Here is a 132,947-nt window from a genome sequence, read left to right as displayed (position 1 = left end):
GTGAGAGCGTGGCTGGGACGAGTGAGTTCTTGGCCGAGGTCTCGAGCTTAGGGAGGTTAAGACACAAGAATATAGTGGGACTAAAAGGTTGGTGCAAGAAAGGAGGAGAGAGTCTGATATTGGTCTACGAGTATATGGAGAATGGAAGCGTAGATAAGCGGATATTTGATAGCAACGTGATGTTGAATTGGGAAGAAAGAATGAGAGTGATAAGAGACGTAGCCTCAGGGATGTTATACCTACACGAAGGGTGGGAGTCAAAAGTGTTGCATAGAGATATAAAGTCGAGCAATGTGTTGCTTGACAAGGATATGAATGCGAGGGTAGGTGATTTCGGGTTAGCTAAGTTGCAGAACGCGAGGAAAGAGATGGTTAGCACGACACACGTGGTTGGAACAGCGGGTTATATGGCTCCTGAGCTGGTTAAGACAGGGAGAGCATCGGCGCAGACCGATGTGTATAGCTTTGGAGTGTTTGTGTTGGAAGTAGTGTGTGGAAGGAGGCCACTAGAGGAAGGAAAAGAAGGTATAGTGGAATGGATGTGGGGACTAATGGAGAATGACCAAGTGGTTGATGGTTTAGATGACAAGATAAAAACGAGAGGAGGGTTCGAGACCAAAGAAGTAGAGATGGGTTTGAGGATAGGACTGTTGTGTGTGCATCCTGATCCGAGGATGCGTCCAAAGATGAGACAAGTGGTGCATATATTGGAACAAGGGAGAGTGAGTGATGATGGTGATGAGATGGAAAGAGAAGGCATGGAAGTGAGCTTGTTAGAGAGAATGAAGAGTTGTTACTTGTTGGGAACTGATGAGGGAAGACAACAACATCCCACGTTCCTAGATGTATGGAACTCATCTTCTTATTCTAATTCTTTTGGGGGTTCTGATTCTATTCTTCAGGGAAGGTGAAAAACTTGTGTGAGTTTTTTTTTTGTTTACTATGTAGGATATAGTAATATACAGGTTGTGTGATTCTTCTGTATATAAAGAGCATGTCCATTAGTCATACTGTTAATGGGGTTGTTAACTTAAAAATAATATTACTTTTTGGAGACGTGAACATTGATGATACTGAAGTTGATTTGGGCTTCCATTAATGAACCCGAGTTAAGAGTTCTTATGGATAAAAAATTAATTTTTTTTTTGTTTATGTAATTTAAACTTTCATATTAATAGAACATAGATTTTTAAATCATTACAAGAAAATTCAAAAACATAAACATAGATACTATAGATATTTAAAATACAGAACATTTTGATTTAAATTTCAGGAGTACCAAATTTGTTCCATTCCACTAAATCGGCTTTCAATCGAAGATGTATTTACCTATCCCAGACTTCATTTCGGATTTGAATTCGATCGCCAATCACATTGTTGAGATTTGTAGACATATTTGTAAAATACATCATATCCACATGTGAAGTTTTGGTTCCTTCAGCTTGATCAAGTTGTGTTATGACACTCCAATGGACATGCTCTAAGATTGCATGAATTTCATTTATCATTGAGATTGAAGCTGTTTCTATAGTTAAATCATTTTACTATGTGTTAACATCATCAATGAAGCACCAGTGGTCTAGTGGTAGAATAGTACCCTGCCACGGTACAGACCCGGGTTCGATTCCCGGCTGGTGCAGTTTATCAACTTTTACCCTTTTTTATATTCCAAACATCTACTTTTCGGCCTTCAGATTATTGCCTTATTGGAATAAGGTGGTGAATCTGGAGACGCTGCAACTAGAGTAATTGTCTGCTTGGGAACTCGCAGAAACAAGATCACCAATTCACCACCTTATTTCTAGATTTGGGCCGTTGAGTTAGGCCTGGTAGTACTAAAAAGTTGTTCATGGTGTTCCGGTTTGAGTTCAACAAAATACATGCACTCTCCTTGAATCATTTGGATGTATATTTTAAAATTTAAGATCCTTTTTATTTCATTTAAACGTTCGTCTTAGAGTGTGATGGATCCGACTAAAATCAAAGTGTGGGTCAAATCTAATCAAAATCTTCTAAGCTCATTTAAATAGGTAGATTAATATATATAGCCACTTGTAAAAATTTAATAAACAAGAACTTGTATAACTTTAAATTAATTTTATCCTATGAAATGATACAAGTTGTGAAAAGGCAGTTTAATTTAATGCATAGGATAAAGTGTACCTTGAGATGATAATCTTCTTTATAGATACGCTAACTTAAAGAAACAACAAAAAATCTTCTCTTTTTACTATAGACGAATTAGATTCCGGGTAACATCTTATTTTCAGAAATAACTAACACTACTTGAAAGTTGAAAAGCATGATTAACGTAAAATTTTATTCAAGTATCGTCTCAAGTTGCAAGCGTTAATTTAAGGTTAAATTATGGTGGTTTCAGAAAATCTCATATTTTATGTTCCCACTATCTCAACAAAGCATTCTAAACAGTTTCTTTAATCAAGGTTAGGTTGAAGAGATTATCATGTAGGTACATCATTTAAAGTTTGATATATTTATTAATATGGTGGGATTTTAGACCCACGACCCATATCCTAACTGCTATTCTTTTAACATGAAGTCGTCGTCGTACAGGGAAAATATACGAAGCAGATGACAAAGATATATATTTAATTTCTTGCTTACCTCATCCATTTTCGTAACTAGGAAGTAGGTATAAAGTTCATTCCCATGTAACTTGATGAGTTCATCATAATTTTTGCTTTCCAAATAATTTCCTACAATCATATCACGTTCACAACTCATACTATTAAAACCTCTTTTGTTCTTCTAGAGACAACGATACGTTCGGTATGGTTAAGTAATTAGCGCCGGTTAGCATTGTCTCAGAGTGATGTTTTGAACGGTGTAAAGTAGTTTAGCTGAATTTTTCAGTTAAGCGCATATTACTCTCTCTGTTAAACACCAGTTGAATTACAAACGTATTGGGATAGATTATGGTATCGTGGGATTAAGAATTAAGTTTGTTGAATTAAAATTCAAAACTACCGTACAATTGATATTTTTTTAACAGGTTCGCTAATTATGCTACAGCTTTCATCTAGCACATAGTTTTCTAGCCTCAAAAGGCTGTTATTATTTCCGTAATTGTGATTATTCGACATAATTGATGTTTGATGATACTTTCATTTAAATAATCTCACATTAGTCTTCGTCTTAACTGGCCCTTTTTCGCCGACTCTGTTTTCTTTATTAAAGAGATATTTAAATTTTACTGGAGAAAATGTTGTCTTGGTGTATTGATGATACAGATAAAACTTCTATTTTTTTGTGTTTTGTTATCAACATGAAAAAGTGCTATTTATTTAAGATTTGATTCTTACACTTTACACAAAAATCCAAGTACTAAATGTTTGATAGTGAGTTTAATTATAAATATTACATTGAACAAAACGTATTAAATTTGTACGATGAATGCAAATTGACTTAGTTTATTGTGTAGTTTATTCGTATATGTCTTTGTGGAACAGCTTAAGAAATGGAACTTTATCAACATATTCAACTGTTTAGTTGTTTTTGGTTGAACATTAGATTGATGATGGATTTTGAATTGATTATGGTTTCTTTACAAAGACAAATAATATCTACAGATATTTTGGAGACAATGTTTAAGATTCTTATGGGAATATCCCATCAGTCTTGATGCTGGGAGACCAACAAATTTGTGAAAAAAGTATTCCAACTTCGATTCCTTCTTATCCTACTCTTACTTAATTAATTACTTATTATCTTAAACACACGAATAAAAGATATATAAAAAAGTACATTAATAATTCCAAAATATCATGAAGTCTTTAGTTTTAGTGAGTATCATATGTGGATATTGTGTTAAGAAAATGGTATGAACTTGTGATCTATTAGAATTAAAAGACAACAATGAATAATAGTCTGCTGAAGAACCGAAGGAGCATTAAGTCCGTGACTATTTTGTTATTCAGTAATCTAAAAGTTATCTGATAATATTGTTATTGCTTGGTTAAATTTGGTGTTTGTTTCTCATCTGTTGATTTCAAAGAACACTCACACAAAAGCTGAATACTTCGATACTTTATTATCATAGCTTACTAACTTTTAAATAGCCAAACAATGAAGACTAAGTCTTCTACAACAAACGAAAGAGAAACTTACAGAAGCACAATTGAACAACTAGTTGACTCCTACAATCTAGGAGATTTATTCAAACTCTTAACTAATTCAAAGACTAAATCAAACCCAACAATGCCTCTCCTAAACTGAAAGCGGTAGCATTCAGTTTAACCTTCTGCAAACTCCAAGCTTTTCTCTTAAACGCACGAACACTTCTAATCTCAGTGGCTTAGTTAAGATGTCTGCAATCTGATCATTTGTTCCACAGTGAACAAGCTTAACAACTCCATCTTTAGTAAGATCCCTTAGAAAATGAAACCTGACATCGATGTGTTTGCTTCGTCCGTGAAACACCGGGTTCTTAGAAAACTTAATAGCTGAGCTATTATCACACATGATTGTCGTGCTTCTTGTCTGCTCCAATCCAAACTCTGATAAAATCCTCCTCATCCAAACACACTGGCAAGCCCAGTAAGCCGCTGCAACAAACTCAGCCTCTGTCGTGGATAAGGTTACCAGGTTACCACCGGCTGCTTCTTCGACGCCCACGCTACAGCTCCCCCACTCAGAAGAAAGACATAACCACTTGTACTCCTTCTGTCATCGACGTCTCCGGCGTAATCACTGTCCGTATAGACAGTTAACTCACCAAAAGCTCCTCTTTTGTAAAACACACCAAAATCCAGAGTACCTTTCAGATAACGTAACACTCTTTTAGCCGCCTGCATATGTTGATCGGTAGGATCCGCCATGTATCTGCTCAGCAAACACACCACATACATCACATCTGGCCTCGTTGATGTAATATACATCAAGTTTCCAATTAACTGCTTGTACAGCGTCGGATCCACCTTATTCCCATCTCCTTCCTTTGAGAGTCTTGATCCTGGCACAATTAGATTCTTAACCTCATTTGCACACTGCAAATTAAATCTTTCCAAGATTTCTCCAGCATATTTCCTTTGATGAATGAAAATCCCATCTGCATCTTGTATCACTTCAACCCCTAAAAAATACTTCATCTTTCCCAAATCGGTCATATCAAACTCTTCCTTCATGGATGATTTGAACTTTTCAAGCATACTCATATCATTCCCCGTAAAGATCAAATCATCCACATAAAGACTAACAATGAGAATCTTGTTACCTTCACCGATTTTCACAAACAGTGTGTGCTCATATTCACACCTCTGAAATCCCTCATTGGTGAAATATGCTTCGATTCTACTGTACAAAGCACGGGGTGCCTGTTTCAAGCCGTAAAGAGCCTTTGTGAGCTTGTAAACTTTGTTCTCCTCTCCTTTTTTGTATATCCCTACGGCTGCTCCACATAAACATCTTCAGATAACTCACCGTGTAAAAATGCACTCTTTACGTCCAACTGGTACACGCACCAATCTTCTTGAGCCGCCAGTGCTAAGATCATACGTATTGTGTCCCATCTTGCTACATGGGCAAACACCTCATTATAATCTACACCTTGTTGTTGTGCGTACCCCTTTGCGACGAGTCTAGCCTTGTATTTGTCTACTTCTCCTTTCTCATTGAGCTTTGTTTTATAAACCCACTTCACTCCAATCTTCTTTGCTCCTCTTGGTAACACCGTAAGAAACCATGTTCCATTTTTCTCAATTGAATCCAGCTCAGCTTCCATCGCTTTTACCCATTTCTCATCTCCTTTGGCTTCATCATATGTGACTGGATCGTCCATTGAAGTGAACATCACAAAGTTGGTTATATCTTCTTCGTCTTCAGATAATTCATCTCCCGTGGTGTAATTTTATAAGTAAGTGGGCTGTCTTCTAATTCGTTGAGCTGGAGAAATTTGAAGAGTTTCTTCTGACGCTACAGCTTGAGGCGATGGAGGATTTGTCTGAGGAATCACCTCTGGTACTGTAGCTTGTGGTGAAAGAGGGTCCTCATTCTGCTCCATATCAGGTTCAAAATCCTCCCAAATCAGCTGCTCTCTGTTTATTTCTCCAGTTTTCTTTTCCCAATCCCATCCTTTCTCTTCTTCGAACACAACGTCTCTACTCGTTACGACATTCTCCGTAACTGGGTTATACAATTTGTAACCCTTTGATTCACTGCTCACTCCAATTAGCACACATGTGATGCTCTTATCGTCCAGCTTCTTCCTTCTTTGATCTGGAACATGGACATGTGCCAGACAACCAAACACTCTGAAATAGTCCACCGTTGGTTTTACAGAGGTTGGACTTCTATTAAGAACATGAACTGCCCATCTTGCTGCTTCAGGCCAGAACCGTCGAGGGACTCCTTTGTCATTTAGAATGCATCGCACCATATTCATAATAGTACGATTTTTGCGTTCGGCGACGCCGTTCTGTTGTGGCGTGAAGGCTGTTGTGAGCTGTCTGCTTATCCCCGTCTCTTCACAAAAAAGTTTAAACTCATTAGACATGAATTCACCCCCTCTGTCTGTTCTCAATCACACCAACGCCTCTCCAGTTTCTCTCTCCACCTGACTTTTGAATCTTGTAAACAAAGTAAAAGTCTCAGATTTATGTGATAAGAAATAAATCCACACATTTCTGCTGTAATCATCAATAAAGGTGAGAATATATCTCTTATCACTGTTTGACGCTGGAGAGATTGGGCCGCAGAGATCTGAGTGTATCAGTTCCAATCTCTGGGATGAACGCCATAAACTCTTCTTTGGGATGCTTTCCCGATGTTGTTTTCCCACCAAACAGCTCACACACTTTGCAGCTTCCTCCGTTGTCTTTAGATGTGGCAACCCTTTCACCATATTCTGATATTTCAAAGTTCTCAGACCCTTGTAGTTGAGATGTCCATATCTGCGATGCCAGAGCTGAAACTCATCTGTTGTGACAGCCTGCAAGCACTTGGATGCAGCGTTCATCGGATTTTTGGTTGCCATGATTTTGAACAATCTGTTTGTTGTCATCTTTGACTCCATGACTTGACCTAGTTTCGGATGAAACAGCTTGCAAACTCTGTGTTTCATCAAGATTTCACATCCTTTCTCGAGAAGTTGTCCAATACTGAACAAGTTGCTCTTCAAATCAGGTACATGATACACATCAGTGATTGTGTGTGATCTTCCGTTCATTTGCACGTTCACGTTCCCTTTTCCCATCGCCTTTAATTGAGAATTGTTTCCTAGCTTCACTAAATGACGAAATTCTTCGTCGAGTGTGGAGAACCAAGACTTGTTACCACACATGTGATTGCTGCAACCAGAATCTAGGAACCACTTCTTCACCTTTCTCATTTCCTGTGAGAGCCATCAACAGCGTATCATGATCAAATTCTGTGAACGCCATCAGCAACATGTCGTCTTCTTCGCCGTCTACCTCCGCATAGTTAGCTTTTCCATCCCAGCTTGGACATTCGTACTGAAAATGTCCAAGTTTGTGACATTTGAAACATTCTATGGTGGCTTTGTTGAAAGTTCTTCCTCTCCCGCGTCCTCTTCCTTGGCCTATTCTTCCTCTGCCTCTGCCATTTCGATCATCGGAAGTGACTTTCAGCGCTTGTTCTTCTCCACCATAACTTGGTCTTCTCATCTTTTGCTCATGCACCAGTAACGAGCTCTGCAGTGCGTCAACCAAGAGACTGTCAATGTCGTTGGACTCCTCAATAGAACAAACAATGTAGTTGAAGCTCTCATTTAATGTACGCAGGATTTTCTCCACAATTTTGACATCTTGCATGTCATCTCCACAATTTCTCATGTCGATGGCCACCACCATCACCCTTGTGAAGTATTCAGAGATGGATTCTCCAATCTTCATCTCCAACAACTCAAACGTTCTCCTCAACGTCTGTAACTGGGCCCGCTTCACTCTTGAATTTCCTTGGTATTTTGTTTTCATCGAATCCCACAGTTGCTTGGAAGTATCTTTCAATGTGATTGTCTTGAGAATGGATTTGTCAATTGCACTGAAGAGATAGTTTTTCGCTTTGAGATCCTTCAATCTTGCCTCAGCAAGGACCTTTTTATGTGCCTCAGACAGCGTCTTCTCATTGGTTGGCTCACCGACTCCATCTTTCACCACCCCAAAGTATTCCTTTGATCTCAAGAGATACTCCATGAGGAGGCTCCAATGATCGTAGTCCCCGTCGAATTTTGGAATGCTTGGCTGCGCAAAATTGCTTGATTCTCCCATTTCACTCACCCGTGTTTTCACTCTCTCTTGATTTTGCTCTTTCACTCACCCGTGTTTTTCACTCTCTCTAGATTTTGCTCTGATACTAATTTGTTGATTTCAGAGAACACTCACACAAAAGCTGAATACTTTGATACTTTATTATCATAGCTTACTGGCCTTTAAATAGCCAAAAAATGAAGATTAAGTCTTCTACAACAAACGAAAGAGAAACTTACGGAAGCACAATTGAACAACTAGTTGACTCCTACAATCTAGGAGATTTATTCAAACTCTTAACTAATTCAAAGAATAAATCAAACCCAACATAATCTTCCTTTGTTATCCCCGAAGCTGGCCGTCTATTCTTGTCCTTGTTTGCTTCCTTAATCTTTGATGCTATTTTATCTGTTTTCTTTTTCTCGATTGCATTTTGCATGGCTCTGCCTCCAACTGAACTCAGCCTTCTCTTTTATCAGTGAGTTGCCGCCATTCTTCAGGTGACCTTTAAAGAAAAGAAAAAAAAGAAAAATTGTCCTAAAATATACAATCCGATGGTTTAGTCGCATATTGATTCATATATTCAAGTACTAAATTGATTTCAACCTCGATAGTTTCAAATCGAACTTTTGAGTGCGATTCAATTTAGTAAATTAGCGTTATTTTTTATATTTTATTGGTGTGACATGCATACAACGATAAACAATACCAAAATAGTTAGAAAAATTAAGAGAGGTCGTATATTAATAATAAACAATTAGTTGGTACTGTTTTTATTTATTGATAATCAAACACACTATTTTCAACACTAGTTAGGTAATTATTTAATAAGTTAAACACATTTATTATATAAAGACTCAGTTGAGTCTCACAAGTTTGACACATCAGCATCTATTTTTTTGACACATCAGATTAAAAAAAAATTTATGAGAGAATTAAATAATTAAATTATACTCCCTCCGTTTCACAAATAGTGTCGTTCTGACACTTTTTTGTTTCAAAAAGAATGTCGTTTTAGAATTACAATGTAAATTTTGACATAAAATATCATTTTTAACCTCAAAAATAAATTCAGAAAATTAGTTATAAATGTAATTCCAAAAGTCATTTCTGCAAATTAATAAGGGTATAAGAGATATTTTATTTTATTTCTTAATTTCTGTGAAAAATGTCAGAACGACATTCTTTATGAAACGGAGGGAGTACTAATTTCATTTTAATTGAACACAAAAACCGAAAAGAAATACAAATTAATTTATGGTTCATAATAAACTGCAAATTAATTTCTATTTTGGAAGTTGGAAAGATCGAATCTCAAACAATCTCTAATGTTTTCGAATATTAACTCAAAATTCCACAAATCTCCTCTTTGATTTATGGGTTTTTGAAAGCTCTATTATATTCCTTGTATGAATTCTTCTTAGTATAAAGTCATACCCACCGATAACAACACTACCACCAGGATAAAGGGTTGAGATTTGAAGTTTCGGGCATAAATCAACAAAAACAAGGAAGAACACAACACTGTTTGAGCACAAAGAAGAAATACGACAACATGGAGAAGACTCTTGGTGAGATGAGGCAGAAAGTAGAGGATAAGATGGTTTTGAAGGGAGGATTCGAAGTAGAGAATAAGCTCTTATAATTGTTTACATTGGGAATTTTCCACTGAGTGTTAAGAAAAAGCTCATCTCAAAAGAATTTAGCTAGGTTCAAATAATGTTCATTGATTTTTTATTTTCTTTAATCTTAATTGATTAGTCAAAAAAGACAAGGAAATGAGCTGTATTGTTTAAGCAAATCAATGACAAAACTTCAATGTCAGCTCTTGAAATTCTAAATTCTAATGAAAACTATTTTGAATTTCGGTTGAAAGTCTCTTATTTTATTATTTGATGTATGATTTGAAGTTTCAGTTATTACATCTACAAAAAATAATAACTACATTTTTACGAGTTCATATAATATTCATATTACCAAATACAAAAAATTAGATTAAACTTATAGAAAAATATCTATTAATAAATTATATTAAAACAAAAAAAATCACATTTAATGATAATATATTTACAAATTTAGATAATATTTATATTATCAAAAATAAAAAATATGTTTATTTTGTAGAATAAAATGTAATTTTATAAGGTATATTAAAATAAATAAAACACCTACGTGTACACGCAGGTATTCATCTAATTTTCATAAATGTTTTCCAAAACTCTATGGAAATGACATGTCAGCATGATAAAATTATAAATCATATGTAAAATTAAATTTTTTTGAAAACAATCTTTCTCAATTAATATATAGGGGATTCTTTTCTGCTGATATTAGACTTAATTAATCATTAGTATTATTTTTAACCAATTAACATCTATTATATTAAAACAGAAGCACAATTAGTGCTTGCTTCCAAACACTCCTAAAGTTTTTTTATGATATTTTATTTTATATTTATATTTAATTTCCGAAAATTAGTTATTAATTTTGATATTTTTAAGTTTCCTACAATCTAGGTCATCTTTAATTTAAATTATAAATTATTGGAAATTTATGATTAAATTTAGTTACAAAAATCTGCATTCAAATTAATTTAAATTCAAAAAATTATAATTAAATTTTATAACGAAAATTTAGATAATAATTTTAATAATTTATAATTCCTTAAATACAGGTTAAATTTAAATTAAAATTTTAAATTTAAATAATATTTTTATTAAAATACATAGTAAATAAAAATTTTATCGTATTTTATCATAATCAATCGGTCTAAAATATCAAATATTTTAGATTAATAAATATTTATATTATATAATAATATGATCGAACTGATTAGAGTTATATATATATATATAATTAAGGTCTATGAGTTAATTTACTAAAACATATAAGATACTAAGATGATTTGAAACAATTAAATTAACAGATTAGCCAGTTTATATATATATATATATATATATATATATATATAAATACATTTTTGTAATAGCACAAATAGTAAATAAATATCTTATTATATTTTTTCATAATCAATTGGTCCAAATATTCAATATTAGTAAATATTTATAGGGTTATACATTTATAATTATAGTCTTATACGGATTAGTTTGTCAAAACATATAAGATATTAATAATGATTTAAGACAACTAAACAGACGGATTAGCAAATTCATAGATATATAGATTTTTTATGTGTAAATCTAAATTCACATAATACAAAGTTTATAATTAACATTATATCAATGTATACTTAATTAACGTATACTCTTATTCTACTAATATACAAATTTTTACTGTTTAAATTAAAACATGATAACAATCTTTTGATTTAAAAAAATAAATAACAAAAACTAATTATATCTAAACAAAAAAATAAATGCAATTTATATTGTAAATGAAAAATAAAAAATTTCCGTGCGGACGCACGGGATGTAAATCTAGTTTCAATTTAATTATCAAGTACACAATTGATCAATACAAGAAGTTGTAATGTCTCTTAACAAGTGCTCGTAGCATATCCGTGTAACGATCAAATGATTCGAGAACGGAAACGAACCTTTTCAAAATCTTTATATGTTATTCAAATCAACCATAGATGTTAAATAATGTTAAAGTATATTTCCATTAACCTTGTTTCTTTTGCCTCTTGGGATTCACTCCTAGCCAGGCCTCAATCCCTCGAAAAATTAGAATACTCTAACTGATGATGGTGACTAAATAATGAATAAAAGCTGATCAATGTTATAGAGATCTAATGGACAAATTGTACTTTGTCATGGTAAGGCGAACGTACAAACTTCTTAATTAATAAGACCTTTGAGTCTAGGGGAAAAATATCTCAATATAGACTTCGCATTTACTCACCACCTCTCGAAGAAATTCGTAGGCTCAACTTTTTTTCGTCTGGAAATTTGAGGAATTTTGAGTAATTGCTAAGTGTTTTTTTTAATTGCCAAGTCTTTTACGAAGGTATTTACTTTTGCAATTTTTTAAAAAAATGGCGTGTTATCTAAACAACTAAACCTTATAAAATTATGTGCGTATGAAAGAAAATTATATTGACACAAGCAAGTTGCAGCAACCTTTTTTCAAACGCGATTAGCTTTAACTTATAAGTACAAATGAGAAGGAATTTCTATTTTGGCAATATCGAAATCCATCGGAGAAAATTGTATCTGACTCAGCAAAAGATGCAAAAATTAATGGGTGATAAGTGTTAAAAAAACATATATACTGAGAGAGAACTTGAAAAGTGCTTAAGTATATAATATACAAAACATGGAAAATATATCATTGGCGGAATAATACATGTATATACGAAATACAACACTATTATGGTGATACTATATGTATCTTAATCCGAATACATGTATATAGGTCTCGAACACATCAACTTTTTAATCAAATAAATAAGGTATCCATGAATATCTCTGAATGGTTCCAATAGAAAAAAATAATTCAATAAAATAAAGGAACTCACCAATGGGCGAAAAAAATACTTGAGTGTTCTGAGCCCATCGACTTGAGAATGAATGAATGACGACATTCTTTCAACATCTGAACTTCTGTAGAAGGCAAGTGCTAAACGAAATTACTCTTGTTTGATCCCATTTTCTTTATTCAGCTAGCCTAGGTTATTTATTAGTTACTACTTTCTTACAGACTTGATTCGTGTTTCAGAATGGATATTTGTTGTTACAATGTACAAGTGTGAGATAATAGATTTTCGGGATCCAGACTCGATCTCTAAATACTGTATAAATTATACTTAACAAATCACAATTTATGATTTAACTAGTTGAGTATAGTCATACTCAAACTGAGCAACTCCAATCTCAACAATTCTCGTTTTAGTCTGAAATCGATTTATCTGTATGTAATAGAAATTGGATCATACGAATATACATGATATCAAATGTAAATATATATATATATGCGTATATATATGCGTAGTAAAATAATTCGGTAAACCGACTTTCAGAAACTAGTTCAGTTTTAATTTCGTTATCAAAATACGTATATGACCACCGGTATCAAAAGTTTTACATATTTAGGGAGTATTTAATCACAAATGGTCAAATTTTCGGAATTATTCATAATAAGCAACGACAATATGGCTCATGATTGCGTTTTTTGCACATATCACATTTTCTATCTGTCAGAGTACTAACAACGACAAATGTTCTAACTGTTTAGTGTTTTACATCATCTCAATGACCTGGTCCACATGCTGCCACCACGTGACCCTTGTTCAAGAATATTCCCAGCCTCCCAAAAGCCTTATTGGAAATATATGCGGAATATCCTAATAAACCTAACACAGTTTTATGATATGATCTGTTCAACATTTTCATGTGAGCGATCGAGAGAAAACATCTGCTTAGAACTGCAGAAGTGCTAGAGTGATATATTAAACTGTGTCTATAGTTTCATGAACATCTGAATATGTATAGAAAATGTGATTTAACTTTATAAATTACCCACATCATGTCAATCCTTCTGGCCAAACTAAGCATATACTATTTGTTGTATAATACGATTTACGTATTATTTTGTTATCTGATAACGATACTATTATAGCACGCATATTCGACATATCCAGAAGTTAAATATATATATATATATATATATACATGTATTTTTTTAGTAAATTATAAGGTTGTAGTAGTCTAGTAGATGCGAAAAAAATGTTTCGGTAATATGCTGTATGTTAGATCAAAATCAATATCGTTTTCTTTTTACAAATTTAGTGACAGAGGTATACACTACTTGCATAACTTGGACGCTCAAACAAAATTATTTTGGTCAAACAATTTCGTAAAATTAAACGGATTTATATAATTGAATTAAGGAGAATAAAACTTCCTCATTCTTTATTTTTTCCGGCATATTTCCTAATAGAAGTTCTAACTTTGAACTAATTTTCTCTAATTATTCATTTTGGTGGCAGGATAAAGGAGGCCCCATGTAAGTATGTAACTATGTAGGTAGTCGGGATAAGGCGTTTAGGACAAAAGACACGTGTTTGGCTATCCTCCACGTAGATGTCTTTGTCTCCGTCTGGATTTTTGGCACGTGGGTCCCTATCTCCCAAGATCAGGACGATTCTAGCGAGTGCTTTTCAATAATTAAATAATTGTACCTTTTTAAATCGCATTGCAATAAACTTTTTTTTTGGGCGCATAAAACATACATTTAATTTTACAGAAGAAAGTTTCTAATACTGTGGACTGTACGGACGATGGATACAAAATACACTCATACAAAATATTTACTTTTCTGTATTTTTTTTAAGACACCTTGTAATCATTGTCAAATATAAAAATGGAAACGCTTCATAATCAAAAATAAAAATGGTAACGCCTTTTTTTTTTAACATGTTCGTTCTTGAATTTCATGTGAAATTTTGGGATATACATTTGTATAGTATATTTTCTAAAACATGTTTGTTAGATGCTAATGCATTTTGCAAGGAGATATACAATTGAAAAAAAAAACATCCTTATAGTTATCTCTAACCTAACTCAACACGCTTTATCTATTTCCAGCTAATCTTACTTCAATCGGTGAAGAAAATAGTACATTGGAGAAATCCAATTGTTAAAAATGGAATTAGTACTAATTTAATTTAACAAAAATAAAATAATTTTTTATTTTGTCAAATTGATAATTGAAACGGTTCTTTTAATATTTTGGGATCGAGTATATCCGAATCTGGAGTGCGGAGTTCTCGTGATTGGCCATGCTGACATAGGAACTAGCTGTCTTAAGCCTTCAGATCTGACTCAACTCCCAATCAAATATTGACACGTCATCTACTTCCAAACTCAGCAGACCACCATAGCACTTGTTCGCGGCGCCTTGTATGTGTTTCTCTCATCCCTCAGGTGGGTCCTATCTCTAAAGTGGGTCCTAACATTTATCCGGGTCCCACACTGGCTTCGAAATCTGACTATATATATCCTGCTTCTTTATTCCTATTTTTCTGCAACCCAAAAACCAAAAAAAAAAGAATTGAGAAAGAAAAAAAACATTTTTCCATCTCTCTTCTCTCTCATCTTTAAAGCAATGGATCGACAAGATTCCGATGACATCATGAAATTTCTAGACGGCATGGCTAGCTCCGACGATGTTTTGTTTGGTTTTCTCGACGAAGGAAATCATTCACCGGAGGATTACACTGACTCCAATAACTTCGCCGCCGGGGAAGAATCTGATGCTGACGACTACGCCGCCGGTTCCAATTCTGAAGAGAATAAAAAGTTTTGGCATGAACAAGAACAACTTCTCCAGGTAATTCTTATATTAATTAACAAAACTTATAATTGATAAGACTTCCATTTTTTTTCTTTTTGGTGGGGTCTCATTAATTTTGTTTTGGACCAAATCTGAAATGTGTAGGCGACACTTTATAGGACAAGTTCAATTGAGACAAAGATTAGACAAGCAACGAAGGAAGCGTTGAAAGAAGTGAGATCAAAGGGTTTGCAATGTGTTTGTCGTAGACCCGTGACTGGCGGTTGCCGTCGCTGTTTGTGCGGCGAAGTATCTCGCCGTCTCCGAGACGCCGGCTATGATTGCGTCATCTCTAAATCCAAGTGGAGAAGCAATCATGAGATCCCTGCAGGTACAAGTCAAGCCCCATTTTACTCAAAACCTTTAAATTCTCAATATTCTAGTTTCCTAGTAAAAGTAGATGATTTGTGATATTTTAGATTAATATTTTTTTTTTAAAAAATGATTTCGTTTGAATATGGACTTGTTTTGAAACTTTCAGAGTTTAGATTCACAAATTTCAAAAAGATTTCGTTTGAAGATGGACTTATTTTGAAACTTTCAGCCATCTTCATTATCATCATTATTCAATGAAAAACCACGTCAACGGAATTATCTAGTTTTTCTAAAATATTTTGAACATTTTTCTTATTCTCGCGTATCTAGCAAGTTGTCATTAAAATTATAATAGTTGGACTAAATCGTGATGTTTTCTTATTTAAAACATTAGGTGAGCATGAATATTTAGAAATCGTGGACAAATCTGGTTCAAAGAAAGGCGAGATCCGGGTGGTGATTGAGCTGTCTTTTAGAGCGGAGTTTGAGATGGCGAGAGGCAGTGAAGAGTACAAGCGACTCATCGGAATATTACCGGAGGTGTACGTCGGGAAAACAGAGAGACTAAAATCATTGATAAAAATATTGTGCACGGCGGCAAAAAAGTGCATGAAAGACAAGAAAATGCACATGGGTCCTTGGAGAAAACACAAGTACATGCAGGCCAAGTGGTTCGGGACTTGTGAGAAAAAATCTGTGACACCGGTTCTAGAGACGGAGACAAATGATGATAGGTTTCCGAAGCCAAAGCAGAGGGTTTCTATGTTGAATTATGGTCTTTTTGGTGGTTTATCTACCGGAATGGATTGTCCGACTGCCTTAGCGGTCGTCTGATTATATATAATTATAGACTTACAAATGCAATAAGTTAGGGGAAAGTGAAATGAGTTTCCCATTTTGTGTGTCCCAAACAGGGCAACTTATTGGACCATTATAGTATATACGGCGTTATTTTAACTAAGATACATTTTAATTTCACTGGTTAGAAAAATCTTCAGAGTATTTCGGTATTTCCCCATGTGCTTATTATCTAAGTCAACACGGTTTCGTATAAGAAAATAAAGTCTTTTTTTTTTTAAATCTACTTAGCAAATGAACTAAACGTGAGTAAAATCAAATCATACGTAACAAAACAGTTACTGGTAGATCAAAGATTTTTATAGTTAATCAACATGTGAATAAGTTCCACAGTGGAGCCGTGTTTAAACCTATAGTATTAAATATATAAACATGTGCAAATTTTTAAGTAAAAAAAAGTTTATACCAATTGACTCATTGCGAAGTGTTTTTGATTTGTATCCTGTGAAGTTTAAAGCAACACAAAAATCAACAATCATCATCTTAGTTGGCTCAATATTAGTTTTTTTCCTACATTTAATTAAGTTATTTTTGATTCTTTAATACTTGTGAAGTTTTATGAAAAGGTTTAGGGTTTAGGCAAGTATCACCTTTTTCAACAGAGCATTTCGAATCTGAAATCAATTCAGGTATGGTTATGAAATATTGAGCATGCAAACGTGTTCAATACTAGAAACTAGAGACATTAATATATATGTGATGTTGCAAGGTTATAAAATGCGAAATATGTAAAATGGAATAGACTAGAAATTGAGTAGATGTGCAAGTACCAGCTTTTCGGGACAGAGCAGTAGGAATCCATTATCCATCAGTGATTACTTAAGAAGAAGATATGGACTATTTCGCTTTGACCAAAAAAAAAGGAATATTACGCACAAAGGACCTGTTTAATAAATTTTTACTAGCTCATAATTCGTCAAAGCCGTCTTAGCTCAGTGGTAGAGCGCGTGACTTTTAATCCCATGGCCGTGGGTTCGATCCCCAGCGTGTGTGTTTTTACATTTTAAATTTTCCCTTCTATCCACAAAAATCTTATCAGTTTTTACACATTTCTTGCCACGTTTAATAGACTCAGCGCGTTTTCCACCGTTTCTAAGAGTCAAATAGCCAATCAAAACTTGACAAAAAAAAGAATCTCTTATCTTCAATTTATCATGGTAGCAGCAACGGAATAAATAAATAACAAAACGAAAGAAGAGTCATAACAATTTACACATTATTAACTCGCGAATCGGTAACGATGTGTAATGACACTGCAACCTCGTCTGTATGGATTAGCTTTTTTGCGCTTTCCACAATTATAATATGAACGACCACGTCGTTTACACGGTACATTATTATTCTTCTTCAACGCATTGTAGCTAATATATCTTGCGGCTTTTAGAATCCTGCGGCTCAAATCAAATCCTGTCATTGTTCTCATCTCCTCTAATTCTCCACCGTCGATGCAAGTCCCCGACCACCCGGCGCAGTTCACTTTCTTAGCTCTCACCAGCATCGGAGCTGCAGCCACCGGAATTATCATAGCGATGATCAATAGCTTAATGTAATTCATCATCAAGAGTTGAATAGAAGTCGTAGAGATAGTGAATGATTTGATCACTGATATGAGGTTTTTATAAATGGGTTTTTAGTGGTTAATAGATCTGTAGTTTGCCCGGTTCTTACTCTACATTTTGTTGAATATTTACCTCAGTTATTACAGTTGATTAATTAGGGTTTATTTTTTGGTATAAAAATTGTCATATCTAAATTATTCACTAAGAATAGCTTTCACAGTTTACTGAACTATGAATAGCTCATTGCTTGATAGCGGCCAAACAATTAATTCCTTGAAAATATTATGAAAGTCAGATTTATTCACAAGTTTACACGAATGTCAATATCGACCTAACAATTAATCATACGGAGAAGTTGTGCATGAGCAATAGCATGATCATAATTATAAACACAATACGAAAACATATACTCATTTGATATAATAAGTCATGATTAAATATTAGCTAGGACATATACGAGACAGGAAAAACATAAAACAGTCACAAATGCTTCAAAATTCAAACAAAATAAAACGGCACATTAATATTAGACCCATCTCAACTCTAGAGGAATTAACACCTTCACAAACAAAAATGACCCGGAAAACTTATGACAACCACAAGAACCAAGCCTAGAGAAACCACACCCGGACCAACCAAACCGGCGGAATTGCGGGCCGACGCGGGCCCTGGAGCCGGAGCAAGAGCTTCTGAATCAGAAGGAACCACTCCCGGAGAAGACGCCGGAGACGACGAAGCCTGTTGGACCGGAGACAGAGAAGGTGACGGGGAGGGAGATGGCTGATGAGGAGTGCGGCTGTGGTGGGCGGCGGACATGACTGTGATGGCTAGCTTCTGGCCTTTGAGGCAGTTTTCCGAGTTGCCGCTGATGAAAAAGAACGGACCTGAGCGGCTAAGCACAAAGAGAGAGTCTCCGTCTGAGAGGGAAGCTATGGGATGAGTTGTGTTGCATGTGTTGTACTCTTCTTCACTCACCTCCAACACTGAATCTTTTCCCTTCGCATACTTGAAATCTTACAAAATCAAAATCGCACCAATTGATGTAATCATAAGTTATAATGATAAATTAATATGTATATATTATAGAAAAATTAGAGTGAGAGAGAGACTTACAAAGAGTGTCGTTGACTTGAAAGCGGTTTCGGTGAGACCAATGAGAATAATCCTCGGAAGGTTTAAGGACCCAACCATCTCTCCCACCAACATAGAACTTGTACCCATTTGATAACCCTATTGTAAACCCCAAACCCATCAACATCACAATCATCAAGGAAACATCAAACCTTTTGACCAACCCCATCCCCAAAATTTTAACTAAACCTGAAGTTCTTGATTTCTCACTTTAGTTGTGTGTGTGTGTGTGTGTTTTGCTGCCTCTTGGGTGATTTGTACGAGTATTTATGGTGAAAGTAGAGAAGACATAGCCGTTGGGTGAAGTTTTTGGCTGCATCAATTATCTAGAGGATATGCAATTTAATTAGAAGCGTTTCGATTTTACTCATTTCTTCTTTTTTACACGTATCGACATGCAATGGACTTAACGGCTACTTAACTTTAATTTCTCACTCGCTTTCTCCACCTCCTTACAAATAATCATTATTTCTTAATTTTAATCAGATCTGCTAATTATTTGTTAGTCATCTTATATATAACTGAAACCCTTTTTTAAAAATAGTTAAACTTACGTAACGTATTCTCTTTTTTTTTTTTTGTGTGTGTGCAAAAACGTATTCTCTTAATTTCTTCTATGAAGTTTTAATCCTGGCCAGAAAATATACAAATTACTTACAATGAGTTAAGTTGTAGTGGGCTTTTACAAACGGATCGGGTATGTTATAAAAAGGCTTTTTATACACTGTTCTCCTCTTAATTTTAAAGCCCAACTAGTTGTACAATATTAGAATAACTTTATTTTCTGTAAGTAGATATGCTTTCACGTAATGAGAAATTAGGAATCTTAACACATTTTTCGACTATTCTTAAAGCCATATTGATATAGATATAGGTTACACAAGAGTAGAAGAATTTTATTTTCTACAAGTGGATATGCTTTCTTGTAGTGGGGAATTAGGGACTTCACTCAGGCTCAAATTCCGTAAAACGTGAAATGGAAATTTCCATTTCTAGTTACTCAACAGACATTAATTATGGTAATAATTATGTCAACTAATAGTTGTTTTGGGAAGCAATATGTTTTTTAGGCGCAAGAAAGACCTGAGAATGCGAGATTTCAACAAGAAAGTCCCTTTACCAAAAAATAAGAAAATTAATAAGAAAAAAAAAACCAGAGACAAAGAAGTTTCGACTTGTTCAACAATGGGTAATTACTAATTAGAGAGAAGTTGATTGTGAAGCTTCAACGACCGCAGAACAACTTTCAATTGGAGTTGCAAAAAATTTGCAGATACAATACAAATCTTCAATCACGTCTCTTTGAGAAGGTTGTTTATCTGTAATCATCTTTCTATCTGCTGTCTGATACAGCCACCAATCTTCTTACAAAACCCAAAACCAAAACCTACTTTGTTTGACTTCACTTGGAGCTAACCTCTTCTCTCCATCTTCGTCTGCTATGCCCTAATAACGGATTGTTTTCGTCAGTGACTTGCGTTTCGGAACAAAACCCGAAACAGTTCTGATCCACTCGGATATTGTTATAAATTTGGAGTTGTGGTGAGATGAAGAAACGGGGGCATTTAGGGGTTTTGGGATTAGGGTTCGAGAAGCAGATTATCTTCTGGTTATCGATTTTGTTGGCGGTTTCGCAACAAGCGGCTGGGCTTAGACCCATAAGGGAGAAAACTCGATCATGGAGCGACGAGGTTTGTGTTGTAAAAATTCATGATTTCTTGAAAATTTTCTTCATTTCGGTCAATCTTATGTTTCCCAGAAACAAATTTATGATTTTGATTCGTAAGTTTGATTTTGACCTGATTTATCCAAGCTAAGAATCCGACTAGTTTGCTGGGAAATGTGTTCATTGACTTGTTTCTGCTGCTGAATGATTTGTCGGAATTGATGACTTAGCTAAATTTTGAGAGTTTTCTGCTTTATTGAAGATAATTCTTAGCAATATTTAGATGATCAAGAGTCAAATGATATCGCGACATTGACCATATCGAATGAAAATTTCAGGAGTAGCGTAGCTTCGGTCTATGTTTTCATCTTTTGGTTGAGCAAGTTGAATTTTGTTTTTAAATTATCTAATTTAGCTTTGTTCTGCCTGTGAATACCGTGAGGTGTGTAAGAACGAATCTGTCTTTAGCGTGGTGATCCAGTAATGGCGTCCATGTAGAGACCGGTTAGTTTTGTAGATGTAAAACCCATGGAAATTGGGAATCTAGGATGAGATTTGTAGTTTGAGTATGTATTGTTAGTGAATTTTTGCAAAATGTGCAAAGTGAAGAGGATAATAGTACCTTACGTGATGTCTGGGTGATTGTTTAATTCCTGAGATTTTGGTGATCTTGCAGTGGCTCTTTGGTAGAAAGCAAGTAACTGAAGTAGGACCGTTTTCTGCATGGAACATAACAGGAACATATAGAGGTTTGTGGCATGTCTTTCTTCGTTTTTCTACTTCTGGCCACTTGAGGATTGTCTGTTGGCTTATGTTTTAGGAAACTGGAAGTATCTGGATTCCGTAAATAGCTCTTCGAAGTTTCAAGACCTGCAGAAAGCAAATGGTAATTCTGTGGTTGAGTTAGTGGCAGTTCCAACAAAGATAACTGGTGTGCATTATGTTCAGGTGAACAGTTCAGCTTCTAAAGCCTGTATCACAGAATCGTCCGTGATATTATAGCATGCAGTATTTGAACTTCTCAAAACATTAATGGAACAGGGTGTAGTTGTTTTCCATGACGTATTTGACAATGAACAAAATGTGGGTGGTGCCCAAATAAACCTGGAAGGTGTATATATATGGCCCTTTAGACAACTCCGACTCGTGGATAACAGGTATATTGATTTATTTAACTGCATTTAAGTTCATTATTGAGTCTTATCTCCAAGGTCTTTGCATTACTTGACCTAAACAGTGGCAAGGAGAGTGATCCAGGGCAAGAAGACAATAATCTTCTATCGAATCCCTATCATATGGTAAAGCTTAAAGACTCTTGTTTTGCAATGATTAATCTTTTATCTGCTAATGACTTGCTTGTTGTGTTAAATGTTCGAAGAGCTTACTAATGTCAACTTTTTGTTGTTGGACAGCTCGGAATTTTCTCCTCTCAAGTGTTTCAAGAATCTCCTAGAGACAGAATACTGAAACGGAAACTTTGTAAGAATTTCTAAAAGACAGAATATCCTAATTTTTCTGTACGTATTACTTTTCAGCAACTCTGACCTTCAATCAATCAATTGTACTTCAGCACCAATAAATGAGGTAGAGAAGCACTGTAATATCGAAATAGCAGCTCAGATATCCCGTGTGGCTTCTATTGAAAACAGTATGTATTCTAACTTTAAACATTAAGGTGATCCTTGCGTACTTAGTCACGTATGTTGGGGGACTTTCCATTTTTTGGTAGATGGAGACAAAAACTATTATCACATGGAAGGATTAATGGAAAGTCCTGGTGTAGGCGATGATGGAGATTGTTTCTCGCCTTTGTTACTGAATGCGACTTCTGTGAATGTCGAAGTCTACTATAACAAAGCTGTGAACTATACACTAATGGTCACTTTTGTATCCTTTGTTCAAAAGCCGTTTTATACTTTCATTACAGAATGCCGAGCACTTTTGCAAGTTTAGCGCTTTCCTTAACTTTATTGCACTTTAGGTCTCTTTCCTCCAGGTTCTTTTGTTGATCCGGCAAATGGAGCACGGTAACACACAATCTGTAAGATAGTAAACCACATGGTTTGAATTGTTATTATTGTACATAATTGAATATAAACGATACTAACTTCCGGATATTTCTTGTATACAAGGGTGCTGCCAAGGTATCTATTGTAATGATTGGGCAACAAGCGATCATGGATGCTTATTTATGCCTTTTACATCTCACGGCCGGGATATTAGTTGGTATGTATAGTATATCCATATAACTGTACCTGAGCATTTAAAGATACCAATTTTCTTTTTTCTCATTAACCTATTTCTTTCCCCTTCATTTTGATAATGTTCGTTGGTTTTCAGTTTTCATCAATCATTCTGTCCCCACCCGTTTAATGAATTACTCAGTCATTGTGTTGGATTTTCTGATACTGTCTCACATTGACCCGTCTTCTACTTGACATTGTGATATTTTTCTCAAATCTCAATCACTGTTAAACCTAAAGCTTTCAACTTTCTCATGCAGAATCTCTATTTAATGCTTTTGCAACCGCTGCGTTCTTCAAATTCGTAGTCTTTTCGATTTTTGAGATGAGATATCTTCTGGCCATATGGAAAGCAACCCGGCCTTCCAACAGCGGAGAAGGTTGGGAAACAATGAGGCGTGAGCTGTCCTTTCTGTACAGCCGTTTCTGTGAGTATTTAGTTCTTTGGTGTATTTTTATCGTATCAAGCTTCAAGCTGATGTTTGATCATTATTACAATATTTTAACAGATGGGATCCTTCTTGGGGGCATATTGATAATGTATGAGTTCCACAACTACATGCGGCCGATTCTTCTCCTCATGTACTCATTTTGGATACCACAGATAGTCACCAATGTCATCCGGGATTCAAGAAAGCCTCTGCACCCGTATTACATCTTGGGTATGACAGCTACACGGTTAGCTATACCCTTATATGTTTTTGGATGCCCACACAACTTCATGCGTGTAGAGCCCAGCAAGGTCTGGTGCATATGCTTGTGCACATTCCTGGGTTTGCAAGCTGTCATTCTTCTTCTTCAGCATTATTTTGGTTCACGTTGCTTTGTTCCACGTCAGGTTAGTTTGTTCTTTTCCATGTAGGTTACATATGAAACGTTTCAATCTAGTAAAGTCAAATCAAGGTTTTCTTTACGGTTTCAGGTTAATTTTCATTGCTAAATTGTTTCTGACTACCGCTCATCTCTTTCTTCATTGTTTTCGTCTACATGCAGATGCTACCAGAGAAATATAACTACCACAGAAGATTTAATCAGGATGTAAGTCGCACCACTGATTGTGTCATCTGCATGACCGCTATTGATCTCAGACAGCGTACCAGTGATTGCATGGTACAGCAGCTTCTTCACCCACAAGCCAATTATCGGCTTCTCTCAACTACATTATTTTCCCTAATAGACATAATCACGAGCGGGCTTGTTCTTAAAACAGGTAACTCCATGTGAACATTTCTTCCACTCCGGATGCTTACAACGATGGATGGATATAAAAATGGAATGCCCAACTTGTCGGCGTTCGCTTCCTCCAGCATAGAGGATTTTTTTTTCTGCTTTGTTAGGATGTTACCGACTTCACTCAGTTTAATTGCAGGTAACAGCTCAAATCTAACTTTCAAAATCTAAAAGTTTCATTTTTTCCTGTCCTTGGAAGTTTTTTTGCCTAATAGTTTTTGTAGATAGGGTCTTGGTTCTGTCTGAATTTATTGTTTTCAAACTTGAATGTGATTTGTAAATGAGAATTCCGGATAATAATACCTGAGTCTGTAATCGGCTGGGCTATGAAGAACCATAGTTCTTTTTGAGTGTTTTGTCATGCGTTTTTCAGGTTTGTCTTTTCCTGTTCTGTCTGAACTCTGAAATAATTGTGGGTTGTTACAGTTATTTGTATAACATTACTGGAATATGTGCAGAAACTCACGAAGTTAACTGCTGCATAATTTGACGCTGAAACAGGTGGGACCTGTTCTTTGGTTTAAGGTCCTTGAAGAGGTGTAGAAGATTTATAGACGAAAGCAGAGCAAAGAAGGAATCTATAATCGCGGATAGATGTTATGTTCTGTATAAACTGTATAATGTTACTATCTTAGTGCATATTCTTTCACCCCACAACCCAATCTTTCGCACATTTCTTGTTCTTCTATTTTCTATGCGGCATATGAGTGAATCCTTATGCGTAGGCTGGACCAGGAGAAATGGCAGGTCCTGCGGTCGACGGAGCAACCGTAGGAGCCATGGCTGAGCATTCGTGGTCATGGCAGTCTACGGGATGGTCAAGTACAGCTTCACAGACTTTTTGGCTCCGCTGGAGCGGTTTGTTAGGCAGACAGTTGTAGCGATCATCAAAGGCTATTCCTCTGGAAGTCAGGTTCGTGCAGATGCCTTCTTCTTCATAGAAATAGTTGTCCGAGATGGTAAGGTTCAGCAGGCTGGGCAGTACGCAGACTCCAAGAGGGAGAGTGCCAGTGAACATGTTGTGTTCCAGATTCAGCAGCTCAAGATGGCCTAGCCCGGCAAGACTGTAAGGTACAGGACCAATTAAACTGTTGTAGCTCATGTCAAGGACTCTTAACTTGTAGAGATACCCGACTTCAGGGGGTAGACAACCAGACAAGCTTGAGTTGATTAGGAGAAGCTCTTCCAAGGTATCTGCAAAGCGAGATATGGTTGGAGGCAGACAACCGCTGAAATCATTGTTGGCAAAGACGACAACAGAGGCGGTTGTTCCACTGAAATCTCGTGGTATGAGGCTTGTTAACCTGTTGTTGTTCACAAAAATGGCGTCGAGAGGATTGCTGAAGAGTTTAGGAGGCAAAGGGCCTTCGAACTCATTGTAACGAAGGTCAAGGTACTTCAGAGAAGGGAGTGAGAGGACGACGTCAGGAAAAGGGCCTACAAGGCGGTTGTTGCTGAGGTCGAGCTCATAGAGCAACGATAGATTGGCCAATGAACGAGGAAGGATGCCGCAGAAGCGATTGCTATTGAGATGGATGAGAGCAAGGTGAGAGAGAAGGCCAATGGGTTCAGGAAGGAAACCAGCGATGTCTCCGTGGTTGAGATCGATTCCGGCAACAACTAGAGTGTTTGGATCGGAAGGGGATGGGGCACAGAAGATGCCAGTGTAGCTGCAGACTGAGGGACCGACCCAGTCTCCAGTCAAGTTCTTTGGATCGGAGTAGATGACCTTCTTCCATGCTTTAAGTGCACGGTACGCTTGCTGAAGATGCTGGTTATGGTTTGGGGAGTGAGTTGTGTGGTGGTGAAGGCTATGCTTTGCGGTTGATACTAAAGAGACATGAAAAAGAAGAACTGAGAGGAGAGTATGAAATGTAAGAGAGAGAGCCATTGACAGACAACTTATGGATCCTGTGTTTCAAGTGTAAGAAGAACTGAGAGGAGAGTATCGATTTATATATAGAGGCGATTTTAAGTTTCAGTCTTTGCTGCAAAGATTACAGAGGAAGAATCAAGTAGTGGCATAAAATCAAGGAAAGGGACTCATCTCCTTGCCTGTAGCTGTCTGGAGTGGTTTGAAGTGGGATCTGAGACCGACACTTGAAGACCAAATTCTTAGGGTTGGATTTTGATCGCTCATTCGCTTACAACCCAAGGAAACCCAATCTTGATACAAACTTTACTGTACCCTGCTTAAAAAAAATATTTAATAAAAAAACAAGATAAACACAAACTAACATTATTTATCCAGTGATCATTTTTTTGTCTGAAAAATGTCACATAACTAAGACAAAAGCCACAACTTCACACAGAGTACACTCGATATTCTAATAGCAACATTTGTACGAAGGCAGAGAGATTTATTCACCCATAGAGCTCAAGGACTTTTCTTTCTATTATCGTTGTTTAGCCACTACCAGAGCCATAGGTCTTGCCCAACACAATGAGCTGGAGCTTGTCATAGCCAGCGAGCACACCAGCGCCTGCGACTGCACGGAGGATGTTGGCACCTGCACCCTTGAAAAGTGACTTGGCCCCTTCCTTCTTAACGATCTGAGAAAATGCCTGAAGAGAACTCTTGTACTTCACTGCTTCACCTGATGTCATCATCATTCTTCTACGCACCGTGTCGATCGGGTAAGATGCTAGCCCAGCTCCAATGGTGATTCCCCACCCCAACAAGAAACTCGCAAAGAAGTTATCCTGTGTACAGCTTAAAACCAATGAGTAAACAGCAACAGAGGACTCTCAATATGTTGAAGTAAAAAGTTTTTCTTTGTTTTTTGTACCTGGAGACCATCGACTAGAACCACAGGCTTCAATGAGTCATACAATCCAAAGTAGAGTCCACGGTACACGATAATTCCAACACATGAGATGTTGAAACCACGGTACAGCCCAACAATGCCATCAGAAGCTATGGTCTTCTTGTAAACGTCAACTATGCCATTAAACTGCCTCTGGCCACCTTTCTTGGCCGCTTTGGCATCGTTGGCCAAACGGGTACGAGCGTAATCCAAAGAGTAGACAAAAAGCAGAGACGAGGCACCAGCTGCACCACCAGACGCCAAGTTCCCTGCAAACCACTTCCAATATCCATCTTTGTCTTTCTTGAAGTTGAACAGCCTCTTAAAGTAATCTTTGAACGCAAAGTTCAACGCCTGAAAAACAGAGAAATCTTTTGCTTAGCACACTCATCTCAACGTCTATACAAACACCAACTTGGAAGAGAAGAAAAAAGCTAACCTGCGTGGGGAAGTATCTGATAACATTGGCAGTGTTGCCTCTCCAAAGTGCAATCATGCCTTCGTCTTTGACTGTTCGGCCAAAACAATCAGTGATTCCTTTGTATGGTTCAGAGAGACGTCCTGCTTTGATCATTTCATCTTGGTTCTGAATCAAGAGCTTCACACGCTCAATCGGCGCTGCTGCCGTCTTTGAAACAGCAGCTGAGACTCCTCCCATAAGGAAATCGATCAAGAAACCAGTACCGGTTTTCTCGCTAGGGGCTTGAGCAAATACAGGCAACGAACCATGTGGTAGAAGAGAAGAGCCAATGCCATGATTACTTGACTGTAATAGACTCTGCAGACCTCCATTAACATAAGCACCAGAGACGCCGTAACTATAAGTTTGCACGCTCGGAGAAAGTCTATTTATCAAGGTTGATTGTCCATGAAGCTTCTGAAACACCGACGGATGCCTTGATCCATCCATTTTTGTTTTTACTGTAAAACTCAGCAAAAGATGATCTGCAAAGCAGCAAAACTACTAATTAAACACAAAATTTCTCGCTCTCTCGACATTTCTATACTTGAATGCTTAGAAGGACGATGACAAAGAACAGAACAGCAATCAATCCATTCATTGCAACGCATAAGATCCTACTATCTTCGGTTTAAAGCCACAAGTTCACTAGACCAGTCATGATTCCAAAATACAAGCACACTTGGAAACCTACTTGCAGCTCCTCAAACGAGACTATTCTTTCACTAAGATCAAGCGGCGAGTAGCATAGGAAAACAGAATTCACGAGCATGCAGAACAATTATTGAAAGAAAACCCTTAAACTAAGAGAAGTGTCAAATGGTAAAGCTAGAATAAGTGGAGTCGAGTGAAAATTCATGGAAGCTTACCGAAGATTCCTCTCCGAAGCGTAACAAAATTCTTGTAAGAGACGAGAACCGTAGGGTTCTAAAATGTCCTATGTGAAAAGATGGAAAAAATGGTCAGAAGATAAAATCTAAAATTACGAAAAATGTTACTTTGCTCCTTTGACACGTTTCCTTCTGGGCCCATTTTAAGGAACCCAGAGTCCTGAAGATTATTTTATGTTTATCTACTTTGGGTTTTTGTCTTCTAGTACTCATTTTGATTAGAGTTTTTTGGGTAGAGAAACTAACAGTTTCTTGGGTAGAAAATAACTTGATAAATTATTTTTCTAGTAAAATATACTATTTTTTTAATAAAATAAACGATCTTTAAATATTTATTTCTCAAGAAAAACACTTGCGGCAAAATATATACTTTTTGTCTCCATAACCAAGTTTGTTTTATAAATCTCATATATATAAAACATAAATGTCATGTCTGGAACCAACAGACTTTGAGGCAATGTACTTTGAATCATTGGACAGGGATGAATCTTAGGCTGTAAGTGTTGATCATCATGCCCCAATGCCTGAAAATTTAAAATAGGATAATCAAGACTTTTTTGGTGTGCTAAAAACAATAAAAATCGTTAATTAGGTCTACAAAATTTATGTTATTTAAGAAGCAAGAAGGTAATCCAAAACTGGTTGGATAGTAACTCAGAAACGTTCTACGTACTCTCCATAACATACGTATTGAAAGAGACCAAAGTATAGGCAATGATATCGGCACATGTGTTAGATAAACACAAGACGCATGCATGTCACTCATATGGCATGCGATAAAATTATATCCTTACACGCAATTAGCCTATAGAGTATAGATGTATATAAGAAATCACATAAAGATAATTTTAATAAATTCAAGATAACTGAAAGAGAACTCGGCTAGAATTAATCCGATTTAGAAGGAGGGGTGAGAATTACATGTGTTCGCTAAACTAACCATGCATAGTAAACTTTACCATATATATAAACTAATTGACAACTATATCGATTTGTGATCACACACGAATCATCTCACCTTAGTTCAATATTGTAAGCAGTTAAAGAGAACAAAAAATTAAGATGCACCGTGCCATATTGCTCGTGACACTCTTGGCCCTGATTAAGACCACGGTTTCGGACCTTATGATAGAGCAGTGTAGGGACGTGTTCGATAGTTTCATGCCGTGCATGGGCTTCGTCGAGGGAATATTCCAGCAACCTTCTCCGCAATGCTGTACAGGCGTGACCCACTTGAACAACATTGTCAAGTTCACTCCTCCAGTTAACTACTCTTTTCTCGGTTTTTCCATTTTTCGATTTTTTTCCTTCTAATTTTCGGGTTCTTTTCACCATTGATTATTGATTAGACCGGTAAGCCTAATTAACCTAGGTTAATAATATTAAGCAGGGATCGAGGAAGAACAAGCAGGGGAATGGAGAGATAGAGAGAGTGTGTAATTGCATAGAGATAATGGGAAGAGCAGATCATCTTCCTTTTCTGCCTCCTGCCATTAACAATATTCCTCTCCTTTGTTCTCTTACTCTCAGCTTTCCCATCTCCGTTGCAATGGACTGTTCTCAGTTATTTTCACTCTCCCTCTCCCCCATCGTTTATTTTTTTTCCTCCTATTTTTAACCTAAAAATGTCATTTGTTACATTTATTCCTATGTGAAAAAGAACTAATCTAATTAAGTGGTATTTTTTTCGTTACAGGTTCAGAAACGCGAAGGTTATCGACGCTGGAAAATTAAATTAGCTTATAAGTATATATAAATATTGGAAAGGGAAGAGTTGTAATATGTATGAATATATGTATTTTAAAGGGAAGACTTTGTAATAGCTATGTATGATATATAATCGAGTATATTGTATTAATTAGTGACTAGTGTTACAAAAGCAAGCAAAATGTTTCTCTAAGCCATTATATATGTATATTTATCAGCTGGCTTCTACTTCTTAGTTCTTCTAGTAGCAGTTGTTGTGGAAAAACAAATATCATAGAACTTAACGAAGTACAGTAAAACCTCTATAAATTAATAATGTTGGGACCATGAAATTTTATTAATTTATCGTGATATTAATTTATTTATAAATTAATAAATTATTAATTTATAGAGATAATCTAGTTTTTGTCTATAACTTTTTTAAAAAAAATTTGAATAATATTGTATTTAAGAACTTAAGAGAATAACTTAATAAAAATTATGATTAATAAATATAGTTATCATAACAAAATAGTTTTTAATAGAATATTAATTTGTCTATTAAAAATATACATGTTTAAAAATTCAAAATTTATAAGAAATCATGGCTATTATCAAAAATATGAAAATGAAGACAATACTACAATACATTTATAGATATTTACGTGTAAGAAACCTAATTATTATATCAAAAATTCTTCACAAATTTGAATGAATATTGAAAAAAAACAATAAGAGATAGAGATGTAATAAACAAACAGATGAACACCAATAAAATTTCAACTTTAAGTAAAAGTAAACACATTATTCATATTTTAGAATAATATATATATATTTGTATATTTATATAATTATTAATTTATATTTTTGTTGGGACCATATATTTATATCGGAGTTTCAAAAAATATTATTATTTTATTATTTTATCGAATTTGATGGATTTTTACACTGTTCCCAATTAGGGACCAAAAAAATTTATTAATTTATAGTGATTATTAATTTATCGAGTATTAATTTATAGAGGTTCTACTGTATGTACATTTCGGGTCTTTATCCAACTTTATTCGTACTCCCGGTATTACATGAACTAATCCGAGAAGACTAATTCTACTCCCTAAACTACATGAACTCAGTTTGGAACTACTTTTTCGAGTTGAGATAATCTATTTCAGTGGATAAATATACGAGTTGAAGTTTTTTGGGGTTAATTACTCAAGTCTCCAGGTTGTTAGTTAAATTTTTTACAAATGATGGTTTCATTATAAAATTAGGTAATTATATATCTCAAATTACCTAATCTTGTCCACAATTACCGGAAATACCCGAATTTGGCTTCGACCTTACCAGACCTAGTGGTGATTTATTTGAAAACAATAAATAAACTTTAGATATAGTTTGACCCAAAAAATATATACTTAAGAGAATAATTTCATACAAATACACTTTGGACCAAGTGATTACGAAAAATGTTACTGGGGCCATTTTAGTGGTGGTGGTTATTAATTATTACGACTAGAAAAAAGTTTTCGGGGATAACATAAATATCAGACATATATAACGCAGTGGAGACCCCTCGAGCATTATGTGCCATGAAAACTGGTTAGGCCCGTCTAACAAATCAACATATACAAATTGTATGAATACTTACGAAGGAAGCACGAGCTTTACATGTTTCCCAAAACAAACCATATATCGTTTAATTAACCCACATGTAAACTAATTAATCATGAATTCACTATATATTATATACATGTGTGATGAAGCACGGATCATCGAATTTCAGCAGCTAGTACTCGTCATTACATCGTCGTAATCAGTTAACTACAAATTAACCCACGATGCATCGTGCTCTATTGCTCATGACCCTGATTGCATCCGCGGTTTCAAGGAATGAAGAAGAGCAGTGTAGGGACATGTTCGAGAGCATCATTGAAAGAACATCTCTGGGACCGGCCTCTCCACAGTATTGCAGAGGAGTGAGCCACTTCAATAACGTTCTCAAGCTCACGTCCCCAATTACTGTAATTGATTCTTCTAGCTCTTTTTTTTTCTCTCTCAATTTTTTTACACCGTGATTAACCGATGAGATAACCGAAGTTGCGATATGTAGTTGCAGGGATTGGAGAAGAAAAAGAAGAGGAGGGAAGAGCTAGGGAGACCATGTGAATGCATGCAATTAGAGGTAATTTGGAAAATAAGATGCGTAAGATGCGAACAAGATCCGGACTCGAATGTGACTGTATATGAATCACATTTGAATGTTCTATAGGTCTCTCTCTCTATATTAATATGCATCTTATGATATACATTGTAGCTTCTCTCAGTTTATCTGATCAGAGTTTCCTTTTATCCTATACTTTCCTAATATTCTAGTTTTGCTTTTTCTTAGTTTCCTTCTATCCTATACCCATCTCTCTCTATACTCTTTTCTTAGTTTCCTTTTATCCTTCAACTAATTAAGATAAACTAAATGCTTATTTATAAAGTGCCACTGGCAACAATTTCTACTTTCCATTTAATCTAGTTTTTGTTTTTCATTTCCCTTTTTTTTTTTATCAACGACTCCTTACCTACCACCACTTCTCTCGAGCGTTTCCACCATATCCGAATTTCATTATATTAATTACTTTTAATATATGATCCAACTATCCAAGTTGATCCTTTAGTCGTCCAAATTGACAAGATTAACTCAAAGATCAGAACACAAGTTACACAATTCTTGGAGACCGTCCATATATCCGATTGATTACACAAAACAGTACAAAAATATAGATATAATTTTTTTTGTTTATTAGAAAATGATATTAAAAAATACTACTAAAATAGTATTAAATGTGAAATAATACTCTTAGCGATTCAAACTGGATGGTGAATTACTAGATTCACTTGAACGTAAATTAATCAAGAATTCAAGATAGGGTAATTAAACTAATCACTATCTTTTTCGAATCCTATTTTTATGTATATGTGGTCAATGGCGAAAACTTTGATTAGACAAGTCACCAACTCTTTGGCCCCGCGTTATGTGTGTGAGTAATAGTAAGATCTTTCCTCTTGATTGGGATTTTAAAATAATGACCAATCTGAGTTTCCATCACACTAAAGTAATCTATAATAGTGAAGAGTAAAATAGTTTTAGTAGATGATTCTATTATTATTAGCTTGACGAATCAAACCGATCCAAAGTTTGGACAATAAGAGTGGAGGGTTTTCTTCTCCAAAGGACGAATTGGAAGGAACGAAGAAGACTCTTTGAAATGAATCTATTGACTGAGCCGACAAGAATTTGTGGAGAATAAGAAAATGAAACATATCAAAAAAGTATTGCAGTCCTTGGCTGCTACATTTAATTATTAGGAACCAAGATGTACACATAATATTGTAACAAAATACAAGGAAAACGACATTTTTCATCAAACAAAGATTAAAATAAGGAGGATAGTTGAGAATATTGACGTACAAATATATTTATATATATAGTTTTATAAACTAATGGTTAGCTTAATATTTTGCTAAGTCTGTAAAGTATTATAAATTAATGATAATTGTAATTTTTTTTTTAATATGTTACATCATCAGGACAAACATATTTAGTATCGTTGAAAATTTGTAATTAACCGCTTGACCAACCGGCTTCCAAGAACTAATCATGAAGAATAATGAAATTTTAATTTATTTTTAATAATAAAGTAGTAACAAAAAGGGGTTAAAATGGGAAGAAGAAAAGTCGTTGGGCATTGAAACGACGCAGCTGAAGCTGATAATGTTTTACTACAGTCACCGGCAGTTCATATCATCGAAGTCAAAATAACTTCATAAACCCATCTCCTTCCTCTTGTTTGCTTCAATCATCACTCATTCACACGCAGAGACAGAGAAATCGTCTCTCAAGGCTTCCTCAGAATGGCAGGCAGAGAAATTCTACACAAGATGAAGGTACGGTACTGATTATGGTGACATCTACTTGATCTGATTTTTTTCCAGTTCCTGGCTTGTGCTTTAAACGACATCCTGATTTTCTTTGGGTTTAGGATTTATGGCTCTAGTGTCGGATACCCTTTTGGTTATTTTTCCATGGGGTTTAGCTCTCTGTTTGGACCTGAAACCAGTTGCTCTAATGTTACCACTGTCTCTTTTAGCAGAGCTTTTGAAGTGAGTGAGTAGTAGCAATTTCGAGGTTTATACTTTGGAAATTATTGATTTTCAGCTGATCCATCGAAAGTTCAAGAGCGCTTTGCTTTTCCTGGTCAATGAAATTGGACTTGCCTGTTAAGCTTTTACTGAAAAATTCTGCAACTTCTTGGGTCTGTCTGAATAGTCTGTGAGTAGATGGTAGTTTTCGATCCCTCTGTTGTGTTAAAGGTCTAAACTTTTTTCGATCCCTCTGTATGATAGTGTTCTCTGGTTAAAAGTCTGAGCTTTTTTGTTCATGGATGTGAAGGAATCTGCAAGATTCGTTATAGAAGTTGAGAGAGTTTAATATTTATTTCTAATATCGTTTGAAGAATCTGTGGATAGACAGTGTTTCTGGATCTTTCAACTAATTGTGATTGCAGTATTGATTAACTCTATTGGTTTGCTCTGAACTGTCAACTAAAGGCCGGGTTATGCGGATCGACTGCTGACATGGGAAGAGGCAAAAGCAAGATGTGGAAGAACATTACGCACGGTTTCCACTTTGTGAAGGGCAAATCAAGCCATCCGATGGAGGACTATGTTGTGTCTGAATTCAAGAAAGTTGAAGGCCATGAATTGGGCTTGTTTGCCATCTTTGATGGTCACTTGGGACATGATGTGGCCAAATATTTGCAGACTAATCTCTTTGACAACATTCTAAAAGAGGTAAATTCGGTCAAGAAATCTCTTTCGAGGCAAAAAGGTGAATCCTTTGTGAAATATACTGACTGATCCATTTGTGGGTTCCTTTTGTTTTTTTTCTCAGAAGGATTTTTGGACTGACACGGAGAACGCTATAAGGAATGCGTACAGATCAACAGATGCAGTGATATTGCAGCAGTCCCTTAAGCTTGGTAAAGGGGGATCAACGGCTGTGACTGGAATTCTAATGGATGGTCAAAAGCTAGTGGTTGCTAATGTTGGAGACTCAAGGGCAGTGATGTCTAAGAATGGCGTTGCGCATCAGCTCTCAGTGGATCATGAACCAAGCAAGGAGAGAAAAGATATAGAGAAGCGAGGTGGCTTTGTATCTAATATTCCAGGTAAAGCTGCATAGTTTCGTCCTTGATTAGTTACTGTTTTTGGTCTCCCTTGGATTAGCAGATATGTTAATTTATGATCCTAAAGTGTTGCAGGGGATGTTCCACGTGTCGATGGACAGTTAGCAGTTGCGAGAGCGTTTGGAGATAAGAGCTTAAAGATACATCTGAGCTCAGAACCGGACATAACTAAACAGGCTATTGATGATCAGATTGAGTTCATCGTTTTCGCCAGTGATGGTATTTGGAAGGTAACTCAGTTTTTCAGACCGCGGTTTTGACCGGTTTCTGGACTTGTTCTAACATGATTGGTCCATGTTTAACTGCAGGTAATGTCGAACCAAGAAGCTGTTGATGCGATAAAGAGCATCAAAGATCCGCAGGCAGCGGCAAAGCACTTGATAGAGGAAGCTATATCTAAGAAGAGCAAAGACGACATCTCATGTATCATTGTAAAGTTCCACTAGTCTCTTCCTCTTCTTTTTAATCATAAATGCTTTTGTCTATAAATTAGACATTAAGTTTGCAAAATAGAGATATATATATATTTTTTCAAGCTGTGTCTGTAAAACCAGTTATGAGGTTTCCCATAAGATGTAATATATTATTTTTTACATGTTTTCTTCACAAAGCAAACAAAGTAAATACTGAGTAATCCATTTGTTTTTAAGATATGTAAATATTGACTGAGGCGACAAGGTTATACTATATCTACGTAATAAGGTTTCATCTATTCAAATGGACCGGTGGGCCGGATTTAATATTTAATTAGAATAATTCTAGATTTAACTTTCTCAACTAATGTTGTTTTGGTAATTTGATGACTAAAGGATGTCATGGTTAAGGAGAACATAAATTGGAAAATTTGCAGGTGTCAATTTGTGCGATAGTTTGACCAAAATTATTCGGTAATGCATGCCACTTTCCATTTTTTTTTTGTGTTAATCTGCAATTGTATACGACTAATTTTTATTAATATAAAAATTGGTAATCTCTTAAACAAATTCACATATTCTGAGTTTTAAGGTGCATAAGAACATATCACAAATTGAGTAATTGTGTTGTGTAAATTTTGACGTCCCCAAGACATATATAAAATCTGTTTTTCCAATTTGTAAACGGAAGTTTATGAGAATAATATTCTTTATTTAACAGGAATTTTTTTTATGAACATCCACTAATTTTAGAAGTGATAATATTTTAATTAGGCTGTAAAAATAATCTAAAAACAAGGATTTAACATACTCCCTCCGTTTTTTATTAATTATCGTTTTAGAGAATTTTGTTTGTTTTAAATTAGTTGTTGTTTTCAGTTTTCAATGAAACATTTATTAGTTTTTTATTTTTTATAATTATTTTTATTATGCAATTTATTTTATTATTGGTTGAATTGTATTTAAATAAATTATTAATGATGTTTTTATATTGAAAAATTAATACAATTAATATTTTCTTAATATGTGTGCATAATCTTAAAATGACAATTAAATAAATATGAAAAGAGTATCCAGAATACGATATAAATGAGAGCTATCAATGTTCCTCGTAACGTCAAATGGACAGACCAATCGTGGATCTGTTAATATCCTTTTTTTTATTGTGGATCTGTTAATATCCTTTTTTGATCTCTTAAATCGTTCCATTGTGACAAAACGACACTTCGTTCTTAAAATAAAGAACTAAAAACAAGAATTATAAACACCCCATATCAAGTATCAAGAACATAGAAGAGATGTACCATTGATTATGTATATTCTATTCTTATATATATAAATGTTAATCTAATTCATGGTTTCGTATGAGATTGATTCCGCTGTCAAAAATATAAACAAACTCATCAAGAGGAATAAATCTGATCGGAGCGATGAGCCAACACATGAACTACCTGCTCATTCCTTCGTTTGAAACTGGCCAAGAGGAAGACGTTGAAGGCAAAACATTTGAAACCGGCTCCTTGAGAATAGATAATTGACAATTTTTGGTAAAAACATAACAAGTAGACAAGTTGGACAATAATGGGGTAGTGATGGCAAAAATTATTTTGTTGTCAAATGTATATCATATACATTTGGACTATATAATAGTGTATAGATTCGATGATATTTTTTGGCATCACATAACCAACCACGTTTATTGGTCACCAAATAAATAAAATATTATATGGTCCAACTCTAAATTGTTGTGGTCCTAAATTTTATTTAGTTTCCTCGTATCATGTTATCCTCAAAGTAGAAAGGGACAGACCATAATATATGGTTTGTTTATATATGTAGTGCTGAACTGTAGTATCATAACTTCATAACAATACCTTATCTCATTTTGAAACTCCGTCCAAGTATTCTCGGACTCAGAACGATGAGCCAACACATGAATCTGTTCGTTCCTTCATTTAAAACTGACCAAGACGAAGAAGTTGAACACAAGACGGAGACGCAGACGCTGACCGGTGGTTGCGGTGCCTGGAGGTTTAAAGGCAACAGTGCGGCCAAGGAAGCGGCCAGCGTCTCAATGAAAGGTACCCTTGCCAGGTTATTCAACAACTGCAGCAAAGATGATATAAAGACCATTTTGCCCTTGGGTCACGGCGACCCTTCTGTCTACCCTTGCTTCCAGACGTCTGTTGAGGCTGAGAATGCCGTGGTTGAGTCCTTACGCTCTGGCGCCGCCAACTCCTACGCCCCCGGGGTTGGTATTTTACCAGCCAGAAGGTACTCTTATTATTTGATTAGTGTAGAGATGTTTTTTATCTTTATTTTTATAGTAGGACGGGCATAGATTAGATATCCTAGAATTTCATTGTATCCGGATTCGGATCATAATAATATGGGCAGTATTCGAAAATTTATTAAAATAATAATATGAAATTATTTAAATTAATTTATACAATTGAAATATCATATAAAAATTAAAATAAAGTATATCTAAGACTAAGAGCCAGATCGGATCTGGGAACTTCGGAGTTCAATTTTTCCTAGCCTTATTTTTGAGATTTTGAAAATGCATCGTTACTATGTTTTGTGTTTGTGCACGGTTTTCCACATAAGTAATGTTATTGAGAACAGATGTTTAATCTAACTCAGTCCTAATGAGTTAATTATAGTGCAGTCTGTAAGAGAATTTGGTCATAAATTGGCTTTTCAAAATTTCGTTTTCACTCTGCCGAATTTTATTTTTGTAAACAATTAAATCTCAAACTTGGGTATCGTGACTTACTCAGTTATTGAAAGTCGAGGAACTTAGAGCACACCAAACATTTATGTTCAATTTTTTAAAAGATCAATCCTATCAGTTAGACAAGTGAAATGAAGGGTGCAAATTTGAAAAGAGAAAACATCAATAACTGAAATGTTAATCCTATTACGGAAATAATGTGTAGTTTAGGCTATAAGATTCAAACGCTTTATGAAATATCACACTATATGCACGCTATACATATTCGAAACTATGTATAATCTCTACGACTGTTTGTATACTCCTTGTACTATAGGGCGGTGGCTAAATATTTGAACCAGGACCTTCCGCATAAGATGAAATCAGACGATATATTTATAACGGTCGGGTGTTGCCAAGGGATAGAGACCATGATTCAAGCCCTCTCCGGACCAAAGGCCAATATCTTGCTCCCTAGTCTCGTCTATCCTCTTTACCATAGTCACGCAATACATAGCCTAGTCGAGATTCGCAAGTACAATCTCCTCCCCGACCAAGACTGGGAGATCGATCTCCAAGGCGTTGAATCCATAGCAGATGATAATACAGTCGCTATGGTCATAACTAACCCTCATAACCCATGTGGAAATGTCTACACATATGATCATCTAAAGAAGGTGAAAATCTCTAACTTTAAGCTAATTTTTCTTTTGAACTTGACTCTTGTTTATGTAACATTATGTTGATATGTATAGGTGGCTGAGATGGCGAAGAAGCTAGGGATATTGATTATTTCTGATGAAGTTTATAATCAAACTATATATGGAGAGAATCCATTTGTCCCAATGGGGATATTTGCATTGATTGCTCCTGTGGTTACACTTGGGTCCATCTCCAAGGGATGGCTCGTCCCTGGGTGGCGAATAGGTTGGATCGCGATGAATGATCCCAATAACATTTTCAAAACCACTGGGGTTGGTCTTTAATCTTTAGACCATCATCAAGTTTTTATTGGTCCAGACCAAAAGCTTTTTTGGATTTCAACATATATATATATATATATATATCTATATATATATATATATAATACGATTTATTTGTTGTATCAATGTAGGTGATTGAATCCATCAAGGAGCATCTCGACATTAGTCCTGATCCATCGACTATTCTACAGGTTTGTCTTTATTATGATATATATATATATATATATATGTTCAAAAACACAAACACATATGCAAAGAGTTATGCGTAATAGATGTAAATACTAACGTGTTGCCTTGTCTAATTGGAAGTTTGCACTTCCAAACATCTTGGAGAAGACAAAGAAAGAATTTTTTGAGATGAATAACTCAATACTGAGTCAAAACGTAGACATGGCGTTCAATGCCCTCAAGGCAATTCCTTGCCTCATTTGCCCTAAGAAACCCGAGTCGTGTACTTACTTACTGGTACCAATTTCTCTTTATACCACCGTATCTTTAATTTTTTTCTTCTCTCTCTCTCTTTTTTTTTTTTGCACTTTGCCAACTCATCTTTATCTCTATATATATGCTAGATAAGAGAGGTATTACAAGTTTACAACAAAACTAACTACTGCAATGTTTTTAAACAATTATTTTTTACGCATTATTTTGTTTTTATAAAATGTAACCAAAAACGGCAATAATGATGAATGGCACACTACAAAAGGTCCGTATATAAACGAAATTCCATTAATCCCAACATAAGGTGTACATATATATATCGCAGACGAAACTGGACCTATCACTCTTGGAAGACATCACAGATGATGTTGATTTCTGCATGAAACTGGCCCAAGAGGAGAATCTCGTCCTTTTACCTGGTAATAATCATAATTTATCTTTTCAAGTAATTATAATGTTTTATAAATATAAATTTTAAGATATGGGCTCATTAGGAATATTAAATGCAGGAGAGGTATTAGGAATGAAGAATTGGGTGAGATTCTCGATTGGAGTAGAGAGATCAATGCTAGAAGACGCTTTCGTGAGGCTCAAAGGCTTCTTCGCTCGCCATATTAAATCACAATCCACTTAAATACTCAGCTTCATTGTCGAAACCTGATGAGGCCCTATATTTCTATTGTTGTATGCTTCGGTTCATTTTCATTTCGATTTATGTTCGAAACTTTTGTTTAATGTGCGTATGCTTGTCCGTTAAAACGTCGTTTTAGTCGAGTCAAAGCATGATGGCGCGAACTTAATATATATCTTATAACCATATTGGATTTAATATATGACGATTTGAGAATAAAGAATAGATGACGCTGAAACCATTTATTTATTTACCAATTAAAGTTATTCTTAAATAAAGTTATTTTAATAAATAAGAAAAAGATTCCTCTACTTTATAAAACTTTTCGCTGTATATATTACATTTTATTGGTTGATATTCACTGAATAAATTTGTAAGTAAATTATTTAAAATATGATGTGGGCTATTACTTAATTACTTTTTAGAATGTTTTGAATTTTACATATGTACATGCGTGCACGGTGGAAGAAATTAGTCATTTTATCTCATCAGACTTGTGGTTTGGTGATTTGAACTAATATCGCTGAATCTGAATTTAGTTAAACGTGTCTGAGTTGTAAATGACTTTTGATACGATTATGGACCCAGAGAACGACCCAGACAATGGAATCGAGGTTCTGGAAGCACAGTTGGCCGTACCAGATGGATCTATGACGCGATTCAGAGCTAAGAAGTTGGCAGAGACGGTTCAGGTTGTACTTAATGGAATTAAAATCGGACCAGGCGACCCAGCATCACCTAAGATTTTGACCGTGCTCATGAACGCCGGCTGTAACTAATCTGGTCCGGATGATGGCTTAATATTCTTTTTCCTTACACCCGGGTTTGTTCCAATAGGTTTACCGGGTAGGGTTTTAATGAGGTTAAGTCCATTGCCCATCTCTCGACCTAGGTTGGTTTGCGGTCTGGTTCATGGGTCGGCAGAGCAAGAGTTATTTTCGGCTTGGCAATTCAAGAGTCAGTCAAAGGCCAGCCGAAGAGTCAGTCCTTAGTTTATTTATTTCAGTCAAAGACTTTATTAATTTTTCTGTCATTTTCGAGTTTGTCTCTTGAACTACTTCACCTGCTATATAAAGGCTTGTACCTCTTCTCATTTTCGACATCCACTTATCAAATAAAATCTGAGTTTTCTCCTTTGTTCTTTTAGAACTTTTTCGATTCCTTAGGTGGTTAGCCTCTTGAATCTTTTCGGTTTATCAAGTTCAATCCATAGAACTTGACGCAGCCTTCACCCAGTTGTCTCGTTGGGACGTTCAAGTAGTTAAAGGGGCTTAGGGATTTTCGGGAACTTAGTTCTCACGCCTTAACATCCTTTTTCCGCGGATCCAATCAGCCAGCTTAGTCACCCCCTTGTTTCAAGCCTTTCACCGCGAGTTTGGGCCTAAGGATCTTCGGGTTTCAACCCACCCCTTAGCATCTTCTCCGTGAAACCGTTTGGAGTAAAGGATCTATCCATCCGATACCGACCAAGTGTGTGCCGTTCTTTGGGAATTCGTATCAAGTGGTATCAGAGCCACGCACTTGAAGAAAGCGATATTATCTATCTTTTTGTCTTTTCAAATTCCGTCTTATCCTTTCTTTCTTTTGTAATTCCAGATCTGTTTAAAAAAAAAAAAGAAGAACACAAAAAAAAAGATCTGTGGAAACCAAAAAAAAAAAAAAATCTTTTCTCTCTATCTTCTCTTTTCTTCATAATCACTTGATATTCTGAATTGGATTAAAGATCTACATCGAGTTTTTGATTTAGTTCTCTTAGAACCGAGGAGATTCTCTTGAGTGTTTGTGAGATCATTAAGAGGGTTGAGTGAAACACCGAGTGAAACACTTAGCGAGAACTTTTACTAACTTATTTGTTTGTTTTGCGAGGTATTATATGTCTTCTAGCGACGATCTATCCTCTATTCGGTCAAAAGAAGTAAGAAAAGTCACTATGAACCATAGGCTGGACCAGATTACTCAGCTGCTGGATCACATGAACCAGCGTATAGAATGGTTGGAAGTGGATCAGCCTAGGCGGGACAGAGGAGCTGATCGTAGTGACCAGGAGGACCCAATCCGGAGGGAGAGAAATCATAACCAGAATGAGTTTGTCGGAGACAACCCATTCTACGCTGACGGTCATACCTCGGGTGGTAGTCAGGTACGACCCAGACGCGGCCGAGAAGATAGACGCGGTCAAAACCCTTTGCCGAACCATGGTCGTGAGCGATACAACCCAGATCCAAACCGCGGCCGTAACCGGGAGGAGATTCGACAAGACCGTAATGATCAAGGCCGGGGACAATACGAACCTGAACCAGTCCAAGCCCGAAACAACAATGACCTTGGAAGCATGAAGGTGAGGTTCCATCTTTCTAAGGTACAACCGATCCAGACGCGTTTCTTGAGTGGGAAAAGAAGATCGACATTTTGTTTGGTTGTCAGAACTTCTCAGAAAGAAAAAAGATCAATTTGGCCGCCACCGAGTTCCATGGATACGCGGTAGACTGGTGGGACCAAGTTGTTACCAACCGGAGAAGGAACGGCGACCGACCGATCGAAACTTGGGACGAGATGGCACGAATGATGAGACGCAGATTCGTACCAAGCCACTACCATCGGGAGTTGCACACTCGACTCAGACGTTTGACCCAGGGATCCAAGAATGTTGAGGAGTATTACCAAGAGATGGATCGGCTAATGCTGAAAGCCGATACGGTAGAACCGGAGGATGCGACAATGGCCCGGTTCTTGAGTGGCCTCAACCGTGATATACAAGACCGTATGGAGCTGCAGGACTATCGGGACATTGGAGAGATGTACCACAAAGCGGTCCTAGTGGAACAACAGCTGAAACGCAAAGGCACCAACCGACCCGCATATGGTTCCAGTTCGCGACCTACAGATAAGCCGAGCTACCCATCCCGATCTGACGCTAAGCCCAGGTCAGATTACTGACCGTGAGCCGGATCTTCCGAGCAGCGTTTTGCCTCTTTTGCAGGAATACAAAGACGTCTTTCGAGAAGAAAGCCCAAGTGGATTACCTCCCATCCGCGGAATAGAACATTAGATCGATTTTGTTCCTGGTGCGTCCTTGCCAAACCGACCCGCGTATCGAACCAACCCTGTTGAAACAATGGAACTACAGCGGCAGGTCGGAGAGCTGATGGAAAAAGGACATATACGAGAGAGTATGAGTCCTTGCGCGGTCTCGGTCTTACTTGTGCCAAAGAAGGACGGCACTTGGCGTATGTGCGTTGACTGTCGTGCAATCAACAATATTATGGTAAAATACAGACATCTCATTCCTCGTTTGGATGATATGCTTGATGAACTTCACGGATCTTGTCTTTTTTCTAAGATAGATTTGAAAAGTGGCTATCACCAAATAAGGATGAAAGAGGGGGACGAATGGAAAACAGCCTTTAAGACAAAGCATGGGCTTTATGAATGGTTGGTAATGCCGTTTGGCTTAACCAACGCCCCTAGCACTTTCATGAGACTTATGAATCATGTCTTGCGGTCGTTCATAGGCGTTTTTGTCGTTGTGTACTTTGACGATATCTTAGTCTATAGCAAGAACTTGGCCGAGCACTTAGAGCATTTGCGGTTAGTCTTAGAAGTGCTTAGGAAGGAGCAATTGTTTGGGAACTTGAAAAAGTGTACTTTTCGCGCGGATAGTGTTGTGTTCCTAGGTTTTGTTGTAGGTGCCAATGTGATCCAGGTCGACGAAGAGAAGATCAAGGCGATCAAAGACTGGCCCAGTCCCAAGACGGTTGGAGAGGTCCAAAGCTTTCACGGCCTGGCCGGTTTCTACCGACGGTTTGTAAAGGACTTCAGTACTATAGCAGCGCCTCTCACCGAAATAATCAAAAAGGACGTTGGTTTAAATGGGGCACGACACAAGAAAAGGCGTTCCAACTCCTTAAAAACAGGCTAACTCATGCACCTCTCCTTTCTTTGCCTGATTTTATGAAAACCTTTGAAATTGAGTGCGATGCCTCTGGTGTATGTATTGGTGCGGTCCTAATGCAGGAGAAACGACCTATTGCCTACTTCAGTGAGAAGCTTGGTGGCGCGACCTTGAACTATCCCACCTACGACAAGGAGCTTTACGCCTTGGTCCGTGCGCTCTAAACCTGGCAACACTACCTTTGGCCAAAAGAGTTTGTGATTCATACGGATCATCAATCTCTTAAACACCTCAAGGGACAGCAGAAACTGAATAAGCGGCATGCCAGATGGGTGGAGTTTATTGAAACGTTTCCGTACGTGATCCAATACAAACAGGGAAAGGAAAACGTTGTGGCCGACGCCTTGTCCCGCAGACACACCCTGATCTCGACCTTAGACGCCAAGGTCCTCGGTTTTGAAATGATCAAAGAAGCCTACACCTCCGATCCAGATTTCCAGGAAGTTTATCAATCCTGTTCTAAATTTGCCACTGGAAAATATTTTCGGAGTGATGACTTCTTGTTTTATGAAAACTGCCTTTGTATACCTAATGTTTCCCTTCGTTATCTGCTTGTTAGGGAAGCTCATGGCGGCGGTTTGATGGGACACTTTGGAGTGGCCAAGACTCTTAGTGTGGTCCAGGATCATTTCTTCTGGCCGCACATGAAAAGAGATGTGGAAAGAATTTGCGGCCGATGCATCACCTGTAAGTATGCGAAATCTAAAAGCCAGTCCCCAGGTATGTACACTCCCTTACCCATTCCTAGCTCTCCTTGGACGGACATTTCTATGGATTTTGTGTTAGGATTGCCAAGAACTAGGACGGGTCGGGATTCTGTCTTTGTTGTGGTCGATAGGTTCTCAAAAATGGCGCACTTTATACCTTGTTATAAAACTGATGATGCGTCTAATGTGGCTGACTTGTTCTTTAGAGAAGTGGTTAGGATGCACGGAATACCTAGGACTATAGTTTCTGACCGCGATGTTAAATTCCTTAGTTATTTTTGGAAAACACTTTGGTCAAAACTAGGTACTAAGTTATGTTTTTCCACCACTTACCACCCACAGACCGACGGCCAAACCGAGGTCGTTAATAGAACCTTGTCCGCACTACTTCGTTCTGTTATTAAAAAGAACCTTAGGACGTGGGAAGATTGTCTACCACATGTAGAATTTGCTTATAACCATGAGGTTCATTCTACTACATTGTTTTCCCCATTTCAAATGGTTTATGGATTTAACCCACTTACTCCTCTTGATCTTACGCCTTTACCTTTGTCTGAGCGTGTAAGTATGGATGGGAAGAAAAAGGCCGAGCTTGTCAAGCAGATTCATGAGAAGGCCAAGCAGAACATTGAAAGAAAGACCGAGTTTTACAAGAAGCACGCTAACAAGGGCCAGCGCCAAAAGGTGTTTGAACCAGGCGATCTAGTATGGATCTATTTGAGGAAGGACAGGTTTCCGGAGGAAAGAAAGTCCAAGTTATTGCCTCGTGTGGATGGTCCCTTTACGGTCCTTGAGCGGATCAATGACAATGCCTACAAGATTGACTTACGAGGTAAGTACTTAGTCAGTACCAGCTTCAACATTTCTGACCTCATTCCCTTTGTCGCAGATGGACCAGACTTGAGGACAAGTCCTTTTCAAGAGGAGGAGGATGATACGATCATGGACCCAGAGGACGACCCAGACAATGGAATCGAGGTTCCGGAAGCACAGTTGGCCGTACCGGATGGACCTATGACGCGATCCAGAGCTAAGAAGCTGGCAGGGACGGTTCAGGCTGTACTTAATGGAATTAAAATCGGACCAGGCGACCCAGCATCACCTAAGATTTTGACCGTGCTCATGAACGCCGGCTGTAACTAATCTGGTCCGGGTGATGGCTTAATACTCTTTTTCCTTACACCCGGGTTTGTCCCAATGGGTTTACCGGATGGGGTTTTAATGAGGTTAAGTTCATTGCCCATCTCTCGACCTAGGTTGGTTTGCGGTCTGGTTCATGGGTCGACAGAGCAAGAGTCATTTTCGGCTTGGCAATTCAAGAGTCAGTCAAAGGCCAGCCGAAGAGTCAGTCCTTAGTTTATTTATTTCAGTCAAAGACTTTATTAATTTTTCTGTTATTTTCGAGTTTGTCTCTTGAACTACTTCGCCTGCTATATAAAGGCTTGTACCCCTTCTCATTTTTGACATTCACTTATCAAATAAAATCTGAGTTTTCTCCTTTGTTCTTTTAAAACTTTTTCGATTCCTTAGGTGGTTAGCCTCTTGAATCTTTTCGGTTTATCAAGTTCAATCCATAGAACTTGACGCAGCCTTCACCCAGTTGTCTCGTTGGGACGTTCAAGTAGTTAAAGGGACTTAGGGATTTTCGGGAACTTAGTTCTCACGCCTTAACATCCTTTTTCCGCGGATACAATCAGCCAGCTTAGTCACCCCCTTGTTTCAAGCCTTTCACCGCGAGTTTGGGCCTAAGGATTTTCGGGTTTCAACCCACCCATTAGCATCTTCTCCGTAAAATCGTTTGAAATCAAGGATCTATCCATCCGATACCGACCAAGTGTGTGCCGTTCTTTGGGAATTCGTATCAACTTTCTTTTAAAGATAAGTCCTTTCGAACTCATATAATCTGAGAAAAAATGCCATTTAATTTTGTATTTGGTGTCACCAATATTCTCACGTTTCAATGTTTCATAATTCAACTTCCATACAATGTTTAATAATAATGTGTAAGAGGGCACATTGTTTGGGGAAACGGAGCGTTAGCGCCTTCGCGGAGCAACAAATAACGGAAATTTTACGTCAAATTCTTTTAATATTTTTGATTTTTTTCACGCACGCCACCAATGATATATACTATATATTATCAAGTTCATCCAGACTCCAGAGTCTATAATTCAAAGGTTTGGAAAGTCTGCGATTGACTATAAAAATTCGATCCAAAGACTTTTTGATGGAACAACAACTTTTCGATTGTTTCCTCTCTATAAATAGACTTTTTTGTTAGCCTCTTCCTATAAACATTCAGATTTCAAAATCCAGAAGACTCCCAGCGAATCAATTAACAATGAGCCACCACAGCCACCTCGTAGCTCCTTCCCTACAAGCCGAGAAAGAAGCAGAGACGCAGACGCAGGATGCGTCCAGTGACAGCGTTTGGCGTTTCAAGGGCAGCGACACGGCAGCCAAAGCCTCCAGCGTCACGATGAGAGTCATCGTCTACAAGCTCTTCGATCTCTGCAGCCAGGAAGTCAAAAAGACTCTTTTACCCCTTGCCCACGGTGACCCTTCTGTCTACCCTTGCTTCCGCACCTCCATCGACGTCGAGAACGCCATCGTTGACGTCCTCCGCTCCGGCAAGGGCAACTCTTACGGTCCCGCCGCCGGAATCTTCCCCGCCAGACAGTAATATTCCCTTTTAGTTTACTCGCCAACTTGTTAAGCTTTGATCCACAATTAGTTGACTTTCATTGAATATGTTGTTAATTAGGGCGGTCGCCGATTATGTGAACCCTGACTTGACGAACAAGGTAACGCCTGATGATATATTTATGACCGTCGGATGCAACCAAGGGATCGAAGTGGTGATTCAGTCTCTGGCTCGACCAAACGCTAACATTCTTCTCCCACGGCCTAGTTACCCTCACTACGAGGCTCGTTCCGTCTACAGTGGGCTTGAGGTCCGCAAGTACGATCTTCTTCCCGAGAAAGAATGGGAGATTGATCTCCAAGGCATTGAAGCCATGGCAGATGAGAACACTGTCGCAATGGTTATCATAAACCCTAATAACCCTTGTGGAAATGTCTACTCTCACGATCATCTCAAGAAGGTCTTGGTCTCTCTTATATATGCTTTTTGAATTCGAAAGATTATAGAAATGTTGCTGATGGATTTAGCCTCTTTAGGTGGCGGAGACAGCTAGAAAGCTTGGAATAATGGTGATCACGGACGAGGTTTATAGCCAAACAATATTCGGAGACAACCCTTTTGTTCCAATGGGGAGATTCTCTTCCATAGCTCCGGTTCTCACATTGAGCGGTATTTCGAAAGGGTGGATTGTTCCTGGTTGGAGAATTGGCTGGATCGCTTTGAATGATCCTCAAGGCATTTTCAAGGCCACAGGGGTTTGTTTATTTTTCGAATTATCATCTTCATAATTTGGATCTTTTTGTAGCTTGTGTTACAAGTAACCACTCTGTTTTTGTTTCCCCTTTTGATAGGTAGTTCAATCAATCCAACAGAATCTTGACATAACTCCAGACCCTACCACTATGGTTCAGGTTGCGCTTCCAGAGATCCTCAAGAAATCGAATAAAGAGATGTTTGCAAAAAAGAACTCGATATTGAAACAGAACGTGGAATTGGTCTGTGATAGGCTCAAGGACATTCCTTGTGTGGTCTGCACCAAAAAACCTGAGTCATGCACTTACTTATTGGTACCAAAAACCTCTATCATACTCTTTGATGATTCCTGATCAATTTGAATGATTCTTAACAACAACAACAACAAACACTGCAGACGAAACTGGAGCTTCCGTCGATGGAGGACATAGAAGATGATATGGATTTCTGTATGAAGCTAGCCAAGGAAGAAAACCTTGTCTTACTACCAGGTAACACCTTAAAAATTACAATCAAAAGAGTACATAAAATAAAACTTGAAAATCGAGGATTAGTTTGAATGTGAAAAATTTCTTGATTTTTGTAGGAGTGGCTTTGGGGTTGAAGAACTGGATAAGGATAACGATCGGAGTAGAAGCTCAGATGCTAGAGGATGCACTTGAGAGGCTCAACGGCTTCTGCCAACGCCATATGAAGAAAACAGTGGCTTCTCTTCAAGATCTGAAGCTAAGTGACAATAGTGAAATCTAAACACAACTCATCTATACACAAACCAAATAAAGATGTAACATTTGGTGGAATAATACCATGAGGGTATTCTGAAATCTGAATCATCAATGCTATCATCAACGCCGTTGTTATCAAAACAATCATTCTAGAATTTTTTCCAAGTTGAATCTAATAAAAAAAAACTATTTGCGGTTTTATAATATCAATAATTTTGATTTTCATTATAAATTTACTGAACTATGAAATTTCTAATTAGAATCATCCAACTATCCCTAGATAAATAGCTTCATTCATGAGAATGTGTGGCAAGAAAATAGAAAAGAAAAAAACCCATAAAAAAAAGAGAGAGAAAAACACAAATTTTGGTGCTGTTGAAATACGACAGAACTTGTTAAAGGGAGAAAAAAAAACAAAGTAGTATAAAACAACACAAACTGTAAGGCAAATAAATATGTTCGAACTAACAACATATCTCAGTTGGCTCTAGGAGTAGCCCATGCGACCCTAAGGATGAGATGGTCATAGCCATAACCATTCAGTTTGTTGATTGCTAGCTGTGCGTCTTCTCTGTTCACAAAGTCGACAAAACCAAAGCCTCTGCTCGTTCCGGTCATCTTGTCAAAGGCCACGTAGGCTCGAGCCACAGCACCAAATGTCCCAAACAAATCCATCAGATCCTCTTCACGAGTGTCTTCAGACAAGTTACTCACACGTACAGAGTTCTCGTCGTTCCTCTTCCTCGGGTCTGGAACAGTAATGCTTCCTCTCTTGTTTGGCGGGACATAAGAATCAGCCTTGTGATGATCAGTGCCAGTCCTCGTAGACGCTTCCGCATGATCTGTCGTCGAGGAATGGTTATTCGTAGGGCATCTTGCTGTCCAGTGCTCACCTTTCTTGCCGCAATTCCTGCAGATCATCAGGACCGCACCGGGTTTAACCAACTCTTGAGATGCCTTTGTTTCTTCCGGTTTGGTACCTGCAAGATCAAAAGAAAGAAAGAATGATTATGACCTAAAACTACGAAACAGAGAGGTTACTGGGAAAAGTAAACACAATATATGAAGAAGAGATTTACCGTAAAGAGACTTGGGTCGTTCCAACAAGATGTCTTCCTTTGAAACCGTCGTGAAACCGCCACCACCGGCAACATCATGGACGGCGTCGCCGAACTTAGTCCAGCTGGTACGCCGCTCCACGACCCGTTTATCTCCAGCCTTCCCCTTGCGGACACGTGTAGTGGTGATGACTTTGACCGTTTTGCCCTCGTCGTTGAACCTGTACTCAATCACCTTCTTGATACCATTCTCGTCAGGCCCGATCATCTGCTTCGCCGGAAGCAAGTAATCAAAGTTCTCATCGTCTTCTATTTCTCCCCACATAACCTTGTTTGTTTTCTCCATCGCTGATTAATTAAATATCTCGATTGTAATATAACCTATAAATCAAGTCTCTATATTTATGCGTGAAAAGAAAAATCAAGTCTCTATATTTATATTGAAGTATTGATGCACCGCATATTTCCTTTTCTTGAATGTTTTCCTTTTCAGTTTGAGATTAGAGGTGCTTTATTTTTCCTTTTCTGTTTGAGTTTAGGAATTCTACGTAGTAACGTAGATTATCTTTCGCTTATTTATGTAAAACAGGTGCCTTAAGGGATAAGGACACCATATATTTTTAATTATATAAACTATATATATACTGTACACCCTAATAATGTGACAAATTTAGTAATTAACATTTTTTTTTGTCAGAAAAGTAATTAACAGTCAATCGACAAGATTACGTGAAATATGAAAATTGAAAACTTATTTAACTAGATATATAAGAACTAATAATGAATAATGATTCGTCAAAGTATTACGTGATAATAAGTCAAACAGATTTTAATACATGTGTTTTTTTGCAAATTTTCGGGATTTAAACTATTCACAACCTTTAGCACGACGTCGTGTTGGCATACAACACCACATCCAAACAAACGGGCGTTTGGATTTTTTTTTTTCTTCTATGTATTTTTTTTTACATTAAAGGGTTTATTTGAACTTAATTATCACATTTTCGTTACATCACAATCTCATGAGTGAAGCTAATTATTTATACTTGGAAAAAAATCTTAAAAATACCTCACGTTTATAACTTTTGCTAGAAAAATATCCAAACTATTTCGGCTCCCTTTTAAATACCTAACATTTATATGACTACATCTTTAACACCCAAAGTTTCAAAAATGGTAAGTTTAACTACCGATTTTTAATCATGCTTAAATGTTAAACGGAGATAGTGATACGGCGTTAAGAAGATTAATCACATGGGTTTAATTTATACATGAAAAGACCAAATACCCTTTATTTAGGGTCTTACCCAAAAATCCCAAATTCATGAACGCTAATTCTAATTTTTCCTCTTCAGCTCTTCTCTTCTCTTTTCTCTCTTCTCTCAGCGGTGAATGGAAAACTCAGCGTCGTCAGGTAACTCGTTCAACGATGGATTCACCCAAATGGAGAATCCGAGTTGTCAATGTAAGAAAGTGATGACCTTGTCCAAATCATGGACGGATGAAAACCCAGGAAGAAGGTTTTACAAATGTGATACGCATGGGTTTCTTTGCTGGGCTGACAAAGAAAAACCATTTGGATGGCAGAAGATTAGCTTACTTGAGGCCAGAGATCAGATTAGGCGACATAAAGAACAAATCAAGGAGCTTAACGAGTCTCTCCGCACATTCACTCACCAAAATATGACTGGAGCTGATTCAGCCGTGATGAAGTCGAAGATGTTCGAGAAAATTGAAGAAGAGAAGACAAAACTTGAAAGTGAACTGATGGCCTCAAAAGAGAGGGAAAAGCTTTTACGCCAATTCGTTGTTATATCCTGGGGAGGATTCATTGTGGTCACAGCAATGCTCCTAACAATGGTGAAGAAGTAGATTTGGGTGTCTTTGTTGTCTTGTTGTTTTGGGTGTAGTCATGTCTCAGTCTTCTAGTTGATGTATTGGTTGTTGGCTTGGCTCATTTGTTGTCTTTGTTGTTCTAAACTCTGAATCAATCGAGTTATGTTTTCCTTTTGTTTATTCCTAAACCAAAATGCATAATGCCAATGTCAAAATGTCAAACCAAAATGCATAATGCCAATGCCAAAATGGGAATGTCATTACATAACAGGAGTGTATCAAACTTCAGCAAAAGCCTAACACCAAAAGAAACAACAATGCATAGTGTAGTAGACACCAAAATACAGAACAAAAGCACACACCAAAGCACTAAAACACTAAAATCATTCACGGGTTGTTAAAAGGACCAATAACTTCAGTAGCATTAGATCCCCACACGTCAAAAACCCGACCAGTGTAAGGAGAGATGTAGCATCCATATCCTCTTGGAACTGGTGGTTCACGGCCACGCCCACAGCCATGTCCACGGCCACTTCCACGGCCACGGCCACGTCCACGTCCACGGCCACGTCCAGTTGATGCGGTTGGAGCACTTGATGGCGGCGGATCAACTGATTCTTGTGTGGAAGGCATCGATGGTTGTGTTGAACTCTGACCAGTCCTCCTCCTTTTTGGTGCATTTTGAATGCTCCATGCATCATCCTCCTATTACACAATCACGAAAAACATTCACCATCCCTAAACAATGCCATACAAACCGTCATATAAGTCATAAGGAAGCTCATTATATACCTAAGTCTTTTTAGGCCTTCCCCTTTTCCGTTTAGGACCTATTTCCACATAAGTGGCATTTTTACAAGTTCCTTTGTTATGACCCGTCTGTTTACAGTTGCTGCATGTTACAACCCTTCCTTCCCGAGTAGCTTTCGTCGGATTTGATGATGACTCGTGAGGCTCTTTTATCCGATCATGCTTCTTTGGACGCCCTGGCATTCTCCTTTTATCAGGTACAAGAATGGGAGGTTTGCCTGTTTTTTCCCAGAATCTCTCACCATTAACCGGCCTGATGTTGTCTTTATAAGTGTCATGCCACTTAGAAGTCAGGTAATAATCATCCACATAACTACAAAACAAGGAAAAAGAGTTACAGTTATACACTACAAATCAAGGAAAAGGAGTTAATTAGCTATAAAAAAGGGGAAGAGAAGACTTACTCTTCAGGGTCACGGTTTAGCTCAGAAATGACATGAATCGCATGGCTACATGGTATCCCAGTGATATTCAAAGTGTTACAAGCACAATGCTTGTATAGAAGATTCACCTCGTAGCTACAGTCGTTTTGAACCACCTCGAACAAGTTTTCACTACTATAGAGCACTGTGCAGGTCTCACTGTCAACTCGGTTTTGCTCAAAAATCTCCATTATGTTAGGTGGAAACTTGTTGTCACATTTGCCTGTCATTTCTTTCCTCATGCTTGTACGCTTCATGGCTAGCCTCCTAATCTCTTCAAGCATATTAATCAATGGCAATTTTCGGGCATCTTTGATTGTCCTGTTGAAACTCTCTGAAAGATTGTTGCAGACATCATCACATCTCGCCTGCGGACTGAAAAAAGCCCTGCACCAAGCCTTTGGTTCTGTTTTCAATAAGTCTGCACACGCCACAGGATCAAACTGCTCCAAAGCGGCTTTGTTGTACTCGTAATCACCTAAGGAAGAGCTTTTAGCAATGGCCCAAAAGTAGTTCTCATACTCCACCATCCCATATACTTTCTTCCAATTCGCAAAAATGTGCCTAGCACAATGCTTGTGCTCAGCTTCAGGTAAGAGATCCGCAACCGCATTTATCAACCCTTTCTGCCTGTCAGATATGATACTAAAACCACTTCCCAACCCTAAATCCAACTCTTCCTTCAGCTTGCCCACAAACCAAGCCCATGACTCATTATCCTCAATTCTTACTATAGCCCACGCAAAAAGGACAATCCTATTATCAGCATCTCGTCCTACAGCTGCCAGAATCTCACCTTTGAGTTCCCATTTCATAAAAGCTCCATCAAGACCAATAATTGGTCGACAGTTTCTCTTCCAATTGTTTCGAAGATTAGCAAAACTAATGTAGAATCTGTCAAACACTAGCTTACCATCAGCACGAGGGATGGTCACAATCTCAGTTGAAACATCATTAGACCGCCTTAGCTCGTGCTCATAATCCCACAGTTTTGCAAACTGTTCCTTCTGTGTTTCAATAACCATATCTAGGGCTAACCTTCTAGCTTTCGTACATATCCACTTAGAGACGGATAGATTATACCTGATCATTATCTCGTCCTTGATGTCACTCCATTTTATACCAGGCCTTCGACTAGCTTCGTCCTTAAAGAGCATCGCTATTGTACCCTGCTTCAACATCCTAGCCTTGCTACTCTTCATGTGGTTATGCTTACCTTGGTAAGATTTAACCATCCACAACCCTTTCCCTTTCTCCACCGAGCAGTAGATCCTCCACTTACAACCTTTTCTAGCACATATTGCAGCATACTTGTTCTTATCCCATTTGTTTTGATAGACGTCATAGTTTGTCTTCAAAACATATCTCAACAATTGCTCTTTAAATTCATCACCGCTCTTGAAAGTCTGCAGTAACCAAAAATATGGAGGCCGCTCCTTACTGTAATGCTTCCTTGCAGTCTCTCTTTCAACCCGGTTGAACCCTTCCCACTCGTCATCTGTATCTTCTGCTGGTTCTGGATGTTCAGCATCTCTACACTGTCTCTCGAACTCAGCCTCAGCATCAGCATCTGCGTTTGGTGCACTGTGCTCATCTTCAGGATTGCTCTCATTCTGATCACCATCAGGAGCATTTTCATCTTCTCCAAAGCCATCATTCACCTCACCTAACCCATCATTTTCTCCATCCTCACCTAACTCAGCATTATCCCCATCCTCACCTACACCAGCATTATCTCCATGCTCACCTAACCCAGCATTATCTCCATTTGCCATTTCTGCCATAAAAGACTGAAATCTCTCATCATCGGCTCTTTCTTCTACAACTTCTTCCCCTTGTGCGAAGTCATCTGGGTGTGGAGCTTCAGGAGCTTTATCATCTTCAACATCATCACCATCAGACTCGCCTCCTTCGTCCTCTTTTCTCTGATACACTACAAGAGCTTGACAAACGCTTCCTTCATTCTCAACACTTCCTTCATTCTCTCTTTCCTCATTCTCGATAGGCTGAGGAGGTACAATTTTCTCAGTGTAAACATCCACTTCACCGCCTACACTAGCTTCAGCACACATCTGCATTAACCCAGCATCAGAAGAGAGGTAAAATATAGCCTTCGCTGAGTCTACACTCTCGTGTGGCAGCTTGTACCATATTTGTTCCACAATGACGCCGGCTCCTATGGCTTTTTCGTCGCAATAGTCATCAAAGATGCTCCAAGTCATATAATCTGGGTCGACGACTAACCCCTCCTTCACCGAACCTCCTACGTACACTCGCTTAGAATCCTTGATGTACATAAGCCCTCCATAATGCAAATTGATTTTTATGGTGTCACTGCATCATCGAAAAACAAGCAGATGTCACTCAAAACAACTCAGAACTAATCGAAACACAACACTAATATCAAATGCCCTGAATTTAGATCCTTACCACATCCTTCGAGTCTCGCCGAAGGTCGCCGTGAAGACGAAGATCTCTTCAGATGAGCAATACCGATTCGAGAGGGTTTAGAGAACTGGTATTTCGATATGCGATTTGCTGTCGTTGAATTAGAAAAAATCGATTTGGGGAAAATCGATTTAGGGTTTTCGATTTGGGAAAATTCGATTTGGGGAATATCAATTTAGGTTTTTTGTGAGGGAAGGTTTTTGGTCTTTTCATGTATAAATTAAACTCACGTGATTAATCTTCTTAACGCCGTATCATTATCTCCGTTTAACATTTAAGCATGATTAAAAATCGGTAGTTAAACTTACCGTTTTTGAAACTTCGAGTGTTAAAGATGTAGTCATATAAATGTCAGGTATTTAAAAGGGAATCGAATTAGTTTGGATATTTTTCTGGCAAAAGTTATAAACGTGAGGTATTTTTAAGGTTTTTTTCCAAGTATAAATAATTAGCTTCACTCATGAGATTGTGATGTAACGAAAATGTGATAATTAAGTTCAAATAAAAATGTGACACGTAGCAAGTTCATGGTAACGTAAAACAGGTGATAAATACTCTTCGTCCGTCTTGGGAGAGAGCATCATCGTCTTTCTTTATAAACCCTAAATCGCCTTCTCAGTTCCCCACTACTTTATCGATTCAACCATTTAGGGCGAACCCGAAATCTGGGTCTGTAATTTCGTGACCGTAAGAGCGATGGCGACGACAGGGACTGCAGCGGTTGCGACGGGAACGTCGACGACGGCGAAGAGAAAACCGGTGTTTGTGAAGGTGGAACAGCTAAAGCCTGGAACGGGAGGTCACACATTGACTGTTAAGGTCGTTGATGCGAATCCGGTGGTTCCTGTTACCCGGAAGGCTCGTACGGGGACTTCTCTGAGTCGTCCTTCTCAGCCCAGTCGAATCGTCGAGTGTCTCATCGGAGACGAAACCGGATGTATTCTCTTCACTGCTCGTAACGATCAAGGTTTCTCACACTTTTCTTTTGCTTTTAGGATTGAGAAATGGTATCGTCATTTTGAAAAGTCTGATCCTTTGTTGTTCTCTCGTTTATTGCCGTCACTTTCTATTGTCATATTTTGTTTATGCCAAGCTCTGGAAATGTTACAAAAAAGCTTTCTTGTCTGAAAATGGAAATGGAATTACTGTGAAAAATCTGCTCATTCAATGATGTTTTTGTGCAATTTAGTGACTTTAATGGTTGTATAATATCATTACGCTAATTCGACCGGAGATGTTTAATGTATACTTCATCTTACCCGATTAGTGATGGTGAAACTTCTTGCTTGGTGAGATGTTGAGCTATGATGAGTTAAATGTTCTTCATGATTTCAAAACTTTCAGAGCTTTTCCTATTAAAACATCTAGTCTTGTACCAGTTATTGTGCGATCCCTGTGGCCTACTGATTGGATTGATTCATTGATTTTGTGTGTATAGTTGATATCATGAAGCCAGGGGAGACGGTGATACTGCGCAATTCAAGGATAGACATGTTCAAGGGCACAATGAGGCTAGGGGTTGATAAATGGGGACGTATCGAAGCCACTGAACCTGCGTCTTTCACAGTCAAAGAGGATAACAATCTGTCTCTTGTTGAATACGAACTGATTAACGTTGATCAGTGATCTTATTAGTATGTGTATGGAAGTTAACCCTTGAGAGTGTTTGGTTCTGATTCTTCTACCGTGGAGGTCTTTTGATTTTTAGATTATGAAGATTTGTATGACTGGTCCAGAGATGCTTGTAAGAATGCTTTCTTTTTATCCTAAAACACGAACTAAGGATCTCGCTTTTTAGAATTATTTAGTCCGTGGTATCGTTCCTTTATATTTGCTTGGATTGGATGCAAGTCATAAGACCATCGACACCTTGTTCACAATCAAGCACAGTTAAATAAAATTTTTGTTCTCTTTTTTGGTATCTTGTATGTTTTGTTACATGTCTGTTTCTTTTTTCATGATACTTCAGCAAATATTTGTATACATGTATGACATGTTACAGAAACAAATACAATAAATTTAGGAAAAATGTAATCTTATAGATGTGTTTTCTGTTTTTTGTTCATTTTCTGGCTTCAAACACATTCTTGGCTTCTAACAAATCTTAACAACGTAATATTAAACGTAAATCGAGAACAGGTAAGCTCACTCCACTTCTTTGATGATCCTTCTTTTGCGCAGAGGTACAGTGATAACGGTTCCTGGAGCACTGTGAGCTTTCCTTCGGGCATCTTTCCTCCTCTTCGAATCGTTCTTGGCTCGGATTATCCCTATTGCTTTGAATATAGGTTTCGGCACGTGCTTGTGTCTGTATTTCACATCACCCCAAAACGTTCATGTTATTAATATTTTGACAATCTCCAAAGTTGGAAAAATAAGGAATAAAGAAAACACTCTTGGCCGTGTACCTGACAATGCGCTTGACCTCAGGAAGATGCTTGTATCGATTCTTCACAGACTCGTCGTACTCATGCTTCCTCTGTTCCCTTGGAAGAAGCTGCAACACAATACACCAATTAACATATGAGGATTTACCTAAGTTGTACAAATAATATCTCACAATCAAATGCACTTTTGAATCCATGGCTTAGCCTGTGTGTATTTTCCTTTTCCAAATTTTTCGTTTTCATTTTGTATAAAGAAACCTAATGCTGTGTAACAAGAAGATGCACAGATTCTTACAACTCCCAATTGCTCTGATGCTTTGGACTTCCATAGCCTGACATTAGTGTCATCACTGCCTGATATAACATAGGTCGCATCACAACTATACTTGACACAGAATACTCTACAAGAAAAAAACAAACGCATTAAAATAAAGAAATTGCCGAGAATAAAACTAATTAAGAACATCTGAATGTAAAGTATAAACAGAGTTGGCTTCTAGAATTATACCTCTGCATCCTCTTTGTATGGTAGATTTCCCTGCTGTGTCCTCCATTGTAGGGGAAGATTCTCACTGATCGATCATAAGATCCCGTAATAAATTCACGACCAGTTGGTGAATAATCAATATCCATCCTAAAAAATGATGAAATTAGATAAATCATAATGCATTAAAAGGATACTATCCCGTAGAACTTTCTCGCAGATAATTGGTATTTATCATTCTTACACCGCAGAAACATGATCTTTATGCACACACTTGGCTTCGTCCAGCTTTCTACCATCAAAGCTATAGCAGCTGCCATCTTCATTAGCCTACTCATTTTCACCATAGGATAAAATTAACACATAAGCGAAGGCCAAATGCTGATTTCCCCCAGGTAGAAAAACCCATCAGAGAAAATTTCACTTCATGATTATCACTTACAGCTGTCAGGTTCATAGGCTCCATAGGGTTCCATGCGATTGAATTTGTTTTCGTCTGCCAAAAGATAAGTAATTTGCAGACCAAGGTTGCACTTAAGAATAAAAAATATTCACAAATGAAGAGAATGAGCGATCGATTTTCAACTATACCATCATGATAATTTTCTTTGCTGCAGAAGACATGCGGAGATCATAAATGGTTATGCTGCGATCACTGGAAGAAGAGAAACCCTCTTACACTGTTAGATAAAGCTTTGGAAAGTCTAGCTCAAATAGTTACATAATATATACAAGTATAAAGTAGAAAGTATATACCTAGCAGATGTTGCCAATAAATCAGGCTCTCCAGGATTAAACCGGACAGATATTACAGAGTCAGTTCCCCACTGGAGACTTTGAACTGGCTGAGACCTAATTACAAAAAGATAGAACTATAAGCACTGTTTAAAATAAAGATAGAAAAACATCAGAGATTTCTTGTTTAGTAAGAGTCCTGAGTACCTATTATGATTCCATATATCCAATTGAGCTCCGGCCGTAGCAAAAAGTTCCCCTCCATACTGATGATCAACACCCCTAGATATGAAAGAAAGCTTAATACCTCCAGTTTTGTGGACCGAAAGATTCATGAGAAATTGAAACAAGATGGTAAGAAAGTCTACCAGAAAGCATTCTTCCAGACATAGACCGCAGATGGCTGAAAGGATAATTGGAGTAATAAGCTTGTTATTCAAAGGAAACTTTCGAAAAGTACTCTTGATGATCCAGTCTTACAAGAAAATTGACAAATAATCACCTCAATAGAATTTTCAGATGAAATGTTAAAATCTTGAAGCGAAGGACGAGGAACATTCCACAAACGAACACTGCATAAACCCATTCATCTTAGACTGAAAGCGTTAAATGCGGGTCAGGGACTGAATGAGTCTAAGAATAAGTTGTTTATATCTTACGTGCAATCAGTTCCGCATGAAACCAATACATTGCCATCGGTTGAGACTGTAAGACCACGCACGGCACCTTGATGACCAGGAAATTCGCAAACTGTGCGCCTGTTTGTTCCAAGTTCCAGAACACATTTACCAAAAGCACAGAACATAGAATTCTTTATACAGGAAAGACTAAATGAGCTACAGATTTGTTCAGAAGAGTAGAGTTTTCAAGATTTTAACCTCGTAGCAAGATCCCAAAGGCGAATATCTGCAGAATAGTAACATAGTATAAGTTACTATCATCCCTTAAAAGTTTCAATTAGAGTTAAGACTTGGAGAAAACAAGAGTTTGGATATTCACCTCCATCCATAGAACCCGAGAAGATATCCTTCAGGTAATTCGGGTTCTTCGCCATACATGAGATGCCATCGCGATGCCCATCCATGGCATGCATAAACGGCTTTGCATGTATCTAAACAAACACAGGGAAAATTTGAGGAATTTTTCCATTGCTTTTCATCAATAACAGAACTAAACAGCACACTGAAAAATCAAAATTCAACAGAAGATAGAGAGATTTGAAGGGAACTGATTACAACACCTTATCTAATTTGGCAGCATTAAGAGCCCTCTTGTATTCCACTGCCTTCTCCATAGGTCGGAGACTTGGGTCGAAGTTGTGAAAGACCCGCTGAAAAAATCACACCAAGTTGCAACGCATTGATAACCACGTCGTGGAGAGAAATTGAGGCGGGAATCGAAACTGAACCCTGATTTTATGATATGTGAACGATTTGAATATGCAAATTACCTGAAGATCCTGACTTCTTTCTCGAGTGAATTCATCAACTGATCTCGATATAACCTTAACCTTCATTGATTACGTCTACAAAAAGGTCACGGAGAAGCTAACGGGGGGAGAGAGAGAGAGAGAGGTAGAGTGAAAGAGATGTGGTTGCAGACAGAAAAACCCTAGAGAGGTTTAGGGAGGAGCTGAAGGAGACGAAGCTTGTGCCTCCTGAGATGGGCCGATAAAATAGGTTTTCTCCCGCTACGATATTCACAAAAAAGTATTTAAATGGGCCGTATATAATTTTTTTGGATAACATATATTTGAAATTACTTTTTTTTTAATAGTACAAATTAACTCATTTTGTGATTTTTTATATGTTTTCAAATAGTCAATATATTCAAGAACTAATATATATTAAACTCAATATATGTTCTGATTTTCCGGCAAAAAAATGTCCAAATTGTTTATGGTAATAGTGTAAATACACAATAAAAATAGGCATGAGCTTTGAAAAAAAATGTTAGCGTCGGACTTTTACTAGTTTGGTAGTAGTAGCACAAGCATATCCCTTGCATTGGGACAAGTCAAATTCTCATGTTTTGAATTTCAAGTTTTCTTGAAATGAAAGAGTCTTAGATGTACAATACATTAAAAAAAAGGTTGAATATAATAATTAAAAACAACACTCTTTGAATAGATATATGCTTATGTGACTAGCATTTTCTATTGAACAATAAAACTCACATGCAAATCACTTGAGTTTTAAAACAGGAAAACTCACCTACCAAAACACTTCTTTGTTTACTTATAATATTAACTTGTACCTAATAACACAATTCATACGTAATTTTACCTCGCATTTCAACCTTATTACATCCCATGATGTGTTTATTTTTCAATGTTTTTGCCCCAAACTAAACTGATAAATGATAAGAGAGTTATTTAGGTGAAACTGTGAATAGGTCCTCTTGCGGTACTTTCATTAGTCAAATCTTGACTTACGCGTTAAGTTTCAAACCTCAAACATAACTTTTCACAACAAAGCTAAGCCTGTGTTAATTTGTGATATATAATAAATGTTAAATCAAAATCATATTTTATATTGGATTGTAATTCGTTTTTGATAAATAATTTGAAAAATGAAGTTTCCTTTACAAAAAACTGGTTTATTATTTTAAACTAAAAAAAAAAATCATCAGTGACACCAAAATGGGCATTGATGTAATTTCACACATCGTAAAGTGTTGTAGAGCGACCCGTTCAAGTCACAATTCTTGGTCAACACGCAAATCGTGAGATGGCGCCGGTAAAATCCGACCTAAGTGATGAACTCTTGAGTCATGACCGCTTCCTCGTAACTAAGTGTATATATATACACATACTCCCTCTCATTTATCTATCCAACAATAACCATAACTCCTAAATTTTCTTTCTTAACCAAGCAATATAAAACTCCCCGGAAATACTAATTTATTACCTGATTACTTCGAAGCTCTTATTTTTCTTTTTACGGTTCCACACAAAGGGTAAAATCAAATGAGGAGAGTTAGTTGGTCTACTATTTTGTTTGTGGTGATGATGGTAGCGTTGTTGGTGGTAGAACACGTGGTGGTTCCAGCCGCGGCGGGGAGAGTTCTAACGGAGAATTTAGGAGAGGGAAGAGCGACGGTGATGGAGGTGGAGAAGATGAAGTCGACGGTGGATTCCTGGTTTCAGAGTCTGGCGTCGGGACCGAGTCCAAGAGGTCGCGGCCATTAGATTACACTTTATTTTTTCTAGGTGGAGGAGATTGATATATACCATATCCATATGGTAATTATACCAAAACAAACGGTCAATAACTGTATTCCATTCATTTTTTACTTTGTTTGTTAAATTCATACACTTAGTGGTAGAAACTAAACACTCAATATACATGTACATATATAAATTTACTTTTGTTGGTGGTTAATTTCAATAAGATTTTATACTTTTATTTTACGAGGGAATTATTTTGTGGTAGCTGGGAACCAAGATGTGCAAAATAATAAAATAAAGAGAAGTTGTAAACGAGTGAATCGTGCACGCCATATATGTATATGTAGCCTGCCGGATCACCTTCTTAACATTTTATATTATCCATACTTTTTGCCAAATCCGGAAGATTAAGTTAGTGTGCGAACAAAGCATGAATTTGTTGAAGTTTCCGGGGGCATGAACACATGAGCCCACCTTATCTTTTTCCTCTTACTAGGAGAAAAGAAGTAAAAGAAGTAGAGCGAGTTGAATTAGATGAGCAAGTTTTAAAAATTGGAACATTGAAACTTATCCAACTTTAGAATGATAAAGTGCACAATTAGCGATTGAAAAAAGGGATATTGTTTAACTAAATCCATTCATGGGAACATAAGCGAGTAAACTAAGGAAAAAGGACTTATTGTGCACATAAAACCATATAGCTCTTCCTGAGAGTATCCAAATGTCTAACAGTTCCACAACTTTGCATTCACTCCTCTCTGTAGTCTGGATTTTCTTTCAATATGATGAAACCTTCTAATATGGGCGACAATGGAATGTACCTGTGACCAAAAATGAGATAACATACTTGTCAGTTGCGAGTTCCAAACAGAGTTTCGTTTCAAGTAGGAAAAATGGTTTAGAGGAACAAAATACTTGTCAGTTGCGAGTTCCGCTCTCTCCCCAGCAGCAAGGAGAACAGGTGTTGAGTGGGTTTGGAAACCAGTGATTGTCTTGGGTCGACCTGCCTGTCCAACCACATCAACCGCTTGTCCTACCCGCACTGGCACCGAGATGGGCTTCAGGTTCTCATCCACCGTCAGCATCATCCTTGGCTACACATTCAAACCGTATCGTGTTACTATATAAACATTTCTTAATCCATTTAACCAAACAAAAAAGAAAATTCCTCAGATAGAATATTTGCACTCACCTGCATCGCCAATACGAGGAAGTAGAGCACATAATGGTATTTCCCCAGTATGATGGATTTCATGTCAAGGCATGCATGTAACAATGTCACTATACCAGCAAGGGCCGTTCTGAGTACAATATACAACACTCATGTTTAGGATTTTGAGGGTGAGGCTTTAAAAAGCTAATTATTCATAATAGTATATATAAAAATAACAACTTACGGTGATAGCAAGAGCCGTTCGGAGTGGAAGGGACTGAGACTTAGGAGACCCTTTCCCATATGCACCAGCCCTTGAGCAATACGCACCTGAGATATGACTTGACACAATGAGAACAGGCCTATCAATAGAAACTGTGTTTATTGCACGAAAGCAAAAACATAAACTTTAACACATTACACAGAAGAGAAGGCTGGGATCCTTGTAATAATAGCTGGAGAGATTTCTAAGCATGCCAGCAATCCTTGCATTGTTAGTTCCAGCGCCGATCAAACCAAGAGAAATAATTGCTGCCTATAGGAGTCAGTGCAACGAAACATCAGTCCAACGCTGAAATTTAAGTCAATGAATTAACTACCATCTCAACCGTGAGTGGCGAAAAGACAACTCACCATGGCAACTTCTGAATCTGTGTCATGGCTAAGCCGGCTCAAGGTGTCCATAACATTGACCTGGATTTATGGAAAAGATTAGAGAGTAACAGCAGTATTCGTAAGCATAAAAGTAAAATTAGATTTTTTAAGCAGCAGTATTCTTAAGCAGCAAAAGTAGCAGTCACCTTTGGGTTGGATATACATAGGAGACCAAGGGCCAAAGGCACTGCACGCCTAATGTTCTGTTCTCCATACTGTAGCACACGCTCCAGAGAACGGATCTCCATATCAAGACCCAATTCTTCAGACATAGCAACCATCGCTAATCCAAGCACAGCTGGACCCTGGTGAATATCACCTTTCTCCAGATGCTCTCCACACTGAGCCAGAAGGTCTTGGACCTGGACAATTGAAGATTCAGCAACTAAACTAGAAAGCAATGAACTATGTAATATAACCACCAGTATACTTGATCAGATACCTTAAGGACATTCCCAGTTCCAGCATACGCACAGGAAAGAAGTGTCATATCACAATACTTTCTGATCTTCTCATTGAACGTCTTTGAGACTTCTGCGGTAGCCTCCACACTTTCCTGCTCGATATGGGAACAAGTTGACACTGATAAGCCAGGAAAAAACGATCGAGTAAGCAAACAAGAAATTTATCAAGTACGACACGTTGTCTACCTGTTTGCCAAGGTACAAAAGTCCAAGTCCAAGAGGCAAGAAACGAGTGATGGCTTCACCCAGTTCTGCCTCACTCCGATCCATCAAAGCAAATATAATAGATTGTGCAACCTCTTCGTTACACGAACCAACGTAAATCATCCCCAAACTAAGTGCAGCAAAGGCAATCACATCGAGAGGTGCTTTTGCATCATTCAGTATTGGAGACAAACTGCTTCTTATCTGTCCAAACAGTGAGCATGTTATTGTCTCTTCAACATAGCATTAAACATATCACTATAGGTACGTAGATAATATAACTTCACCTGATCATTTTGGGAACCCGCATATGCAATTCCAAGACCCATAATAGCACCAATTCGGACAGATGGATCCTCTTTCTCAATATATTCTCCAAGAAGGGCCAATGCCTGAGAAAGAAAGCTGAGTGAGGGGAGTGTATGCGAAAAATAATGAACATAGAGCTTCCAATAAAATCGCAAGAGAAATCAACTCACAGGATCACAATCATTTTTAATGCCGCAATTAACAATCCCAACTCCCAGCAGAGCTCCAGCAATGATTGGATTATCATTACTATGGAAATATTTGTCAAGTTGAGCAAGTCCGGAGTCCACATCCCACAATAGGATCATACCCTACCATTGGGAAACAACAAGGTCCTATTACAATTTTCACTTCCAAGATATGAACACAGCTAGTCAACCTATCACGTAAGAAGATGCATACCAGACTGGCGGCTGCACTGGTCTTTCCATGTTCTTTATTTTTGAAGAGCCAATTTCCAGCAGATCCACTGGTTGAGTCTGATGGTACTGTCATTAATTTGTCCTGCAATATGTGAATGTATCAAAAGGGCAGCCAAGCTTACAAACTTCATCTCATTTTGCACACCATAAGAATCAGTAATCACACCTGGCCAAAACCAGCATTCACAAATGCATTCACAAAAGTCGCAGCCAGATTATGTCTAGCAGAATCCGTACTTGGAGCGGAGCTAGCCCTGCCATCAAGCAGGTGAGCCTGCGAAATTTCATTCAATAGATAAGAGACAGTGACAAAAACATACCCTATTGCAAAACAAACCAGTAACGGGCATCATTTCGATGAAAATGATATACCTTGTAGATGTCTTCAGGCGTCTTGGCCTCCATGACCTCAATATCCCTTGCAAGCGTCAGATATCCTTCACTTAACTTAGTGTTGTTAACAATATCTTGTAGCATTTCTCTGTCAACGTCATCTGCAACCATCTCAGGGTCAAGCTCAAAGGTGATGCCCTGCATGGGGGTTAGCAAAAGAAAAAGATAAATAAAAATAGTGAATCATCAGCGACTGAATCTCTATAGTGATGTTAATCAGTGAGCACTTACATGGCGCGAAATCATGTAGCAGAACTGTTTCTTTCTTAGCAGATCAGTGCATGAGGTAAATACTTGCTTCACATACTGCAAATACGGAAAATATATATCATGTAAGAAAATACATAACTTAGAAAAGCTTTTTCCAGCTGCCCCAATGGTGCAGAGAGGATATTAAGTTCTGTATGAAAAATTAGAACCCAGACCTGCATGTTATCAAGAAATAATGCAATTTGCAGAGCGTTTGGATATTCTTCAAACTTAATGTAGATCATGTAAGCAATATCTAAGACCAGCATGTCATCCGGCCCTGGAAGGTATCTGAAAAAAAAAACAAAACATACAATGTCAAAGGGGGTGGTTCTGTATGAAATAACCAAGCAAAGCTCATAAGAGCTTGACTCATACGAAAATTACAGTATGAGTGATCTAAAACCACAAATGAGTGTGAAAAACCAGTCACATGAATAAGATGATCATAATTATAATTACTTTGCTGCACTCGTGAGATAGTTGCACGTCCTCCTGAAATTTGTGCGGTCTACATGCTCAAGTAAGAGATCAAGATCCTCAACATCCATTAAGAGGTCAACAGCTTCGGTTTCTGCATTATGCTGTAAGGAAGAAAATGGAATCCTTCAGAGATAAGAAAACAAAAGAGGTGCAATTCTCAAGCCTAAAAATGAAAGTGTTGTTAATTTATTACAAGGGGTCAACGAGCCAAGAAAACTAAGCATGACAAGGATCTCACCTTCATGTGAAAAGCAACAATTTGCTGCACAAGGTCCATTAAGTCCTCAATAGAGGACTCCTCACCCTGATTTAACAAAACAAGAACAAGCATATAATCAGAAACAATTCTAAATAAAAAAGAAAGCACACTATCATAATAACGGACCAGCAGAGAAAACCAAACATAACTATCCATGGCGTTACTTGAATATGAATAAAACTCGAGCGAAAAATATTGCAAAAGACCAAATTGTTTTCTAACCTGACGCATTGTATACTCTTCTGCAATCTCTCCGGCCAAATTCCTGACATACTCATGACCCCACGATCCAATGTCACCCTCAGATCCAGTCAACCTATAGCCTAAGCTTTCCTGAAAGAGTATTGCATAACAAAGGACCAGCAAATAACTTTGTCAAATTCTACCAAGAACCACCAAATGCAGATCTGTTAAAGGCATATCATAAGAGGAAACAAACAGAAAATAAAAAGGAATCCAGTGATATGAATATGATAGCAATAGGTAAGAAAATTTTACTATCCCTACTATTGTAGCAAGAAAGCATACCCTTTCACCCTCAGCAGACATGGTCAGTGCCAGGACAGACAGTATATCAGCCAACATTTTCTGCAAATACAGGAACTGCAATCTTTAATCCATACTCACTATGAGCAACGAGGTGCTAAATTCTTAAAGTGTCTGACGACGTACCTTGAGATCGGACTCTGCCATATTTTTATGAAATTCCTTAAGAGTTCCGTAATGAGGACGGAGAAACTTAAGGGGTTTGGGAACTGATGTCATGGAGCTTGTTGAGGCACGGATTTCTTGCCTACAGACAAAAAGATTAAACCAAATCAAGGATAGACTACGAAAAAGGATGATAAAAAACATGAATACTGTACTTAAACCAGGAAAAGAGTTACACAATTCCAGAAAACAATCCCTAGCGAAAATTATCTGGGTATTTCCAGCGAATCAACTCGAGGATGGCTAATTACCTCATGCTTTCAAGAGCAGCCTTCTGCAACTCAGGATTGGGGTCCTGAACCCTCTCAACATAGAGCTCCAGGTTCTGCTTTAGTTGCAAGTCCTCTTCAGACTACAATCACATCAGATGCAAACTTAGTCATCTAGTAATCAAAAATTAGCTAAAAGACTGGCTGTAGCCACAGTTATAGTGCTAAAAGTTCCGAATATCTAAGGCCATGGAAGTAAATCCCAGCTAGAGAACTATTTTCCCAGAACTTGTTAACGTGAATTTTAACAATGAGCAGCTCATGAGCTAAACAAATGAACAGCTCATGAGCTAAATCCCTAAATTTCTGAAAAGCTGCTTCATTAAACTACTATAGTCGATTCAGATTTCAACTGACTGCAAAATCTACAGGCTAATCGTGCAAAATCGAACAAAAGAGAAACTCACCAGATCCTCCTCCTTTTTATCATCCTTCTTCTTGGGGTCCTTAGAAGGAACTTTCACCGTAGCTTCATCCCGCTTCGCACCACCACTAACGTTGTTCGGATCCGGAACTGGAGCCATCTCAGTCAAACTAGCACCCGATCAATCTGACAAATCCAACAAACGATACCGGAAATTCGAAAACTCGGACAAATCGAGCAGCTTCTGCTAGCTAATGGGATATCGCTGAAACCCTAAGTCTGAAAGTGCACGTCAGAGAGGTATTATGCTTTTCTTCTAGAACTGAGGGAAAAGGTGAACGGTAGAAGGAGAAAGATGTTTATAGAAAACAAATACACAAGTAAATACACTCATACGGAGAAGACTACCCCTCGATCAAGAATTCCAATATGGGCTCAGCCCATAACTCTGTCGGGCTACTTACTGGGCCATACTTCTCTGCCATTCTCTGTATAAATATTTGAATTTTTTCCGACACAGACTCTGTATATAATACACTTGTTTAGGGCCTCTAGTATTGATTCCACACAAATATATTTCTCAATAACATTAAACATTTAATCAAATTATTTTAAACTCAGATGCTAACACAACAACAACGACATTTATGCATACTACATTATCTCCATAAAAGTTGTAATTTGCTTGGAAGAGTGAAGTCTAGCTGTTTTGTGAAAGTTTTCAATAACTATTCTCTTGGTTAGCGACAGAAAAAACAAATTAATTCTCGTGTTCAGTCGATGCTCATCAATCAGGCTGCATACGATAAAATAGCCTAGAAAACGATGTTGTATTAACGGGTCTCATACTTCTGAACAAAAGTAACAGAAAATTTACACAATTTTTAATTAAAAGATATAGTTTAATAGTTTGTGTTAAGTGTAGTCGATGTCCCAACATCCATATTCAAATCTGTATGATGCATTGTTGATTTATTTTTTGACAAAATGTATAATTCATCTTTAATTAAAAAGTTATACAATTTTTTGGATTAAATTCGAAATAAATTGTTAAATTTACAAACGTATTCATCGATATTAACTTTGTTTTTTTTCTAATTATGGAAAAGTCGAGTCACACAGAAAAAAAAAATAACGGAAAATTCCATTACTTCAACGATAATAAAAGAGAAATGGAAAGAAGGAAGGCAAGAGCCAAGAGGGCTAACACCGTCAACGAAGAGAGATAGAGATCGTGTTTTTCTCGAACCTTCCACGAGATTCTCTACTAGTAAGAAACATCAATTGTGAAAGAGAAAGAGAGGAAGAAGAACACGTCGACGGAGAAAGGAACCCAGAAAAAGTACCAAAATCTTCTCTGATAATAATCCTTCTACCAATCTCAATCAGGAAAAGTGAAGAAGCGAAAGAGAGAAGAAGAAGAAGAAGGTGAGATGGGTGTGGATTATTACAAGGTTCTACAGGTTGATAGAAGCGCCAACGACGATGACCTTAAGAAAGCTTACAGAAAACTCGCCATGAAATGGCATCCCGACAAGAACCCTAACAACAAAAAAGACGCTGAGGCTAAGTTCAAGCAGATCTCTGAAGCCTACGACGTATGTTTTTTATGCTCATCTCCACTCGGTCTCATTTAAATCGATGATTGCTTTATTGAATTCGTCCCCCAGTTTTTTTTTTACTTTCATTTCTAGTTATAGATTTCCTCGCCGTGATACTGTCGGCGGCGGAGTTGAAACACTTCGTCCCGATTTGAGATGCAATTACTCTGCTTTCACGATCACTAATTGCTGATTTCACGATTTGATGTTGCGTTGGCTCCTTGGTTTCCCAGATTTCGTGTTCCGAGTATTTCGAATCATAGTATAATGTAAAAGATGGTTGCTTTATTTTTGAGCTAACTAGATTATCTGAGGACGAATCGAATCGCCGATTGGGTCCCCAAAGTTCTTCATTTTTTGCTTCTTCTCACGATATTCTGACTCAATCTCACTGTAGTTTTGGTATTAAGAACCTCTTAGGAATCTCTCTACTTTGCAATCAGTGCAAGTTTGTAACTTTAGGATTCACAGAAGCATACTAAGATGGTTTAATTTTGATTCAGGCTTTGATGTGGCTAATGTTGGTCTTGGATGTGAGTTGTTTAGGTTCTTAGCGATCCACAAAAGAGAGCGGTGTATGATCAATACGGTGAGGAAGGGCTAAAAGGGAACGTGCCACCTCCTAATGCTGCTGGTGGACCTGGTGGAGCCTCCTACTTCTCAACGGGTGATGGACCTTCATCTTTCAGATTCAACCCGAGAAGTGCAGATGATATATTCGCTGAGTTTTTCGGGTTCTCGACCCCGTTTGGTGGAGGAGGCGCTGGTGGCAGCGGAGGGCAGAGATTCTCTAGCCGCATGTTTGGTGATGACATGTATGCCTCGTTTGGTGAAGGAGGAGGAGGTGGTGGTGGATCAATGCATCATCACCATCATCATCATCATCACGGTGGAGCTAGGAAAGTGGCTCCAATCGAGAACAAGCTGCCTTGTAGCCTTGAAGATCTCTACAAAGGAACCACCAAGAAGATGAAGATCTCCAGAGAGATTGTAGATGTCAGCGGGTAAGCGATCAAACTCACATACCATTTCGATCGCATACATTAAGCCTTTTTTATCTACCAGTCCCATATAAGGAATGTGATCTTAAATATACATCCTCCCAAACTATGAACGTTTCTGTGGCTAAAGTTTCAAGCTTTTAGGTTATAATGTACATGTCATTCCAAAAAGGATTTGACAGGCATTGATCAGTGCACCTTTACTTGTTTGATTTGAGCTGGCCCTAGTTGTAGTCTTGGCAATATCTAATCTCTGTGTTCGTTTTTTTTTTTGTATTCTGCTAAAAATGCAGCAAAGCAATGCAAACGGAAGAGATTCTAACGATTGGAGTGAAACCGGGATGGAAGAAAGGCACGAAGATCACATTCCCAGAGAAAGGCAATGAACATCCCGGCGTGATTCCAGCGGATCTTGTCTTCATCATCGACGAGAAACCTCATCCAGTGTTCACACGTGATGGAAACGACCTGATTGTCACACAGAAGATCTCACTAGCTGATGCCTTAACTGGCTATACCGCTAACATAACGACACTTGATGGTCGGACACTTACAATCCCTGTCACAAACGTGATCCATCCAGAGTATGAAGAGGTGGTGCCTAAAGAGGGAATGCCACTTCAGAAAGATCAGACAAAGAAAGGCAACTTAAGGATCAAGTTCAACATCAAGTTTCCAGCGAGGTTAACTGCAGAACAGAAGGCTGGTTTTAAGAAGCTTCTTGGGTGATGATTAAAGCTTCTGTATTGCGATGTGAGCGATTCAGGTCGGATTGGTAATATACGATTTACAGGGAATTGCTTCCCTTCTAGTAATCCAAGATTGGGGTCTAGTTTCCCCTGTTTGTTTTAAATTTTCAAAGTAATTTTTTTTCAAGATTTTGGTACATGTCCTCCAGAAACAAAAATTGAAGATAAAATCTTTTTGTGTTTACAAAAGTTTATGTCTTTGTTTTTATTCTTCCCTGTTCTAGAGATATGAAATTTATTCCTTTGTGAGGGGAGATCCAATGCCGTGACGGCGAGTGGGGAACGCGAGAAAGAAGCCGCCGCAAACAACGCCGATGATAAAGGGCAAACTGGAAAGGAGCTCCTTAGTTTCCTCTGAAGGAACCGGGAATAAACAACGTATCACGTTCTGATCGAACATGGAGATTGCGAAGAAGACGAGCATTGACATGGTTGCGTGCACGAAATCAAGAAACCTGAGCTTATATTTTTCCTTCTCCTCCTCCGTCAGAGTAATCGTTCCATCCATCACACATAACCCACTCGGCGTCGCCAATCCGTACCTTACCTGCATTTTAATCACGAAACGCATTCAAAAAACCATTTGTTGTTTTATTTGTTAAAATAGAATCATGTTTTCAAAACGTAGCAACATAACTTAAGAAAGAAATGGCGAATGAGAGAGATATGTATATATATACCTTGCCGCGTGGGTCTCTGAAGGAGTCGGTGAAGGAGAGGAGGAAGCAAGAGATGGCGCAGACGAAGACGAGGAAGCAGGTGAGCCAGCGACTGGTAATGGTTGGACACTGACCTTGATGGGTTAGGACCGGACACATTATTTGAAAACCCATCACCGAACCGGTCGGGAGCAAATTTGACAGATGAGCTGTTCCTTTGAATGCATTCCTCGCCACTCTCTGTACTTTCGACTTTGGTTTTTTTGGTGCCTCAGGCAACGACGCTATCAATGCTTGCTTCGTCTCCTCCATTACTAGGCTTTATTCTTTTTAATGAATTACTCTGCTAATTGGAATGGTTAGATATGTCTTATTTTCTCTAATGGTTATTGTGATTAGAAAGAACTTTGGACAAGTTTTTATGGGTTTCGATATCTTTTCTTTTTTTGTGTCTTCTTCCGTTGAGCTGTTGTTTCAGGTTTCCAAGTTGACATTCTGTTCTTCCATTTTTATGTTTCTGTTGCGAGTCAGGATTAGCAACAAAAAACGTAAAACCGAAATAATACTTAAGAGTAATGAAACAAGAAATTCGTAACGGAAAGGTTTTAACTAAAAGTCTAAAACGCTGTTACCGTTTCATACTGTATTATTTCCTATGTAAATATATTATCAACAAAATTACTTTTATTACATTGATATAAGCTTAACAGGTGAATTTGTTGAGAAAAATCTCATATGGTTGTTACACTTAAAAACTCATATAACGGATCCATTACACAAATATATTATGCCCCATATACAGATTGATTTTAAAGGAAACGAAAGCCATATACACACATTTATTTATAAATTGTTCTGAACCTTATTTTTTCATGCCATGTAGCTGACAAAATGAAATGAATATGAACTTTTGTTCTGTTAAAATAAAATGATACATCTGGGGATTTTATTTTTAGTTTGTATCAGGGATTAATGAAACTCTTTTCCAACTCAGATATAAAATTAGTTACGTAGAAAAAACAGTTAGTAAAAAAATGCTGATTTGAGAATTCAGCTAGTGTGTGGGACTATTTCTAAAAAAAAACCCTCATTTGGTGAACCGCACATTTACAAAAAAAAAATACTGTAATCTTGTTCAGAAATAGATATGTTTTTTGGTTCTTTTTGCTAACTTAAGAACATTATTTAAGAGATTAACCCAATCAGAAGTGCAAACAACCAAAAAAAAAAAAAAATTAAAGGGTAACACAACCTATATATAAAGTGTTACCGAACACTGATACTAGCACACGGGATATATAGAGAAGTTTGAAAGCATGCCTTAAAACCACTCGAGATCCCACGAGTACAGTGTTCAAGAGCTTCGAGGTACGTCGATGAGGAACACACACACAGTGACGCTTCTATATATATACTAGTAAAAATCATATTTACACTCAGAAGCAGAGGCGCAACTCCACAGATGAGCTTCAAGTCCACACGATTTCAACAGCAAGAGGTTCAAAGATGGATATAATTGATACAGCAGTACATCACTACCCACCTTTCGAAATACAAAAACAAGCTTAGGGGGAACCCAAATATGCAATTAAAAAAGAGCCGAAGCCCATTCGATTAAAGAAGATATTTCAAAATGAAAAACATTGTAAATTTGTAATATAATTTTGTTTATACTACGATAATCTAGTTTTTTTTTTTAAAGAAAGAAGAAGCAAATTATCTAGTTTCGTATTCTTCAAAGACGTGGCTTAATTGCAATCTGTCTTACTTGTGGTCCATATAAACTATGCATTAAATTGGTCTTTGGAGGAATTTATTCTTCGGCTAAGAGAGTTATCGGTTGTGAAGTCGACATGCACTTCACTTGTGTGTTAATAAAACGAAACATAATGAGAAACTTTAGTGACCTCTATTCCATATATTTATTACATGCTGTGATAAACATGTAAACAATATGAAATATGGGTTATTATATTTTTAGTAAACAAAATTTTACTAAAAAAAAATTTACTAAAGAAATATGGAAGTTTATAATGAAACAATCACAAATCTTTTGTATTGGTTACAATAATCTACAATTAAGCTTCAATATAACAGAGGTAAAGAGAATGTTAATATTGTGACCAAAACTCTAAACTACAACAATAAAAAGGCAAAAGGCTTCGGAGACGTGAAGGGAATGCAACCTTGGAAGAAAAGGAAACTTCTATCGTTAGTTAGAGGACGAAACCTTAAAACGTTATTGGATCAAGGTGACATCATAGTGCTTAGTGGTATGTACCGTCATCGAGATTACAGAATCGCAAACTCGTGATAACAGGTTAAAGACAAGATCTATCACTTTCTATTTTTTTCCTCCCCCTTAAATCTCGTTCTTTCAATTCAAAACGACTGTTACTTTTCCTAGTGAAATGAGAGTAATCTAACAAAGTCTACTGTTAGATCATGTTTTCCCTACCAACCAAATTTGACCTTGTCTTTCTTACACGTGGATTCATAAACCGGATTAAGAATTACTTTACAAGTAAATGATTGTCCATCAAACTCTCTATTCAACCTAGGGTTGGGGAATGGGACCATAGGTGTTTAGGTTTTCGGTTTAAGATAATTTATATAGATCGATATTAAATCATAAGGTATCGATCTACACATTCATGTATTGTTCCATCCATACAAAAAGTCGAGAAGTTTCAATGCAAACTCGGAAAATTCAACATAATTCCAACAGCACATGGCCCATGTATCTCCATCATTTTGACCATCAGAGGATTTTGAGTTGACTTGGAGAGTGACTATTTTTTTTTTTCCTTTTATGTGAAAAACTACTTATTATTTTTTTTCAATAAAACTTAGCGTAAGACGATATAACTATTCAAATTTGGGATATGTTAATTTTTATAACTTACAATTTTTGGGATGATTTCAGTGTAAATTATTTTGCAATGGACTCCATTTCACATGGATGTATCTAAAATCTAACTGTATATTTTGGCTTCGTAAAGTCTTCCCAATTAAGAAGAACATGATGTCTCACACATGTCTTGTCACAGTGTTCACTTTCCTTTTTGCTTCTACGAATCTTATAAACCCTTTAAAACCTCATAATTTCGTTTTAATCACAAGTCCAAAGCATGATATAGAAAAATAAACAGTTATAAAGAAAAATGCTCTATTGTTTTATTGTCCTTCTATGTCTCTCTTCCACGTATCTAACTCTCTCTCTCAATCACGATGCCACCATTCTCCGGCAAGCCAAATTGGGCCTATCCGACCCAGCCCAGTTCCTATCTTCATGGTCCGACAACGACGTCACGCCGTGCCAGTGGAGCGGCGTCACCTGCAACGCCATGTCATCAGTCATCTCCGTCGATCTCTCCAGCTTCATGCTCGTCGGTCCTTTCCCCTCCATCCTTTGTCATCTTCCTTCTCTGTCTTACCTCTCTCTCTACAACAACTCCATCAATGGTTCTCTCTCCGGCGACGACTTCACGGCGTGTCGGAATCTCGGCCATCTCGATTTGTCGGAGAATCTCTTGGTTGGTTCCATCCCGGAGTCACTCCCTTTCAAGCTACCAAACCTCCGGAACCTTTACATCTCCGGGAACAACTTATCAGATTCGATTCCGGCGAGCTTCGGAGAGTTCCGTAAGCTTGAGTCGTTGAACCTCGCCGGAAATTTCCTCTCCGGTACCATTCCCGCCTCGCTCGGCAACGTCTCGACTCTGAGAGAGCTCAAACTCGCTTACAATTTGTTTTCTCCGAGTCTAATCCCGAGTCAACTCGGAAATCTCACGGAGCTCCGTGTTCTCTGGCTCGCCGGTTGCAGCCTCGTGGGTCCGGTGCCTCAGGCTCTGTCCGGGTTGACTCAGTTGGTTAGCTTGGATTTGACAACGAATCGACTCACTGGGTCTGTCCCGAGTTGGATCACTCAGCTGAAGAGCATCGAGCAGATTGAGCTATTCAACAACTCGTTCTCAGGCGAGTTACCGGAGGCGATGGATAACATGACGATGCTGAGGAGATTCGACGCATCGATGAACAATCTTACAGGGAGGATTCCCGACGGCTTGACTCGGTTAAACCTTGAGTCGCTAAATCTCTTCGAAAACATGCTCGAAGGACCCCTGCCGCAGAGTATAACTCGCTCCAAAACCTTGTCAGAACTCAAGCTCTTCAACAACAGACTCACCGGAGCGTTACCGAGTCAACTCGGCGCGAACTCCCCGTTACAGTACGTGGACCTTTCGTATAATCAATTTTCCGGCGAGATACCGGCGAATCTATGCGGGGAAGGGAAACTTGAGTATCTCATGCTCATAGGCAATTTGTTTTTTGGTGAAATCCCGACTAGTATGGGAAAGTGCAGGAGCTTGACTCGTGTTCGATTGAGTAACAACAAGCTTTCCGGTCACATCCCGGACGAATTCTGGGGACTGCCTCGCTTGTCGCTGCTCGAACTCTCCGATAACTCGTTCACCGGAAGGATTCCTCAGACGATATCCGGTGCTAAGAATCTATCGAACCTCCGAATCTCGACCAATCAGTTTTCAGGTTCAATCCCCGGCGAAATCGGATTGCTTAACGGACTGATCGAGATTTCCGGAGCGGAAAATAATTTCACCGGCGAGATTCCTAAAAGTTTGGTGAAACTGAAGCAATTGAGCAGGCTTGATCTCAGTACGAATCATCTCTCCGGCGAGATTCCTCGAGGAATTCGAGGCTGGAAGAATCTAAACGAGCTTTATTTAGCGAATAACAATCTCTCCGGTGAAATCTCTGGAGAAATCGGAACCGTGCATGTTCTCAACTACCTCGATCTCTCAAACAATCAATTTTCCGGTGAAATTCCGGTGGAATTGCAGAATCTGAAACTAAACGTTCTAAATCTGTCGTATAATCATCTCTCCGGTACAATTCCTCCTCTCTACGCTGATAAAATCTACGCACGTAACTTCCTCGGAAATCCCGGCCTATGCGTCGATCTCGATGGGCTTTGTCAGAAGATCACACGGCCCAAAAACAACGGCTACGCCTGGATTCTCCTATCGATATTCACACTCGCCGGTCTGGTTTTCGTCGTCGGGATCGTTATGTTCATCGCCAAGTTCATGAAGATCAGAGCCTCGAAGAAGCAGAGCCCTAGATTCGCCGCCTCCAAATGGAGATCCTTTCACAAGCTTCATTTCAGCGAGCACGAAATCGCTGGTTGTCTCGTTGAACGGAACGTAATCGGAATCGGTTCCTCTAGTAAAGTCTATAAAGCGGAGCTTAGTGGTGGAGAAGTTGTAGCCGTGAAGAAACTCAACAAAACGGCCAAAGGAGGAGACGGAAATAGCGATTCGTTGAATAGAGACGTTTTCACCGCGGAGGTCGAAACGCTTGGAACGATTAGGCATAAGAGTATTGTGCGTTTGTGGTGTTGTTTCAGCTCCGGAGATTGTAAGTTGTTGGTGTACGAGTACATGCCTAATGGGAGCTTAGCCGATGCGTTGCACCGTCGCCGCAAAGGCGCGGTTTTGTTGGGTTGGCCTGAGCGGTTAAAAATCGCGTTAGACGCTGCGGAGGGTTTATCATATTTACACCATGATTGTGTACCTCCGATTGTGCACCGTGACGTGAAGTCGAGTAACATTCTTCTAGATAGAGATTATGGTGCCAAAGTAGCCGACTTTGGGATCGCCAAAATTGGTCAGATGAGCGGTGTCAAAACGCTAGAAGCTATGTCTGGGATCGCCGGTTCTTGCGGTTACATTGCGCCAGGTAACCAAAACGTTAAACGAGAAACTTCAACTGCGTTTTTGTAACATTTGATTTGATATTCCGAGTTTTTTTTAGATATTTATTAATAGTTTTATTTTGCAGAATACGTGTACACACTTCGGGTGAATGAAAAGAGCGATATCTACAGTTTTGGTGTTGTGCTTTTGGAACTGGTTACAGGGAAGCAACCAACCGATCAGGAACTAGGAGACAAAGATATGGCGAAATGGGTGTGCAATACACTTGACCAATGCGGTCTGGAACCTGTGATTGATCCCAAACTCGATCTTGGGTTCAAAGAAGAGATTAGCAAAGTTATTCACATTGCTCTTCTCTGTACAAGTCCTCTCCCTCTAAACCGACCTTCCATGAGAAAAGTTGTGATCATGCTTCAACAAGTCTCTGCTGCTGTTTCTTGTAGCGGTGCAAACGCGTCTAAATCTACTATGACCGGTGGGAAACTCACGCCATACTACTACACGGAAGACTAGAGCAGCGTTTGAATACTCTAATATGGGCCGGGTTGGGTTGGTTTGGGCTGAGAATAGCGATTTGGTGTTGTTAAGTTAGGTGAATTGTAAGAAATCAGAAACAGAAATGTGAAGCTTTCTGATTAGGTAATAGCTATTAATGTTATGAAGTTTGGATACCAATTATTTAAATTAACGCAATGATTGCAACATTTGGTGGTTTGTCCACTCAATGGCCAACCTTCGTTTAGTCATAATCGGTCCGTTACCAGTTTTACCACATTAATTTGTAAACGGATTTGCATTCTGCTTTCTGAGGAACGAGTTTTTTTTTTTTTTTTTTTGGGAAGAATATCTTAAATTTCAAATTTTTTATTTTTTTATTATTTTTTTATTTTATTTTTACTGGTAACGCCATTCGGAAGGGCAACATCTTCTCTGGATATCCAAGCTCACATACCGGACGTTAAAACACAAAATTAATATATCCTTTTTTATTATATGATGTCTTATTCCAAAACTTCCAAAACTTATACAGTATTAAGTAATATAGCAGTAAATTCACAGTTTATGAAATCGTTGTGTTGGAATTTGGATGTGAATTATGTAGTTATAAAATTAGATTTATATTTACTAGATAGCCAAACATAGACGAGATGTCAGTAATGTGATTTGATTTATTTTTGTTTTCGTTAAAGGGCTTGTGATTGGATTTCTTGAATGACACAACACATTGCCGCGATTTATACCCATGAAAACAACAAGCAAACCACAAAATTTCCCAATGGACACATATAAGTGTAACATTTGTTCATGATTTTTGTTTTAGCTTGATAATAATAGGTATAACATGTCTTCAAAATTGACTGGGGAGAGGAGGAAAGAAATCAGACGACAGATAAAGAATAAAGGTTGAGGTTACTTGTTATGCATGAGAAGTCTACGTGAAGAAATAGAATAATGACTGACTTTTTAACTTTCTTTTTCTTTTTTTTTTATCTATTAAAAATAGCTTCCTACTTTTATTTATTCTTTTTTGATATTATATATACCAGTATTTTCGCTATTGCACTGACAAATTTGCTGCAGAGTGAAATTTAGTTTATTGAAAAAATAATATTAGGTCTTTGTCACATGGCACTTAAAAATTATGTTCTTAACGATTTCTTTCTTGTTCTTTTGTAATTCTCACATGGTAATTTTGAAATTTATATTGATACATTTTCGAATTAACTTCAAACAGTCATAATATATGCATGAATGTATATATTCCTTAGAATTTGCAAAAAAGTTAAATCTAAAGAAAAACTGATACGGACAATATTCATCAAAAAACAATATGTATATTCAAAAGTTTACTCAAATGTTTTCTATAGTAGTATACTATTGAGACGTCAGGGGTAAAAATGGATATTCAGATGTGTAAGTTATAAGTATAAGATTATGTAATAATATCTTTACATACACTCTAGGGTGACGCTGGACCTTAACTTCTCTTTCTTATTTTTGTTTCTAGTTTTCTACCATATCACGTCTGATCTCTCACAGACCAGCAGCAACACCTTGCCGCAAACACACTCCATCTCATATTCACTTTTAGATCCTATACATGTAATGTATCAGTAAATTAACAAATCAATAGCAGATTTTATAAATGTTTAATTTATATTATATATAGATTCGACCAGATAAAACCTATTTTGTACCATATTAAGAATGTTCTTGTCGAAAAAGGAAGCTCACACATGTATATTCTTTCACAATATATTGTTCACATATTCTTTTTTTTTTTTGTTCGATCAGTCTCTGTCTATATCTCTCTCACACACCATACATGCCATGTAGAAGCCAAATCAAACTTTAAACCCAAGCAATCCATTTTTTTGGTCTTATGATAATCGGTTAGTTAATATATTCTTCAGAATATCATAATGTGTTTAAACAAAAAATTAAGTTTATTCAAATCCATGTTTTTACTCTATATAAGTATGTATCTGTATTTGCATATATACTTTAAAAAACAAATAAAATCCAGTATTTTATCAATGTTACATATATGTAAAATTAAAGATTTGAAAGTTTCGTAATTAAATGTCTATACTCTTTAATTACTTTCAAGTTGTAGGTGTACCAGTCCTCTCATTGTTACTTAGCATGTATGTTTCATTGTTCTTTTTTTTTTTTGTATGTTTCATTGTTTCTACATACTTATTAAAAAACCTAAGTCTTTAAATAATGCTTTCTTACTATATAGTATACATTACATTTTGTATACATTATAAAATGAGGTTTAATAAAATTTCTTATAAGCTTATCTCATCTTTCTCTCTCATGGATAGTACAAAGTTTAAATCAAGTGCAAAAAGGAGCAATTAACTCAACTTAAAAAGTGACGAACAAGAATTCAATTCCTTCCTCCTTCTCAAGATAACCTCAAAGAGTTCTTCTTAGGAAACATATGCTTTAGTCATCTTTCACCCTTTTTCCCTTCTCTCTTTGTTCTCTCTCATGCCTTTGTTTATTCTAATGAAGTCGTGAGCAGTGTGGACGAAGAGAAGAGAAGAGAAGATAATATGCACAAAACGAAACTAAGAGACACAAAACAACATGACTTGGTGCAATGACCGTAGCGATGTTCAGACCGTTGAAAGAATCATTCCCTCACCGGCAGCGGCTGATTCTCCTGCAGCCTCATTTCCGGTCTCATGTCACAAAACTTGTCCTTCTTGTGGCCATAACTTCAAGTTTCATGAACAGGTTCTTGTTTCTCTCTATACCTACATCAAGTTTGTATATTTAGAAAGTTTTAGATCATCAAAATGAATAAACCCGATGTGTATGCAGGCGGGTATCCATGACTTGCCGGGATTGCCTGCCGGGGTGAAGTTTGATCCGACGGATCAAGAGGTTCTGGAGCATCTTGAAGGGAAGGTAAGAGACGACGCAAGAAAGCTTCATCCTCTCATCGATGAGTTTATTCGTACCATCGATGGTGAAAATGGCATCTGTTATACCCATCCTGAGAAACTGCCAGGTGAGTCTATATTGTTTTCCCCTATTTATTTCAATCCTATCAACAATTATCTTGTTTTCTTAATAGAAAATATAATGTTTGTCGTCTTCATATGATCTAAAGTCTAAACTATCCGACCTGAAAAAAAGAACAAATAGTAGATATATGAATAATATGAAAGTTTTAGAGTTGATGAGAGATATAATGTACAGTTATCGTATTAAGATGTTAAAATTTTTAGATGAAGTGAAATTTCATATAGTTTGTATACCATCCGTTTATTCTAATTATTAGATACACTATTTTCTATAATTTCTTTACATAGCTAGTAAAGATTATTGAAACTCAAAAAATTAAGTGAAAAAAACAATTGCATTGTAAATTAGAAATAGGGTATATAGCTGATCCAATTTCTTTATTATGGAGTGTCATACCTAATTAAATTAATTTCGATAAATGTTAGCTTATTACATACATATTTAAATAGTGTTCACATGACATACATATAGGAGTGACCAAGGACGGGACGCTCCGTCATTTCTTCCACCGACCGTCAAAGGCATACACAACGGGAACAAGAAAGCGACGTAAAGTCCACACCGATTCCGAAGTCGCTGGCGAAACACGGTGGCACAAGACCGGCAAAACACGGCCAGTTCTCGCCGGAGGAAGAGTGAGAGGCTACAAGAAAATCCTAGTGCTCTACACAAACTACGGCAAACAAAAGAAACCCGAGAAGACTAATTGGGTAATGCATCAATATCATCTTGGCACCAACGAGGAAGAGAAAGAAGGCGAGCTCGTCGTCTCCAAAGTCTTCTACCAGACTCAACCACGCCAATGCGGTGGCTCGGTTGCTGCCGCAGCCACTGCAAAGGAGCGGCCTTATCTCCATGGCCATCACCTTGGTGGTGGTGGTGGTCGCCACCTTCATTACCATCTTCATCATAATAACGGTAAGTTTAAGAGCAATGGTGGTGAAGGATCCGGTGAGTATTATAACAATATTCCGGCGATTATCTCGTTTAACCAGACCGGGATACAGAACCATTTGGTTCATGGCTCTCAACCTTTTATCCCTTGAAAATTGAGAATAGTTTTTTACATGCATGGACGGTCGTCAAATAAGAGAAATGGTATATAATCTAAGCATTATATATTACATTAATACATATATACATTGAAAATAATTTAAATTTACAGTGTAATCTTATATACGTAACATTTTTTGGTCCATTTTTTTCCCTTTTTTGATTATACTGCTTTGTACAATTTTAATTCCTTGGACTGATCATGAAAAGAATGTACAAAGATCTCCCTTTGTCTCTTGGTACGTTAAGTCATTTAGATTTCTTATCGGCAAAGATCTGTGGTGGATTATATGTAGCACGATAATGCATTTGCTCAATATGGCCATTTAATCCCAAATGCAACTCTGGATACATTTGCTTTTCACGAATATTTTCAAAACGACAAGTTTATTACAATTAACTCATTCAGCAAGACAGTGTCTTCATTTCCTGATAGACAAAGGCTATAACCTTGGGATAATGAGATCCCAAAAACAACTTAACAAGTATTTAAAAATCCAAAGATCTCAGCTTTTGCTCCAAATTGAAAAGACGATACAAACCACAGGGGGTTTTACTTAAGAAGCCTCTCTAATTCTTTGCATTCACATCCAAATTCATCTCCTGTAGATTAAGCAAAAGATCGTCCGAGCTTAGGTACACCTTGTTAGCCGAGTGTGCTATGGTCTGTGCAATCTCTCTTGCCGCCTCAATCTTCCTGAGGGTTATAAACGCTTGGTTGTTTGCGATCGCTTGACCTATGAGCTGAGCACTCTTGGCTTCTCCCTACACAAGGCAAGATAACGTTGGTCACACAACTATATCAGTCTCAGAACTTAGGAAATTGGAAAAATGTAGACAATGTCTATTTACCTGGGCACGGATAACAGCACTTCTCTTGTCTTGTTCGGCCTTCTCAACGATGAACTTAGCCCGCTCAGCCTCTTGAGCAGCCACCTGCTTTGCTTCAATGGCAGCCGTGAACTCCTTCCCAAATGTCAGGGTCGTGATGGACACATCGTCAAGCGCAAGGTTGAAGTTTGTTGCTCGTGCAGTTAGAATCTTCCTGATCTCCCTACTCACCGCCTGAGGGTAGCCAGAAAAACATATTCATTAACTTGACTCACTAAGAAGGCGGAAAAAGATATGCACATATATTAACAAGCCGCTTATATTGTACCTCTCTCTGAGTAATAAGCTGGCTTGCATTGTACTGAGCAACCACAGCTTTCAAAGTCTCGTGGATTATAGAAGGCAGAACTCTCTCGCTGTAGTTCTCACCAAGGGTTCTATAGATCTCAGGTAACTGGTCTGCCATGGGACGAGTGAGAACCCTAAGCCCAATCTTCACCTGAAAGTTTCCAAAAACCACGAAACACATAGAGCTTATGAAGTTGTTTCTCGACATTACACCACAGTGGCACTCAAAAGGGAGGATTTCAAACAGAGTACCATCTGAAGATCACGGCTTCCGGAGGTACTCTCAACAAGGTAAGGTCGTGCACGAACGTCATAAATGACCGGCCTTTCGAACCAAGGAACCATAAGGTGTGTACCCTCGGGGTAAACCTGCGTATTTACAAGATTACCAACTATATACTTGTGAATTAAGAAGACTATTTTTAAGCTCTACAGGAACAACAACGAGAAATCAGAACCGATAACCAAAGATGGACGAAAAATCAGCCTCGGTGATTGATAAACAAAATAACAAGATTTCACAAACGATGATTAGACTTGAGAAATCAACCAGGATAACTTGACCAAGATGTCAAAAACCGCATGAGATCTCGTTGGGAACATTCAGTTTTTAAAGGGAGAAATTTGCTTCTACTAGAAACTCAAAAGAGACTAAGCTCGAAGAAACACTGACTAACCTTATCTTTAATACCGACTAAACGGTTGAACATGATGGCTCGATGTCCTCCGTCGACATTGTAGAGACTGTGTGTGGCACCGTAGACACCGAGCCCACCGATAATCCCAATCTTAAGCAACGCAGATATGGCACCACCACCTGGCACCTTTGGAACCTTGACGTTGTTGAAATTCATCTTTTTTTTTTTCTGAAACAATCCCAAAAAAAGTTCAACTATCGAAAATTCCGGAACAGGATAGACAAACAAGACCTCAAAATTCAGAATCAGATCTAGTCACTTTATCCAAATGAAAGACTCGAAAAATGTCAAGTATCAAAATCAAGTCAAAATTCAGCAAACAAAGTCATAAAAGATAGCAAATTTAAGGAAGACCCATCCTAGGCTTCCCAGAACACTTCTATTGAAACACTAAAACTCGCATTTTTGGGACAATAGCAACGATTAGCTGGCAAATTTCGAGCAGAAAACCCCTCACACAGCTACGTATTTTACTTGTTCTTTCGAAATTTCGATAGAAATTGATCGATACCGACCCAATACACAAAAGACCTAAGAAAAGTGGCGCGAAGCGTACCCGAAAACTCTGCTAGTGTCGCGGAGAGAGGAGTGGAAGATCTTGAGAAAGGGGTTTAGGGTTTAAGCTCTGGTTTCTATTGAAGAATAAGACGGTCTGGAATTTTCGTTTGAAAAAAGAACTTTGGGCTCACGTATAGCTCAAGCCCATGAACCCAAGCATTAAAAGCCCAACGAAGAAAAAACATGAAAATTAAATGGTATAGAGCTCCGCTAAAACTCTGGTAGGAAGAACACATGTCATCGCGGCTAAACATGCAACCGAACAGTTGTCAAGACAAGTCGCAGCAGCTAAAACGGATCAATCCCGCCTAGTGTCGCCGCGTCTATCAGGTGTCACCTTCTTTCTGTTTTTTTTTGAAGTGTAAACTAATAGGCAAAGTTATACCTGCACTAACTCTTATAAATACTAGATTTTGGCTGTATCTGGTGAATTCTTTGATCACAACGCCAAATAATTACTGGACACTAGTGATGTGATTTGATGTGTTAATTGTCTAAAAAGTAGATTCTCTTCTCCCGTTTCGAATCAATTAAACTTCAATAATTTAAGACGACGATAAAAGTTTTAAGTATAGCACAGTTTCTCTATCTATCTATCTATTTTACACAAATTAAGTACATAGATGGATGACATGTTTCTAAAGAATGAGGTAGATACATTTGGTTTTGTCGTTTTTGGCATATGAGGAGACAGAGCTACGCGCGTGGACATCTAAAATCAACCATGGAGACACTTGCTCGAGCTCATAGAGGGACGTGTAAAACCCATAGACCCACGTCTTCATGCAAACTCAATTCTACGTGGCACAAGCTTCATGTTCGGTCCATAATATATAAACTCCTACTGAGTCTCGTTTCTCTTCATCCATCTCTCACAACAACAACAAAAAAAAAAGGAAGAAAAATGGCTAAGCTAGCTAATCTCCTCGTTGCAACGTTCGGGGTTCTCCTCGTCCTTAATGGCTGTCTCGCAAGGCAGTCGCTTGGGGTTCCTCCTCAGCTACAGAACGAGTGTAACCTCGATAACTTGGACGTTCTTGAACCCACCGAGACTATCAACAGCGAGGCAGGTCGTATGGAGTACTGGGATCACACAAATCGCCAGCTCCGATGTGCTGGTGTCTCCATCTCTCGTCTTGTAATCGAACAAGGCGGTCTCTACTTACCTACCTTCTTCACTTCCCCAAAAATTTCCTACGTTGTTCAAGGTTAGTATCTATCTTAACACACATAACAGCCTTTCTTTATCAAGTATCTATATATATAGATCACGTTCTAATGAAGATACAATCGATAATATTTATCGATTGACACCATGACATATATCTCCCTTTCTCTCTTATCTATTATATTTATAGGAATGGGTATTAGTGGAAGAGTCGTCCCTGGATGTGCCGAGACCTTCATGGATTCACAGCCGATGCAAGGACAGCAACAGGGACAGCAAGAACAGCCATGGGAAAGACAGGGACGACAGGGACAGCAAGGACAGCAAGGACGACCATGGGAAGGACAGGGAGAGGAAGGACAGCAAGAACAGCCATATGAAAGGCAGGGACAGCAAGGACAACAAGGGTTCCGTGACATGCACCAGAAGGTGGAACATGTTCGACGTGGAGACATTGTTGCCATCACTCCAGGCTCTGCCCATTGGATCTACAACTCTGGAGACCAGCCACTTGTCATCATCTCCCTTATCGACGTTGCCAACTACCAAAACCAACTCGACCGCAACCCAAGAGTAATCATACATATATTCAAAGACACACTTTTCTTCACTTTAAGAATATAAACCATATCCAGTATACTTACTACACACGTTTTTCATTTGTTAATTCTGTGCTATAGGCATTCCGTTTGGCTGGAAACAACCAACAGGGCCAACAGGGCGGTTTTGGTGGTCGACAGCAAGGACAACAACAAGGAGAAGAAGAGAAAAACATGTTCAGCGGATTCGACCCTCAGGTCATAGCTCAGGCTTTGAAAATCGACGTTAGGTTGGCTGAGGAGCTTCAGAACCGAAGAGACAACAGAGGAAACATCGTTTCTGTTAAGGGACCTTTCCAGGTCGTGAGGCCACCTTTGAGACAGGCCTACGAGAGCGAGAAGTGGAGACACCCACGTGGCCCACAAGACAACGGTCTTGAGGAGACTATCTGCAGCATGAGGACCCACGAGAACATTGATGACCCTGCCCGCGCTGACGTGTACAAGCCTAACCTCGGCCGTATGACCAACGTCAACAGCTTGACCTTGCCCATCTTGCAGTATCTCAGGCTCAGCGCCACTCGTGGCATTATCCAGCGTGTAAGTACATTTAATATACATACAGATATATATGTCCCAGTTCTTAGAACTTTATACAAAATCATTTAAAATTTTCTAGAGAAAAAGCATTTTAAAACTCGGAGGCTAGGTCTTTGTTGCTAACGAATACTGTTGCAGAATGCTATGGTGCTTCCGAAATACAACATGAACGCGAATGAGATCTTGTACTGCACGGCAGGACAAGGAAAGATCCAAGTGGTGAACGACAACGGACAGAACGTGTTGGACCAGCAGGTGCAGAAGGGACAGCTCGTGGTTATTCCACAAGGGTTCGCATACGTAGTCCAATCCCACGAAAACAACTTTGAATGGATCTCATTCAAGACAAATGCTAACGCGATGATCAGCACTTTGGCGGGTCGAACCTCTGCCCTAAGGGCATTGCCGCTACAGGTCATAACCAATGGATTCCAGATCCCTCTCGAGGAAGCTAAAAAGATCAAGTTCAACACGCTTGAGACCACTTTGACTCGTGCACGCGGTGGACAACCACAGTTGATCGAAGAGATAGTCGAGGCTTAAGTTAAAAACGTTTTTCTTTTTACTAATAAAGTAGTGAACAAGGTTACTATTGTAATGGTCAGTTTGCAATCATGTCCACTCTTAAGCTTTTAACGTATGTGTAAAATATGTGTCTGATGAACACACCGGCACGTCACTTGTATGTAACCCTTTCTTCTCATAAATAAAATTAAGGGGAGTATCGAGTTACATTCTGATCTGTTGATGACTTTTGTTGTTTCTACTCATGTTCTTTATGAGCTTGATGGTGTTGCGTGGTCAACTTTAGACTTACTGGACCGGCCGCTAGAGTTCGTGTCGCTAGAGATGTTAATTCGGACCAAAAATCTACGGGTCGGACACAAACTGCTCTTCCATGAAGATTTTTGGACTGAGCCACCAAAAATCTGCAATTTTTACCCTCTGAAAAATGTGTAAAATACGGTGGATTACCCTGCTTTGATGCGTTGCTTTGACTCGAAAACATTTCAGTTGCATTTCACTGTATATAAAACCTAAATTAAGAAGAAGAAAAAAATCTACTTTTATAATAAATTAGATACGAAATTTTTAAAATTGAGACCAAATCGATCGCAAAATCTGCCATCATAAACGGTTCATTAGGATTGGTGCTTTTGGAACTGCAAATCTTCTTTTCAGTCTCGTTATTCCTCGCATCTTTGTAATTTCGTGATAATATGATATAGATGCATAAGTTTTTTTTTTATCACAATTTATATATTTCACAAATCTGCAAATTATATGTAAAACCCTTTTATAGTATATTTTCAATGGTAAGCAAAGGAGGTTGTCGGTCTCAATACTCAGGCCACCACATTCCATGTGAAGATCAGAGATTCTGCTAACTTCTTAACTCCAAGCCACTACAACCCACGAATATATATATGAGTTTATTAAATTAAAGTTATTTAAGGCCCAATCGCCAACTAGTTTTTGGGCCTTTCCAATTTGTCGTTTTTCCAGCTAGTTATTCGATTATTCCTCCTTCCTCGCTATCTTTGTAAAAAAAATTCTGTTTTCTTAGAATTTTTTATTTAATTCCGTAAATAAAATTTTACACATGACCTAGATACAGAGAGAGCGTTAAACAAAAAAGACCTAGATACAGAGAATTTTTTTTTTAATTTGTAATTACATGACACTTTGTTAGAGAACGTTAAAATTTTAAACAAATGATATGCGCGAGCTTTCAATGAAAGATGCCTGATGATATATGATGAATATCTACCATACAATATTAATTATTTACAACAACTAATTATGACAATAATATTTATAGTATAAATGGGTTCACGTATTAATTCAAAAGAATAAAAAAAAACACTAATTATAACAATCTCCTAAAAAACCTAGAATCACAAACCCTATACCCAGAAGCCACACACAACTTACATGTATAATATTTGATAAATCTACAGATACTATATATGTATATTTCTCGAATCAACAAATCGGCGAATGTGTGTAAAAACCTTTGTGTAGTGCGTTTTCAATGGAAAGCAAGGAGGTTCTCGGTCTCAAAACTCAAGCCACCACATTCCATGTGAAGATCAGAGACCATACCACCATCGGATGATGATCCCATACATGTCTTATCATGATCCAAACTCGTGATTTCCGATGACAACAATATCTTCTCATAATTCTGATTATCAGTGATGGTGACAGTACTGTTGTTGTTGTCGGCGTAAAGCAAATTTAGTAATGACTCGTGATCAGGGCCATGGCTCGACGATGACGACATCGAACCAATCATCATCTGCTCCCAACCACGTGGTATGGTTTGATGTTGACAATGGTGGTGATAGGGATGGTCCGTGGTCCTTGAAGGCTGCTTCATTAGCTGCTCCCACTCATCATATTGATGATCATGTGGAGGGTCGATGGTGGTGGAAGGAGGGGATGATAGTAAAGGTTGCAAGTAATTGTTGTAATTAGGAGCGCAATTAAGATCTGGAGGGTCATTAATTTCAACCCTTTGCACCTGATGATCAATGTTATTGTTATTATCTTGTAGTGATGAGTCTCTACCTTTGTTGAACACTCTGCACAAGACCCAGTCTTCCTGTGTCCACATAGCGACAGAAAACGAGAGGACATAGTTTAGAAAAAAAAACATATTAACGTATGTTTATAAAAATGCATGGGATGTTTACATTACGTGCGGTCTCGTGCATGCAAATGACCAAACACGCATTAAAGCCACTTTTGTCTCTTTCTTCCATTTTTATTTTTGTTTTTTGTTTTATTTGCACAAATTCGTCATTGTTTGTACTTACTGCCATCTCATCATGCGTCCCATGCCATGCACAACCCATGCATACACATATACGGATATACGTACATATACATATAATAATGCTTGCATATATGACTCCTAAATTAATTTAACAATGAGACATATGCACTAATGCACATATAGATAAGTTCATACCAATAATGAGAAGAGACTAACACAAAAACACTTTAAAAAGATCTGAATTATTCCACTTATCAATCAATTAATTTTGACTTGAAAATATATGACTTCTCACAGGATCTATGTATATAAATCTTATAATGACCGGATCTCATAGATCATAGCAATGTTCTTGAGGTGCATAAATATCAATATAATATTGTTCAAAAAAATAAATATCAATATAATATTGGATTAATGGATTCATGACAATTTTGACGATTTATGATTATTTTAAGACAGTAAAAAAAGAAAAATTGGGTTAACTTATCATGATGTTCCACTCAAATAGAAAAAAAAAACACTAGTACCTCCTTTTTTTCGAATTAGTTTTGGCATAATAAAAAAATAAATATTACGCTGGTACAATTAATTTGGTATCTATATCTATGCATGGGACATCCACGAATAGACACATGTCGCGAGTTTTAGGTACGTTACGAGTTATGCTTGAAAAGACGTAATTATTGTGAAATGATCATTACTAATAATGGTTAGTAGTATGAAAGAGATAAATAATTATTGTTGGAGAATAATCAAGTACCTTAGGTGGCATGTTAGGACACTCAAGACGGAACTCGTGCATGATCCAAGTAGTTTTGATCCCATTTGGTGCTCTGTTCCTGTAGAAGACCAGTGTTTTTCTCATCCCTACCAACTGGCTTGTACGTGGATCCATCACCGTCCGATCTTTACCTGTTGCTTTCCAGTATCCGCTTATTGTCGCTCTATTTGTGCGATATCCAGTCGCATATTTTCTATCGCGGAAACTGAAGAAGTACCATTCTTTTGCGTTCAGCTTTGCCACATCTTTAATTACAGAACATACAATGGTTTTTAGATCATTAGTAAATTGTTATGAAGGGGTATTTGAGATATATCGACAAATATTTAAAGATAAAATCGTATCCTAGACATTATTATATTGTGTAAAAACTTAAAGTAAGACACAGAATGATTGTCAGGTTATCATTTATATTTTATATCTATAACTTTTTTAATTTCTTAACAAATGCTTAATAAGTCTATATATATATTTAACATTTAAATTGATAAAAATGAAAGAAGTATTAATAAGAAACATTCAAAATATGTCAAGTGTAATTTGAATCTGTTTTTTTTTAATAACTAAAAAATCGTGCAAGTGAACGGAAGCACAAAAAACATAGTAAAAAAATTCAAACTTTGTTCTCTCAATCTCGTGGTAGTGCATATTTTAATTATTGGATCACTGTGAATTAATATTTTTTGAATTGGATTTATAGTCTCTCGGTTTACAAACAGTGATGTGTCAAAGGTTTATGTGATGATATAAGACTTGTGATGATGTAGACAAGACGGAGGATGGGAGACATTGTATTCAGTTTTGGCAAAACATAATTACGATCTTGACTTCAACAGAGGAAATTATTGCTCTCACAAACATTCCTCCTATCGGTTTCGCATTAATATGATCCTTATAGAAGATGATCAAGAAGATGTATGACTACTTAAGAAAAAGATTCCTTTATTTTGCCTTAATTGAGAAGAGGAGTAAGAGACCACAATTTCTTTTTCCTAAGATAATTATCATCAACCATATCCTAAATAGTATATACGTCGCCTATTTAACTAAGATTTATACATATATTCGACTAGTTACAACAAGATCGTGCTGGTCATGAAAGTAATAAAGGTTACTTGAGTCTCTAAAGTTGCTTGTGATATGGGGCAAAAAAAGGTCATCGTGTTTACACACAAAGCCTACTTTTTTTTTGTTTAATCGATCTTTAAATATTACATTTTAATTAATGTTCTTTAATGCAACAAATTAACTAACTTTGAATTTTATAATCTACAAGTTATCTTTTTTTATCAAAGTCCCTAAAAGTCAAAACTACGAAGACAATTTTAAGTTAATGGGAAAAAATTTTGACAACAGGATTCTCGGTCCCCTTTTGAAAAAGCTTCCTTAATTTCTCAAGGTATCAAAAGAGAACCCCCAAACAAATGAAAATTCATTACAAGCATACAAACGCACACACATACACACACACATATATATATATATATATTGCATATATGATGTAAGCACCTATATATACACATAGAGAGAGAGAAATATATCAATATATATAGTTATTTATTAAAACTTATAATTTGATTTACGAGAACTCTATAACGACAGCTGTGATTTTGTATACTTCGCTGCTTTTGTATAGGCTTCAGATTTTATAACACATTTTATTTAAAAAAACTAGCATGTGTCTCAACTAATTATGACACTCCGGATAATGTTTTAAACTATTATTAGGGCTGTTATAATTAGGATCAAATTATAATTTATGTGAACATATCATCTGTTTCAGTTGATATAATCACACATATATGTATCTATGTGTCTAATCGTGTACAGTAAAATCTGACTATTACACATAAGTAAACATCATATACTTGTATAATATATTAATTAACCGGTGCCAAGAATAAAATCTGATTTCAAGAATCTGTTTTCTTCTTTGTGTTCAATTAATTTCAAGAATCTTTCTTAAAGGAAAGTTTCAAGAATCTTTACGAAAACAATTTGAAACCCACCACCAAAACCCATGAGTGGAAAGAGCATTTATATACATATATATACGTACATATACATATATTTACACAAACAAACTCATAAACACCTAATAATTAGCAATCAACATATATAATTAAAAATTAGATCAGTATATTACCAGGAAGCTGCCATGGCTCACAAATATGCAAGTCAATCTCCACAAGATCAGTACCACCATTCAAGGCTTCATTAACGTCATCATCCTCAACATCACCTTGGTCAGATTTGGCCCTTATCTTGTTGCAAAGATAATGGCAAACCAACTCTTCATCGCTTGGATGAAACCGAAACCCCGGTGGTAATTTGGACCCAATATCTTTCAAACCCATGATGTGAATATATAAATCTGTACCTTAATATGTGTATTTAAATGTAAAAACCTTTCACTTAGGAGAATACTACCAATATATAGGGCATGTAAAGGTTCAAAGAAAAGTTTAATAGGTAAGGAGGAAGAGGGAGAGGAAGAGGGAGAGGAAGAGGGAGAGGGAGAGGGAGGGAGAGGGGTGTGTCTAGGTACATATATAGGTTTAATTATGTATATATTTATACTTGGGGGGGAATTAGCTTATATGATGTATGTAAACTAGAATAATTATAACATGCATGTAGTTAAGGATGGAAGATGACAAGTTAGAGTTTCTTACAATATTGTAAGATTAATTGGGTCCATGCTTGTGTAATATATGTAGTTAGTTATGGTGGGAAGTTTCAAGAAAAACCAAAGTTACAAGAAATCTTAGTTGTGAGGTGTCTCATGGGACACTATCATCCAATATTCTCTTTTGGTTTCATTGTTATCCACTTAGGGAAAATGAACCAAACTTTTTCCTTCTTTTCTTCTTGTTCTAATAACCGTTTTCATTTAGATAATAATTATTTGTGTGTAATTATTCGGTTAAATTCCGAATGTATATCATTAGTCTAGATTAGTCTGTACGTTGACCCAAAAAGAGATTAGATTAGTCTGTAATTTTCATTTATAGCCTCATATCTCGAAATCAATAAGAAATCTAACAAGAGTTTCATTTTAGGAATTTATTCCTAAGTAAAACTATATATAGCCATAAGAAACTTTGTATACATTCGATAAATTTTTTACAGAGACTAGTCTAAATGTTTAATTTGTGATACCATATTTCAAGACTAGTATGAATTTCAGCTCATAAATTTTATTTCAAACATAAAAAGTTACTAGGAAAGTCATAAGAAAGTTAATATACTTTATTTGTGGTGATAACGGTGCGATATTTTTGCTGCCAACAATTAGTAATAGCCAAGGCTTTTTTTGTCAACTATTAGCCAAGGCTTATATAAGTATATTATGTTAATTAATCAATTATTCCTGGCCATAGATTTAGGGGGAAGTATAATATTATACTTTAAGTGGTCATTATGATCCTCTAGCCATCTGGACCTAATTAATATGTCAAACATTTGATTTCTTTCTGATTTTATAAGAAATTCAAAGGAAAGGGGGTTGGCAAAGCATGATGTAAAGTTGTAAACGAGCATGCAAGAGTACACATGTATAACTCTTACTACAAGGAAAATTAGTTATTGGAAATTATTTTTAACAAGAATTTAACATTACTTTAAATTACTTTATATATGTGTTTCCTATAACTAACTTTCTTTTAAACTCCGTGGGATGGCTGATTCAATACTGAATTAGTTTTTCCTTAATTATGATTAATATATTATTAGATTAGACTATATGCACTGAATCATTTTGATTAATTTGTTGACATTCTTTCGTGCACAGTTACTCTAAGCCTAAATTAATGCTAATGTGGCATATATATGATATATTATATATATATGTGACGAGAGGCCAAATTATTTAAAACGTTAGAGACCGTATACTCCCAATATGTAAGAATGTATGCGTACCAAAATATCAATCTATAATTACCAGGTCAACTATATATAATATGCCCGATAACATACAGAACATTAACATATAATATATTAGTTCAACTGGTACGTACTCCGACCACTATCCAAATCGCTGGTTCAGATTCTGCTATGATACCCAAAAAAAATCATATAAATTTTTTTCAGGATTCACTATATATGTTGTCTTTGGATCCATGCGTTTTCACATCTGCTTTTAATGTATCTCTCTATTTCACGGTCGTAATTTATTCCACACAACTCGCACAACTATAAATCGCCACAAAAATTAGTTTACAAATCAATATTAATTTAAATATTCATCTTATGATATCTTAAAATATTATCGCCAATTTTTTGCAGCCTTTGACGATGAGATTTGAGCAGTTCTTTTGTAGTATATCTTTCTTTGAATGTCGTTTCGAATAATAATAGCACGGTTCAAGAAAAATATACACTAAGATTGAGAGAAAAGCAAATGCAGACATTGCGATTGCGCTGAGATGGGAGTCTGGGACTGGGAGTGATACCTTTTTGTGATATCATATATGTTACTCGGTATCTGTAACAGTAATTATTATTTAATTTGGGAGCTAGTGGAAAGAGATTTTTTTGTTTTTTCCTTTTGAGAACGTGAAAATATAGTGTTCTGATAATGAAAAATATATCGCTAGCTGTTTATTGGTGTTTCGAAAACAAATGTGGTAGTCAATCATTGTGACAAAATTGATACTTTTTTTTTGAGCATTTACAAAACTGATAGTTGTTTGTGAATTAAGTAACTATTACATGTATATTTGCATTTTCACCAAAAATTCGCGACAAAATTTTGTTGTATCAAAATTAATAGGGCGGAATGACTGGTAAACATTGGTAAAAAATTTGTAAGAGTTTTCAGTTAAGGAAAAATGGAAAAAAACAAATCATAAATTGATTTGCGAAAATTCAATATTGAAAACTTTAGGAAACATTATTCATTTTTTTCCCATTTCATTAAAGAATTTGCTTCTCATTAATTTACTACAAATATGGGACATCAAATTTAAAGTAATGAATTATGTACATGAAAATTAATTATATGAAATAATAATTTGTGACCGACTGCTCCAGGTACTCCGTAGCAGAATTATTATTTTTCGTTATCCACATCGGAAGTTAGATAAAAATTTGGAAGAAATCAACAAGTTTGAATCGAGCTATTAACCTATCTAACATGCCAGCCATTGCTGTGCCTGATCACCATTGCTAGACTTGACCGCCGCTTCAGCCAAACCTGATCGCGGCTGTCTTCAAACAAACGAAACTTCTAAATTTTAGTTTCCTTAAAAAAACTACACTTTTTATAGTACGAAGAAACTCTACTAGTAAATTTCTCTGAAATTAGTAGCAATCTGTTAAAAAATAATAATCAAATGTGGTGACAAATCAGTTTAAGTTGCTACCCGATTCGTTTCTACTGGTCATTTGTATACAGTTACAGTTTGATTACAGTACGATTTTTATTTTTATGTTGTAAACGTACTCCGTTGACTCTATTAAACTCAGCTTGATTCTCCCAGTTTTACAGATTTGCTGGCGAACCTAATGCTGTGGATATTCTCTTGTAAACCAATAAAAGACCATATATTTGAAACTCAATTTTCAACGGTCTTAAAATTTATAATTTATCACCTTTTTTCTTTCTTAGATATGTGTACTGAAAAAAAAATTCCTATAAGTTATCACTCTTTACGTGCTCGACATGAATCATGATTAACTGTAGATAATCTTCTTCACATACTTTAACAATATATATATATATATATGCAAAATCAATTCCGAATTTTCATCAAAACAAAAAAAAAATCAATTCCAAATGCCAAGTTTTACATTAGAGTGGCGGTTCATTTACCATCTTATTTTCTGTAAGTATACTGTATACATATTTTCTGTAATATTGTGGCTTATAAAAATAAAAGGTGTATGTGGACAAGTTCAAAATAATTGTTTGGATTGTTTAAAACACCAACGTAAACCTGTTTTTTTTTCAAGAGACTTTACGGTTAAACACGTCAAACCAATTTGAATACATTTATGATATTTATGGAGAAGTAAATTTTAGTATCCTGTAAGTTAATTTTTTTTTTAATGACAACCATGCATGATGATTTGCAAGGTCAACTAATACTTTGACATATTTTCTAATTATCTTTGTATTTGCATGGTGATTTGCAACTGTATATAAAAAGTATATACCGTTGTAAATGAGTTTGGAGTGCTTTAGCTTACAATGTTGGGGCAACATTTTTGATATGAGAGAACGACGTCGCACTCTATGAGTGCTAGTGATATTTGTATCATAAATACTGAAAAAATATATGGTAATGGTGATATATCCGTATATGTGAAAAATTATAAATCATTTGACATGGTTCATTTTAGATAAATTTTAGTATAAGTGATGTTTTGGATATTTTTTCATTCCTTTGGAGGCAAGTTTAATTAATGCAAAATCAACAAACGCATGGAATTCTAGGAAATACGAAAAAAATGTATTCACCAAGGACGCTCCAATACTAAAGTTAAAAATGAGAAGAGAAACACGATATGATATGTCTGAAACGAAAAAAAAAAACAGAAAACAAATTGCTGAATGACTTCGAATAAAAAAATGATGGATCTAAGAAATAACTTTTTATTTTAAAGGGCACTTTTGTGAAAAGATGGTATATATCAAAATCTTAAACTTTTGTTGCATGTTGAAATTTTAATTAATTCTGATATATATCAAAATTTTATGAGTTATAATCACAATATATGTCATGTTACACTGAGTGCGTTTTATATAATATTATGTTTTAGAAAATGTTACATATTATACTATGTAATACTTGAAAATAGGAACAATTGATGAGAGTAAGAGGTCCATCAATGATGAACATAAAACTGAAGACACAGTGAACTTTGAATAAAACTCATATGTTGATGTTTCGGAGAATTTTGGATTTATTTCAGAGACTCCCGCAATAATTGAGGTATAGACAAAACTCTATTTTGTCGTTATATTTCCTATGTTTATCGTAATTATTGAAAGCTGTATATATATTTTATCGGATGTCCCCGAAGGGACTGAAAGCTGTATATACATAAATACACACACTGATACACATAAAGACTACACCATGTGGATCCATTTGTTGTGTCTTATTAACTTCTATAAACTATAAACTCTTAAGGTACGTACAAGACATCCTACAAAAGGCATCTAGTATATAAATTTATTCTAGGGTAAACAAAAAACCGCAAATAAGAGGTAAAACCTAAAAGATATCTTTAAAAATTCAGTAGGATTCTCTCACGGGATATCATAACCTAGCGGACAACACCAAAATCTCAACTTCATTTTTCAGGTGACTTAAACTATTGACTTGATAAAAATCATCCGATACTAAAATCATATGAAAATAACAATCATACTATTATATGGATGTGATGAAATAGACTGGCCGATCCTTGAGGTCTGTGTCTATTTTTGATGGAGAAACCCAGAGAAACCTATTAATGAGCCGGATAAATTATGTTAATGGTGGATCCAAGATCACTATCTTTAAAATAGCTGTGTATTGTGGCGAAGAAAATAGGTTCTGGACAGTCAAAAACATTCTGAAATGAGTTTAAAGTAACATCTATAAGATCATAAGATGAAATGGTCGCGATTGCCGAGCCTTATGCACACTTTCCTTTCAAGGAACCCACATAACTTGGTTACTTTTAGATGAAATATGTTTGATTCTTGAATCTTGATTGAAATAAAGATGAAATGGTTCGGTCGCGATTGTCTGTGAAATATTGTTTGAGAATAAAAGAATGCATGCGGTTATGGTGAAAAAGTAAAGACATGTGAAAGTTGTTCACGTCAGAAACAAATCAAATTATATTCTCACTCATTTAAAAATTATTTTTAAAACAGTAACAATTGTTGGCAAAAGAAAGGACAAAATTTCTAAGGAGATTAGAATCAAAAAGGCAATTTGAAAATTTTGAGGACGATTGGACGAACCGACAAAGGATGGTGTGGCCATGTAAATTTTTATTAAAATATAGAATTTTTTGCTCTTGTTCAAAAAAAAAAGCATGGTGTGGGCATGTAATTGTTTTATTAAAATATAAAATTTTTTTGCTCTATCAATAAAAACTTTGGTCATGAACCGGATTACTATTTAAAGTATCATCACGACACCTGTTTTTTTTTCTTTTCTTTTTATTACTGTATTACCTTAAGCCTCAAGGTGATATACTGATATGTGTATCATTTCAATTTCTATTATAAAATGCAAACTCTTAATTAGAGGGAGACGAATGCGGCGGGAAAATCGGTGGGCCGTCTTATAGGTTACACGTCCTTCCATTACTTGGATTGTAAGAAAATAAAGTTAATCTGTGAATGTTCCATTCCCATAAAATAATTACTAGTCCGTAGATGGAAATTAAAATACCGTTGGTTCAACTTTTTGTTATTTTAGCTTTTTCTTTTAACAATACGTTCGTAAGAAATACTCCCACCGTTTCACAAAGAGTGTCGTTTTAAGGTTTTATTTTTGTTTCACAAAGAGTGTTGTTTTATATCTTCAATGCAGAATTTTAAACAATATTCTAATTTTGACCTCATTGATTTAATAAATTAATTAAAGAAAAAAGTTATTTAATGTATTAATAAAGAGCAAAGTAGTATTTTTAATAGTTTTCTTAATAAATGTGAAAAATATCAGAAGGGAGTATAGAGTTTAACTATTTTTTAAGATAATAAATAATTAAATAATTTTTTAGCAGAAAAACTGAATTAACTTTTGTAGAACAATTATAAAATGTTAAAAATCTAGTTTTAGCAAATTAATCATGCATGGTTTGCTTTTTTTTTTTTAATATGTCCTTAACTCTTTAGTTTTGTATACATAGCCAAATCCCACTTTTCAAAAATGTAAAAACATTCGAAGTTGATGAATATTATGTATTCCTACAAAATGTCCCTTAAATCCATGATTATTCTTGATTTAGTTTAAACACCTCAATAACAAAAATAAAAATGAAAATAGTCGATGCCTGATATTTGTTTTCTTCTCCGATGGAATAGCTACCTAACATTAGGGCAGACGAAAACAATAAATTTTTCTCTTTAAAAATTTCTTCCGTTCAACATCGGATATCATATCATGTTTTCTTATAGAAACTGACGTGTAATATCTTGAAGACTGGAGTTATACGACCACAACCTAGAAGTATAGTCGTGTTATGATATATAAGACCACTTAGCTAAACAACAAAAATCATAATTACTAGAGTCAATGAAAAAGAATAAGTTTTCGAGTTGGTGATCATAAAATATTGCCATAGATTTGAAGCTAGCAGACCCTCCTCACATTTATAAGTTTGCTTTTGGATAGTATTTTAAATATTTGCAAGATCTATTGACTGGCTTTACAAATTAGTTGAAAATACTATAATTTTTCGTATTTTTATAGGCACGTTTATTGGAATCTTTCACAGTAAGTTATCATTAATTACTTAGGTTAAACACACTAATATAATTTTAACATACTTCTAATTATTTATTTATTTTTACAGAATAATAATACTTTTTGATATAGATTTTCTTATCAATTATTCCATTTTTAGCATACATCTCTACATTTTCAATTTTGAAATATTTCACTATTTAAATTTAAATACATAGGGCCCATGGATAACAGCATAATAACATATTTATCATATCCCAAAAAAAAAATATAACGCATATATATATATATATTCTATCTGTATATTTGTAAATATAGAGAAGCCAAGCCCACAAATGGTGTGTATAAAATTATACCCATACATAGGTATATGAGAGAGATGTATTATTGAGGCAAAGTTATGGGAATAAGTATAATCTCGAGGGAAGAGTTTATTGCCAAGTAAGGAAGTTTATATGTGTTTGATTGGAGAAAGAGTGACGGATTTAACATTCTTTGTCGTGATCTAATTATTCGTCTTTCTTATTCCCTAGCAGCCTTCTTCTTCATATATATTAAATAATGTCAAAACCCCAAATTTTTATTGTCTTCTTTAGTATTAATTATTGATGAAATTTTGGATTATCTCCATTAATTAATTACAACTTACAAAAATATATTTTTAAATATTTTCTTGTAGTCTTTCTACTTTTAAAATGTGTATTAATCACCAAGTTTTATGTATTATATAACATTTTTGATATTTGTATGATTCTGAATCAACCTGTTGTGTGATACAGTTGATCGATTACGTTATATGATTTGTATTTATTATAGTTATTTAATGATTATTTGGATCTTGAGATCCAAAGGGTTACATCTGATTAGTAGGCAAATCATTGTGCCAACTAATATAATTAAAGAAAAAAAAAAACTGAATGAACAAGATATGGTTATGTCATAAACGCTTGGCAAGGGATAACAAATAAAAAAGAATCATTATGGTAAATTTTTTAAATGCTCGCATAAGAACGAATTAAAGAAAATGCATCAATCATCAATGTGCATCAGTGCATGCAAGAGTCACGGAATACAGAAACAACAACATTGTAGCATATTAGCATTTTATAAAACGCCAAATTAAGAATCAAATAGTATGTATAATGCTCTAAATAAATGCACATGGCATGCCTTATACTATTTATGCAGACCAAATCCTAATATCATTATGACTCATTTTATACCATTTGTTGATATTGACTCTTGTTAGACTATTTCTGTATTCGATTCTATGGATATTCTCTTTGTAGCCTCTAAAAAATATATTCAATATATTTCATCATTATAATTAATTACTATGATGCATTTAGTTTTAATAAATTATCTGCAAAAATATTAGTAAAATATTCTCTTAGTTCTTTCATGTATACCAGATATATACGAGGCATGGTGCAAGATAAGCTACTGATTCACATCCATTCATTCATGACTGATATATATGATCATATTATCAAACATATCTACAGTATATAGACAGTTTTATGCGGTATAGATCTCCGCATTCATGAGATATGATACAAATGATACATGCAGTAGATCAATTCAGATCTAACAGTCAATATAATAGAATAATGTAAGTTTATTATCAAATAAGTGAACATCTTTCTGCGATTGAAGACCGTAATGAATAATGGTAATGAATTATTTTTTAATTTTTTTTTACGTCGAATGGTAATGAATAAAATTCTCATTCGTTCAATCTTAAGCAAATGGATACTCAAATACAAATAATCGACGACCGTCGCATTCCGGGGGGTAATGAGGGCAAAATAAAACAGATAAAAAAAAATTCACCGACAAATAATTTAGATTCTTATTGTAAAAAAGCCAATTACTATAATACATTAATACATATATATATATATATAAGTTATAACGATAATTATTTGTATGCAAGTGAAATAATAGCTAATAAATCCGATTCTCGTTGGAATCTGCTTTGACTTTGTGACCATTAGTTATTGTCTTTCAGTATTACTTCAACTTATATAACACTCTCTTTTTTAGGTTTCAATTTTTCTAGTTACATCAATATCGACCTTAAATAACACACATATTTAGGAAATATTTTTGTAACTATCGAAGTTTTTTTTTTATAGAAAATAACTATCTAAGTTGGTATAAATAGTTCATTGAATCTAATAGTGTTCAAAGGAACATTCATTGTATCTCAACAGGATACATTAAACACTTGATAAGTTGTTTAATTGTATGATTCTAAAGAAATAGTTTTGATTGTGATAAAGAACTAACACTTGGCATACGATTTATAGTTATATCTGGTACCATCTATGCTAAAAACAATTAAAAAAATAAGGATTTTCTAGATAATTTCCTTCAACAAATGCTAAAGCTAATTATAATCAAATAAGTGGAAATTTTGTTTTTTTTTGTCCTGTCTTATTTTTGTCATCTATGGAAAAAATTCTTGATTGGAACATAATCTCTAATCATTGAGAAAAGAACATGACGGAAGTATGAATGGGAATTTTACAAAATTGGTTTTAAATACAAAACTCTTAAAACTAAATAATGGAATTTTGTTTGTAGAAACGTAGAATGTTTATTAATACTGATCCTCGTTTTCCATACATGCTTTTCGTTTCTATATGGATCTAGAAATATATAAATTAAAAAAAAATTGTGAAATATCCTAAGATAGTTCAAATTTTAGTTTTTGTTCTGAAATTAGCACACTAAATTTAAAATTATAAAAAGCATAAAATATTCTATGAAAGTACTTGTTTATCCTAAATTAGTAACAAAATTAAATATTATCAGGGTTCTTTTGTAATTTAGAATTTAGACTTCTTTCAGAAATTTTTTGTTTGTAATCATTTTGATAATCTGTGTTATAGACTTATAGTATTTCAACTCCTCAGGTGAGTGAATCTCATTTACCTTCGACGTCTGACACAGTTCTCGTCGCCACATTTTATGTGGCTTTATTTGTCAGAATATCTTCGCCTTTTATATATCTTCTGAGTACTTTACTAAAAGAGATTGTTCATTCATATTTTAGCACTCGCTCAATTGAATATTATATACAAAAAGTGGCTATACATAGGAGTTAAAAGTTCAATCAATATTGTTAGTTTTTACATAAAAATATTTTTAATATTTACTTAAAATAATGGTAATCTAAACCAATGAAAATAAATACTGCAGAATATAGTTAATCATATCATATTAAAGTATAACTTTTACATACAAACTTGTACAAATCTTAAATTAAATGAAACAAGGACAAATTTAAAATATCTTATATAAGAGAGAGAGAGAGAGAGAGAGAGAGTATCAAATACTAGTTTTTAAAAGGATTATCTATTGAATTACTAGTATTAAATAACTCGTCCATACTCCATGCTATACAGAGATGTCCATATTCTTACGTTGTAGGACCGGATCTATTAAAGTTGATTAATTTAAAGAACTCCGAGAAAAATTATTGAAAATTTTATGAGTTATTATGATTGCCTACAAATATTTTGTTTAGTTTTAATAGTTCTATTTTTTTGTATAGATATTATCAACGAAAAGTGGTGTCTTAAGAATTAATATCAGTAATTAATAATTCAACAGTCGATGATTTAATTTTAAAATTACTGTTGAATCGTATTTTTAGATACAGAATTAATATCAGTAATAATTTGTGTCTAAAAATACAATTCAACAGTAATCTATTATACAGAAGCACTTTTAATGCTTGCTTCCAAACACTCTCAAAGTTTTTTTATGATATTTTATTTTATATTTATATTTAATTTCCGAAAATTAGTTATTAATTTAGATATTTTTATGTTTCATAAAATCTAGGTAATCTTTAATTTAAATTTCAAATTATTGGAAATTTATGATAACTAAATTTAATTACAAAAATCTGCATTCAATTTAATTTAAATTCAAAAAATATAATTAAAATTTATTATGAAAATTTAGATTAATAATTTTAATACTTTAGAATTCCTTAAATACAGATTAGATTTAATTTAAAATTTAAAATTTAAATAATCTTTTCATAAAAATGCATAGTAAATAAATATTTTATCATATTTTATCATAATCAATCGGTCTCAAATATCAAATATTTTAGAATAACAAATATTCATATTATACAATAATATGATCGAGCTGATTAAAGTTATATATATATATATATATATACTTAAAGTCTATGAGTTAATTTATTAAAATATGTAAGATATTAAGATGATTTGAGACAATTAAACTAACATGTTAGCCAGTTATATATATATATATATTTGTAATAGCGCAAATAGTAAATAAATATCTTATTATATTTTCTCATAATCAATTGGTCAAAATATTCAATATTAGTAAATATTTATAGGGCTATACATTTATAATTATAGTCTTATACGGGTTAGTTTGTCAAAACATGTAAAATATTAAAAATATTTTAAGACAACTAAATGGACGGGTTAGCAAATTCATAGATATATAGATTGTTTATGTGTAAATCTAAATTCACATAATAACAAAGTTTATGATTAACATTAGATCAATGTATATTTAATTAATGCATACTCTTATTCTACTAATATACAAATTTTTATTGTTTAAAATTAAAACATGATAACAATATTTTGATTAAAAAAAATAAATAACAAAAACTAATTATATATAAACAACAAAATAAATGCAACTTATATTAGAAATAAAAAATAAAAAATTCCCGTGCAGACACACGAAGTTAAAATCTAGTAATTCAATTAATTGGAGAAAACGACACAATTAATATCAGGTTGTGTGACGAGTCACGAGGCAAAGCCTCAAAACTAAGACTTTATGTCAATTTCGCAAATTATTAGTTACAAATAAATAATATACTCGAAAAAATAAAAAGAAAGAATAGATAGAATTTTTGTATAATCGACACCAAAAGATTCGGAATTACATAACTTAGAAACGTGGGAAATTGTTATCTACAAGTTAGAAGCATCTTATATTCTCGATTGTGATTGGCATATATCAATCACTCTCACAATGCAGTGAACCCTATATTTTGTTTCTACTTTAAATTTTATATATTAGATTTTTCTGTCATATGTTACATTAACTAAATGATAATTATCTTAATTTTTGTTGGAATTTCAAGACGATAACTTTCACCAAAACTTGAAAGATTAAACTGTGAAAGATTAAACTATATATGTAGTGAAACTGGTTTGAATAATAGTATATAATTAATTTATACAATTCCCGTATATATTATGTGTCATTTTAAGATTTAATATTTGTTTTAATTTTGAAGTTTTTTATATTTTTATTGCAAAGTTTTGATAAATTTTCAGTTTTATCTTTTGTTTAAAGCAATTTTTGATGGATACAATATTATCTCCTACGAACTAGTTTGAATATCGTTTCGAATTCTCTGATCATGATTTTTTTTTTGAAAACAATTAGTAATGTGAGTCAACGAATGCTTTATGATTAAAACGGGGTGTTTAAAACATTCGTATGTTTCCTGATCTGGATTCGGCTCATCTGCTACAGACTTACAGTCATATTAAAAAAGCTGATTTATACTATAATCTGTAGTTTCCTTATTACAAGAAATGTTGACGCCCTCCCCAAACCCATGAAAAGAATGGGCCAAAAAGTATAATACAAAAGAAGCTGAAACTTTTTTTTTCTTTTGACATTTAGGAGTTTTGTCTATAGTTTCCACTACTGTATCAAGATGCCCCACAATATAATAATATATTTATACATATATGTTTGTATATATCAATCATTAGTATATTAGTGATGAATGATGATTAATATAATCAAATCGACGTGCAACTTGGAATGCTTCTAATTTCGACACCTGGATAACGTGCGTCAATCTAAATCACAATATTATTTCTTCGTATTCAATGTAATTAAGTTTCATTTCATATGTTTGTATATAATATAGGAGTATTCTTTTTTTTTTTGATAAAGAGGAGTATTCGCCAATACATAAATCATAGAGGTATTTTAAAAAATACCAACTTTCTAGTTTCTAATTTTTTAAAAATATGAAAATTACTCTTGAACGTTTAAAAATTCATTCGAATAGTTAATAAGTATTTTTTTTAAGTGATGAATAATGATTAATAAACCATTGCGCCACGAAAGGGTTTAAAGAATTTTTCTATATCCCACCCAAAAAGAGAGATATAGAACTGTGTTGATAAAAGAGGGGGCAGTCTGATTGGGTGAGGTTGAAGAAGCGTGTGACCGAGAACTTTGAGCTTATGATTAATTAAATATTTTTGTTTATTTTATTTTTGCCGCCGCAATGCTATTGGATTCCTTCATAGTTTCCTTTACGATAGCAATAATATTTAATAAATGACCTTTTTTAAAACACTATATTGGTTGTCAATTTTGATTTTCAGGTTTTCTATCATAATCACATGAACTGATTTTTTTCCCTGATTTTTTTTCAGAGGGGGTTTCATTGTAGCCAAATAATTGCACCATGTATCAAATATATATATATTATCGCTTATACTTATATACTCTATATATATGGTGAATTCTAACATTAATATTTAAGCTAGCTAGGTAATAGGTATGTTATGAAATACATCATATATTAGATGGAAAATGGAGTAATATTTAAGGAATATTAGTTAACTTATTCATCACCAATTTGTTTTGAAAAATCATGATTTATAACAAAGTACCACAATACATGTTTGAAATTCACGTAAAAAAAGAGAATATTTATGAATGACTTCACAAATCTCGAACCATTGTTAGCTGAGGATTTTAACCTTCTCGCTTGTTGTGTACCACAAACCTCATATTTTGATATTATACGATACGACAGTCTAGATAGGTATCCAGTACAGCATCAATCAGTCGTCTACAAACATATCGACGTCGATTTTATTCGATGTGAGATAGTTAAAGGCGAATTCTTTGCCCGAGGTATCTAAATACATGATCAAATTGGTTGATACCTTCACTTTCGGACGAGATTTAAAATATTTTGAAAAATAGACAAATTTTCACGCTCCAAACTTAAAAGATAATAGTACCACATATATATATATATATACTAATATGTATTCTAGTAAAATATCTTTATATCTAGAGTTGGTATTCAATCAACTGTTTGTATAAAACTTGCGGGTCAAGCCAAACTTAGATAGATATCAATTTTACTAACAAAAATCTTACGTTTTTATTTTATTTTATTGCAATATTCCACGATATAAACTCTTATTACAATTACATTTGCATGACAGTTGCATATCAATAATTACCTTATGTTTGTTTGTTCCGACTATAAATACAATAAAACTTTTTTTTTTGTGAAATGTATAAATTTATATATATATATATATATCCATCTAAGAGAAAATGAGACTTCGTGGATGGCATACGGTCCATACATCGACAGGCTTAATTAAGAATCTAAAAACACTAGAGTTAGCCCTAGCTATACACACCCACTCTACATATTATATATGTGTATTATTTATGTATGTATATTTGTGTGTGTCCTTCGCCTAAGCCATATAGCATTTGAAAGCTATAGACCAACTGATAAGAGGTAAAGCAGAAGAAGAAATCTAATAAAGTTAAAAAGAAGAAGAAAAAAAAAGGAGAGAAAAAGAAGAGACATCACTTCTCCCTAAATCTTATATTCGCTTTTCGAACTTCAACCTCATGGGATGGGACAGCTGAAGAATCTTTTGTTGATTTTCATTTTCTTTGTTTAACTTTTCTTGATTTAGAAATTTACTCAATCTCTCGGGGTCGGGGTTCCTTTTATCAATATGTACAATGATGTTTTTTTCTAAATGTTTGTGTCTAAGCCATTTACAATCAATGGAACCAATACCGACACTTTTTTTTCAGTTCAATTTCTTCCGACCCTAACCTTAGTTTGATCCGTATCCATAGGATTGAAAATTACTACAAAAATATAAAAAAACTTATCGTACAAAAAAATTACAAAAGCATATAATATCTAAGTCTCTAAACTCTTGTTAATTTTTTTTTTTTTTTAAAACAGTGAGAAATAAGTCACAACTATTTTAAAAAATAACATAAATAATTTGCTTAACTACCAACCAACAGAATGACACACGAATCTTGAGCACACAAGGAAACAGAATAAACTAACACACAATCATAGCTTTATCACACGATTATGACATAACCGTGTCCGGATTCATCTGTAATCCCCCACAAAATAATTAATAAATTGGCGACTAAGTGTTACTAAACTAGGTTATCTTATACGACGATCAAGGAGAAAAATGAGTCAAAGATCTTGAAAATTAAGCATATCCTTAGCTGTAAGTGTAACTAATAAAGATACCATTACGAGAAGCTTGTACTTAAAAAAAATAAAAATAATGATGAGTGAATTACAAGCTTTATTCATAGACAAGGAAAAATTATCTTAATCGATCTAGACGTTTCTGATTATTGGCTACGTGGACTCAGTAGACCAACAATTGACGCTTCTTCATCGCCCACCAATAATATAGCCTTCTCGAGACACATTGATATGTGCAACAGCAGAAAGGATATCCTATACAAATATTCCACGTTGCGAAGTGGGCCTGAGACAAGTAGATCAAGCCCAATTTCAAACGTCGCTTCCATGATGATAAAGACAAGACAACGTAGGATGAGAGACATACACTTGAATTATATTCCAAGATTAGCATTTATGATTCGTATAAATGTTGATTCTCCCAAAAACTACTCTCTAGTCAATGTCGTATAAAGTTCTTGACTGGATATTATGTGCTAAGTTACTTCCTACAAAGCTCAATTACCGTACGATCAAATTATTCAAACTAGAAACAGTTTATAAGTGTTTTAAGTTTTTAACTAAGTGACAAGAGCTCTTCGTACATATGATTCGGGATGGATAGATATTAGTTGAAACAAACCAAAGATTCAATCCACGAATGTTGTAAATATTCAGAAGGAATTTTTTTTGTCTCAAATTCTAAAACCTTCATAATTATATTGTTAGTTGTGAGTCCTCTTAGAAAGATTGTTTTAATGCATATCCAAGAGACCTAGCAACCACATTTTCCACTTGAGTATACATGAAAACAAAATATACGTATTAATATGCATTTTAATATAAAAGCTATATTATTTGAAGAAATATGGGAGAAGTATAACAAATTCCATTTTGAACAATGGAGACACCCTCAAGTTGCAACAATAGTCTTCAAAATTATGCTTTTACATTGTCACCTAAAGATATATAAAATATTAACAAAACAAAAACACAGAAAAAAAATTGAGCTACTGTTTAGTCAAGACAAGATAAGCCACAGTCTACACACACAACAAGACTTACAATTGAGAGTAGGAGTTTATCTGCCAACTTCACAATGTAAAGGAATAATTGGCAGATAATGTTTCTCCGCAGCAATCATAAGCAGAGCTCATTGAATGACAAAAAAATATAAGAATTGGCAGACTAGACATATTGAAACGTACTAGTGTATTGTAGGTTTACCTCAAACTCCAGAGGAATAATTTTAGAACTTTCAGACCAGGCCCAATAATAATTCGAACCCATTGAATCTTTAAAAGGTGTTAGGCCCATCTCTCTCGCGCTCTCTCGCTCTCTCTCTCTCTCTCTCTCTCTGTCGACGACATTTACATGTTTACTGGGTCAATTTTTCGTTCCGGAAATTAATTCGTCACCTTTGATTTGGGAATATGACAAAATCAATCTGGGGATGGAGTTTTGTCGATTTTCTATGACTTTCTGTCTGATTTATTTCTTCCGGTGATTCAACTCTTCTTCCACGCTCTAAGTCACGGCATTGGATGGTTTCATTTTCTCACGCAGGCGAGAGAGAAAGAGAGAGAGAGACAGGTGATTGTTTTGGTTGACTTGTTTTCGATCTCAGATGGGGATTGTGCAGCACTTGTGTTCTCAATTAAGGGCGTGAAATCTGGTTTGTAAAGCAGAGACCTTTCAGGTGGTTCTTACAGAATTTTGAAAAAGCTATTTAGGGTTCTTGAATGGACTTGAAAATGGATAATGTAATTGGGGGCAAGTTTAAGCTTGGTCGTAAGATCGGTGGTGGCTCTTTCGGGGAGCTTTTTCTAGGTATATTTACTTCTTATCAATCCTTTCTTTGTGATCGGTTCTTAATACGTATTCAATTTTGTGGATTACCTTACTTTCTGTCTTAATTAAATCTGATTCTTTTAAAATATCTTCAGGCGTGAGTGTGCAAACCGGAGAGGAAGTCGCTGTTAAGCTGGTATTGTTTTAATCTTCCTTCTCTTCATCACTAATTATAATTGACATGTGATTTAAGATCTCGTTTCTAAGTTTGATCATAGTTGATGAAAACTCTTTGTTCTTCATCTTCATGATGGTTTTCTGTGATTCCTAGTTTGAAAGGAAGACTACTGAGCATTTTAAATTATTTTTTTCTTTAAAAGGAACTTCCTTTGGAAATTCAATTTTATCTGTTACTTGAAATAGCTCTAGTGGAATTGTTATTCAATCTTTTGGCTGCATTATTTTTTGAGTTTCATTTTGCTATCAACTTATGTTTTGGTATTCAAGTGCGAGTTAATAAAGCTAGAGGGAGTCAATTGCTAGAATCACTTTGCATATCGCCATAGCTTATTGATCACTGAAAAAAACCATATCTTTATTGAGAGTTCTGATTACTGAACAATTCGGCAACAGATTACATCTAATGTTCTGTAAAACTTTGTAGGAGCCTGCGAAAACTAAGCATCCCCAACTTCATTATGAGTCGAAGATATACATGCTTCTACAAGGAGGAAGTAAGTTTACAACTCCTATAGCTGCGAACATTGTCCCAATTCGATGAAAAACATGCTTAGCTGTGCGGAACGAGTCCTGGTCATCTGATATTTAATTTGTTTTCTATGGTGAAGCTGGCATCCCTAGCCTCAAGTGGTTCGGGGTTCAGGGAGACTACAATGCGATGGTCATTGATCTGCTTGGGCCGAGTTTGGAAGACTTGTTCAACTATTGTAGTAGGAGGCTCACTTTGAAGGCAGTTTTGATGCTTGCAGATCAACTGGTGAGAATTCTCAATTGCTGCTTTCACTTTGTCGAGGGAGAAGAAATGATGTTAGAAGTTTGGAGTTCCACCTAACAAAAGATTTGTTGATCATTGTAGATTAGCAGAGTTGAATATATGCATTCAAGGGGATTTCTTCACCGAGACATAAAACCAGACAACTTCTTGATGGGACTTGGTCGCAAAGCAAACCAGGTGCTTTGTTCTGTACACTTTTTTTTTTGATGAATTGTTATGCGCTAACCAATGATTTCCATAGAGAAAGTTATGTTAGATTCCGTCTTCTCTCTCTTTGTTACTCTTGGTATGATTACTGAATATGAGTTTTTGCTTTTGCTCTCTTTTCAAAAAATTGTTTTCAATTTGGATTACTCACAGCGTAAGAATGACAATTTATTAGCTAGAGACGTTTAACATAGATTGCTGAAATCATCTCCTCAATAATATGTATATAGGTGTATATCATTGATTTTGGCCTTGCAAAGAAGTATAGGGATCTCCAAACACATAGGCACATTCCGTACAGGTGATTTATGGAACTTTCAAGCGCATGTTTGTATGCTTCTTTCATTTTTTTCTTACTTAAATTCTTACAGATACTAATGTTGTTTTCATTACAGAGAAAACAAGAACCTTACGGGGACCGCTCGGTATGCGAGCGTCAACACTCACCTTGGAGTTGGTAAGCAGTTCATAGAATCACCTGAGATCTGCTCCAAAGTTGTGTTTGAAATTCCTCAAACGTGTGCCTGTTTGCGTACTTGTTGGCAGAGCAAAGTCGGAGGGATGATCTGGAGTCTCTTGGTTATGTGCTCATGTATTTCCTGAGAGGAAGGTTCTGCATACAGATCCTTTTTTTGTCTGATTAAATCATTTGGACGTGCTTGTTCTGGTCTGATTTTTTCTGGAATTTTATGTGTTTCAGCCTCCCGTGGCAGGGACTAAAAGCAGGCACAAAGAAGCAGAAGTACGACAGAATTAGTGAGAAGAAAGTTTCAACTCCTATAGAGGTATGGTAATATGGCTGATGCCCCCTTGGTTGGAGTTAGATCCGCTGTTGTTGTCACATAATTCACAGGTTAACTGTTCTACACTACTTATAACAGGTCTTGTGCAAGTCACAGCCACCCGAATTCGTATCATACTTTCAATACTGCAGGTCTTTGCGATTCGAAGACAAACCAGACTACTCATATCTAAAGAGGCTGTTCCGAGATTTGTTTATTCGTGAAGGTTTGTGCTTTCAAAGGCTAAACTTTTGCTCCTAGCACTGGTATATCTATGTTAAGATTTTGATCGCAGATATAATGAAGTCTCACTTTCCTAAAAAAATTTTCTGGTATATGGTCACACTATTTTTTATAGATCTTGAATAGAAACTGTAAATCTCGTACACTTATATATCTTTGCTGATAGATGTAATGCTTATTACATGTAAAATGTTTCACTCATTTGAAAACAAACAAATGGTATCAGGTTATCAGTTTGACTATGTATTCGACTGGACTGCATTAAACCACCCTCAGAGTTGTGCCAGTTCCCGTTCCAGCTCTCACGGAAGGGTGAGTACACTTGTCCTTAAATATCTCTATGTAGAGTGTCTTTTACTCACTTTGATTACCTTTTGTACCTTAAATATATCAGCATCGTGCCGCTAAACCAGTGATGGCCGCGGGACCTTCTGCTGAAAAACCTGAAAGGATTTCAGGTGATCCTAATACTATACGCTTAACTAACAAGTGGTCGGATCTGATTTTTTTTTGCAAACTATCTATATATTCTATTCCTTACACTCTTACAGTTGGGAAGGAAATCCGCGACAGATTCTCAGGTGCGGTTGAAGCATTTGCGAGAAGGAACGCTACAGGAGCCAGTCCCCATCAAAACCATACCAGACATCGAACTCTTGACGATATTCCTTCACCTATTAAACCTGCTGTGGTAAAAATATATATGATCATCATGTGCAAGAATTGTTTCAACACTTTTCAAGATATCAAACTCATGTTGGTGTTAGTAGAGAGATTAATTAGTCTTCCACGTTCTTGATATGTTTCTAATCTCATTTTTGTCAGAATATGGTATCTGAGAAAGGAAGAAACACTTCCAGATACGGCAGTGCTTCAAGGAGAGCGGTGGCCTCGGGAAGTAGACCGAGCTCATCAGGTGAACAAGGAGAGAGCCGAAGCTCGAGCCGTGTGGCTTCAAGCGGTGGTGGAGGCAGGCCATCTGTGTTTCAGAGAACACAAGCAGCAGCTGCTTTGAGTGGATACGACTCAAAGACGGCCTCTGCCTTTAACCGCAACCGAGTGGCTGCTTCTAGGACCGCACGTGACGAGGCTCTCAGGAGTTTCGAGCTTCTTTCCATCCGCAAATGATAAACAACAACGAAAAACGATTGAAGCCTTTTCAATGGGTTTCTCTTTTCTGTAAATTTGGATTCTTCTTTTACATATGTTGTTTGGTCCCTCCGTTTCCAAGAGACTCCCAATTTTTCATGTATTATTATGATGTGCTTTGGATTTTTGTATCAAATTTTACTCTCTTTTTATTGTAATCACCTTTCACTACAAGTTGTTGAGTTTTTTTCTCTTTTACTCTCTTTTTACTATGGTTGTTGTTGGAGTACTAATTCTTAACTATTCGAAGTTTATAAACAAAAAATAATCGAACTTTTGAACTAATCCCTCCATTGCTTGCATACTATAGTAAAAAGTAGTCCTGGCCTTTACAATTTACATTAGCCCGACGTCGTTTCCATCGTGTAATGAAAGTATTAACGCGTATTCCAAAAATCGTCGTTTGAAAACGTCAAGTTTAACGGCAGCTCACGACGGTGATCGTGTCGTGACTCAGGGCGTCTTTCCTCGCTCCAACATTGTTTGATTTTAAATTGACCAACACAGAGGACGAAGCACGAAGATCGATCGATTTATCATCTACTTCATGCTTCTGAATCCGATAAAGGTACATAATTTCATTTTTTACAACTGCTGGCTGTAAAGGGTTATGTTCCTGTCGGAATCGGGAAGATGTTTAGATTGTAATTTTCTCGAGTCTGGTGCATTCCTTTAATTGAAGTTTTAACCTTTTTGTTATTTGTTTGTTGTTTGGGAAACTTTTGACTTTTAGCTGGAGATTTTGTAGGGTCAATTTTGATCGTTGTTAATTGTTTGATAAATTTTATACAGGAATGATAGTCTATTATAGGCTTGCTTTGAATCTGGATTGACCCCTCAAAAAAAAAAGAATAAGGAAGTGAGAAAAAAAGAATAAAGCTTGGATGATTTGTTGTGGATATATGTGGAAATCCGGAGGAGAAGATTTGCAAGGTTTCTATCCGGTTAGATCAGAATGTCAAACAGATGTTCCAAGAACACGGTTTAAATCAAGGGTTTGTCTTTTTCTTCCCATCATGTTCTTCTTCTTTATCTGAATATTTCTTATGGAGAATTAAATTTGGGATTGTAACTTATCAGGCTGGCAAAACTCTAAGTGCTAGAAGATGGCACGCTGCGTTTACTGAAGATGGACATTTGGATATGGAGAGAGTTCTCCGGCGTATACAGCGAGGGGTGAGTCTATATTGGTGTCTTGTTCTCTTATTAGTCTATGGCCTTGTTGTTCACTAGAATACCTTTTCAGGGAATTCATCCATCAATCAAAGGAGAGGTTTGGGAGTTTTTGTTAGGAGGTTACGATCCGGACAGCACGTTTGATGAAAGGAACAAGCTGAGGAATCACAGAAGGTACTAATGCCTTATGTTGCTGTGATTCAACGTCCTTGAATTGATTATCTTAGGACGAGAGAAGTTATTGAATGCTAAGTAGTTTGGTAGATTCGTTTGAGTTTCGTTTTCTGCTCCCGGCAATGTACTTTGTCGCTAATCTCAATGTGCTTATGATCTAAGGGAGCAGTACTGTGCTTGGAAAGAAGAATGTCGCAAAATGGTTCCTCTTGTTGGTAGCGGAAAGTTTGTCACAATGGCAGTTGTTGCGGAAGATGGGCAGCCATTAGAAGAGTCTTCAGTAGAAAATCAAGGATGGCTCGTGAAAACCGCTATAACAGACAAGCGTGTGCTCCAATGGATGCTCGTGTTGAGTCAAATCGGTATTTCTTTTTATTCGTACATGAGTTTATGTTCTGTAGAATTCTGTTTTAAGCATCAGAATATGCAAATGCTCTTCAAGAACTGCTTATATGGTGGAATTTTGGTTTGCAGGCCTTGATGTTGTTAGAACGGATCGGTATCTAAGCTTTTATGAGAATGAGAGTAATCAAGCAAGACTATGGGATATTCTTGCCATATATACATGGCTAAATCCTGATATTGGTTATGTTCAGGGTAAGTCTATTTGGCGTTAATGATGAGAGTACGACACAGAAGAACATATAGAAGAGAAGGCAATTAATCATCTACTTTGTGTAGGAATGAACGATATATGTTCCCCAATGATAGTCTTACTCGAAGATGAAGCTGATGCTTTCTGGTGCTTTGAGCGTGCAATGCGAAGACTAGTAAGAATCTAAAAACTCCAAGTCTTGTTTTGTGTCCATCCGTGGATTTTGTTGTTTTCTTGGTTTTATAGTGAGTTTCAGAGAGAAAATTTCAGGACAACGGCGACATCAATGGGCGTCCAAACTCAGCTGGGTATGCTCTCACAGGTTATTAAAACCGTTGATCCTCTGCTCCATCAACATTTAGGTACTCCTTCCTTTTGACTTCGTTTGAGTTTTGTTTTCTCTGCACTTCTCATGCTAAGTTAAAGACATTATACTCTCTTTCCACGACAGAGGATCTTGACGGTGGAGAGTATTTGTTTGCTATACGGATGTTGATGGTTCTGTTCAGGAGAGAATTCTCCTTCCTTGATGCCTTGTACCTTTGGGAGGTAACAAGACTCTGTTTTGTTTTCATTTTGATTTCTTTACATCGCATTTGTTCTTGATGTCTTAAACTGATTGTGAGGCTGTGAAATTGATTTTTATCCACCTGAGAGAACCCATTTCATGTTCTTTTAGGGTACTGTCTCTTGAACTGAGCTGATAATAAGACTGAGTTAGAATTTGGTTTCAGCTTATGTGGGCTATGGAGTACAATCCAAACAAGTTTGCCTCATATGAAAAACCAGAGAACCGTAACAACTTGTCGGGACAGGATCCGAGGTTATTGAAGCAGTATGGAAAGTTTGAGAGAAAGTATATAAAGAGTGGCCAGAACGAGCAACACAACACGCTCGCTGTTTTCGTTGTCGCAAGCGTTCTTGAAACAAAGAACAAACGTCTCTTGAAGGAAGCTAAAGGCTTAGACGACGTTGTTCAGGTCTCTCTCTTTATCCAAAAGAAAACACCTTTTGAGAATACTCTTTTCTATGAACTTATGGCAATTTAGTTAATTTTTTTCTTCGGTTGGTTGCAGATATTGGGCGATATTGCGGGTAATTTGGACGCGAGAAAAGCGTGTAAAGAAGCGTTGAAGATTCATGAAAAATTCCTGAGAAAGGTGACTACTTTTCTGAATCATGCTCTTTTTCTTCTACTTCTCTTACTAATAACTGAAATGTTCTTGCAGGCTAATAGGCGATAGACATTGCTTAACCTTTAACCATCTATTTTCCGGTTTTGTCAGACCGATTCTGATTTCGATCTTGGCCTAGAAATCTGGTAAAGATCGTGGTTGGGGATCCATGAGAACACTCTGATTCTATTGTTCTTTCATTTCTGTAAACTTTTTGTTCTTATGCATTTCAGTTCCCCGTTTGTAGTGTGCTAAAGAAATTAAAACATTCGTGTGCCGTTTCTTGTTTACAAGAAGGAACTTCTTGATGTTATCATGTCTTTTATCATAGTTGTTTCATCCTTTGTTATATAGATGCTCAAACATTTTGCAATCATATATAAACTATAAAGTTCGAAGATACGTTGGATCAATCCATACAGATAAAAAAAACTCAAGCCGAATGATATACAATCCAGAGTTTTCGATTACAAAATAATGTGAAGTAGTATAACTATATATAATCTTTTAACCGACCAAAAAAATACATTCTTGTGAACACGAATTGATTTCAGAAATCATAATTTTTATTTCCTACAGAAATTATAAATTAGCAATACAAACGGTTGAACCATAAACATTTACATATCCTAAAAATAGGCTTGTTAAACAAAAACAAATAGACAAATTAATTTAACAAAACCAATCTCATCCCTTCTTTTCTTTCCCTTTTCATTTTTTTGTTTTGTTGTTATTCATTTGAAGGCATTTTTTCCTCTATAGTATCCCATTTTTGTTATTTTTTGTGAACTAATATTACAAAAAATCTAAACCATTGAGTTAACGAAAATCTTGGAAAAAAACAAAAATTGTTTTCCCCCCTCATTTCTCCATCGACATTTTTCTCTTTTCACACATTTTCGAAAACATTTTCCTTTTTGTCAATCTTCTTAGTTTCTTCAGTTGAACCCCGGTTTTGTTAAATCTTCTTAAATAAAGTTGCCGTAATTAGTTTCTTTTGGTTTACGTTTGGATTTTTTAATCACTTTTTTTTTTCGGATGCAAGAACCTGCAAAAACATGGATGCTCATAAAATTTCGAGATGAATATTTGCTGTTTTCTCAAAACATACCTAGGGATTCTTGAGCTGAATGCAGGCTTTTTCTTTTTCATTTTTCACCATTCCTATAATTTTCTTAAGTTTATGGTCACAAATCTCTGTAAAACATATAAGAGGTAAAATTTTGAGTGGATTTGTGAATTTTTTACTGGGTTATTAAACTAGAAAAGTTAGGTTCAACGGTTGGTATCATCGATCATTCGTTATATAAAAATAAAAGATTTAAGGAGAGATAGTTTTCCCCAACGAAGAAGAGATCTATGCAACTCGCAATGTCAAGTACCAAGATGAAATGCCTCTTGAAAGGGCTCCGATATATATCTCAAGTATTTGGTAAGTTTTTTTTTTTGTTCTTTCCTCTTTTGTTTTGAATATTTCAGACTCAATTATGACTGCTACATATTGAAAAGAATAACAGAAACAATATAATATATAATAGTAATTAATAGAGAATCTTATTTTTACTTGATTAGTGCCAAGGCATCTCGTATCTTCTTTGTTTTTTTTTTTTTTTTTATATCAACCTTTGATTATTCAGACTATATGAATTGTCTAGTGTTTTGGGTGTCGTTCTGATGATGCCTACTCGTTATTTAGAACGAATTTGAAAAGACAGTGGTGATGGTGAATGACATAATGACTTGACATGGATGGTAATTCCGTATAACTGTGTGATAACTGATAGGTAAAAAAAAACTAGAAAATGTCAAAGGATGCATTTGCTATTCACATTAGCTATTTAGCTGGACTTCGACAACTTATGGTCGAAACTAGATTCCACTTTTTCTGCAGACATTGTAATGAATTCATGGAAACAAATTCCACATGCCTGATCTCATTTGAATTACAGCATTTGTTGTCAATAAAATTCCACAATCATTTTTGTTTTTTTGTTTTTTCATTCATTTTAGTGTTTACCCTTGTAGGTAAAAAAAATCTGCAGATACTAGATAAAGTCATTTGTAATTGTATTTCCTTTGAATGAATTGATGAACATTAAAAAAACTTTTGATTATGATAAAATAAGCAATAGAAGGTGAAAAGGAACAAGAGATGCAAATCGGAAATCCAACGGACGTAAAGCATGTTGCCCACATTGGTTGGGATGGACCGTCTGATAATGCCACAGCACCTAGCTGGGTACTACTCTATTCCTACATCTCAGTGATCTCACTACTTTACAACTTGTATATTTATTTTAAAATTGTAATTTTCTATATTTCAAGTTTTTAACGTCATTCTATAAAAAAAATCTTTAACAGATGAACGAGTTCAAGTGTTGTCCGGGGATGGAGACAACACCGGAATTTGGAGAAGACGATTCCTCCATGAAATGTAAATCGGAATATGGTGGTCGGTCCAAAGATTTACCTAAACTACCAAAATCCACAAGAAAGTCAGCGTCGGAGAAAGGTTCTCCAACGAAAGAGAAATCCGACAAGACCAAACGTCGGAGTTCAAAAACGGCCACATCATCGTCTAGGAAAACTAAGGAGGGTGCTTTAGGACAGGACCAAGATTCTTCTCGGTCTCAACACAGTGTTGGATTACCTGAGATTCCAAAGAAATCAAAGAGGAAGAAATCTAAAGAGGGGTCTTCGAGATCGTCCAGAAGATCGGAAGCTGATAAAATGTCGGACTTTATGTCTGATACTGGCTCCGTTAGATCTATGTCTCAATTCGACGATGACAAAGTTTGAATTTTTGGGGGATTCACAACTGTAAAGCCAAAAAAATTAAAAAAGCGAGAGACTTTCATTTTTGTTATACTAGTAAGGAAATGTTACCGAAATTGTTGAAGATCATTACGCAGAATCTAATAATTACAACCAAAAATTACAACTTTCCCTCTAATCAAAAAGGTCAAAGCATAATAAATGTTAAAACTTTTTTTCCCTAATCTGTTCTCTGTTCTTCCACTCTCTGTTTTCACTATTTTATCAAAATGTAAAGAACCGTTGGAAAGCAAATCGACGCAAAAACTCTTGCCGCCGACGAAGAGAGAGCTGGTCCGGCGAGAGGAGGATCTGATTTTTTGGAGAAAAGGAGGTTTGGGTTCCCGCTCAATTTGAGCTTTTTCCCTATTCTGTCCTTGAAACTGTCGGAAAACGGAGCTTCTCCGGTGAGATTGTTGTTCTCAAGGTTGATTTCGCGAGCAAAGTCAAGAAGTCCAAACTCCTCGGGGATTTGACCGTCGAGATTGTTGTTGTCGAGCGCAAGATACCAGAGGTTTTTGGGACTCGACCCCATCGAAGCTGGAATATTCCCCTGTAGACCCATTCTCGAGAACCCAATTCCAGAAATACCCTCGAGATTCTTCCAAATTTCCGGTATTCGCCCTCCGAGCTGATTCCCACTCAGATAAACCTCTCTCAATTTGGGCATCTCCGATAGAAACAGAGGAACCCCATAGTTTCCGAAACGGTTGTAACTCAAATCCAAAAACTCGAGCTTTTTCAATTTCCCAATGCCGGAAGGGATCTCACCGGAGAACTCATTGAAGCTGAGGTCGAGCTTGAGAAGCTCCGTCAAATCGCCGATGGAATCAGGAGCATTTCCGTTAAGAAAATTATGGCTAAAGTCGAGAACTTTCAGGTTCTTCAGACGAGACCATCGAGAAGTCGCGTTCGTCGGAAAACCTCCGCTCAAACTGTTTCTAGACAGAGTGATCTCCTGTAAACTGACCAAATCAGAGATCCGACCCGGAATCGATCCGTGAAACCCGTTTCCGGTTAGAACCAATCTCCTCAGCTTGGTGAAATTACCGATCAAAACACTGACTTCGCTGACAAGAGAAGGGTTTTCGATGAACACAAGCTCTTCGAGAACCGAGCCGAAATCCTCCGGGATGGTTTCCGGCAACGAGACACGAGCTCCGGTGAAGCATTTGTAGAAGAAGAGCTTGCGAAGGTGTTTGAAAGAAGTGAAGAGGAGAGGATCGAGCGTAGAGTTTGAAGAGCAAGGAGGGTTTTGCGTGTAGTCAGAGACGTAGCCCAAGTGAAACTCGGTGACGTGGACAGACGTCGCGACACCGTTCGGGGAAGCGTATAAGAAATCGCAAACGACGCCGTCTGGTGGCGAGGCGCAGAGGTCGTCGGGGAAGATGGTTCGCCATGAGATCGCTGAGTTGACCGAGTCAAGTACTCGGTAAACCGCTTCTTGCTCCGATCGGTCTAGGGCGAGTTGAGGCGGCGCGTCTTCGTCGTCGTTTTGCTGGGTGACGATGAAAGAAGCAGAAAAGATGAAGAAGAGAAGAAAGAGGTTAAGATGAGAAGTCGCCATGAAAGCAGAGAAAGGAAGCTCTTTTTTTGTTTGTTTTTTGCAGCTTTTCTTGTTTGGATTTGGGTTTGTTGCTAACGAGCGATACGTACCTTTTTATGGGTTCATGCTTCGTAAAGTCTCTTTCGGTAAATTACATAACTACCCCTATTTGAAAACCGAGTATTGAACTATTGATGAAAGCTTTTTTACCCTATTATAAAGTTCAAGAAAGCTTTTACACTGGACTTTACTAGTACCTTTTTTTGCTTAGTTAAAGAATACGAGCATATACTTACTTGTGTACGTAATTTGCATTTCGTATTTACAATCATATTTGCTTTTATATATTTGATTTGTGGTAAAAACAAATAAAATGGGAAGGGTAGGATGGTAATAAAGAGGGAAGGGTACAAGCTTCACGTTCCGTGGGTAAAAAAACTTTAAAAAGTGAAGTAAAAAGCATGAGCGGAGGTTGTCGGGACCATACCAGACGAAAACTGCAGAGAAAGAGAGAGAAAGAAGACGACACCGTTTCGATTTCTAGGCACATACACCAAAACCATCCTAATTTATCTTCTTTTTTTTTTCTTGCTTTATCCTAAAATTTCAAAGATACCTTTTGTTTTTATAAAATCATACAGTTATCATTTCGATTTTTTTGTTCATTCGATACAATCCAGATTCGTAACTTTTTTATAAACATCATTATGAGTTATTGAGTTATGAGTCTTTTGACATTCCAATGTCACTTCTAATTTTAAAATTAAAATGAAAATGAAGGAACAAAATGGAACAAAAGCTGCATACATATCATTTACATCTTTTTTTTTGTTTACTTCACCCTCAAATCTCAAAGCTGACTTTTTTCTTAACAAAATATAACATATTATTATTCCACTAAATCCAATACGAAACTTGTATACAGAACATGAATAACAATATTAAAAATCAAAAAGAAAAAAAAAGAAGACAAAAGCTGAATCTAAGTAACAGAGACAGAAGAGGGGCAAACGGCGGAGGAGTAGACAAGGACGCGGCGTAGCCGCCGAATGGGAACAGTGTATGTGTCGTACGAAAGCGACGGCTAAAGGAGTTTCTCCAGTATTGTGGTGACACGTGTCAGCCTCATACTGGAAACGGCACGGTCTCACGCATGCCATTTCAGCATTTCTATTTCCGGTTCCTGCCCTCCACTGTCACCATTGTGCCAGAGTTTCAGACCGGTCTCATTAAATTTTTTTATTTGTTTCTTTATTATTAGCTGTCGCTGTTTAAATTCTTTGTACGAAACAAATTGTACAATGCCTTTTGCAGTTGTGCGTTGGTCCTCCTTGTTTTCCCATAAGCAATGAAACCAAATTAATGATTTTATTTATTTCCGATATTATATGTAACGTTTTGATACAACAATTGGATAATGCGTTTTTGACTTCTACGCACATATTTGAAAAGATAAAAGTTTCTCAAAGCTTGTTATAAAAATGAAAAGTAGTAATAAATAAAGATTTGTAGACAAAACTCAAAAGTACTGCTACTATTTGGTCATCAGGTTAAATTTGATGAAAGGAGAAAAAGAAGGAATTACATAAAGTTCTAAACATAGTATATAACAGTTTGAAAGTGTTAATGATAGCTATATTTTCATACGAGGTTTTGGAGAGTGATGTGAGAATGTAGAGTAACTCTTTTAGCAAAAAGCTTTATAAAAAAAAGAGGAGAATTAAAGAAAAAAAACAGCAAAAAAAAGGAGGAGAATTTAAAACGTATTTATGGTAGTGCGTAACTGTGTATTGTTGGACTTATATTGTTAGCCCAAACTTTATAATGGGCATTATAATATCTTAAGGCCTGTTTCTAAATTTGTGATAGCCTTGTTCTATATACGTGGAGAGTACATTTTTCGCGTCATTACTTTTTCTTTTTGTCTCATTTAACACTAGCGAACAAATATAGTCAGAATACAAAAAAGAAATTCGCCAAACAGAAGAATGATCTCATACAAAGTGAATAAAGTAAATAAAATTGGAGGCCCATATTTTGCTAAAAATATTAGCAACTTCATTAAAATCTCGTTTAACATGAGAGAAATTGCATTTACCAGATTTAGTTTGCCATAGCTTAATGTCATTGCATATACAATATTATCTACATCGAGCTCTTGTGTTGAGCACTTGAGTATGTTGTGATGCGTCCTGCAATCTCCTCCAAATATAATCGAGTGAAAAGCACTCAGAAATCTCATTACAACAACTAATAAATAACCATTGTTTACTAATATACTATATAGATATATCAAATTGTAGTCTTTAAAATAGGATGCATGAAAGACTCTAAAAAACTAATTATGTGAAACGAGAAAATATATATTTACTCTCAGAGTGCGGTCTATGGAAATGGTTGAGGTGTTCTTGGGGATACCGAAGCATTTATATCCCTCCACGAAAAGATATAGTTTTCTAAACCTTTTTTCGTTTTCTTTACGAATTTTTGGATTAATTTTTCATAGATCAAGATCATACAAATGTCTTTAATGCTTTCAGTGCCTTGCCCATCTTGGCTAGGACCGATTGTTGAATGTTGACCTAGATTATGTTAACTCTCCAAACTAAGTAATACACTGACCCAAAAAAAAAAGTGAAAAGAGGAAATTAATATATACAAAGAATCAAAAAGAAGAATTAAATAGAAAGTAATCCCTAATTTTGGGAGTAAAAACAAATACACAAAAGCACAGAAAGAGAAAAGAGACTTTCGAGAGTTGGTATAGTAAAAGGACTTGGAGAAATCAAAATCCTACTCAAAGACAAAGATCTATCTATCATATTTAATGTTGTTTCACAACAATGAACAATCTTATCGGGATGGGACCTACAAAAACAGAAAATAAATAAATAAGAAGTTCAAGACTTGTTGCTGCTTGTTTCCAACGACAGGTTTATAAAGACACGGCTAATTCTTCAAGCTCACGGATTTCTCAGTACGAAACCTAATCCAAATAATTACTCTATTCCTCTCTACAAGTTTCGATACGTGCAAGAAAGAGAGACAAACAATTACATGGAAGAAGATAGAAGAAGGAGAAGCAGAGGGCATCATCTGTTGAGATCGAAGAAGAGGCAAGGAGGCTATTATAACCATGGTTTCTCATCGTCTCAGATTCAATCTCTCGCCGTCATCTGTCAAACTCTCCTCCCTCCTCCTCCGCCGGTGACCACGACGGAGCAGCAAGCTCTCGATTCCTTCAACGTAGCCTCCCGTGCGCAACCACCATTCTCTGATGAGGTTCACTCTCTCTCTCTCTCTAGCTATCTATCCTCTGTTTTTCTATTGTTGAATTATTCGAATCTGGAAATTGTTAATCTTTTTGTTTTAGGTAGCGGAGATGATAGTGAAAAACGGACGATCACAAGCAGTGAAGATCTTGAGAATCATATTGACGATTCTATCATTCAGATTTGGAACTTTATTGCTTTGTGGCTCTCTCTGTCTTGATAAGGATTGGCCTTTTGTCCATAAATTCTCTGAACTTCCATTGGATAAAAGAGAAGAGGTCCTGAGGAAATGGTCGAGACAAAGTGGATTCCTTCTTCCGCTTCGAATCACTTTCTTCCTTACAAAATTCTACACTCTCTTCTACTTTTTCTCCCAGGTAAAACCAAAAACAAAAAAATTTAAAGTTCATTTGAAATAAAAAAAGAATAATGAATAGTAGTAATTTGTTTGTTTGTTCACAGACTGATGAGAATCTCAAGAATCCTGCATTGGAAGCGATAGGGTATAGCATAGCCACGACAGAGACAAGTAGCAACAAGACGAGGAAAGAAGAAGGAACACGACGACCTCTCGAGGCAGGGATCATTGAGACTAAGCACGAGACTGACATTACCATCACACAATCTCTAATCGAAAAAGGTGTTCATGTAGCTAGAGACGATGATAACGGTGTGCACAGGATCAGATGCGATGCGGTTATTGTAGGCTCAGGAAGCGGAGGAGGTGTAGCAGCTGCAAACCTTGCGAAAGCCGGATTAAAAGTATTGGTCCTAGAGAAAGGAAACTACTTTGCAGCTCAAGACTATTCAGCTCTTGAAGGTCCGTCTATGCAAGAGCTATACGAGAAAGGCGGGCTTATGACAACAGTTGACGGAAAATTCATGATCTTGGCCGGTTCAACTGTTGGAGGAGGTACAGCGGTTAACTGGTCAGCATCAATAAGAACACCGGATCATGTTCTGCAAGAATGGTCGGAAAGGAGCAAGATCGAGTTTTTCGGTAGCCAAGAATACCAATCTGCAATGGATGAAGTTACTAGAAGAATCGGAGTCACTGAAAGATGCGTGAAAGAAGGGTTTCAGAACCAAGTTCTGAGAGAAGGGTGCGAGAGACTCGGCTTGAAGGTAGTGTCGGTTCCAAGAAACTCACCGGAAGATCATTATTGCGGTTCTTGCGGGTATGGTTGTAGAGAAGGATACAAGAATGGGACAGACCGAACCTGGCTGGTTGATGCCGTAGAGAATGGTGCAGTGATCTTGACAGGAGTCAAAGCTGAGAGATTCATACTAGTTGAGAATACCAACAGTGGCAACGAGAGAAAGAAACGGTGCGTGGGAGTGATCGCGAGCTCTGTTGGAGGAAAGATGGAGAAGAAGTTCATGATCGAAGCTCGAGTGACGGTTTCATCGGCTGGTTCGCTGTTGACACCGCCTCTGATGCTTTCGAGTGGGCTAGAGAACCGGAACATTGGGAGGAACCTAAGGCTGCACCCGGTTCTAATGACATGGGGATACTTCCCGGAGGAAAGTTCAGAGTTCTCGGGGAAAATGTACGAAGGAGGGATCATCACGTCCGTCCATCATATAAACGATGGTGAAAAGGGTTGCAGAGCGATACTTGAGAATCCATTGATAGGACCAGCTTCGTTTGCAGGGTTAAGCCCGTGGGTTTCAGGAGCAGACCTTGAGGAGAGGATGATGAAGTACGGAAGGACAGCTCATGTGTTTGCTTTGGTTCGGGACAATGGCTCAGGGGAAGTTATGAAAGAAAGCGAGGTTAGATACAGGACGAGCAAGAAAGATAAGGAGAATCTGAGGGTAGGGATACGACAAGCTTTGAGGGTTTTGGTTGCAGCAGGTGCAGTTGAAATCGGAACATATAGGTAAACGCCACTGAACCTTACACAAAAGGGATCAACAAAAAGAAAACAAATAAGTAATGAATGAATTTCATTTACAGGAGCGATGGACAGAGGATGAAGTGTGAGGGAGTTACAAGAGAAGCAGTGGAAGAGTTTCTAGATAGAGTTGATGCTGATGGTGGAGTAAGCACGAATAGAGAGTACTGGACTACTTACTTCTCTGCACACCAGATGGGGAGTTGCAGGATGGGACACACGGAGGAGGAAGGAGCGGTGGATGAGAACGGAGAGAGCTGGGAAGCAGAAGGATTGTTTGTCTGCGATGGAAGTGTGTTGCCTTCTGCTGTTGGTGTAAACCCAATGATCACCATTCAATCTGCTGCTTACTGCATCTCCAAAAGGATAGTTGACTCTCTGCAAAGGCAAAAAAACAAGGAAAGATTATAGAGAAACAGAAGTGAAAAACCATCCCGGTTCTTGAAAGATTTTCAGATTCTGATTTGTATTCATGTGTTGAATAAAGGAACTAAGTGTTTCTTGCAAGAAAGATTCTTTTAAGAATCATATATGATGAGAACTCATTTGTTGGACATCTGTTTTGCAATGAAACCAGATCAGTTCCAAAAGAATTACAAATGTTCGAGATTTATAAGAACACTTTGACAAAGATGGCCAAAAAAAAGACATGGGTCTCTCACTTTGCTCCCTATCCGTGATTTGAGCATATCTCAAGTTTCATTACCCTAACTAGATAATGTATTAACCGTTTTTTGAGCGGCATCATCAGATGCCATTCCGTACAGAAGACCCAAAAAGAAAGAAAAAAAAATATAGTTAAGCCCTTCAGATTCTCAATGCACCAAATTTCGGTTTAAGAGCACATAAAAATAGGAAATGTAAAATTTTCGATATGATGAAAGGGGACCTGATATGATACTCGTGGATGTTAGAGACGACGGAGCTATTGCTGTTGCCATTTCCCGGCGACGGAGAGAGATCTACCAACAAGCTAATCCTAATCGTCTGGGCCTGGCCTTTTATATTTTTTCTTCTCAAGCCCAAACCCAACAGCTTTGTATTTGTTCATCCGATAATTAAGTAACCGTCCTCCTTTTTTTTTTATATCCTATGATTTCCTTTTTGTACGCCTTTTTTTTTTAACCTTGTGATTCTCCTTCTCTTAAAATCAAATCAAAGGATACGTTCCATTTATTTCCTATATGACAAAATCTGGAAGATATAGCTTACTTTTATGAAACTGGAAAATATATAGATTTCCTTCTTAATATACAAACGGGTGTACATATATAAACAATTGTCTAGATGAAGAATGACAAACCATAACCTAAATTTTTTTCTTTTGTTACAGGCATTCATCATCGATCAAAAAAAAGATTGAACACAGCTTTTGTATTGTAAAAAGCAAGCAACATGGATACTACTAACTATATCATAACCGGTGTCGTTGTCTTCATCATCCTCATATTGGCTGTTTTATCGTGCTGGAACGAAAAGATTAGAGAATTTTTTTGGGTCCGTTACGAATGTTGTCCCAATTGTTGTGTGTGTGTGTGACTTGACTACTTCGGTGGATCAAGGTTATTGAAAACCATTGTTTCAGAGTTACCGAAACAATGGTTTTAAAGATTCAAGTCTAGCTATCTATTGAGTTTTGTATCAGTTTTTTTTTCCATTCAATGCAATGATTATATAATTTAATGCTATTATGATTACTGAAATAATATATTGATTTTTTTTTTATGTCTTTCTTAAAATCAAAGTAGAACCCTAATTGAAAAGATCGATAATATAAGTTCACAAAATGAACTTGACTTTTTATATTCTTTGTCGAATATTTGAGCTCTTGAGAAGTAATATCTTGATGAATATAACAAAGACTATCCGAAACAGAAATATAGACATCAAAAATCATTACTTGAGGGAATTATATATTTTGCATTGAACTACAATGTTATAGCAATCAAATATGTATGAAGCTTTTGTTGATATTTATAATCCCTCTAAGATACAATGACAACTTTTGTTACCCAATAACAAATTCATCAATTTCGTGTCAAAATATATATATTTCATCCAAATCAACAAAAAAAACTCTTGAGTACTACCAGTTCGCCAGCTATGTCCGAGACTTTAACCTCTCTATTAATAAACCCTAATAACATAAAGTTGAAAGTAAGATCCGTTCCCGGCCGTTACAAACTAACAGAACGTGGTTAGGATCAACGAAGGTCTCTTTTGCTTTATAGTAGAAATGCACAACCATTTGGACAATATCCACTAGCTGTGCGATAGTCTGCATCAAGTTCAACACTACATGATGATCCACTGGCTCATATACATACTGCAAAATAATTGTCCGTAATAGTAGGTGTGATGATGAGTAGGGCTGGACACGAGGTGATTGCCTAAGTGAAAATGCAATTCTTTCGTGATTTCTAAATATTGTTTTTTATTCAATGCGAAACTGAAAAATTATTTATTCCTTAGTTCCGATTTAATGAGGTTATAGACCATTCAGATATCGTCCACAAATTCGTTTGTGGTTAGTATTTAGTACTTAGTACCGACACCAACATATATGATGATGCACCACAATCATTATATGTACTCATGCATTTAATCAGTGTCCTCTGCCGACAAAAATAAATTATTTCATGTGCGCTATAGTGCATTAGTGTGTGTGTGTGTGTGAGTGTATATAAATCAAGTTTCTTCAACACTCAAAGAAACCATCAGAAAATATAGTGTGTCCTTACAATCAAATTAACCTTCTATGATGGCTTCAATAAGCTTACTTGATGCTTCCATAGCCATCCTTTGCTTTCTCATCTTCCATTTCTTGCTATTCAAGAAACCTCACGACCGTTTCCTTAGAAACTGGCCGGTTCTCGGGATGCTTCCTGGTTTACTCATGGTCCTCCATCGCATCCACGACTTCAGCGTGGAAGTTCTCGAAAACACCGACTTAACATTTCCATTCAAGGGACCGTGGTTCACTGGAATGGATGTATTAGTCACAGTTGATCCAGCTAATATTCATTATATGTTGAGCTCAAACTTCTCCAATTACACCAAAGGAGCCGATGCCAAAGAAGTCCTTGATGTTTTCGGAGAAATGATCTTTAGTTCGGAGGGTGAGTTATGGAAGATTCAAAGAAAAGCTGCTCAATCAATGCTTACCAATCAATGGTTTCGAAAGCTCTCAGTGAGTGCGACGAGAAGTAAACTCGACGAGGCTCTTGTTCCTCTTTTCAATCATTTTTTTAGAGAAGGAGATGGTCGTTGATTTGCAAGATGTTTTTCAAAGATTCACTTTTGATACAACTTTTGTTCTTGTAACCGGGTTTGATCCCAAATCTCTCTCTGTTGAAATGCCGGAAGTTGAGTATGCTAATGCTCTTGACGATCTTGGAGATGGCATTTTGTATAGGCATATTAAACCGAAGTTCTTGTGGAAGCTGCAAAACCGGATTGGGTTTGGACAAGAGAAGAGGATGATCGAAGCTGATGCCACTTTTGATCGCATATCTGCAAAATATATATCAGCTAAGAGAAAAGAAGTAAGATCATCAAAAGGCATTGATCATCATCAACTAAATGGTGAAAGTGAGGATCTTTTGACATCTCAAATAAAGCTTGATCCAACCAAGTACGAGAGCTCTTGAACCCAAGTGATGATAAATTCCTCAGAGACCGGCATCTTGGCTTTCAATATAGCTGGGAGAGAGACAGTGGCATCCGCTCTCACTTGGTTCTTTTGGCTTTTATCTGAGAACCCTCGAGTGGTAACCAAGATTCGCCAAGAGATAATTAGCAAAACTATTCCCGAAAGAAATGGCGAAGAGAACTTAGACAAGTTGGTGTATTTACAAGGCGCGTTGTATGAATCAATGAGGCTGTATCCACCAGTTCCCTTCCAACGCAAGTCACCTATAAAACCAGACTTGCTTCCAAGTGGGCATAAAGTAGATGCAAACTCAACGATCATGATTTTTCTTTACGCGTTGGGGAGGATGAGAGCGGTTTGGGGAGAATACGCATTAGAGTTTAAGCCAGAGAGATGGATTTCACAGACTGGATCGTTGAGAGATGAACCTTCCTTCAAGTTCTTATCGTTTAATGCCGGTCCAAGAACTTGTCCTGGTAAGCATTTGGCTATGACTATAATGAAGAAAGTGGCCGTAGAGATATTACAAAACTATGATATTGAGGTTATCAAAGGACAGAAGATAGAGCCAGATCCTGGTTTTATATTGTACATGAAGCATGGGCTTCAAGTCACAATAACTAAGAGATGTTCACCTTGAATTTGATATGTAGTGCCTTGATTAATCCTTTCTCCGTTGTATAATAATCTATCACAAAATGGTGGTCTGAAGTATAATTATCACAAAAGCCTTCTTATATATCAATAATAATGGAATCATGCATACTTGCATAGTTTTTATATTGATGAAATATTATCTATTTTTAAAAAAGTACAAGAAATCTTGCTGAATGTTTCACTTAGCTAGTATTTATCACCTAAAGAGAATTGTCAGCAGATGGTTTTTGCATAACAAAAAGAGGAAATGTAAAAATCCGATTATGAAGAAAAGAACCTGAGACGATACTCATGTGGATATTGAGACGACGGAGCTGTTGCTTGATGCCATTTCCCGGCGACTGAGAGAGATCTACCGACAAGCTTGTCCTAGACTAATCTGGGTCTAGCCCATTACCTTCTTTCTCAAGTCCAAACCCAACAGTCCTCTGTTTTGAATACTATGATTCTCCCTTTTTCTAAAAGAAAAAAAAAACCCTTAAAATTTCGTATAAATGGAAATACTGTGTAGCCTTATAAATGGAACATAATATTTTTTGAATGTATTACTCTTAAAATCAAAGGATATGTTTTTTATTTTATTTTTTGTAAAAAAAATCAAAGGATATGTTTCCATTTTGTTTCCTGTATGACAAACGGGTGTAAGCATATAATATATGCAGTTGTAAACTGTGCAAGGCTCTGAGCAAGAAAAAAATATACAGTTTATGAAACTGGATAATATGTAGATTTCTTTCTTAATATACATAACGGGTGTATATATATATATATATACAATTGTCTAGACGAAGAAAGACAACCTAAAGTTTTTTACATTTCTTTTCTTTGTTAAAGGCATTCATTGATCAAACAACTTTTTGTGTTGTAAGGAGCAAAACATGCTTACTGAAGGTTATATCATAGCCATCGTCGTTGCCTTAAGCATCCTCACGTTGGGCATTCTATCGTGCTGGCACAAAGAGATTCGAAATTGGTGTGCGGCGTGTGTCCCAAATGAGTAAGGCTGTGTGTGACTTGACTATTTCGGTGGATCAAGCGTATTCAATATTTTATTTTTCTAGGTTTTATTTTTCTATGACTATTAAATTTTGATGGTATTATGATTACTGAAATAATATCTTTAATTTTTTTTTCTTTCTTAAGATCAAAGTATAGTACCCTAACTGAAAAGAAGAATAATATGAGATCACAAAATGAACTAAGCTTTTTATATTTTTATATTATAATACAACAAACACAGTCCGAAACAGAAGTATAGACATCATAAATCATTACTTGTATTGCATAGACTTACAAAATTATTACAATCAAATATGTCAGTAACACAATTATTACAAAAAATTATTACAAATAAGGCTGAGGTAAAAAAATGATAAAAAATTATTACAAAAAAAAAAAATTATTACAAATAAGGCTGAGGTAATCGCACAAGCACGATTCTCCGGAAGATTTACGATATAAACATCCACTTAGCCAAGGGAAGAGTTAAAGCTCTTAGACGGTTTTGGTCTTACTCGTTGGCAAGTTTTAGGTCTCTAATAATATGTAGGATTTATATAAATCCATGCGTTATGGAA

The 132,947-nt window shown here is 36.4% G+C and overlaps 29 protein-coding genes, 1 non-coding gene and 1 pseudogene across 35 annotated transcripts in view; 21 read left to right on the top strand and 10 right to left on the bottom strand.

Moving 5' to 3' along the window:
* LOC18028898 (probable L-type lectin-domain containing receptor kinase VII.2) overlaps positions 1-1,054 on the top strand; it is a 2,206-nt gene extending 1,152 nt beyond the window's left edge. Inside the window, exon 1 of the mRNA XM_006412906.2 lies at positions 1-1,054. This exon is cut by the window's left edge and continues 1,152 nt beyond it. Coding sequence (XP_006412969.1) covers positions 1-911 — 911 coding nt within the window. The 3' untranslated portion in view covers positions 912-1,054.
* A 514-nt stretch (positions 1,055-1,568) lies between these two features.
* TRNAG-GCC lies at positions 1,569-1,639 on the top strand. The gene has a single exon. It is a non-coding gene; the product is annotated as a tRNA-Gly (tRNA).
* Positions 1,640-15,221: 13,582 nt separating this feature from the next.
* On the top strand, positions 15,222-16,818 carry LOC18028896. Its single transcript, XM_006412904.2, has 3 exons — positions 15,222-15,515; positions 15,624-15,849; positions 16,228-16,818. The coding sequence occupies exons 1-3, from the start codon at positions 15,291-15,293 to the stop codon at positions 16,665-16,667; spliced, it is 891 nt and encodes a 296-aa protein (XP_006412967.1). The 5' UTR covers positions 15,222-15,290; the 3' UTR covers positions 16,668-16,818.
* A 1,845-nt stretch (positions 16,819-18,663) lies between these two features.
* Positions 18,664-19,641, bottom strand: LOC18028894 (early nodulin-like protein 2). The gene is made up of 2 exons (XM_006412902.2): positions 19,364-19,641; positions 18,664-19,263 (listed from the first exon to the last, which is right to left on the bottom strand). Exons 1-2 carry the CDS (start codon positions 19,548-19,550, stop codon positions 18,812-18,814), a joined length of 639 nt encoding a protein of 212 aa, XP_006412965.1. The 5' UTR covers positions 19,551-19,641; the 3' UTR covers positions 18,664-18,811.
* A 906-nt stretch (positions 19,642-20,547) lies between these two features.
* LOC18028893 (transmembrane E3 ubiquitin-protein ligase 1) lies at positions 20,548-25,281 on the top strand. Of its 2 annotated transcripts, none has more exons than XM_024148818.1 (15): positions 20,548-21,072; positions 21,724-21,796; positions 21,868-21,995; positions 22,089-22,204; positions 22,285-22,345; positions 22,460-22,526; positions 22,618-22,695; positions 22,831-22,934; positions 23,029-23,088; positions 23,180-23,273; positions 23,551-23,718; positions 23,800-24,128; positions 24,284-24,400; positions 24,501-24,659; positions 25,022-25,281. In XM_024148818.1, exons 1-14 carry the CDS (start codon positions 20,929-20,931, stop codon positions 24,600-24,602), a joined length of 1,641 nt encoding a protein of 546 aa, XP_024004586.1. In that variant the 5' UTR covers positions 20,548-20,928; the 3' UTR covers positions 24,603-24,659; positions 25,022-25,281. The 2 variants fall into 2 exon arrangements, with proteins under 2 accessions (XP_024004586.1, XP_006412964.1); XM_006412901.2 differs by having other exon boundaries at positions 22,777-22,934.
* On the bottom strand, positions 25,190-26,511 carry LOC18028892 (pollen-specific leucine-rich repeat extensin-like protein 3). Its single transcript, XM_006412899.2, has one exon. The coding sequence runs from the start codon at positions 26,409-26,411 to the stop codon at positions 25,236-25,238; it is 1,176 nt and encodes a 391-aa protein (XP_006412962.1). The 5' UTR covers positions 26,412-26,511; the 3' UTR covers positions 25,190-25,235.
* A 234-nt stretch (positions 26,512-26,745) lies between these two features.
* LOC18028891 (ADP,ATP carrier protein 3, mitochondrial) lies at positions 26,746-28,763 on the bottom strand. Its single transcript, XM_006412898.2, has 4 exons — positions 28,657-28,763; positions 27,767-28,272; positions 27,310-27,681; positions 26,746-27,223 (listed from the first exon to the last, which is right to left on the bottom strand). The coding sequence occupies exons 2-4, from the start codon at positions 28,235-28,237 to the stop codon at positions 26,927-26,929; spliced, it is 1,140 nt and encodes a 379-aa protein (XP_006412961.1). The 5' UTR covers positions 28,238-28,272; positions 28,657-28,763; the 3' UTR covers positions 26,746-26,926.
* A 773-nt stretch (positions 28,764-29,536) lies between these two features.
* Positions 29,537-30,498, top strand: LOC18028890 (protein ARABIDOPSIS THALIANA ANTHER 7). Of its 2 annotated transcripts, none has more exons than XM_006412897.2 (3): positions 29,537-29,940; positions 30,068-30,240; positions 30,374-30,498. In XM_006412897.2, the coding sequence occupies exons 1-3, from the start codon at positions 29,740-29,742 to the stop codon at positions 30,414-30,416; spliced, it is 417 nt and encodes a 138-aa protein (XP_006412960.1). In that variant the 5' UTR covers positions 29,537-29,739; the 3' UTR covers positions 30,417-30,498. The 2 variants fall into 2 exon arrangements, with proteins under 2 accessions (XP_006412960.1, XP_024005799.1); XM_024150031.1 differs by having other exon boundaries at positions 29,679-29,940; positions 30,065-30,240.
* A 1,703-nt stretch (positions 30,499-32,201) lies between these two features.
* LOC18028889 (protein ARABIDOPSIS THALIANA ANTHER 7) lies at positions 32,202-32,632 on the top strand. The gene is made up of 2 exons (XM_006412896.2): positions 32,202-32,384; positions 32,474-32,632. Exons 1-2 carry the CDS (start codon positions 32,202-32,204, stop codon positions 32,630-32,632), a joined length of 342 nt encoding a protein of 113 aa, XP_006412959.1.
* Positions 32,633-34,128: 1,496 nt separating this feature from the next.
* LOC18028888 (probable protein phosphatase 2C 58) lies at positions 34,129-36,197 on the top strand. Its single transcript, XM_006412895.2, has 5 exons — positions 34,129-34,299; positions 34,963-35,205; positions 35,306-35,582; positions 35,676-35,830; positions 35,909-36,197. Exons 1-5 carry the CDS (start codon positions 34,267-34,269, stop codon positions 36,044-36,046), a joined length of 846 nt encoding a protein of 281 aa, XP_006412958.1. The 5' UTR covers positions 34,129-34,266; the 3' UTR covers positions 36,047-36,197.
* A 1,691-nt stretch (positions 36,198-37,888) lies between these two features.
* LOC18028887 (S-alkyl-thiohydroximate lyase SUR1) lies at positions 37,889-40,965 on the top strand. Its single transcript, XM_006412894.2, has 7 exons — positions 37,889-38,287; positions 39,067-39,406; positions 39,485-39,703; positions 39,844-39,903; positions 40,022-40,177; positions 40,479-40,572; positions 40,663-40,965. The coding sequence occupies exons 1-7, from the start codon at positions 37,935-37,937 to the stop codon at positions 40,785-40,787; spliced, it is 1,347 nt and encodes a 448-aa protein (XP_006412957.1). The 5' UTR covers positions 37,889-37,934; the 3' UTR covers positions 40,788-40,965.
* A 6,819-nt stretch (positions 40,966-47,784) lies between these two features.
* LOC18028886 (probable aminotransferase TAT1) lies at positions 47,785-49,644 on the top strand. Its single transcript, XM_006412893.2, has 6 exons — positions 47,785-48,122; positions 48,208-48,547; positions 48,624-48,842; positions 48,939-49,154; positions 49,238-49,331; positions 49,427-49,644. The coding sequence occupies exons 1-6, from the start codon at positions 47,785-47,787 to the stop codon at positions 49,588-49,590; spliced, it is 1,371 nt and encodes a 456-aa protein (XP_006412956.1). The 3' UTR covers positions 49,591-49,644.
* Positions 49,645-50,042: 398 nt separating this feature from the next.
* On the bottom strand, positions 50,043-50,969 carry LOC18028687 (eukaryotic translation initiation factor 3 subunit G-A). The gene is made up of 2 exons (XM_024148893.1): positions 50,651-50,969; positions 50,043-50,548 (listed from the first exon to the last, which is right to left on the bottom strand). The coding sequence occupies exons 1-2, from the start codon at positions 50,967-50,969 to the stop codon at positions 50,043-50,045; spliced, it is 825 nt and encodes a 274-aa protein (XP_024004661.1).
* Positions 50,970-52,015: 1,046 nt separating this feature from the next.
* LOC112081880 lies at positions 52,016-52,495 on the top strand. The gene has a single exon (XM_024148712.1). It carries the CDS (start codon positions 52,016-52,018, stop codon positions 52,493-52,495), a length of 480 nt encoding a protein of 159 aa, XP_024004480.1.
* A 4,215-nt stretch (positions 52,496-56,710) lies between these two features.
* LOC18028686 (uncharacterized protein At4g28440) lies at positions 56,711-57,939 on the top strand. The gene is made up of 2 exons (XM_006412891.2): positions 56,711-57,106; positions 57,578-57,939. The coding sequence occupies exons 1-2, from the start codon at positions 56,836-56,838 to the stop codon at positions 57,763-57,765; spliced, it is 459 nt and encodes a 152-aa protein (XP_006412954.1). The 5' UTR covers positions 56,711-56,835; the 3' UTR covers positions 57,766-57,939.
* A 167-nt stretch (positions 57,940-58,106) lies between these two features.
* LOC18028685 (DDB1- and CUL4-associated factor 13) lies at positions 58,107-61,408 on the bottom strand. Its single transcript, XM_006412890.2, has 16 exons — positions 61,196-61,408; positions 60,986-61,075; positions 60,745-60,856; positions 60,624-60,651; positions 60,405-60,503; positions 60,248-60,317; positions 60,114-60,148; positions 59,953-60,027; positions 59,767-59,862; positions 59,602-59,665; positions 59,453-59,506; positions 59,255-59,340; positions 59,035-59,160; positions 58,822-58,927; positions 58,548-58,636; positions 58,107-58,447 (listed from the first exon to the last, which is right to left on the bottom strand). The coding sequence occupies exons 1-16, from the start codon at positions 61,259-61,261 to the stop codon at positions 58,285-58,287; spliced, it is 1,359 nt and encodes a 452-aa protein (XP_006412953.1). The 5' UTR covers positions 61,262-61,408; the 3' UTR covers positions 58,107-58,284.
* A 1,173-nt stretch (positions 61,409-62,581) lies between these two features.
* Positions 62,582-63,221, top strand: LOC18028684. Its single transcript, XM_006412889.2, has one exon. The coding sequence runs from the start codon at positions 62,714-62,716 to the stop codon at positions 62,933-62,935; it is 222 nt and encodes a 73-aa protein (XP_006412952.1). The 5' UTR covers positions 62,582-62,713; the 3' UTR covers positions 62,936-63,221.
* Positions 63,222-63,421: 200 nt separating this feature from the next.
* LOC18028683 (26S proteasome non-ATPase regulatory subunit 2 homolog A) lies at positions 63,422-69,221 on the bottom strand. Its single transcript, XM_006412888.2, has 23 exons — positions 68,892-69,221; positions 68,467-68,567; positions 68,177-68,297; positions 68,033-68,092; positions 67,727-67,837; positions 67,484-67,549; positions 67,225-67,346; positions 66,939-67,053; positions 66,745-66,819; positions 66,493-66,651; positions 66,287-66,394; positions 66,101-66,202; positions 65,869-66,009; positions 65,677-65,781; positions 65,372-65,593; positions 65,164-65,277; positions 64,868-65,083; positions 64,701-64,760; positions 64,489-64,602; positions 64,312-64,397; positions 64,107-64,215; positions 63,830-64,008; positions 63,422-63,735 (listed from the first exon to the last, which is right to left on the bottom strand). Exons 1-23 carry the CDS (start codon positions 69,006-69,008, stop codon positions 63,663-63,665), a joined length of 2,676 nt encoding a protein of 891 aa, XP_006412951.1. The 5' UTR covers positions 69,009-69,221; the 3' UTR covers positions 63,422-63,662.
* Positions 69,222-70,039: 818 nt separating this feature from the next.
* LOC18028682 (dnaJ homolog subfamily B member 1) lies at positions 70,040-72,375 on the top strand. The gene is made up of 3 exons (XM_006412886.2): positions 70,040-70,446; positions 70,996-71,453; positions 71,744-72,375. Exons 1-3 carry the CDS (start codon positions 70,282-70,284, stop codon positions 72,177-72,179), a joined length of 1,059 nt encoding a protein of 352 aa, XP_006412949.1. The 5' UTR covers positions 70,040-70,281; the 3' UTR covers positions 72,180-72,375.
* Positions 72,376-72,434: 59 nt separating this feature from the next.
* Positions 72,435-73,170, bottom strand: LOC18028681 (protein DMP7). 2 transcript variants are annotated; one of them, XM_006412885.1, is made up of 3 exons: positions 73,093-73,170; positions 72,880-72,992; positions 72,435-72,741 (listed from the first exon to the last, which is right to left on the bottom strand). In XM_006412885.1, the coding sequence occupies exons 1-3, from the start codon at positions 73,168-73,170 to the stop codon at positions 72,435-72,437; spliced, it is 498 nt and encodes a 165-aa protein (XP_006412948.1). The 2 variants fall into 2 exon arrangements, with proteins under 2 accessions (XP_006412948.1, XP_024005894.1); XM_024150126.1 differs by having other exon boundaries at positions 72,435-72,746; positions 72,880-73,170.
* A 2,823-nt stretch (positions 73,171-75,993) lies between these two features.
* On the top strand, positions 75,994-79,316 carry LOC18028680 (receptor-like protein kinase 5). The gene is made up of 2 exons (XM_006412884.2): positions 75,994-78,618; positions 78,721-79,316. Exons 1-2 carry the CDS (start codon positions 76,023-76,025, stop codon positions 79,107-79,109), a joined length of 2,985 nt encoding a protein of 994 aa, XP_006412947.1. The 5' UTR covers positions 75,994-76,022; the 3' UTR covers positions 79,110-79,316.
* Positions 79,317-81,526: 2,210 nt separating this feature from the next.
* LOC18028679 (NAC domain-containing protein 73) lies at positions 81,527-83,390 on the top strand. Its single transcript, XM_006412883.2, has 3 exons — positions 81,527-81,845; positions 81,933-82,122; positions 82,611-83,390. The coding sequence occupies exons 1-3, from the start codon at positions 81,696-81,698 to the stop codon at positions 83,183-83,185; spliced, it is 915 nt and encodes a 304-aa protein (XP_006412946.1). The 5' UTR covers positions 81,527-81,695; the 3' UTR covers positions 83,186-83,390.
* Positions 83,391-83,562: 172 nt separating this feature from the next.
* LOC18028678 (prohibitin-1, mitochondrial) lies at positions 83,563-85,685 on the bottom strand. Its single transcript, XM_006412882.2, has 6 exons — positions 85,626-85,685; positions 85,049-85,237; positions 84,624-84,740; positions 84,352-84,522; positions 84,045-84,257; positions 83,563-83,957 (listed from the first exon to the last, which is right to left on the bottom strand). The coding sequence occupies exons 2-6, from the start codon at positions 85,223-85,225 to the stop codon at positions 83,763-83,765; spliced, it is 873 nt and encodes a 290-aa protein (XP_006412945.1). The 5' UTR covers positions 85,226-85,237; positions 85,626-85,685; the 3' UTR covers positions 83,563-83,762.
* Positions 85,686-86,472: 787 nt separating this feature from the next.
* On the top strand, positions 86,473-88,598 carry LOC18028677 (cruciferin PGCRURSE5). Its single transcript, XM_006412881.2, has 4 exons — positions 86,473-86,835; positions 86,986-87,368; positions 87,476-87,934; positions 88,073-88,598. Exons 1-4 carry the CDS (start codon positions 86,532-86,534, stop codon positions 88,475-88,477), a joined length of 1,551 nt encoding a protein of 516 aa, XP_006412944.1. The 5' UTR covers positions 86,473-86,531; the 3' UTR covers positions 88,478-88,598.
* A 1,255-nt stretch (positions 88,599-89,853) lies between these two features.
* On the bottom strand, positions 89,854-94,006 carry LOC18028676 (protein CUP-SHAPED COTYLEDON 3). Its single transcript, XM_006412880.2, has 3 exons — positions 93,647-94,006; positions 91,480-91,745; positions 89,854-90,542 (listed from the first exon to the last, which is right to left on the bottom strand). The coding sequence occupies exons 1-3, from the start codon at positions 93,855-93,857 to the stop codon at positions 89,967-89,969; spliced, it is 1,053 nt and encodes a 350-aa protein (XP_006412943.1). The 5' UTR covers positions 93,858-94,006; the 3' UTR covers positions 89,854-89,966.
* Positions 94,007-110,619: 16,613 nt separating this feature from the next.
* LOC18028675 (casein kinase 1-like protein 6) lies at positions 110,620-114,603 on the top strand. The gene is made up of 14 exons (XM_006412879.2): positions 110,620-111,054; positions 111,171-111,211; positions 111,680-111,749; positions 111,864-112,012; positions 112,112-112,207; positions 112,468-112,538; positions 112,633-112,694; positions 112,784-112,847; positions 112,938-113,022; positions 113,119-113,245; positions 113,489-113,574; positions 113,657-113,720; positions 113,814-113,953; positions 114,088-114,603. The coding sequence occupies exons 1-14, from the start codon at positions 110,967-110,969 to the stop codon at positions 114,388-114,390; spliced, it is 1,446 nt and encodes a 481-aa protein (XP_006412942.1). The 5' UTR covers positions 110,620-110,966; the 3' UTR covers positions 114,391-114,603.
* A 214-nt stretch (positions 114,604-114,817) lies between these two features.
* LOC18028674 (TBC1 domain family member 15) lies at positions 114,818-117,844 on the top strand. 3 transcript variants are annotated; one of them, XM_006412877.2, is made up of 12 exons: positions 114,818-114,979; positions 115,204-115,406; positions 115,492-115,587; positions 115,658-115,761; positions 115,924-116,123; positions 116,236-116,358; positions 116,443-116,531; positions 116,613-116,718; positions 116,808-116,905; positions 117,091-117,336; positions 117,433-117,516; positions 117,586-117,844. In XM_006412877.2, the coding sequence occupies exons 2-12, from the start codon at positions 115,296-115,298 to the stop codon at positions 117,598-117,600; spliced, it is 1,272 nt and encodes a 423-aa protein (XP_006412940.1). In that variant the 5' UTR covers positions 114,818-114,979; positions 115,204-115,295; the 3' UTR covers positions 117,601-117,844. The 3 variants fall into 3 exon arrangements, with proteins under 3 accessions (XP_006412940.1, XP_024005829.1, XP_024005828.1); XM_024150060.1 differs by lacking the exon at positions 114,818-114,979 and adding an exon at positions 115,027-115,055; XM_024150061.1 differs by lacking the exons at positions 117,433-117,516; positions 117,586-117,844 and having other exon boundaries at positions 117,036-117,280.
* A 1,046-nt stretch (positions 117,845-118,890) lies between these two features.
* On the top strand, positions 118,891-120,330 carry LOC18028673 (CRIB domain-containing protein RIC7). The gene is made up of 3 exons (XM_006412876.1): positions 118,891-118,963; positions 119,658-119,770; positions 119,893-120,330. Exons 1-3 carry the CDS (start codon positions 118,891-118,893, stop codon positions 120,328-120,330), a joined length of 624 nt encoding a protein of 207 aa, XP_006412939.1.
* Positions 120,331-120,562: 232 nt separating this feature from the next.
* Positions 120,563-121,912, bottom strand: LOC18028672 (piriformospora indica-insensitive protein 2). The gene has a single exon (XM_006412875.1). The coding sequence runs from the start codon at positions 121,910-121,912 to the stop codon at positions 120,563-120,565; it is 1,350 nt and encodes a 449-aa protein (XP_006412938.1).
* A 2,917-nt stretch (positions 121,913-124,829) lies between these two features.
* LOC18028671 (long-chain-alcohol oxidase FAO4B) lies at positions 124,830-127,607 on the top strand. Its single transcript, XM_006412873.2, has 4 exons — positions 124,830-125,173; positions 125,265-125,540; positions 125,626-127,046; positions 127,124-127,607. The coding sequence occupies exons 1-4, from the start codon at positions 124,949-124,951 to the stop codon at positions 127,470-127,472; spliced, it is 2,271 nt and encodes a 756-aa protein (XP_006412936.1). The 5' UTR covers positions 124,830-124,948; the 3' UTR covers positions 127,473-127,607.
* A 2,215-nt stretch (positions 127,608-129,822) lies between these two features.
* On the top strand, positions 129,823-131,353 carry LOC18028670 (annotated as a pseudogene).
* The last annotated feature ends 1,594 nt before the right edge of the window (positions 131,354-132,947 follow it).

The sequence above is a fragment of the Eutrema salsugineum genome, unplaced genomic scaffold, assembly GCF_000478725.1.
Source record: "Eutrema salsugineum unplaced genomic scaffold, Eutsalg1_0 scaffold_1, whole genome shotgun sequence".
Lineage (NCBI taxonomy): Eukaryota > Viridiplantae > Streptophyta > Magnoliopsida > Brassicales > Brassicaceae > Eutrema > Eutrema salsugineum.
This window is presented reverse-complemented; position numbering and strand designations above follow the sequence as displayed.

Coding starts and splice junctions, on each gene's coding strand:
- LOC18028896 (XM_006412904.2), top strand. CDS start 15,291: ATGGATCGACAAGATTCCGATGACATCATGAAATTTCTAGACGGCATG. Junction 15,516..15,623: donor AACAAGAACAACTTCTCCAG/GTAATTCTTATA, acceptor TGAAATGTGTAG/GCGACACTTTATAGGACAAG. Junction 15,850..16,227: donor CAATCATGAGATCCCTGCAG/GTACAAGTCAAG, acceptor TTAAAACATTAG/GTGAGCATGAATATTTAGAA.
- LOC18028894 (XM_006412902.2), bottom strand. CDS start 19,550: ATGGGGTTGGTCAAAAGGTTTGATGTTTCCTTGATGATTGTGATGTTG. Junction 19,264..19,363: donor TCAAGTCAACGACACTCTTT/GTAAGTCTCTCT, acceptor TGATTTTGTAAG/ATTTCAAGTATGCGAAGGGA.
- LOC18028893 (XM_006412901.2), top strand. CDS start 20,929: ATGAAGAAACGGGGGCATTTAGGGGTTTTGGGATTAGGGTTCGAGAAG. Junction 21,797..21,867: donor CATAACAGGAACATATAGAG/GTTTGTGGCATG, acceptor CTTATGTTTTAG/GAAACTGGAAGTATCTGGAT. Junction 23,274..23,550: donor CACGGCCGGGATATTAGTTG/GTATGTATAGTA, acceptor TTTCTCATGCAG/AATCTCTATTTAATGCTTTT.
- LOC18028892 (XM_006412899.2), bottom strand. CDS start 26,411: ATGGCTCTCTCTCTTACATTTCATACTCTCCTCTCAGTTCTTCTTTTT.
- LOC18028891 (XM_006412898.2), bottom strand. CDS start 28,237: ATGGATGGATCAAGGCATCCGTCGGTGTTTCAGAAGCTTCATGGACAA. Junction 27,682..27,766: donor TCAGATACTTCCCCACGCAG/GTTAGCTTTTTT, acceptor TCTGTTTTTCAG/GCGTTGAACTTTGCGTTCAA. Junction 27,224..27,309: donor TTCTAGTCGATGGTCTCCAG/GTACAAAAAACA, acceptor AGCTGTACACAG/GATAACTTCTTTGCGAGTTT.
- LOC18028890 (XM_024150031.1), top strand. CDS start 29,740: ATGCACCGTGCCATATTGCTCGTGACACTCTTGGCCCTGATTAAGACC. Junction 29,941..30,064: donor TTGTCAAGTTCACTCCTCCA/GTTAACTACTCT, acceptor AATAATATTAAG/CAGGGATCGAGGAAGAACAA. Junction 30,241..30,373: donor GTTGCAATGGACTGTTCTCA/GTTATTTTCACT, acceptor TTTTCGTTACAG/GTTCAGAAACGCGAAGGTTA.
- LOC18028889 (XM_006412896.2), top strand. CDS start 32,202: ATGCATCGTGCTCTATTGCTCATGACCCTGATTGCATCCGCGGTTTCA. Junction 32,385..32,473: donor AGCTCACGTCCCCAATTACT/GTAATTGATTCT, acceptor TGCGATATGTAG/TTGCAGGGATTGGAGAAGAA.
- LOC18028888 (XM_006412895.2), top strand. CDS start 34,267: ATGGCAGGCAGAGAAATTCTACACAAGATGAAG. Junction 34,300..34,962: donor AAATTCTACACAAGATGAAG/GTACGGTACTGA, acceptor TGTCAACTAAAG/GCCGGGTTATGCGGATCGAC. Junction 35,583..35,675: donor CTTTGTATCTAATATTCCAG/GTAAAGCTGCAT, acceptor AAAGTGTTGCAG/GGGATGTTCCACGTGTCGAT.
- LOC18028887 (XM_006412894.2), top strand. CDS start 37,935: ATGAGCCAACACATGAATCTGTTCGTTCCTTCATTTAAAACTGACCAA. Junction 39,904..40,021: donor ATCCATCGACTATTCTACAG/GTTTGTCTTTAT, acceptor TCTAATTGGAAG/TTTGCACTTCCAAACATCTT. Junction 40,178..40,478: donor AGTCGTGTACTTACTTACTG/GTACCAATTTCT, acceptor TATATATCGCAG/ACGAAACTGGACCTATCACT.
- LOC18028886 (XM_006412893.2), top strand. CDS start 47,785: ATGAGCCACCACAGCCACCTCGTAGCTCCTTCCCTACAAGCCGAGAAA. Junction 48,548..48,623: donor CTCACGATCATCTCAAGAAG/GTCTTGGTCTCT, acceptor TAGCCTCTTTAG/GTGGCGGAGACAGCTAGAAA. Junction 49,155..49,237: donor AGTCATGCACTTACTTATTG/GTACCAAAAACC, acceptor CAAACACTGCAG/ACGAAACTGGAGCTTCCGTC.
- LOC18028687 (XM_024148893.1), bottom strand. CDS start 50,969: ATGGAGAAAACAAACAAGGTTATGTGGGGAGAAATAGAAGACGATGAG. Junction 50,549..50,650: donor GTTGGAACGACCCAAGTCTC/TTTACGGTAAAT, acceptor CTTTTGATCTTG/CAGGTACCAAACCGGAAGAA.
- LOC112081880 (XM_024148712.1), top strand. CDS start 52,016: ATGGAAAACTCAGCGTCGTCAGGTAACTCGTTCAACGATGGATTCACC.
- LOC18028686 (XM_006412891.2), top strand. CDS start 56,836: ATGGCGACGACAGGGACTGCAGCGGTTGCGACGGGAACGTCGACGACG. Junction 57,107..57,577: donor CACTGCTCGTAACGATCAAG/GTTTCTCACACT, acceptor TTGTGTGTATAG/TTGATATCATGAAGCCAGGG.
- LOC18028685 (XM_006412890.2), bottom strand. CDS start 61,261: ATGAAGGTTAAGGTTATATCGAGATCAGTTGATGAATTCACTCGAGAA. Junction 60,149..60,247: donor CATCTGAAAATTCTATTGAG/GTGATTATTTGT, acceptor TTATCCTTTCAG/CCATCTGCGGTCTATGTCTG. Junction 60,028..60,113: donor GTCTGGAAGAATGCTTTCTG/GTAGACTTTCTT, acceptor TTTCATATCTAG/GGGTGTTGATCATCAGTATG.
- LOC18028684 (XM_006412889.2), top strand. CDS start 62,714: ATGAGGAGAGTTAGTTGGTCTACTATTTTGTTTGTGGTGATGATGGTA.
- LOC18028683 (XM_006412888.2), bottom strand. CDS start 69,008: ATGGCTCCAGTTCCGGATCCGAACAACGTTAGTGGTGGTGCGAAGCGG. Junction 65,782..65,868: donor TTAAAAATGATTGTGATCCT/GTGAGTTGATTT, acceptor TTTCTTTCTCAG/GCATTGGCCCTTCTTGGAGA. Junction 63,736..63,829: donor GCGGAACTCGCAACTGACAA/GTATTTTGTTCC, acceptor TTTTGGTCACAG/GTACATTCCATTGTCGCCCA.
- LOC18028682 (XM_006412886.2), top strand. CDS start 70,282: ATGGGTGTGGATTATTACAAGGTTCTACAGGTTGATAGAAGCGCCAAC. Junction 70,447..70,995: donor AGATCTCTGAAGCCTACGAC/GTATGTTTTTTA, acceptor TGAGTTGTTTAG/GTTCTTAGCGATCCACAAAA. Junction 71,454..71,743: donor GAGATTGTAGATGTCAGCGG/GTAAGCGATCAA, acceptor CTAAAAATGCAG/CAAAGCAATGCAAACGGAAG.
- LOC18028681 (XM_024150126.1), bottom strand. CDS start 73,170: ATGGAGGAGACGAAGCAAGCATTGATAGCGTCGTTGCCTGAGGCACCA. Junction 72,747..72,879: donor TCAGAGACCCACGCGGCAAG/GTATATATATAC, acceptor ATTAAAATGCAG/GTAAGGTACGGATTGGCGAC.
- LOC18028680 (XM_006412884.2), top strand. CDS start 76,023: ATGCTCTATTGTTTTATTGTCCTTCTATGTCTCTCTTCCACGTATCTA. Junction 78,619..78,720: donor TTGCGGTTACATTGCGCCAG/GTAACCAAAACG, acceptor TTTATTTTGCAG/AATACGTGTACACACTTCGG.
- LOC18028679 (XM_006412883.2), top strand. CDS start 81,696: ATGACTTGGTGCAATGACCGTAGCGATGTTCAGACCGTTGAAAGAATC. Junction 81,846..81,932: donor ACTTCAAGTTTCATGAACAG/GTTCTTGTTTCT, acceptor ATGTGTATGCAG/GCGGGTATCCATGACTTGCC. Junction 82,123..82,610: donor CCATCCTGAGAAACTGCCAG/GTGAGTCTATAT, acceptor ACATACATATAG/GAGTGACCAAGGACGGGACG.
- LOC18028678 (XM_006412882.2), bottom strand. CDS start 85,225: ATGAATTTCAACAACGTCAAGGTTCCAAAGGTGCCAGGTGGTGGTGCC. Junction 84,741..85,048: donor TAGTCGGTATTAAAGATAAG/GTTAGTCAGTGT, acceptor GTAAATACGCAG/GTTTACCCCGAGGGTACACA. Junction 83,958..84,044: donor GTGCTGTTATCCGTGCCCAG/GTAAATAGACAT, acceptor TGCCTTGTGTAG/GGAGAAGCCAAGAGTGCTCA.
- LOC18028677 (XM_006412881.2), top strand. CDS start 86,532: ATGGCTAAGCTAGCTAATCTCCTCGTTGCAACGTTCGGGGTTCTCCTC. Junction 86,836..86,985: donor AATTTCCTACGTTGTTCAAG/GTTAGTATCTAT, acceptor TTATATTTATAG/GAATGGGTATTAGTGGAAGA. Junction 87,369..87,475: donor AACTCGACCGCAACCCAAGA/GTAATCATACAT, acceptor TCTGTGCTATAG/GCATTCCGTTTGGCTGGAAA.
- LOC18028676 (XM_006412880.2), bottom strand. CDS start 93,857: ATGGGTTTGAAAGATATTGGGTCCAAATTACCACCGGGGTTTCGGTTT. Junction 91,746..93,646: donor TGAGCCATGGCAGCTTCCTG/GTAATATACTGA, acceptor CTGTAATTAAAG/ATGTGGCAAAGCTGAACGCA. Junction 90,543..91,479: donor GTCCTAACATGCCACCTAAG/GTACTTGATTAT, acceptor ATGTGGACACAG/GAAGACTGGGTCTTGTGCAG.
- LOC18028675 (XM_006412879.2), top strand. CDS start 110,967: ATGGACTTGAAAATGGATAATGTAATTGGGGGCAAGTTTAAGCTTGGT. Junction 112,695..112,783: donor CAACACTCACCTTGGAGTTG/GTAAGCAGTTCA, acceptor ACTTGTTGGCAG/AGCAAAGTCGGAGGGATGAT. Junction 113,721..113,813: donor AAAACCTGAAAGGATTTCAG/GTGATCCTAATA, acceptor ACACTCTTACAG/TTGGGAAGGAAATCCGCGAC.
- LOC18028674 (XM_006412877.2), top strand. CDS start 115,296: ATGATTTGTTGTGGATATATGTGGAAATCCGGAGGAGAAGATTTGCAA. Junction 115,588..115,657: donor TCCGGCGTATACAGCGAGGG/GTGAGTCTATAT, acceptor ATACCTTTTCAG/GGAATTCATCCATCAATCAA. Junction 115,762..115,923: donor AAGCTGAGGAATCACAGAAG/GTACTAATGCCT, acceptor TTATGATCTAAG/GGAGCAGTACTGTGCTTGGA.
- LOC18028673 (XM_006412876.1), top strand. CDS start 118,891: ATGCAACTCGCAATGTCAAGTACCAAGATGAAATGCCTCTTGAAAGGG. Junction 118,964..119,657: donor ATATATATCTCAAGTATTTG/GTAAGTTTTTTT, acceptor TGATAAAATAAG/CAATAGAAGGTGAAAAGGAA. Junction 119,771..119,892: donor ATGCCACAGCACCTAGCTGG/GTACTACTCTAT, acceptor AATCTTTAACAG/ATGAACGAGTTCAAGTGTTG.
- LOC18028672 (XM_006412875.1), bottom strand. CDS start 121,912: ATGGCGACTTCTCATCTTAACCTCTTTCTTCTCTTCTTCATCTTTTCT.
- LOC18028671 (XM_006412873.2), top strand. CDS start 124,949: ATGGAAGAAGATAGAAGAAGGAGAAGCAGAGGGCATCATCTGTTGAGA. Junction 125,541..125,625: donor TCTTCTACTTTTTCTCCCAG/GTAAAACCAAAA, acceptor GTTTGTTCACAG/ACTGATGAGAATCTCAAGAA. Junction 127,047..127,123: donor GTTGAAATCGGAACATATAG/GTAAACGCCACT, acceptor TTTCATTTACAG/GAGCGATGGACAGAGGATGA.